Below are 144,179 nucleotides of genomic sequence, written 5' to 3' on the forward strand. Positions count from 1 at the left end.
ATTGTCCAGCTCCTGTTGTGTCTTACTGTAACTTCAACATTCATGAAAGATGTTCCTTCGACATTAAGTCCACATTATTAGGAGGACTGTAGGCTGTATTATAACTTAGAGATCGCGTTGGTTCTGACCAAGTAAAGGTAACAAGTTTGTACGCCAGCGCTGTATCATCGTCATTACATTTGGAACGCGCAGGCAAATTGAAACACTGGGGCCTATGTAGTTTTTTTCTTTAAAAAAACACGATTATACCTTGGCGATGTAAATGCGTCCAAATAATCGGTTTCATTTCCTGGGCTGTAAAAAATGATTTCTTAGCTACGTAGTAAACTGTGTATTTTCCTGACAAAGCATCAATCTGTGTAAAGTATGCGCTGAAACGCTAAACGCAAAGTTCAGTTGGATATTGTAGCAATTTTCCAAAAGTTTTGAGAACTTTTGTACAGGCTATATCGGATATTGTCGCAATTTATCGAGCGCAGTTAAAAGTGAATTTAGGAAAGACCTTCGACTTTACAATGAAATAATCTGCAGGAGATAGTTAGATTGACATATAGATAGATAGAAAGAGAGATACTCTTCGATTACATAGAATCTTTAGTTACTTTGTTCGTCCTCAGCTTCCCTCTGTTCTCCGCTGATGACAGTTGCCTGGAGAACCATCATACTCAATCCATAGTGGGTAAAATATACAGGAGGTACTTATAAAGACACTTTTTTTTACGTTATAGGTGTTCGCTGTTGCAAATTCAGATGCGATGTTACCTATTGTTCCCATAAACGTTTAAACACGCTAGCATCACTATACATCTTACAGTTTCCTCTATTTCTGCGGTGGAAGATTCATTTGATGAAATGGCTTAGATACCGAATCAGTGTGAATCATTCTATCGTATTAAAAAAAATCACACGCTCAAAATGTGCCCAATGACTAGTATGCAAAAATAAACCTGCAGTCGCTCCAGATCTATAATAGATATTTAAGACAAAGTAAATGTCCTTACCCCATTAAAATGTCTCTGTCTTGGCAGGCAAAAGTCAGACAATAGCAATAAATATAGCTTTTTGCTGGGAAAAGACTGCAGCTGTGGCCCTTTTCCTCAGCGCTCTGCTAAGAAAAAATCCGATTGCCGTCTGAAAATATTGCATTTTATATCACCAAAGGCGATTAATATTGCATTAACTGTATTTAACATTTTAAACGCGCATTATATCTGTATGGACTGAATCCATTTATTGAGAAAGGAACTGCTGAGATGTCAATATTCATGATATAAAAAAGATCCCAACAACTTGGCTGCAATACACAGGAAGAGATCTGAGACGTTGCTCTTTTGTATGTCCCCCCCCCCCCCTCTCTAAACTCCCATAATCTGCAATCACCACTTTGATGTGGGAAAAGTCATGCTAATGTTACAGTTAAATTATTCTGACACAGTCCCGGGACACATAGGTCTCTGGCTTCATTAAATGTTTATTGTCAGTACCTGACTGCCTGAGAATTCATTGTGAAAATGAGTTTTCCCATAGACTGATCAAGTAGTGAATAGATGCAAAATAAACCCCTGTGTTTAGAGTGTAGTTAATTTTTCTTATGAAACCATAACATGCCAGGTCGAAATAAAATTAAGAAACAACAATTTTGGAAAGAAAATAACTGGAAAAAATATGTCCGAAAGTATACTGGCACAATCGTTAGAGTTTCAAAGAATAGGTATGTACTGTACTGTTCTTAGCGCAGTTGTAGGTGGTCCTCACCAGATTGACCTCTGACACTGCCATCTAGTGTTGCTTTTGCATTGTCATTGATTCAACAAAGCCGCTTCGGAATCTTGATCGTCAGCAAATAAAAGCTGTAAAAATGTACTGTGGAGATGGCTAGTAAGTGGGATCATAGACTTGGACTGATTCGGAGTGGTTATTACTTTTACAAGGGAATAATTTGTGCCATTTTTATCTGTGATATCCACGTGGCAATGGCACCTTAGAATGAAGTATTATTCATTCAATAGTTAAACGTTTGCATCATGCTTTTTTACCGCTATCAACAATTTGCAAATGCATTTAGAATCATAGCAGAAAATCGAGTTATTTTATAAAGGAATCGTGCTGTGTTCATTGATGAGAGTAACTGCAGAAAATGTTAACCTGAGTACCCACCAGCAAATCCCCGAAAAAGAAGTTACTCAATGAATTTACAGCGAATTTAAAACGATTTTTGTTTGTGCATTTCAATTTACGTTCACTTGCAGGGAATAGCCAATGATGGCCATAATGGAGACAACTGTGTTTTAAAATCCTTATATTTTGTGCGTGTGACACGCATGATATTTTCTTTTCTCTCTAACTGGTGCCCATTTGTTTGGAAACTTCCTATATGGGAGGGGGAGTAACCATTTCATGTGTGCAGTTTCCGTATTTTTTTAAATCTTCGGCATCAAAACAAGTCGAGAAGAAAAGTCATAGAGGAAGGGAATTAAATAAATCGGTTGTTAAATGCAATTAAAGAATAAATGTAAATTAAATAAAGTTCAAAGTGTTTAAAAGCCTACTGGGACATTTTTTCTTATCAAAGCAGATTTTTTTTTTCAAAGAGGGTTTTGCACCGTGCCACACAACAAAGCTGTCGTGACAACAATTACCAAAGTTTTAATTAGCTTCTTGTCATCGTTCGCTTTATTAATTTGCTGAATCTCTCAACATGAATTATTTACAAAGCATTCGTAATTACATTTGTGAGAATCCTCTTAGATCTGACATTACAATGCAAAAGGCAATAATTACGATAAGCGAGCCCACTCGTGTTGGAGAGATGTGTTGCTGCCTCAGAATGATTGTGGTTGCTCTTGTGTTGTCCATTATGAAAATGAATTTATTGACTTAGATTAGTTAATAGTGGCGAGATCTCACTTGTGTGGTATACTTTCATATTTTGCAGTAATACAACATTAAAAAAGTCGTATCTTGCATAATGAAAAATATTCTTTGCAAGCTAAAGTGTTTTTTTAAATGACTACGATATTCCGTCTTTTTTATAACCCCAGGAAAATAAACAAACCTGCTGTGTGCGAAGAAGTCTCTTCAAAACTGATTTAGTGTATCACAAAAGTGTTGTGCTGCAGAATAATCCGAGTCATCTATTTCGAATTCAAGAGATAATCGCATTAAAAGTAATTTTAATGGCAGACTAAACGTGCACGTGAGGCTGAACTGAAATCAAGAGAATTGTTTTAACAGTAATTTAGAATATGATTTCTTCAGGCAAACCCCAAGGTTTCTGGAATAAGCCTGGTTTTTTTTTGCAGTACTGGCGCGTTCACCTTGTTGAACCAGCAGTGAAATTAGCCAAGGTATCAGACAAGAGGAAAAATCAATAGGATCATGGCAGTCAGTGTCTATTATTCATTTATGATGGTTTAATATAAGTTGAAACCAATTGCCGAACAAGTGTTACATGCGAATTCCACAATTCTCACGTTATTCCTGGTGGATCGTGACCTGTTGTTTTCTGAAATTTGCTGCATTTTAAAGATAATATAAAACAGTTTGAGCTAAATACATGTAACTGCACATTTCCTTGTAGCTCGAATAAAGAGGGGATATACATATCAATATATTCTTGGAAACCAAAGTTCAGTTTTGCACAATGTTGGCCCCTCGTAGATTTTATTTAAAGTTAGCATATTACTCGAAATGCAATTAATATTTTATGGGTTAATTTTCATTAAAACGCAATCGGACCGATTTTATTCTTCAATTGCTTTATGCTTTAAATGTATTCTGTCTGTTTGCTTTATTTTTGATTGGTATTATATTGGCCAAAAGCAACCAAGTATCTTTTGTCCTTTTTTGGATTGTCTCTATGTTTATTTCAACAAGCATTTTCTGTATGCAATTGAGAAATCTTACCTGTGTCACAGCTTGGGGTTTTAAAGGCATGCAATTCCTTTAACTGCGTTAATATACAACAATAATTTGCTTATTTGAGTCATCTCATTTATTCATTAATAATGATTGCAGCATTGTTGTGCTGACGGAACTGGACAAGATATATAGTTCGGGTACTTCATATCCAACATTTGCGTTTGTTCTAACCAATCCCGGCAAGGTCAGCGTGATGAAGCGAGACATCCACACACTTCCATTCGTTTTAACAGTGGATTCACAAAGGTGCTGACTTTTATTTTCGTGTATTCGACACTTCCATTTTAAGAAGCGGCGAAAAATTAACAGGGAGTCCAAAAGTTAACCCGAAACGTTGCCGGTTTTAGCTGAGACGCAGGCTGGAAAGTGTTCTACTAGTGCAGTAGGTGGCATCACAAACGTGCTTCATGATGCCCCTACAAACTACAAGCATGACTACAGGGAATGAATAACACCGTGGTGTAAAGTAATGCGAACTCGGGAAAACCAACATTTATCTTGAATAGCAGTTCTGCTGATATATGCAAAAACTCAATCGTCCCAATTTGGAGACATTTAAAAAAAATTGTAAACATTCAGGAAACCATCTTTTGCATGTTTTAGTTCTTAAAATTATTGGTTCCGTTCACGGCTCAGAAATCCACGAAGAGTTTAAACTGCTCAAATTCTCCACTGACTATGTATTCGCTCATTTTCTGTTTTAATGTGTAATCACCATGAATATAAAACTTAGCAACTACCTCCATATTATAGCGATGTTTTAAGCCAATGTCTCCAACCTTCTAGTGCTTTTCAGTTATCCATTTCAATTTCAGTTTTTACCAAAAATAAGCAAAGAAATGTTACACTTTTAAACAGACAGTTCTTTCCCTTGTTTTTTGTTGTTCTTTATTAGTAAATGTGCTAAGACACATCTCCCTGTTGTATTTGGCTTACAGAAATAATTTAAATAAATAAGTAAATAAATTTTTAAAAAACACAATCAGGAGAAAGCTTGGCAAATATACATTGGACAGGGATTGACTTTAAAGTGAGACTTTTCTTTTACGTATGATGCACACGTGGCTGCAGTTTGTAAACATACATGTGCGCAAATTAAAAAGTTATTTACAATAAACACCTATGTACAGTTATAAACAGGGTCAGAATGTTGTGTCTAGTGAAAACAGGCAGTTAACAGTGAAATCACACCATCCACAAGGTCTATCAAGCTACTCTATAGTGCTCATTTCAGTTCCAATGCATAGAATGTTTGCGCTGCAAACAATAATATAACATTTTTTTTGTATCGAATCCATAGGCGCCAAATTCGGTATCCATCCTCAGCTCATGCAGTTATTTTGCTTCTGCGCACGGATTTTAGATGCCCATAAAGGAGATATTCCTACCCAAAACAGAATCAATAATTTAGTGTGGATATTTTATGCGCAAACTTTTGGTAGTCCTATATCAAGCTTTGATGCGAGCATCACTTGGAATTTTGATCGTAAACCATAATACACTAACATGTTTTCCAACCAGTACAATATACTAAATTCTGCAACATACTTTAGTGCAATTACCAAAACGGAGTGCTGACAGCTAACGCCCGTTACATTTAACAAAAAAAGGTGATCTGATCAGCATGCAGACCTTTGGAAACGATTATCACTGTAAAATGTCAATTGTGTGATTTTTTTTGTATAATTTTTCATTTTTTAAGAATCCAAAATAATTAATAATGACGCTATATCTTGATCTGCATAAATACTGTCTCAAACAGCAAATCAAGCCAGAATATCCACCAGCACGCGTGTGCTGTTCTCCCAGACAAATTGAAGGAATGTAATTACTTGGGGAAACTACATTAGCACAGTACCCTTACCTAACACCCGAATGAAATGAATACACAATCGTGTCGCTGCAATTGTCACATCTGCCTGAGCTTTTTTTGTAACTGACTCAATTACCTTCTGAAAGTCAGAAAGAAAATAGCAAAACGCAACAGACTCGCTGGGCTGGTGAATAACAAAACGTGTCGAGGTAATGGTTTTAAGAACGGATAAAAGAAAACGGATTACAGCATCAACAAAATACTGGATAGACGGAGTGAAAAAAATACTAGAGTGACTGAACATCAATCAACTTTCCTTCCGATGTTGTTTTCTTAGCAAGATAGCAGCCACACTGGCTCGTTTGCAGTTTTAACTAGCAACTTCGGTCCAGAAACTGGGCGATCTGAATTACCTGTGATTTGCATACTTCACCAATAACGTGAAAAATAACACAAACACCACGATGCCTCAGAAAGCGATGGTTTCGCATTACCATCAAATAACACGTTCCTGCCTTTGCAAACCTCCGCTTACTCCACTACACAGTGCAAAGTGCTGGAACCGAGTCTGGAGTCAAATGAGGATGAACTGTTCTTGGTCCACCCCGCCCCGCAAAGAAATTGTCTGTTGCTAAGTCCGCCAGCAAAACAAAAAGGGAATCCCGTTATCTCTTCCAGCTAGTGATTGGCGGAAAATTTCATTCGTTTCTGCTTCTGTCTTTGATTGCAAAACCAAACCCGCACAACGTTCTTTTTGAGGTCCAGTTTCTCCGCGATCGCCGCGATCTTCTCCGAGGACGGCCGGGGCTGCACGGTGAAGTAAGCCTCCAGCGACCGCTTCTCGGGGGCGGCGATCGAGGTCCGTTTGCGCTTCTTCTCGCCGCCGTTGAAAATGTCGGGCTTGTTCATTTTCTCCCGGTGCGCCCCCTCCGCCTCCTCCAGCCAGGCTTGCAGGATGGGTTTGAGGGCGATCATGTTGTTGTGGGACAAAGTCAGCGACTCGAACCTGCAGATGGTGCTCTGGCTGAGCGAGCCCACCCCGGGGATCTTCAGGTTGGCCAGCGCCGAGCCCACGTCGGCCTGGGTCACGCCCAGCTTGATGCGCCGCTGCTTGAAGCGCTCGGCGAAGGCCTCCAGCTCCCGCGGGTCGGCGTCCACGTCGCTCAGGGAAGGGATGCCCGAGGCGGCGGCGTGTCCGACCAGGCCGTGCGGGTGAGGGGTCAGGCTGAGGGCGGCCTGGTGGTGGTGCTGGTGGTGGTGGTGGTGCTGGTGGTGGCCCAGGTGGCTCAGGCTGTGCAGGTGCCCGGCGTGGGGGTGCGACGCCGTCGAGACCACCCCGCCGCCCCCGCCGCCGTCTCCTCCTCCTCCTCCTCCGGCCATGGCCCCGGCCAGGCTCAGCGAGGACGAGCTGAGGTGGTCGATGAGCTCCCCCGGGTCCAGAGCCTGGTGAGGTTGGTGGTGGTGGTGATGGTGGTGGTGGTGAGAGGACAGGGCGGACGGGTGCGGCAGGGGCACGGTCGAGGTAGAAGTGCAGGGCACGCTGTTCATGGTGTGGTAAGTGGCATCCGGCTTGAACGGGTGGCTCTTGCCCTGGGTCACTGCGATATCCACGGCTGCCAGAGCCTCGGCGCGGGCCAGTAAAGTTTCATCTAAGCTGGCGAATATATTGCTCTGCAATTGCTGTCAGAAACACAGAGAAAGAAACAGAGAAAAAACATGATCAACAAGCTAATTCTCAATAGGGAATACAGACATATAACACCAAAAAAAGCAATTTAAACCTTCAAAATGAATACAGAAAGTTACAATCTTGCAAGGCATAGAAGTTGCAAATTTTGCAAGGCATAGAGATGGTGGCTTACACGAGCAGGGGAAAAAAAACATTTGAGCAGCATTTGTCAAACGATGCCTTGCAGCGCTTCTAATTCCACATGCACAACAGATACACAGAAAGAGAGAGGGAGATAGCTACATACCGGCGGCGCTGGTAGACAGGCTCTCCTTATTGCTTCCGAGCTCGAGTGCAGAGAAGTGTACTTGTGTTCAGGTAGGGTATGATGCATGCCGAAGGCTGGCTGCTTGCTGTTCATGGACATCATTTTGAGCACTGTACATAGGGATGCTAGAGAGAGAGAGTGAAATGAGGCTGGAACAGTATTTAAAAGAAAGTTTAAAAAAAAAGTTGAGTATATATTTATATATGCATTTATGATTTTATATATATATGTATATATATATAAATAAATATATGTGAAGCCGGGGTGCCCTGCACACTCTGGCTGTGTGCGTGTCCCTCTCACTCAGTGCTGTCTCCCCTCTTGCTGCTGGGGCCAGACAGATGAGGCGCTTACACCTGCTGCCCAGTCTCCTCCCATCCCAGCCCCGCCGCGCTCGCGCGAGATTTGCCGGCCTCCCGCGCCGACTCTCTCCGCTCCCCCCCGCTCCACCAATCAGAGCCCAGCCGAGCCCAGGCGCGGCGCGTGAGAACCGGATGTCAGTAGACAAGAGCGAGAGCGCGCGAGGGAGCGGCCGGCGCACCTGCTGCTGGCTCTCAGCCACCCCCAATCCACCAATCAATGGGCCGGGGGCGCGCACGCGTAACTCGCGCTCCTTCTCAGCGCCCCGCCCCCCCTCTCTCCCGGCTCCCTGTGATTGACATCTCTCTCTCTCTCTCTCCTCCCCAGAAAATAAACCCAATGACAGAGGAAACTACAGCTCCCACAATACAACTTCCCTCGACAACACTGCGAAAAGCAAAATACTGCGCAGGCATTCCTGGAAGTGGCAGTGAATTCAACACTTCATACAAAAGCACAATACTGTGGAGGTATTCCTAGAAGTGGCAGTGAATTCAACACTTCATACAAAAACACAATACTGTGGAGGTATTCCTAGAAGTGGCAGTGAATTCAACACTTCATACAAAAACACAATACTGTGGAGGTATTCCTAGAAGTGGCAGTGAATTCAACACTTCATACAAAAACACAATACTACGGATCTCAGTGAATTAAACACCGGCGAAGGGTCATCCACCTGAAACGTGAACTCTTCTTTCTCTCTCCACAGATGCTGCCTGACCTGCTCAGTGTTTCTGTTGTTACAACTTCCCTCTAGTTTAATTGTAAGCGCCTGTAAATAACGCCCCACATCATTCCAATCGCACAAAGCAATTGCAAACATTGCAAAGAGTGGACGATACCAGTTGCACTTTGGGTGGTAATTTAAGTTTCCCTACAACTTGTGATGTGCCTTGTACAGATACAACAACAACAACAACTTGTATTTATAGAGCGCCTTTACGGTAGTAAAACATCCCAAGGCACTTCACAGGAGTGTTATAAGACAGAAAATTGACATGAGCCACATAAGGAGAAATTAGGGCAGGTGACCAAAAGCTTGATCAAAGAGGTAGGTTTTAAGGAGCATCTTAAAGGTGGAAAGACAGGTAGCGAGACGAGGAGGTTTAGGCAGGGAATTCCAGAGCATGGGCCGAGGCAACTGAATGCACAGCCACCAATGGTTGAGCGATTATAATCAGGATGCTCAAGAGGTCAGAATTAGAGGAGCGCAGATATTTGGAGGGGGGGGGGGTGGTTGTGGGGCTGAAGGAGATGCATTGGAAAAGTTGACTGAAGGTTGTATTCCCCCGATACGGCTAAATATTATTCAGCTGCGCGTAATAGATGCCCAGAAGTGTGTGTGTGCGTATTTGAAGCGTTTCGAAATGATATCTAGACTCGTGCTCAAATTAGAGCAACAAGTGTTAACAATGCGGACGAAGCGCATCTTATTATATTGCCTATTGGCCAGTTGTCTCGGCCTCAAACGGAAGCAAAGGGACGGTGCCTTTAGAAAGGGAATCGAGCAGACACCGAACTCTGCTCCAGCTTTCTGTCTTCTGGGTTTGAAACATGTCGATGGACCATTCATCAAACATAGCCTGGGAGAGGGACAGCCCGTGTGCGCACGCGCACCTTCTCGAAGTGTGGAGGAGCTGTCCCTATTGCAATACCTAACCAGTTTAAAGATACCAATGACACGAATCTGTCCAGTTGATCATATAGAATGGATTAGATGTGTTCTTGAAGTTTTTCTTGGCGTGGCAGCGTCACAGAGCGTTTACCTCAGTGAACCCCCTGTGGAAGCAGTGATCCTGAGCTGTGTTAGCATTTAGGAACGTTATTCCAGCAATAAAATAATCCTGTATTTTACATGGAAAGGTATGCAGAATCTCGATTTGAACAAAAATAACGAATACGCGAATACGTTCATATAGTGAATAAAAGTCTGTGCAAACTTACCTGAATAGTTTAATAATGGATTTGGTACTTAAAAGCGGTCTATTTAATAATCTATGATGTGTATTAGTTATCACTTTCAATAAGCAAAATAATGACCAGAAAGGCTGTATTTTATATTGTCGTTACTATTATTCTGTAATGGCGATTAAACACAAAAATTGCAACGATAACTTTTTTCTAATACTGTAGAAATCTAAACTTTTAAACGTTCCATTAAAAAAAAGTCAAGATAAAGTTTCTAGAAGTAGTTATTTTGCATATTTGTATGCCAATGTGCCGTTCCACAATAGCAACCTGGTTGCATTTAATATATGCTCACAATACTTATGACAGTATAACATGATTCCACAGAATGACTTCCAACGATACACGCGGACTAAAACATTTATGACAACAATTTTATTCACCCTCTGTAGATCACAACGTGATGACTTTTCACAAAACAATTTCCGGTTACATTTAACAGTCTAGTATGTTATTTTCATACTTACACTACACCAGTATATATTCCAGCTTTTTTTCCAATAAAGTTTGGCAATACAGGTTTGATTGAATGTGATAAAATGGGATCCTGTCGTGGTTTGGGAACATTAAGCTCTAGTCCAATCTAAACACTGAGTGTGTTTGCATTTTATAGCGAAATATCAAAAGCGTTTAAAACACGAAAACAAGGGTTAATAGTATTAATCTGTTAATAAGTTAATACAGCGCACTATTTTGAAGGGAATGCGATTGTAACATGGTTTCTTTCAGTTCGAATATGTCCACAGTAATAGATGCAATTCATAATAACCAATCCGATCAGCTTGTACTGCAGTGAGCAGTAGTGTACACGTTCTTTTACAATTAATATATAATACAATCAAAAAGTTTTATTGTTCAATGTTAAAGTCAAACCACAAGTAAAAACAGCGGCCTGGGTACCTCATTGGTTGTGAGCCAGACAGCCCCACTGGCCGATATATTAGTAGTAAAATTAATTAAGCATTACTAACGGTGTCAAGTTTCTGAGGGGTCGCCATTTATCATTGCGGTTTGGCATTTCTGACACAAAAATAATTTCTATCTGATGTAATTAAAAGCGATTCAGATGCCAGCGTCTGTGTTGTAGACTATTATCGTAAGGCTTTGCAAGGCATCAAGATCCGTTTGCTGCGAATTGTTGCTGAACTATTAAACTGCCCAAGTACTTGACATAAATCCTGACAGATGAGTTTGGCTTCCAAGTTATTGCATATGTGACAAACACGTTTTCTTAAACACTCTACTACAACAGTAGGATACTAGCTTAGTTCCCATCGCTAATTACTTACCCGTTATCGAGATATAACTGGCGAGTCTATTGAACGTTTTGTCCCACCCACTTCAGGCCTCACACTCCTTGTGTTACAACTGATATGCAAAATATGCATCAGCTTGGCTCAAATTTCATAGACTAGCAACAAATCGCAACAGAACACACAACCAACAAGTAGCAAGCAGAAGGAAAACCTCCAATCATGAAATTCCAAAAGCAAAATTAGGAAATTAGCAACAGCTGCCAATAAAAAAAAATGACTCCAAATTGCTCAAAATAATTTTGGAAAATCATGTAATTCTCCATTTTGTGTTCTCTATTAAGCAGCGGATATAGGGGGTTCTCTTTCTCTCTCACTGGTTTTCGCCACTCCCAGGAGATTGTGTGGGAGGGGGCGGAAGGGTGTCCTGATCTGCACAAGTTCACCATAAAGTAAGAGACAGACTTAGTGGACCAGTGGATCTTTTCTCGTCCGATGTATTCATATATTTCTATACTACTGGAAATAAAGTTTATAAAATAGACATATATGAAATCCACAAGTAAATTATTAAACCTATCTAACAATAGCACTTCGGCATTTAAAATACCCACAAAAAAAGTTTTCCATCAGAGGCCTGGTCCTAAGTTAGAAGTCTGTGCATTGAGTTCCTGCAGGTTTCCACACGAAACAGCATTGCAGCCGATTGCTTGGCGTATGCAACTGCGTCGAAAACGTATAGGGTTCTTTAGAGTGGACAGCAAGATTGACCATCCATGGAGAGCGGATGTTTACCTGCTGTTGATAAACCATGCCTCCTTCAATGTTAAATTACTGAGAGCTAAAATTCCCAAGGAAACGATTTTATGGAGTAACCAAAGTTTAACAACAGAGCAATGTAAAGCATGGACTCCAGATTATTCAGAAATAACAACAGAAAACGCTGGAAAAACTCAGCAGGCCAGGCAACATCCGTGGAGAGAAATTAGAGTCAACGTTTCGGGTCGAAACCCTTTTTCAAAACTGGAAAGGAAGTAAAATAGATGGAAGGCAGGGCGTCCTTGGCCTCTTGCATTGTTCCACGGAAGCTCGCAAACTCGAGGAACAGCGCCTCATCTTCTGATCAGGCACCCTGCTGCCCTCCGGACTCAACATCGAGTTCAACAATTCCAGCTCATAACCTCGGCCCCACTGGGAATGTAATAGGGGCCGAGGTTATGAGCTGGAATTGTTGAACTCGATGTTGAGTCCGGGGGGCTGCAGGGTGCCTGATCGGAAGATGAGGTGCTGTTCCTCGAGTTTGCGTTGAGCCTCCGTGGAACAATGCAAGAGGCCAAGGACGCCTTGCCTTCCATCTATTTTATTTCCTTTCTAGTTTTGAAAAAGGGTTTCGACCCGAAACGTCAACTCTTAATTTCTCTCCATGGATGTTGCCTGGCCTGCTGAGTTTTTCCAGCGTTTTCTGTTGTTATTTCGGATTTCCAGCATCTGCAGTATTTTGCTATCCAGATTATTCAGAATGTGTATATCATATACTGGTTGATGTCCCGTCAACAATTACAGTAATATGGATATAACTAAGCAGAAAACTGGCAAATGGGGACAGATTCTGGGCATGCCTTTGTATTTATCAATAGATTCGAGATGATTACAACTTTACAATGGCTCTGAATATAAACTATAACAACACCTGGAAGCATTACCATTATTCAAGTCTGATGGGGGTGGATGGTTCTGAATTAAAGTGCTGAATTTAAAAATATTTCACCAAATGATTTTGTTTAAACACATTAAGTACTGTTGGGGAGATATTTGGTAAAGAAGGAAAGAGGCAAATTAGAAAATATTTCTTGGCCTTCACTATAAACAGCCACACCTTAAACTTTAAAAAGTAGAGGTAAATGATGCTCCCCATATTACTTGCAGAGATTGATTTATTGACTTTTAAAATCAGATTTTGTCTGATAACGCTCCTGTGAAGTGTCTTGGGGTGTTATACTGCGTCAAAGGCGCTGTATAAATACAAGTTGTTGTTGTTGACTTATCTATGTAATTAAGCATGAAAAGCGAGGGAACACATGTATTCACCTATTTGAAGTTGGTAAGGGAAATACTATTTACTTTCCAGGATCAATGATAAAACGACTTCACTGTCTTTGAGATCTTTTACGAATATCTTTCCAAATGACTTCACTGAAGATCTGCCCCACCCCCTTACAACAGCATAACCTCTGATTAACAGTAAGCAATGTCAAGGGAGCTCTGCTAATAGATTTTATATTACACACTAGATGATCTTCTATGGTGTTGCTTATGAGTAGTCTGGGATTTAGATCTTTGTTGTGATATTTAACTTGGCCTGTCCTATTAATGTCACTGCTCTAACTAGGCAAATGGCAGTGACTAGCTGGTTGAAAACTGATAACCCTCATTCACAGGACAATGGTAATTGCTTGTAAATTTCAGGCGCTAGGCCAATGAATATTTTTATTTGAAAACATATTTTGCCATCTATAACAAACGACGATACTTTGAAGTGTGACATCTGGTGCGATGGTGCCTAGGTCAGATAATATGCTGTTTTATAAGGACAGAGGCATGAAATTATGTAACGCGCAATGTACCATTGTGCTGGTAAAGTATGTATATAGCTTGGTGTGTTCCCTTAAGGCCACAAATTGACATTTCTGTGCCGTCTTCAAATAAATAAGGTAATGGATCCTCAGACCAAAACGTCTACCTGTGTAAATACAGAAGGAGACGGTTCACGTGATTTGGAAAAAAAAACGACTAACAGTTCTTGTGGAGTAAACAGGTAGAATTCCGCCCATGCCCATTATATTGCTGTAAAATTATTGAAAACGCAATTAAAGTTTTCAATTTTTTAAAGCTTTTTAGACAGGAAATGAATGTACCCTTTAATTTATTTCCATCTTTACTTGGCGGTGGGGGGTGGGGGGTGGGCGGTGGTGTTCTTTGTGAGTCGTCTATTGAAATCACCAATATCCTGAGTTGGAGCAATAATATTCTCTTTTGATCCTGTGGGAATGTAGCATTTCTTCCTACAAAGACACGCATACATAATGGCCAACGTTCAACTCCTGCTGGAGTTGCTCGTTGATCACGATTCTGTTGAGAATTATGTGCAGGAATGTGTGATTGCACTCCTCGGGTCGATATTATTTTGAATTATTTTTAATGAGGCACAACTGGTTCTCTGAATAATTCTTCAATAGAGAGTTTCCACAAATCGCTGGCTATGATCTTTGAATTTAATGGTGCTGTAAAACTGTATATACAGTGAAGCGCCTCTGATGCCAAGGTGTTGTGGTCCACATGGCGGACATGCAAACCATTATACAAACTACCCTTCATGAGAACTACACCTTTACCTGGCCATAAGCAGCGATTTCAGCAATGACAGAATTACTTTTTGGACTTGTAATAATGACTCGTATAAAATGTACAGTTTTGCTGTTTAATGAATCGGCTACAACTCAGTTTTCTGCCTCTCAATACATATTAAAATATTATGTTTATTATTATGCCAGTTTAAACGCCTTATATGACATAATAGAAAATATTTTGCGATAACAATAGTATTCAATGAAAATACATGTGCTTTAACATTAAATTAATTCCTGAGATTTACTTTGAGCAAACTGAAGCCTCCTCCTTGTTCAGTTACTACCGATTTAACAGAGTGTGCACGCAAAACAGTTTTAAAATTCCAACTCGAGTATCTACTTTCTACACACAATGATCAATTGCGGGTCAGTTTCACAAACGTTTCAGAATCCAACCAGTTTATGATCTATTTTCACATTGCTGATTTAGAAGCCGAAGCCTAAAGACCAATAAATTGCCAGCCAAGAACGGTCAAAGACCGGTCAATGCGCGTTTAAATTTGTTTTGTTTTTACACTTAAGTCTCAGAGTCTGACATCAGATAACTTTAAAACAGGGATGTGTGCCTTTGTTATTTCAGTTTGCCGCAAAACGTCTAGATTGGAAGTTACAGTCACCTTGTTTAGTAAACATAGCCCACGATTGGCATACGATTGATTTAATTTACGGAAGCGTTTTTATTTGTATGATTTGTTGTGCTCCTCTATAATAAACGCTACATGGTGGAACTGTTAGCATACAAAAATATGAAACAGACAATGAAGTGGTGGCTTATTGCACAGAAGTATTCAAATAAGTCATTTCCTTAGACCAGCAAAGAAGAGCTAACTGTCTATATACGACTGGCAGTAATTGCGATTTCATCCAAAGTGTATAACGTTGTAATATTAAATATTGAAAGCCTTAATTGTGGTTTTCATCCCAGGGTGCTTGCTGGTGAACCCCTTCAGGGGAAAGATAAGAGCACGCCTGGTTGGGATTTGGATGCCAGTGTTCTGATTATGTAGAACATCCTGCGATGCCCATTGTTATCTAATTACCGCTTACAAAGCAGAAGACCTGTCTTGCGAAAATGAAGAGCGAATGTCCTCTTTGAAATTCGAAACCATTAGAACGCCGATTTCAAGTTCAGAGCGCTCTGAGAAATTGCCGTCTTGTCATGAACCAGTCTGATCTGATTTATTAGAAATTTTTAACGAAATCATGCATCTTTTACAAGACTTTAATCACTCCATGAAATTTTAATTCATGAACTGCGCTGCGTTTAAATAAATGAAGCGTTAATTCATTAGGATTAATTAATTTGTTAAAAAGTTATACGCAAGGGTGAAACAGTATTGATCTGTTGGTTTTTCTGTACTAAAAGAGCGCTACCGAAAAGATTAAGCATTTCTCAGCGAATAGCAACATTTAAAATGTTTGTTGTCATAAGTTTATGACTTAATGTAAAGTGACATACAGATAAACAGCAAAGCACGTCCGAAAATCGAAATATTGTATTTCCTTTTATGTGTCCACAATACTCTTTTATTCATGGGATTGATTTATTTTGAGCTTCCCTGTGCAAATATCTACCCGCGGTCTTTCACTACATGCGATCTGAGTTTGAAAGATTCGGACAAATAACCGAGTCCGGCTTCATTTAACGTGGACTGAGCTGATGGGGCGAAGATGTGCTTTAATTCGCAAGGAGGCCTGGCAGGGCCAGGAAACTGTCCTCTGTCTCAAGCTCATGAGAAATGAGTGGATTTGAAAGTGGGGAAAATATTGTTTGTAAAGGACTAACTTTGAAACGAAATACAGAACCGCTTGCTTCTTCCTAGCTGTGTTCGAAGCTTCGTGTTTTCCTCGTTGAATACATAAAAGACGCTCCAATTTTAGCTACACTTATGCCGACAACTTTAAATCGGGATCTTATTACATGCAAATGAAACAGAATTCAAAATCCGATTACAGTACAGTAATATACAAATAAAGCAAACCAACAATAATGCATAATCATTGCTTCAACGCAAATTACATGCAATTTCAGTCTGTGATTACACTAGACTTCGTGACATGACAGCGCTTATTCCGCAGGATCGGGGTCATAGATAGGATTTAGGCTTTCTGCCTAGCACCGGGAAATAAAGCGAGGAATTGAAATGGAAACACAAGTAAGTGTGTGGTGGGTGTATGATGGTTCGGTGCCGCAAAATCCAGACAAAACTCCCTCGGTTCCGCTGACCCCATGCTGGAATACCGATCGCAACCGTTCTTATTACTGTGCAGCACCAACAACGGGATGTGTACCCTTCTGTTTAGGCAGTATTATACCGTGAGATTTACCGCGGCTTACAAACTGTCAGCAACTATGGCTAAATTGTGCATTCCATATTCAGCAACCACGGTTGAACACGTGTCATCAACCGGCTGAGCAGAAACACTGCTGCGGGGAGTTCTCATATTCTCAGTACCAACATCCTTGGATCAGTGGTTGCACCCTCCCTGCGTCAGAAGGTTCAGGTTCAAGTCCCACTCAAGAGACTTCAGCACATAATCTGGGTTGATTGTGTAGCACTGAGGGAGTGCTGCACAATGGGAGATGTTGTCTTTCAGACGAGAGGTTAAACAGAGTTGCAGTCTCCGGTGGACATACAATATCCCTAGACACAGCAGACCAGTTCTCCTGGCCGACATTTATCTCTCGTCCAACATCATTAAAATGTTGTTTGTGGGCCCTTGCTGTCTTCCAAATGGCTGCCACGTTTACATTACAGCAGTAACCATACTTCAAAAAGTACTTCATTGGCTATAAAGCGCTTTGTAACGTTTTGAGATTGTGAAAGTGACTATATAGATGCAAGTTATTTCTTTAACTTCAGTTATGTAGATAGATTGGAGAAGCTGGGGTTGTTCTCCTTGGAGCAGAGAAGATTGAGAGGAGATTTGATAGAGGTGTTCAAAATCATGAGGGGTCTAGACAGAGTAGATAGAGAGAAACTGTTCCCATTGGCGGAAGCATCGGGAACCAGAGGACACAGATTGAAGGTGATTGGCAGAAGATCCAAAGGCAACATGAGGAAAAACTTTTTTACGCAGCGAGTGGTTAGGATCTGGAATGCACTGCCTGAAAGGGTGGTGGAGGCAGACTCAATCGTGGCTTTCAAAAGGGAATTCAATAAGTACCTGAAGGAAAAAAAGTGCAGTGCTACGGGGAAAGGGTGGGGTTGTAAGGGGTTTTCGATCGCCGAGGTCTCTCTCTCTCACTCTAGAGGCCTCGCTCTCTTGCACAGTAGTTCACCGAGTGGTTCGACCCACTTGCCGCTTAGGTTCAATACACTGGACTTTGAGGCAGGAACTACAATGCAGAGAATACTCTATAGACCAAGTTTAATGAAACAAAATGAAATTTTATTGCACAAAGGAAAAATTGAATATCAGCCAATAAGGTACATGGGAGGGAAAAACAAATCATTATAGAGTACTAACCAACATATCTACAGGCATATTATGTTTTACAAGGTTCATCCTGAAATAGGGAAACACACAGAACATCGAAGGACAACAACTCATTGTTAAATTATACCCAAAATGCCCACCCCCTAAGCCTAGCTAGATTAGATTATGAGGGGCCAGAAACATGCTCACCAATCCCAGTTAGAAACATAGAGATTTTGAAGTCTGCGTTTTGGTCCTCTCAGGCGTCCTGTCTCCACATGGTCGTTGGGCTGTAGGAGCAGTGGGCTGCTCAAGCTGATGGCTCCTTCTCTTCAGCAAGACGCGCTGACCATCATTTCACCCGCAGCTCGTTTTTCTCCGTACTCCTACACACGACGCTGTAGGGCATTTCGTCTTCTCTTCTGCTCATCAACAGCCCGGGGTTTTTGTCGATGATCTCCTGATGACTACCCCGGGTCTCGTCTTCTTCTTCTTCGAACCACCTTCTCCGATCAAGCCTTCCCAAGGCTAAGAAGCGTACCGAAAACTGCAAACGCTGTCAAAGCTCTCCACCTAGCTCCAAAAGCTACCGATGACTACCCCGGGACTCCAGTTATACTTTTTCATGGAGGCCCTTATCTCCCGCCAAATCAAGGTTAGTCATTTGTTTAACTTTTGGTGGGCTTGTAGCACAGCGGGATAGTTTTTGTTTTTAAAGTATCTTCGGGATGGCCGGTAACTGCCATCTCTGGTCTGGAATGACCCTGTATTGTCTTTAATGTCCCTCTTCAAACTTGAATCTGTTCCCCTTTGTCTGGGTAAACATTTAGATGGCCTTTATCTACAGGCCGATCTGATCGGATCTGCATCCAATCTATATGTATGGGGCTCTGTCTGGTTTCGTTTTCCCTGAAACTGCCTTCCAGAATCTACTGTGGGCTGAGTCCACAAAAGCTGTCTGGGGACTGCAGGAACCATTTTAAAGTGTCCCAAAAGCTGGTCACGGGGTCTGGCAGCCATTTTGTGTGTCCCTTTTTCTGGGCTTCTTTTAAAACAGTCTTTAAAAGTTAAGGCCTTTTCTGCCAATAGACCCTTATAGGAAAATGTTCAATTTTGCGAATTCTACAGGGTTTGGGACTAACTGACGTGCTCTTGCAGAGAGCCGGCACGGGCTTGACGGGCCAAATGGCTTCCTACTGTGCTGAAATGATTTTATGATTCTGAATGCCCAATATAATCTCTCACTGTATATCTACAACAACTTACATTTATGTAGTAAAATCACCCAAGGTGCTTCACAGGAGCATTAAAAATTGCATTTATATAGCGCCTTTCATGACCTCAGGACGTCCCAAAGCACTGTACAGCCAAGTAAGGTTTGACACTGAGCCACATAAAGAGATATGGAGCAAAGAAAATTAGGGATGCGCAAGAGACCAGAATTGGAGAAGTGCAGAGATCTCTAACAAGGTGAACAATTTTAGTAACAGTAAATGCAACAAATTCTCATTTCAGACACCCAGCGCCAGCATCAAGCATACCTAGATGCAGAATTAACATTAGTACACTTCTCCAAGAACATGTCTTAACTCCACCAGCGCAACAGTTTCTAATTCATCACATTTCCAACCTACCATTGTATCTCATTGACCATTTATTTAAAATGAGTTGGGCACTGGTCTGCGTTTAGCAAAGAAAGGTATGTAGCAATGTGGCACCATAGAAAAGCAGCACAAGTAGAATGTTTTTTCTGTGTTGACACTGCAGTCTAATGTGTCATCCTTTGCTAAAGGGCAGTTGAGTCAGCTTTCATTGTCTAGCTTTTCAAAGCAGGATATTCTGCCTCTAGAGGTACAGCTGAAGACAGCTCCACAGCTGGTGGCTCCTGCCTCCACTTTCCCCCGTGCCTCTCATTTCATACTAAAAATTTGCTACTAATTTCAACTTTACAGTTAATGATAAATTTCTAATATAGGTCCCTTTAAATGCGGAACCACTTCTGCTGAATTGATTGCGTCTATACAGTTGGAACTGAGAAACTGTCAAATTAAACATTTAAAAATCATAAACATATTAAAAATAAATAGGTCATATAACAAGAACCAATGAGTTATAAAACAATTAAGCTACTCTTACCCCAATGGTTTCAGGTAAAAAAAAAGTTTTAAAGAAAGAACTTGCATTTATATAGCACCTTTCATGACCTCAGGATATTCCAAAGTGCTTTACAGCCAATGAGGTACGTTGAAGTGTTGTCATTGTTGTAATGCAGGAAATGTTGCAGCCAATTTCACACAGCAAGGTCCCACAAAAAGCTATGAGATAAAGACCAGATCATTTGTTTTTAGTGATGTTGGTTGAGGGATAAATATTGGCCAGGACAGTGGCGAAATCTCCCCTGCTCTTCTTCAATAGTGCTATGGGATCTTTTACGTCTACCCAAGGGGGCAAACAGGGCCTCGGTTTAACATCTCATCCAATAAATGTAATCTCCAACAGTGCAGCGCTCCCTCTGTACTGCACTGAAGTGTCAGCCTAGATTATGTGCTCAAGTTTCTGGAGTAGGACTTGAACCCACAACCTTCTGAGGTGAGAGGGCTTCCTCTGAGCCAAGGCTGGCACTCGTCAAGTGAAGGCTCGGCAGGCACATCAGTCACAGGGTATAAATGTCTGGTATACACCAAATACGTGCTATATAAGCACTAGACAGATTTATTTTTATAGTCTCTGTTTCACAAAAACAACAAAAAATAGAACTCAACTTCCATTTAACAGATGATCTAATCTCTTAGCAGTTTACTGTTTGGGTGCGATGTTTGCTTACTACACTCCTAAAGTACTTCATTGGCGGTGAAGCACGCTGGGACATGTTGAAGATATGCACGACGCTATAAAATGCAAGTTTTCCATTCTTTATCTAGATAATGTTCAAAGTGTGCTCTGAACTGCACTACAACTGTTGGAAGTACTACGTAACTAACTCACCTCAGATAATAGGACACCCCTCCACGTACAGACATCACAACAAAATTTTACAATTTAAAACTTGAAAAGGGGGGACTTATTAGAAAATAATTTTCCCTCACAAGCTCACGAATGGGCGCATTGTTATTCAAGCAGCAGCATATTACTGAATTTATTTTATTTGCCAAGAAAGCTCATGGGGCTGAATATTACAGGGTGATAGCAGACGAGATCGGTGGCGGGTCACGTGGGAAAGTGTATTTTTTGACAGCGGGTTGGGAACCCACTGTCAACCCACCACAACGTGCCTTTCCCAATGTCGGGTCATAGAAATATAGAAGACAGGAGCAGGAGTAGGCCATTCGGCCCTTCGAGCCTGCTCCGCCATTCAATGAGATCATGGCTGATCATTCAAATTCTGTACCCTGTCCCTGCCTTCCCTTGATCCCTTTAGCCTTAAGAAATATATCCAACTCCTTCTTGAATATATTTAATGAACTGGCCTCCACTGCCCTCTGTGGCAGAGAATTCCACAGGTGCACCACTCGCTGGGTGAAGAAATTCCTCCTCATTTCAGTCCTAAATGGCTTACCCCTTATCCTTAGACTATGACCCCTGGTTGTGGACTCCCTGGCCATCAGAAACATCCTTCCTGCATCTAGTCTGTCCAGGCCTGACAGAATTTTATAGGTTTCGATGAGATCACTGTAATGATCAGTAACATGTCATTCTAGAATGGTACACTAGGTGGAGCTGTATGTTGCTGTATGTTTAGCTGTATGTACATAAGAGTGGGACTACCCATGATGCACTAGGCTACCCACAAGGCAGTAGTCAAGATGGAAGCTGTACAGAAGTCCACATGGCATGAATAAAGTGACTAGCTAGAAGCTAGCTGTTCATAATGAAAACAACTAGTTATTAATGAACATAACATGGTACCAGGATTGGTAAAATCTGCTGAATATTGTGAAATGCGACATGGAGACTTTGAAGCCACCGGAGCATTTGAAACTCACGGGGAATGTCGACTGCAATTGGCGGACTTTCAAACAACAATTCAAACTCTACATTCCTGTCATCAGATTCGGTACGAAGCCAGATGCAAGGAAAATAGTGTTGCTGCTCACGGTTGCAGGCCTTCAGGCGATAGAGGTATTTAATACATTTATATTTGATCCAGAGCAGGACAGAAAAAAATTGGACGATGTGCTAAAGAAATTTGATACACATTGTTCTCCCAAAAAGAACGAAAACTATGAGAGGTACAGTGTTCCATTCACGGACACAGCAGCAAAATGAGACTTTTGATAGCTTTGTGACCAATCTGAAACTGAAAGCACAGACATGTAATTTCTCTGAGCTGCAATCATCCATGATTCGTGACCAGATTGTGTTTGGTATTCATGATAAAAAGGTCAGGGAACGTCTGTTGAGAGAAACCGAACTAACATTGGAAAATGCTGTGAAAATAGTGGCACAGTGGTTAGCACTGTTGCCTCACAGCGCCAGGGACCCGGGTTCAAATCTGGCCTCGGGCGACTGTCTGTGTGGAGTTTGCACATTCTCCCTGTGTCTGCGTGGGTTTCCTCCGGGTGCTCCGGTTTCCTCCCACAGTCCAAAGATGTGCAGGTTAGGTTGATTTGGCTATGATAAATTGACCCTTAGTGTTAGGGGATTAAATACGTGGGGTTACGGGGATCGGGTGGGATATGTGTCGGTGCAGGCTCGATGGGCCGAAATGGCTTCTATCTGCACTGTAGATTCTGTGATTCTGTGATTCTGTGACAAGCCAGTGAGCTAGCTCAAAATCACATGAAGACTTTCAGTGAAAATAATAATAATGCCATTGTAGTAAGTGATAGTGCTGCTGTCGGTGCGGTGTCCTACAAAGGAAAGAAACGTGGGCAGAACAGAAATGAAAAGCAATCAGAGGAAGGAATTTTTAATTGTAAATGCTGTGGTTACAAACAACAGTCACGACAATGCCCAGCGTTTGGAAAAATGTGCACAAAATGTCATGGAAAGAATCACTTTGCCAAACAATGCTTTTCAAAAGTAAAAACTAAGAAAGGGCAATGAGTTAATGTGATTGAGGACACTGATTTAAGTGAGACATTTTCTGTAGGAATGGTGTCATGTGACAATATCAAAAAGGATACAGAAAATGTGCAGCCCTCAGGAATGGACAATGCTGAACACAAAGTTAATGCAGTAAAAGAGGACAAATGGATGATCCCACTGCAGGTAAATGGAGCATTAGTTACATTGAAACTAGACACTGGGGCAAAAGCAAACTTAATCAGTATGAGTGACATTAAAAACATGAAAGAAAAGCCCAAAATACAGAAAAAGTCAGTACTACTGAAGGACTATAATGGACAGAAAATAGATAGCTTAGGTGTATGCAGACTTAAAGTGACAGTCAAAGACAAAGTGCATCATCTCATGTTTTCTGTTGTGGCTGTAGGACTTGATTCACTACTAGGTGACAAAGCTTGTGAGGACTTAGAACTGGTCAAGAGAGTCTACCATATAAACTGTGCCATAAGCAGACCAGATGACTCAGTGAATTCTAGTGAGTAATTTCCAGGATGTGTTCAAAAGATTTGGAGTTCTACCATTCACTTACAAGATCCAGCTAAAGGAGGATGCTCAGCCAGTGGTACATGCTCCACGGAGAGTTCCAGCACCCCTGCGTGACCGGCTCAAGAAAGAACTGGACAGAATGACCACACTAGGAGTCATCAGGAAAGTCGAAGAGCCAACAGACTGGGTTAACTCCATGGTATGTGTAAAGAAAAAGAACAATGATCTAAGAATATGCATGGATCCAAAGGACTTAAATGCAAACATAAAACGTGAACACTACCAGATTCCCAAGCGAGAAGAAATCACCAGTGAAATGTCAGGTGCCAGATACTTCACAAAGCTCGATGCCTCACAAGGATTTTGGCAACTAAAACTGGATGAAGAGAGCACCAAATACTGTACCTTCAACACACCATTTGGCAGGTATTGTTTCCTCAGAATGTCTTTCGGGATAATATCTGCATCTGAAATCTTTCATAGAGCGATGGAACACATAATTGAAGGTCTGGAAGGTGTTCGGGTGTATGTTGATGACATCATCATCTGGGGCTCCACACTGAAAGAACACAATGAGAGACTGACTAAAGTGCTACAGAGCATACGCCGGAATGGACTAAAGCTCAACAAAGCCAAGTGTCAGTTTGGCATCCAGGAAGTCACTTTCCTAGGAGATAATCTATCTGGTAAAGGAATAGAGCCAGATATGGAAAAAGTAAACGCCATACTCAACATGCCCCGACCCACTGACAAAAAAGGAGTGCTATGCTTCATGGGGATGATAAACTTCATTGGAAAGTTCATTCCTAACTTGTCAGCCAAGACAGCCTGTCTGCGAGACCTGCTATATAAAACAAATGAGTTTGCATGGACAGAAAGACATGAACAAGAGTGGATGAACCTCAAAACAGTGCTGACAACCACACCTGTACTCACCTTCTTTGACCCAACAAAGAGAATCAAAGTGTCAACGGATGCATCAAAAGATGGCCTAGGCGCGGTCTTGCTACAAGCAGAGGGTGAAGATTGGAAGCCTGTTGCCTATGCCTCCAGGTCTATGATTGATTCTGAGTGTCGATACGCCCAGATTCAAAAGGAATGTCTAGGCTTGGTAGTTGGACTAGAAAAGTTTCATGGTTACATATATGGACTTCCCACCTTCATAGTTGAGACAGACCACTGCCCACTGGTTGCCATCATAAAAAAGAACCTGAATGAGATGTCTCCAAGGATTCAATGACTCATGATGAAGCTGCAAAGATATGACTTTGAACTGATCTGCACACCAGGCAAACACAGTGTTAGCAGATGCACTATCCCGAGCACCCACAATGAGTCATGTGAGCTCTACTGAAGAAGACGTGGATGTTCATGTGAGTATGGTCACTGCTGCGCTGCCCGTGTCAGACACAAAATCAAAGCAAATAGCAGAAGAAACAGTAAAAGATACAGTGTTACAAACAGTAATAGAGAACATTCATCATGGTTGGCCAAAAGGTTCCTGTCCAAAGAACTTTCACATCAGGTCAGAGTTGAGTGTCGCAAGTGGACTATTGCTAAAACAGAACAGAATAGTCATTCCACAGGCTCTACGTCAAGACATGCTCAAACGGATTCATGAGGGACACCTCGGAATTGAAAAATGCAAAAGGAGAGCAAGAGACACTGTTTATTGGCCTGGCATAAATAAGGACATTGAGAACATGATATGCGAATGTGAGACATGTCAGAAACACCAAAACAAACAAACAAAGGAACCAATGATAGTAGCTGACATACCAACAGCACCATGGCAAAAGGTTGGTATGGACCTCTTTCATTTGAATGGTAAAGACTATCTAATAGTGAATGACTACTATTCTAACTATCCTGAGATGGCGCTGCTCTCAAGCATATCAGCAAGCAGTGTCATAATACATGTTAAATCCATCTTCGCCAGACATGGAATTCCCAGGATTGCCGTTAGCGACAATGGTCCGTGCTTCAACTGTAAGGAGTGGCAACAGTTTGCAGCACATTATGACTTTCAACACATCACATCCAGTCATTTGTATGCTCAGTCGAATGCTAAGGCAGAAACAGGCGTTCAAGTTCTCAAACAGCTACTGAAGAAAGCGACAGAAAGCAAGTCTGATCCTTATCTCGCCCTGCTGAGCTACCGAGCCTCACCTTTAGACTCTGGTTCTTCACCTGCTGAACTCCTAATGGGTCGCAAGTTGCGTACCACGCTACCCTGCTGTGCAAAAGAAAAGCAGAGTAAGGAACTGAGACAGAGACTTCAACTGTTAAAGCTGAAACAGAAATCATACTATGACAAGTCATCCAAAACTCTGAAACCATTGACAAGGGATGATGTTGTCAGGATTGAGGATCCAGATGCATGGAACAGGAAAGCTACAGTTCTTGAGGAAGTAGGACCAAGGTCATACACTGTTAGAACTGAGGAAGGACAGATTCTCAGGAGGAACCGCCGTTCCCTCCTAAAAACAAAGGAGACTATCCAAGAGCAGATTGATGACAATGCCGCAAATGAATCTTGTCAATCACCACTAGAACAATCTAACACAAACACACATACAGGCTCTCATGAAAACACATCAGACTTACCTGTGCTGAGCAGATCCACACGTGAAGTAAAAAAGCCTGATAGACTTGATCTTTGAGTATAAAGTAAAGCTTTGAAAATGTGTTGACTGTTGTGAAAATGTTTATGTTTATAGAGCACTAACAAAAGTGTTACTGATATCATCTTTATCATTTTTCTTGAAAGTTGATTGATATTGATTTTGTTTAACCTCAAATAAAGGGGGATGTAATGATCAGTATCATGTCAATCTAGAATGGTACACTAGGTGGAGCTGTATGTTGCTGTATGTTTAGCTGTATTTATAAGAGTGGGACTACCCACGATGCACTAGGCTACCCACAAGGCAGTAGTCAAGATGGATGCTGTACAGAAGTCCACATGGCATGAATAAAGTGACTAGCTAGAAGCTAACTGTTCATAATGAAAACGACTAGTTATTAATGAACATAACAATCACCTCTCAATCTTCCAAACTCCAGTGAGTATAAGCCCAATCGACACAATCTCTCCTCATACATCATTCCTGCCATCCCAGGTATCAGCCTGGTGAATCTTCGCTGCACTCCTTCCATGGCAAGAACATCCTTCCTCAGATAAGGCAACCAAAACTGCACACAATACTCAAGGTGCGGTCTCACCAAGGCCCTGTACAACTGCAGCAAGACATCCTTGTTCCTGTACTCGAACCCTCTTGCTATGAAGGCCAACATACCATTTGCCTTCTTAACTGCCTGCTGCACCTGCATGCTTACCTTCAGCGACTGTTGCGCAAGAACACCCAGGTCTCTTTGCGCTTCCCCTTCTCCCAATCTATTGCCATTCAAATAATAATCTGCCTTCCTGTTTTTGCCACCAAAGTGGATAACCTCACATTTATCCACATTATAGTGCATTTGCCATGTTTCTGCCCAATCACCCAACCCGTCCAAATCGTACTGGAGTTTCACGACATCCTCCTCACAGCATACCCTCCCACCCAGCTTTATGTCCTTTGCAAATTTGGAGATATTACATCCAATTCCCTCGTCCAGATCATTAATGTATATTGTGAACAGCTGGGGTCCAAGGACCGATCCTTGCGGTACCCCACTAGTCACTGCCTGCCACTCGGAAAATGACCCATTTATTCCAACTCTCTGCTTTCTATCCACCAACCAGTTCTCTAACCAAGTCAATACCTTGCCCCTAATCCCATGTGCCTTAATTTTGCATGCTAATCTCTTATGCGGGACCTTATCGAAAGCCTTCTGGAAGTCCAAATACACCACATCTACTGGTTCTCCCTTATCTATTTTACCAGTTACATCTTCAAAAAATTCCAGTGGATTAGTCAAGCACGATTTACCTTTTGTAAATCAATGTTGACTTTGTCCGATCCTGTCGCTGCTTTCCAAGTGCTCTGCTATTACATCTTTTATAATGGACTCTAGCATTTTGCCCACTACTGATGTCAGGCTTATCGGTCTATAACTCCCCCCTTTTTCTCTACCACCTTTTTTGAATAGTGGGGTAACATTAGCTACCCTCCAATCCATGGGTACTGTTCCAGAGTCTATCGAGTTCTGGAAGATGACCAGCAATGCATCTACTATTTCTAGGGCCACTTCCTTAAGTACCCTAGGATGTAGATTATCAGGCCCTGGGGATTTATTGGCCTTCAGTCCCATCAATTTTCCTAACACCATTTCCCTACAAATACCTGTACTGATTTCTTTCAGTTCCACCCTTTCATCAGACCCTATGTTCCCCAGCATCTCTGGGAGGTTATTTGTGTCCTCCTTTGTGAAGACAGAACCAAAATATGTATTTAGTTGGTCTGCCATTTCTTTGTTCCCCATTATAAATTCCCTTGATTCTGACTGCAAGGGACCGATGCTTGACTTCACCAATCTTTTTCTCTTCACATATCTATAAAAGCTTTTACAGTCAGTTTTTATGTTCCCTGAAAGCTTACTCTCATATTCTATTTTCCCCTTCTTAATTAATCCATTTGTCCTCTTTTGTTGAATCCTAAACTGCTCCCAATCCTCAGGAGTATTGCTTTTTCTGGCCAATTTATATGTCCTCTCCTTGGATCTTATTCTATCCCTAATTTCCCTTGTTAGTCACGGTTGAGTCACCTTTTTTGTTTTATTTTTATGCCAAACTGGGATGAACAAATTCTGTCGTTCATCCATTTGGTCTTTGAATGTTTGCCATTGCCAATCCACCGTCAGCCCTTTGAGTGACATTCTCCAATCAATCCTACCCAACTCACTCCTCAGACCATCGTAGTTTCCTTTATTTAAATTTAGGACCCTAGTCTCTGAGTCAACTACTTCATTCTCCATCTTAATGAAGAATTCGATCATAATTTGATCGCTCCGACCCAAGGGGCCTCGCACAACAAAATTGCTAATTAATCCTTTCTCGTTACATAATACCCAGTCTAAGATGGCCTGGTTGGTTCCTTGACATGTTGGTCCAGGAAACCATCCCGTAAACACTCCAGGAATTCCTCCTCCACAGTATTGTTACTAATTTGGTTAGCCCAATCTATATGTAGATTAAAGTCACCCATGATGACTGCTGTGCCCTTATTGCACACTTCTTTAATTTCCCTTTTAATGTCATCCCCAACCTCTGCCTTACTGTTTGGAGGTCTATATACCACTCCCACTAACGTTTTCTGCCCCTTAGTATTTCTCAATTCTACCCATACAGATTCCACATCATCAGAGCTAATTTCCTTCCTTGCAATTGTGTTAATCCCTTCTTTAACCAGTAATGCTACCCCACCTCCCTTTCCTTTTTGCCTATCTTTCCTGAATATCGAATACCCCTGGATGTTGGGTACCCAGCCTTGGCCATCCTTGAGCCACGTTTCCGTAATCCCAACCAAATCATATTCGTTTACCTCTATTTGCGCAGCCAATTCATCCACCTTATTACGAATGCTCCTCGCATTAAGACACAAAGCCTTCAGGCTTGTTTTTTTAACGCTCTTAGACCTATTAGAATTATTATTTACTGTGGCCACGTTTGATTTAAACCATTGATTTCTCTGACTGCCACTTTTGTTTTTCTCCTTCCTATCTTTTGCTTTTATCCTTGTTTCCCTTTCCTCTGTCTCCCTGCTCAGGTTCCCAACCCCCTGCCATTTTAGTTTAAACCCTCCCCCAGAGCACTAGCAAACACTCCCCCTAGGACTTCGGTCCCGGCCCTGCCCAGGTGCAAACGTCCGGCTTGAACTGGTCCCACCTCCCCCAGAACCGGTTCCAATGTCCCAGGAACTTGAATCCCTCCCCCTTGCACCTTTCCTCTAGCCACGTAGTCAGCTGAAATATCCTTCTATTTCTACTCTGAATAGCACGTGGCACTGGTAGCAATCCTGAGATTACTACCTTTGAGGTCCTATTTTTTAATTTGCCTCCTAACTCCCTATATTCTGCTTTTAGGACCTCGTCCCGCTTTTTACCTATATCGTTGGTGCCTATATGCACCACGACAACTGACTGTTCACCCTCCCCGTCCAAGATGTTCTGCAGCCGCTCGGAGACATCCTTGACCCTTGCACCAGGGAGGCAACACACCATCCAGGAGTCTCATTTGCGGCCGCAGAAATGCCTATCTATTCCCCTTACAGCTATTCCCCTGCCAGTGCTGAGCAGACCCGACAGGCAGAGGTGGGCAACCCAATTAAACTCATTATAATGTACTTACCAGACCCTGAACAGGCTTTTTTTACCTTACTTTTTAACTTTAACTTCATGGCCATGGGAACCACACTGTTCGGTGACCATGTCTGTCAACCTGAGGCGGGAGTTCAGTGGCCATTGCTCCAGCTGATTCCTTGACAGCTTCAGATGGACAGTAAAAGCAGAGATCACTTTCCTCAGTGACAAGCTGTTCCTCACTGCATTTCGACAACATATTCTGCAGGCTGGAAGTCTTTCCATAAGCCTCACCTCATTATATCTCTCACCATTGACAGATCACTTCTGTCATCTGTACTTCACCTGCCATCTATTCCATCAGCATGGGTCCCTTTTGTACTGTCTCACCTTGGTCCTCAGAATCTGCGCAAGATGAGCCCCAACACCAGCAGCACCAGGCATACCAGCTGCTCCAACAACAACACCAACCTTCTCCGCAATCACCTGATACTGCACAGGACAGAGGGCATCAGTACCCGAGCACATTGCTGCCTGGGAAGCCAGGGATGGCTTCACCATGGCCTGATTTACTTCACTTGATGTTGTACACCCTGGCTGCCACATGATGCGCCAGGTTGGCAACACCCCACACCAACACCATAAAGCATCCCTACAATGACCAAGCCATTCCTTTCACAGTCATCACCATTGCAGGGGGTACCGTTAGGTCCCACCATTCACTGTAACTCACTAAGCCACTTCCAAAAGTGCACACAAACCTGTCCAAGGCTGGAAAGTGTTGAAAATAAAGTTTTCAATGTTTGACAGCACATTAACAGAAACTTTACATGAACATTGGATAAAACACCCAAGGGGCTACCCTTGTGTGTTGTTAGTTGGTATGATTGCACTAGGATGAGGGTGAGTGTGAGGCGTGGTTAGTGAGATAGAGATGTGATAATGCAGAGAGAGAGAGAAGGGTGGAGGTGCAAGGTAGGTTGGTGTGAGTAAGGATGTGCAGGAGTAGGGTAGGGAAGTCAGAGTGATGGGGATGTGATGAGAGGCACAGCAGGATGAGGTTGAGTGTGGCTTTGTACTAATGTTTCGTGATCTAATGAGATTATTAAAATGTTTGCGCCACTGCACCCAGGAACTCCTGACCACATCCCTGCTTGTGACCTCCTGTGCAATGTGCAACCAGGCTGTTTTGGTTCCCTCGGGAGGTGTCTTCCTCCCATGGGAAGGGAAGAGGACCACCCTGCATGCTGTGACACCCTCTGTAAACACATGGGAGAATCTGGGTACAGCCCTGTACCTCTGCGCAGTGATTGTCAGTGTTTGCAGCACTTAAATGCTGTAGAACACCGACAGCACAACTGTCAGAAGAAAGTTGGTCATGGTCCCTTAAAGGAAACCGGCTGATGATGCATCATCAAATGATAACCCCAGCACCGCTTCCTCTAATTGGACTTCCTCGAACAAGCCTCATCGACGCAAATTCATATTAGACAGCGGGATGGAGCCAGCAGTGAGGTCGCGACCCACCACCAACATCGCCCGCACCAGACCCGCTGAGGTGAGCAAAATCTCGGCTATGCTTGCAGTATTAACAATTATGGAGCTTTCATACTGATGAAATAAATTCAGTGATACACCAGCAATAACTACTATAGAATAATGGATAATAAAGTAATTCAAATTCTGTAATATAATGCAATAATCTTATAATAATAATGGTTGGGATGAATGGCCTGTTTCTGTGCTGTATATTCTATGTAATTCTATCTAATAAAATGGTCAGATGATTTTAATAATATATAGTAGACATTTGTTTGTACTACTTACCAATTGTGTTTGTAGTTTTGTCACTGGGAGCTGTATGAAGTAAGGATGCCTTACATAAGTGTCATGTCAGCGACTTCAAATAAACAAACTAAAATACACAAATTCCTTTTCCTTCTGCTGAACAAAAACATCATAGGCACTAAAGGAGCTTTACAGGCTTCCCCAATGGCTCAGGTGTTAGAGGCAGTGTGCAAATGAGCCATTACACATCAGAAGGTCCAAGGTTCACTTCCAGGTCTGTGATTTCGTCCAAGGTGGTAGTGGGTGTGCTACAATTGGCTTTAGTACCCCCTGTATTGGGGAAGGGGGCAAACCCACCAGGATTCCTGCTTCCGATCTCAATCTAGTGATCCCGACAGGAAAGGGCACATGTGGATATTGGGTAAGGACATGACTGTTCTCAGCCTTGATGTCCTTAGTCATACAGACCACACCTGAAGAATTGGCATGTAGGCAAAGTAGCAGAGTGTGACTATACACATAAAGCTTTACTCCACCCAATGTCAAAGCCTTTAGGAGGGGAATGGAGAAAATTGGCAAAGAAAGCAATATTATAGTCCTAGTGCGAGCAAGCACTGAGTGTGAGTCATCAAAGAGTGCTGTGAGTTTGGGTAAGTGTGAGAGTTCTTTAATTGTTATTTCTCTTTAAATCATTCTTGATAAGATTACTTAAGCAGTTTAAGTAAAGGGGAAAAGTTAAATATTTGGGATTCTGTTGGTTTAAGAAGAGTAAAACAAGGTTACACTGCAGTAGGAGTAAATTGGCACAGCAGGCAGTGGAAACCAGTTTTCTAACCAATCAGCAGGGGTGACTCATTTGGCTGTAAACAAACAAACAGTATAAAAAGACCAGTCCTAGTGCGAGCAAGCACTGAGTGCGAGTCATCAAAGAGTGCTGAGAGTTTGGGTAAGTGTGAGTTAGGGTAAGTGGGGGGTTAGGTGCTCTTTTCAAACTTTAACTCTGTGGGTTGTAGTTAATAAGGCCTTTCTGGTGCAGAGTGACTGTTGGTAAACCATTTAACTGGTGTAACTAGAGGGATTGATTTAATATAAATCCAATTAATTGAAGGGGATACTAGCATCTAAAATCGGGCAGAGGGTGTCCATAACTAACAATAAAAAATTTAATTAATTACATAGAATGGAGCTGGTGATGTGTTACTGTTGTGAGATGTGGGAGCCGGTGAACCCCATTGAGGCTCACGGTGATTACGTCTGCTGCTACAGGAACTCCAGCTCCGTGTTGATGAGCTGGAGTCTGAGCTTCAGACACTGCGACACATCAGGGGAGGGGGAGAAGTACCTGGACTCTGTGTATCAGGAGGTGGTCACACCTATGAAGTTAATTAATTCAGATGTAGCCCATGGGCAGGGACAGGACAGTGTGACTATGAGTGAGGCAGGTATGGGGATCCAGGCGGTAGAACTGGAGGAGCCGCAGCCCTTGCTCTTGTCCAACAGGTTCGAGGTTTTTACTCCCTGTGGGGACAGGAGCAGGGACTGCAGGGAGGATGAGCAACCTGGCCACAGCACCATGGGACGGGGGGCCATTCAAGAGGGGGGAGTAAATAGAAATGTTGTAGTGGTAGGGGATAGTATTATTAGGGGGATAGATAGAGTTCTCTGCAGCCGAGAGCGAGAGTCCCGAAGGCTGTGTTGCCTACCCGGTGCCAGGGTTAAGGACATCTCCTCTGGGCTGGAAAGAAACTTGCAGTGGGAGGGGGTGGATCCAGTTGTCGTGGTCCATGTTGGTACAAACGACGTAGATAGGACTAGGAAGCCAGTTCTGTTAAAGGAGTATGAGCAGCTAGGAGTCAAATTAAAAACCAGAACTTATTACCTGAGCCACGAGCGAATTTGGCTAGGACAAATAAAATTAGAGAGTTAAATGCGTGGCTCAAAGAATGGTGTGGGAGAAATGGGTTTTGCTTCCTCGGACACTGGCACCAGTACTGGGGCAGGAGGGAGCTGTTCCGTTGGGACGGGCTTCACTTGGCCAGTGCTGGGACTAGAGTCCTGGCGGATCATATAACTAGGGCTGTAGAGAGGGCTTTAAACTAACTAGTGGGGGGGAGGTTCCTAGAGAGCAAATAATAAAAATGACAACAGAGAAGGTCATAGACTTAGGTAGCAGTGGGGAATTAAAAACCAGAGCATGTCAGGAAGGGGCAGAAGGTATGGAGTAAAAGGTAAAGTAATAATAAGGGCAAAAGCAGGAACTAAGTGTCACAAAACATATTTGAAAGTTCTCTATCTGAATGCACGTAGCATTCGTAACAAAATAGACGAGTTAATGGCACAAATAACTACATATGGGTATGATCTTGTGGCCATTACAGAAACATGGCTGCAGGGTGACAATGCCTGGGAATTAAACATACCAGGTTACTTAACGATCAGGAAGGACAGGCAGGAAGGAAGGGGAGGTGGGGTGGCTATGTTAATAAAGGAAGGAATCACTGTAATACAGAGAAATGATATTGAGTCAAAAGATCAGGATAAAGAAACAGTTTGGGTGGAGGTAAGGAATAATAAGGGGAAAAAAACACTAGTGGGCATACTCTATAGGCCTCCGAACAGTTGCAACTCTGTTGGACAGAGTATCAATCAGGAAATAGTTGAGGCTTGTAATAAGGGAACATCTATAATTATGGGGGATTTTAACTATCATATTAATTGGACAAATCAAATTGGGCAGGGCTGCCTTGAGGATGAGTTCATTGAGTGTATTAAGGATGGGTTTCTTGAGCAGTATGTAACTGAACCGACCAGGGGGCAAGCAACCTTAGATCTGGTCCTGTGTAACGAGACAGGATTAATTAAAAATGTCCTAGTAAAGGATCCCCTTGGAATGAGTGACCATAACATGGTTGAATTCCATATTCAATTAGAGGGTGAGAAGGTTGGATCTCAAACAAGCGTGCTAAGCTTGAATAAAGGAGACTATGAAGGTATGAGAGCGGAATTGAGTAGAGTGGATTGGGAAAATAGATTAAAGGTTAAGACGATACATGATCAATGGTGTACATTTAAGGAGTTATTTTACAACTTCCAAAAAAAATATATTCCACTGAGAAGATAAGGGTGTAAAAGAAAAGACAGCCATCCATGGCTAAGTAAAGAAATTAAGGATAGTATTCGACTAAAAACAAGGGCATATAAGGTAGCCAAATCTAGTGGGAGGATAGAGGATTGGGAAAACTTTAAAAGACAGCAAAAAATAACAAAAAGATTGATTAAGAAAGGGAAGATAGATTATGAAACTAAATTAGCAAAAAATATGAAAACAGATAGTAAGAGTTTTTATAGTTATATAAAAAGAAAAAGGGTGGCTAAAGTAAATGTTGTCCCTTAGAGGATGAGACCGGGAAATTAATGGTGGGAAATATGGAGATGGCAAAAACACTGAATGAATATTTTGTATCAGTCTTTACAGTAGAGGACACTAAGAATATCCCAACACTGGACAAACAGGGGGCTATAGGGGGGGGAGGAGCTAAACACGATCAAAATCACTGAGGAAGTGGTACTCGGTAAAATAATGGGACTCAAGGCGGATAAATCACCTGGACCTGATGGCTTACATCCTAGGGTCTTGAGGGAAGTGGCGGTAGGGATTGTGGATGCATTGGTAATAATTTTCCAAAACTCCCTGGACTCAGCAAAGGTCCCGGCAGACTGGAAAACTGCTAATGTAACACCCTTATTTAAAAAGGGCAGTAGACAGAAGGCTGGAAACTATAGACCGGTTAGCCTAACATATGTGGTAGGTAAAATTTTGGAGTTCATTATTAAGGAGACAGTAACAGGACATTCGGATAATCATAATTTAATTGGACAAAGTCAGTATGGTTTTATGAAGGGGGAGTCATGTTTGACAAATTTGCTGGAGTTCTTTGAGGAAGTAACATATAGGGTGGATAAAGGGGAACCAGTGGACGTAGTGTATTTAGACTTCCAAAAGGCATTTGACAAGGTGCCACACAAAAGATTATTGCTTAAGATAAAAAATCACGGGATTGGGGGTAATATTCTGGCATGGATAGAGGATTGGCTATCTAACAGAAGGCAGAGAGTTGGGATAAATGGTTCATTCTCAGACTGGCAATCAGTAACTAGTGGTGTTCCGCAGGGGTCAGTGCTGGGTCCCCAACTCTTTACAATCTATATTAACGATTTGGAGGAGGGGACCGAGTGTAACATATCAAAGTTTGCAGATGATACTAAGATGGGGGGGAAAGTAGTGAGTGAGGAGGACATAAAAAACCTGCAAGGGGACATAGACAGGCTAAGTAAGTGGGCAGAGATTTGGCAGATGGAATACAATACTGGAAAGTGTGAGGTTATGCACTTTGGCAGGAAAAATCGTAGAGCAAGTTATTATCTTAATGGCAAGAAACTGGAAAGTACTGAAGTACAAAGGGATTTGGGGGTCCTGGTGCACGAAACTCAAAAGGTTAGTATGCAGGTGCAGCAAGTGATTAAGAAGGCCAATGGAATGTTGGCTTTCATTGCTAGGGGGATAGAATATAAAAATAGGGAGGTATTGCTTCAGTTGTACAAGGTATTGGTGAGACCGCACCTGGAATACTGCGTACAGTTTTGGTGTCCATACTTAAGAAAATACATACTTGCTCTCGAGTCAGTACAAAGAAGGTTCACTCGGTTAATCCCGGGGATGAGGGGATGGACATATGAGGAGAGGTTGAGTAGATTGGGACTCTACTCATTGGAGATCAGAAGAATGAGAGGCGATCTTATTGAAACATATAAGATTGTGAAGGGCTTGGATCGGGTGGATGCGGGGAGGATGTTTCCGATGATGGGTGAAACTAGAACTAGGAGGCATAGTCTTAGAATAAGGGGCTGCTCTTTCAAAACTGAGATGAGGAGGGACTACTTCACTCAGAGGGTGGTAGGTCCATGGAATATGCTGCCCCAAAAAGCTGTAGAAGCTACATCATTACATAAATTTAAAACAGAAATAGACAGTTTCCTAGAAGTAAAGGGAATTAAGGGTTACGGGGAGCGGGCAGGAATTTGGACATGAGTTTAGGTTCGGCTCGGACATGGCCCTGTGGGTAGCGGAGCGGGCCCAGGGGCCGTGTAGCCTGATCCTGCTCCTATTTCGTGTGTCTAATTCTGTTAGATTCAGGAGATGGTTCTGTGATAGTAGATTGGCGGTTAGGATCAGATCAGCCATGATCTTATTGAATGGCGGAGCAGGCTCGAGGGGCCGATTGGCCTACTCCTGCTCCTATTTCTTATGTTCTTATGTACTTCAGATTTACAGGCAAGTTGATTACAAAGAAAATGCAAGAAGATTTTATCAGCACAGTTCATTTATTCACTGAGTGCAGTAAAACTATAACATACAAGTTAGCATCTTCCTGTAGATTATATATAGAATAATAGCAGACTGGGTGAATTGTAAATGTGTGTGCAGACCTTTTTAGTTTAGTGCTATTACATGCTGGGCTGCACCAGCCTCACATCTGGAATTACCTCCAAACCAAATATTACTCTTTCTAATTAGATTTCTATAATCTTTTCTGAAAAATTAAAAGCACAAAGCTGCTGTCACGTCAGTGAAATAAGTTTGAGTGTCAATTAGCAAGGGTGATAGTGGAGTTAAAAAAAACAATGACTAATATCAGATTGTGGAAAAGCAACACCAGAAACTACAGGGAGATTCAGTGACATGCAAATGCAATCCAGCCTTTAAAATATGGTACACAGTTTGACATCGAAATGCAGATTTGTTTGCGTTGTATGCCCATTATTCTTATTTACAAATATTTTTTACCTCATTAGTTAACACACCTCCACCCACTCCCTCACAGTCAGCTATTTCACGAAAGGACTGTTGGAAAAAATATATGGGCCGCGATTTTGCTCACCTGGAGGATCAAGTGATTCCAATCTAACATTTTTTAGAAAATTGTTAATTGTGCTTTAGATTAATTATCTTTTTAAAACCACCGTTATATGGCATTTAAAAAAAAATGGTCAATTTTAGTTCAAATGTTAAGTTTAATGTGTGTATTATTGCTTTATTGACAACTCTCAAAGGATTAAACATAAAAGCTGGACATATTCCTAAAAGGTTTATGTTTTGAAAACTCTGCAAGGAAAACTCACCTTCAAGTGGAAAAGTCATGATTTTTTGAATTCTGCTGCACCCATTATGGTCAGCTAGCAAAAATAAGACTGCCCATCCCATAAGATCATTAGGCAAGAAATAGGTGACCTTCTTGCACTATATAAGGATGTCCTGAAGTAACCATCTTAAGCTTTTTGGACCATATAAATATCTATCATAAGATTTCATAATAAGTGACACCCAGTTTTCTCCACAAAAGGAACATAAATTCTAAATATAGTTCATTTAATTTTTCCAAGGAAATATACAAATACAGCTGGAACTACTTCAGAAAATTATTTTTGTCAGAGAAGCTTACAGAGGTTGTAAGACAGATCAAGGGAGAAAGGATGGGATAGAATTGGATATCTTCATTCGAAGATTGATAACTGCTCTCCTTAATGGTGAATAATCTATCCCTTCATTTATTTTATTCTAGATATTATGGATACTCTTGCCTAAAATAGTGTCCTATTAGGATAAGAAATGACAAGTCAATCTAAGGCAGAGGTGAGCCAAATTCATATAGTTTTTACTAGAAAGACCTAGGCTTTGTAAAGGTATGCAGGCCACTAAGCCATTGTAGAAATCTCTTCACTTTCCTGTGTGAGGGACAACCTGCAAATACTGACACATTTCCTGGACTCCCCAGCTTAACCACCAAAAGACAGCATTAGCTACCCAAAGGAAAACAACCCCATCTTTGCAGAAAATGTTTTTTATTAGTATACAGCATCAGAAATAATGTACTATTAAGTCAACAACTATAAAATATTGGAGAGACGAAGAAATCTGGTGCCCTTCCAGAGACCTAGGATCCTCTTGTGGACCCATGTAGTAGTCCATTCATTGTGTACTACCTTTCCAAGCCCCACCATGATTTATTCATAGAGATCTCCTCCCGATTCTCCCTTTACATTGAGTCCTCATCCTTGGTGATTTCAACCTTCACCTACATTACCCTTGCCCTCCGCTCCGCTGACTTTTTCCTTCTATCACCACTCAACCTCACTCACCCACAGACTCTGCCACCTGTTTGACATTGCTATTTTACAAGGCCTCGCCACCTGAGGTTTTCATCATCAATAATGCCATCTCAGATAACTTCTTTGTCTCCCTCACCATCCAAATGTCTCTGCCCATTAAGCTCACCTTCCACCCTGGAAAAAAAACCTACTCACCACTTCCATCACAAATACATTCTTTTACCATCAATCTCTGTTGACCTGTTCCCTTAATTTTTCTTTGACGGCTTCACGCCCACCAACTCACTTATGGTCTCCCATCCTGCTGTTCTGCCTGGTACAGCTCCTTCCTGTACATCCTCGAGACCAAGAGCCGCAGACTCAAGGGCACCTGGTACATGACTGATTTGGTCATCCATTACCAGATCTAACTTGACTATCTTAAGCAATACCCCACACCCTCCACAAGAAAACCATATCACTACCTCCGTACCATCCTGGAGAGTACAGTTTTGATTTGATATTTTATCGGTGGCGGAAAACGAGCGGTAGCCCAAAAAATCAGGTGGGCTACATAACGGCCAGCCAATTAGCAACCACCCATTTTCTGCCACTGATGAAAGTTAAAATCACCCCTTATGTCTTATCAGTGACCAACAGGCTCCTCCAACCCTCTTCCTCTGGCCTCTCCATCCTTAGCCCTAATGACAAGCTTGAGGAACTTATGGACTTTTTAGTCTTGATTATTGAGACTGTTCATGCAGCTGCTTCAGTTGTGAAGAAATTCTACTATATAACCTTTTTGGAAAAATATACTATATAAGATAAATACACTATAGCCTTTTTAGAAAAATACACTGTCTAACTTTTTTAAAGGAAAGCACAGCAAGCTCAATTTGGAAATCCTACCTTCTGAAAGAATTCTGGCCTCATTGAGATAACCTGAAGAGTACTTTATAAGGAACTCTATTTTATAAATTCTTTAAAACATTACAAACTGGGTTTGGAAATTTAGAAACCTAACTATGAAATAGCTATGAAAGAATTCTGGCTATTGAAATAGGACAAGTTGTTGAAACAGAAGAATGGGTGGCCCCGAATGGGTAACCTTATTAAAACAAGACAATGGTCGATCCTGGATGAATGATCTTGATTAAAACCTCTTGAGAATGACATGATGTAAGGTATATCTGCCCTTTGCCCACATATGGTAAACTCCCAATAGCTATTGACGATGTGGTAGTAAGAATTTCAGTAGGTCAGCTAAAAGATGATTAGTGATAATTAACTTGGATTAACAGAAACCTTATGAATAACTGCAAAAGGGGTATAAATATTGGAGTCTCGAATGAGATAATCAGACTTGCTTTAATCGGGCAAAGCGATTCTCGACTACAGGGGCGGCTTTGTAGTTCTTCACTCTTTTGTACCTCGGGGATTGAAGGTAACTGCTACCTTGATAATTGATGGATATCCTGTAATAAGACAAGTTTAAGAACGGTAATACTGTGGTGAAGTTAAGATTTATAAGTAGGATTCTCTGTTAAGAATAAGATTGTATTTTTTCTTTTTAAAACTGTTAACGTTGCGATTGACTGACTCACCAACTGTAAATTGCAATTTGTTTTTTTTTATAAATCTCTATATATTTTTAGAATTGTCTCATATAAGTCTTCTGTATCAATAACTCGCAAACTCAATCTTTGTACACTCTTTGGTGAAGTTACAATTTCTGAAGGAAATCTCCAGACCCTCATAATATCCAGGACTTTACTGTCTGGCTAAACTTATCTGGTGCTATCTGGAGTACAGTAACATTCTTGGGTTATTCCTTTCCTTTAGGGAGAGTTAGCCCAGACCTTTAGACCCAGTTAAGTGTCTTTAAGATTCGGCTACCTCAACCTTTAGTTGAAGGTGAACATCTGAGAAATACGCCTGATCCGGGATAGCCCCAAAGGAGCTAGGACTAGTAAATATACTTTCACAGTTGCCACATCCTTATCCTACTTCCTCATCCCCGACAACTCCAACCCCTCCATCACAGCAGACTGAACTCCATATTGCTCTTTAGCTTCTCCCTCATCTTCCCTCAGGTGTCACTACATTTATCTCCTCTATGAAATGTACCTCCTGCTCCCTCGATTCCATTCTTACCTAACTCTTAAAGACTTAGCTGCCTTTCCACTTATTTACCGTAATAGCTTCTCTACCCATTCCTACAGTCACCTCTGGAATACTCCCAAGATTCCAGCTTTGGTCCCCTCTTTATTTACATGTTGCTCCTGGGTGACTATCCTTAGGCATGAAGTCAATTTCCATATGTATTCTGACAATATTTAACTCTACCTTTCCACCACTACCCATGATTTCCCAACCCTGTTTTGACAGGCTGCTGCCCAATATCAAATTATTGATGAGCTAGAACTTCCTCTAATTGGTCAGAAAGACTGAAGCTCCTGTCAAAAACATTCCCCTGACCCCCAATCCCCTCTCTGCTGTGCCAGATGATGTGAAAGTTGTTCAACCATGAGCTAAGCTATAACCTCATATTCTATCCATTACCAAGACTGCTTACTTCTACCTCCACAATATTGCCCACCTCCAACTTTACTTTACCCGCATTGCTGCTGAAACCCTTATTTCACCACCTCCAGATTTGCCTTTTCCCACACTCTCCTTGCTGGTCTTGCAAACTCCATCCAACACAAACACCACTTTGTCCAAAATTCTACTGCCTGCATTATGTCTCATTCCATATTTAAGTTCCATCACACCTGTCCATGGAGTCTTTCATTGGTTCCTTGCTCCCTAACTCTCAATTCAATCTCTGCAACTTTTTGTTTTACATGGCCTCACTTTACACTACTTCTGCAAACTCCTGTAGCATTATGTCCTAGCCCTTGCCCTTTAGTCCTCCAAATCAGACCTCATGCCATTTGGCATCCACCCCCCACCCCGGCCACCTCACTTCCATTTCCCCCTCAACAGTCTCAATCCTACTTTCTGGAGCTCCCTGCAGAAATACTTCCATCTTGTATTTCCAAGATCTTCTAAAATCATTCAACTTGCATGATGGTGGCAAAGGTTAAAACATTTAATGAACCAGAGTATTGCTTAACCACAGTAATACAACATCTATCTAGGTCAGATGAGAAATAAAAGAATCCTAATTTTAATAATTTTGCAATAACTAAGTGAATGAGAATATTTAAACCTCCTTTATACCAGGGCCTTATTTTTCAGTACACATAACCAGCCGGAACAATTTTTGTTCTGAATTCAAATGTTTTCAAAGCAGGAAGTGGCCAATATTTTGTGTGCTGCAGAAAATCATGCACTTGCAATAAACACTTTGTAACCTTACTGCATCACATCTAGTTCATACTACATGGTTGATGTGGCTTACGTGCGATCGAACCAGTGGTCCTTAAAGGGACCGCTGGAGGCCACCACCAAAAAGCTGTTTTAAATAAAATACTTACCTGAATGTGGAACCAGGAGCGGCAGAGCTCCTGCCTGGTCCGCTGTAGTGTCAAAGACTGTTGCAGGCCTCCTCCCTCTCACATTCCCCCCCACTCTCCCGATTGCCTTCCTTCCCCTGTACCGAAGGGCCGCTGCCGGTGATGTATGGCCTGAAATTCTAACCCTCTTTGCTAGCAGGCTGCCTGGGGATGCCCAGCAGGTGTCCGCAGCTGACTGGTTATCAACTAAATGAGACCAGCGGCCCAATATTGGGTGTGGCTTGAGCCTACCTGTTTTGGTGTGGGACAGGCTGGTGCAAACCAATTTCTAGGTCTATTTGTCTACCATTGAGAGGTGCAAGATTGGTTAGTAAGCAATATTCTGCTGAGCTGAGGCATTAGACAAATTTTCAGGTTTGCTCTATTCTCACAAGTTTAGCATCATTGGCCATTTCTGCAAGTGGATCTTGTATCCCCTATGATCTGGAGTGTACCATTATGACCTCATCTCTAATTAACATGAGCTGGAGATTATAACATAGAACCCATGTTGTATGTACTGGCTACTGTAATCTCACTGTAAACTGCCATCATCTGTATTGTCCTGGCTTTAGAGTGGTAATCAGGTTGCCGTCCTCAATGAGACAGGGTACGATTGTAAACTATCAAACTTGTTTTATACATGAATTAATAAAATAGTTTTCACTGCAGTTACTTAATACTCCTCATCTTATTTAAAATAATAAAATTGCAAACTTTTTGGGGCAAAAGGGAGTATGGCAAGGCTGGATGGCATTTATTTTAATGCAAGGAGTCTTGAGAGTAAGGCAGATGAATTGAAGGTGTTGATGAACACATGGGAGTACGATATTGTTGCTATCACAGAGACATGGTTGAGGGAGGGGCAGGACTGGCAGCTCAATATTCCAGGGTATAGAGTCTTCAGGAGAGACAGAGGGGGGTGTAAAAGAGGATGGGGTGTCACAATATTAATCAAGGAGTCAATTACTGCTGTAAGGAGGGATGATATCTTAGCAAGTTCCTCTAATGAGGCCATATGCGTAGAACTTAAAAACAAAAAGGGGGCAAGCACATTGCTGGGAGTGTACTATAGGCCCCCAAACAGTCAGGGGGAGGTAGAGGAACAGATATGTAGGCAAATCTCAGAGAAGTGTAGAAATAATAGAGTAATAATGGTAGGGGATTTCAACTTCCCCAATATTAACTGGGATAGTCAGAGTGTGAAAGGCTTAGAGGGTGCGGAATTCTTAAAGTGCATCCAGGAGAGCTTTTTGAGCCAGCATGTAGAAAGTCCTACAAGAGAGAGGGGGCAGTACTGGACCTAATTCTAGGGGATGTAGCCAGGCAAGTGGTATAAGTGTCAGTAGGAGAGCATTTTGGTGACAGTGACCATAATTCGGTGAGATTTAAGGTAGCCATGGAAAAGGACAAAGATGGACCGGAAATAAAGGTTCTAAATTGGGGGAAGGCCGATTTTAATATGATAAGGCAGGATCTGGCCAAAGTGGACTGGGATCAGCTACTTGTAGGAAAATCCACATCAGAGCAGTGGGAGTCTTTCAGAAAGGAAAGAAAGAGAGTACAATGCCAACATGTTCCCATAAAGGTCAAGGGTGGGACCAACAGGCCAGGGAACCCTGGATGTCAAGGGATAGACAAGAATGGATTAGGAAAAAAAGGGAGGCTTTTGGCAGATACAAAGGACTAAAAACAATGGAAGCCCTAGAGGAGTATAGAAAGTGCAGGGGGGTACTTAAAAAAGAAATTAGGAGAGCGAAGAGGGGGCATAAAAAAACAGGCGAGCAAAATAAAGGAAAATCCCAAGGTGTTTTATGAGTATATTAAGAGCAAGAGGATAACCAGGGAAAGAGTAGGGCCCATTAGGGACCAAAGTGGCAGTCTGTGTGTAGAGCTGGAAGATGTGGGTGAGGTTTTAAATGAATATTTTGCATCTGTGTTCACTATGGAGAAGGACAACGTAGGCATAGAAATCAGGCAGGGGGATTCTGATATACTTTAACAAATTAATATTGAGAGGGAGGAGGTACTAACGGTTTTAGTTGGATTAAAAGTGGATAAATCCCCAGGCCCAGCCGAGATGTATCCCAGGCTGCTGTGTGAGGCAAGGGAGGAGATTGCAGGGGCTCCGACACAAATTTTCAGAACCTCTCTGGCCACAGGGGAGGTGCCAGAGGACTGGAGGACAGCTAACATAGTACCATTACTCAAGAAGGGTAGTAGGGATAAACCAGGGAATTACAGGCCAGTGAGCCTAACATCAGTGGTAGGGAAATTATTGGAAAAAATTCTGAGAGACAGAATTAGTCTCCACTTGGAGAGGCAAGGATTAATCAAGAATAGTCAGTATGGCTTTGTCAGGGGGAGATCATGTCTAACCAATTTGATTGAATTTTTCAAGGGGGTGACTAGGTGTGTGGACGAGGGTATTACAGTTGATGTAGTCTACATGGATTTCAGTAAGGGAGACTGGTCAAGAAGGTAAGAGCCCATGGGATCCAGGGCAATTTGGATCCAAAATTGGCTTAGTGGCAGGAGGCAGAGGGTAATGGTCAAAGGTTGTTTTTGTGACTGGAAGCCTGTGTCCAGGGGTGTACCACAGTGATCGGTGCTGGGTCCTTTGCTGTTTGTAGTGTACATTAATGATTTAGATATGAATGTAGGAGGTATGATCAGCAAGTTCGCAGATGACACGAAAATTGGTGGAGTGGTAAATAGCGAGGAGGGAAGCCTCAGGCTACAGGACAATATAGACGGGTTGGTCAGATGGGCAGAACAGTGGCAAATGGAATTTAACCCTGAAAAGTGTGAGGTGATGCATTTTGGGAGGACTGACAAGGCAAGGGAATACACAATGAATGGTAGGACCCAAGGAAGGACAGAGGAACCTTGGTGTGCATGTACATAGATCCCTGAAGGCAGCAGGACAGGTAGATAAGGTGGTTAAAAAGGCATATGGGATACTTGCCTTCATTAGCCAAGGCATAGAGTATAAGAGCAGGGAGGTTATGATGGAGCTGTACGAAACACTAGTTAGGCCACAGTTGGAATACTGTGTGCAGTTCTGGTCGCCACACTATCACAAGGATGTGATTGCATTGGAGAGGGTGCAGAGGAGATTCACCAGGATGTTACCTGGGCTGGAGCGCTTCAGCTATGAAGAGAGATTGGACAGGCTGGGGTTGTTTTCATTAGAGCAGAGAAGGCTGAGGGGGGCCCTGATTGAGGTGTACTAAATTATGAGAGGGGCCTAGATAGAAAGGAACTTTTCCACTTAGTAGAGGATCAATAACCAGGGGGCATAATTTCAAGGTAAGGGGCAGGAGGTTTAGAGGGGATTTGAGGAAAAACATTTTCACCCAGAGGGTGGTTGGAATCTGGAACTCACTGCCTGAAAGGGTGGTAGAGGCAGGAACCCTCACAACATTCAAGAAGCATTTAGATGTGCACTTGAAACACCATAGCATACAAGGCTATGGACCAAGTGTTGGAAAATGGGATTAGAATAGATAGGGCTTGATGGCTGGTGCGGACACGATGGGCCGAAGGGCCCCTTTCTGTGCTGTATAACTCTGACTAAAAGGGACACTTTTGAGCTAGCTAATGCCAAGCTAAGTGATACAGGCTTTAGGTTACAATAAGCATGGGTTCATTCTAACATCCTGGGGAGAGAGAATGAACAAAAGAGGTCCTCATACCCCTCAACACCAGGTGTTCAAGTAGGATTGGGCCAAGCTGCCATTCAATATTATCATTATGACCAATATGTCAATCCTTTGCTATGGGAGATTAAGGTACTTGAGTGTCTGTGTAGTCAAGTCTCTTGATGGGTGCACTGATTGGAAACCATCCATGGCAGTTTTAAGTGTCATAAAGAAACCATTTCATCTCTATGGCAAAAAAGGCTTAAAATTATACCCTACATTCCCTATCATCTCAAAGCTACAAAAACTTGCAGATAAACATTTTTATTGCTGATCCACCTATTTGAGTGGTTAATTAGCACTTCAAATCTCTCTAGTTTCAGGTGTACTGACTTACTATTCAAGAAATATTATAAATTGACAAAATTATGCTTAGGTAATGATAGTAACTCCAAAATGCTAGACTAGTGTGCAGATGTATTTTTGTCAGAGCTCTCACCAAAATAAACACATGTGGACATTACAAATATTAAGAAAGTGTTGCTAAGTCTGTGCACATACTTGGATCAATGCAAGTTCAATTTGTTATGCACTGGCCACCAGTCATCGTAGGCTTTCAACAAACTGTTTTGATTCAGTATGCCAGTATTCCAAGAACATCTGGCACTTATTGACTGATAAATGGGAAGCTGTTTAAATGGCAGTTTCTACAGCTCCCAAAGGATTTTCAGAATTTAGCAGTAAACTGCGCCATGTCAAATTTTGAACGGAACTCAAGTGTGTGTTTGGAATATTGTTATAGTTTGGTTAAAATCTGAAAGAGTCTAACTTTTGATGAAACAAGTTATTGTTTGTGAGCAGACGAGCAGAACATACCAGTCGTTACTATGGCAATGAACAAAAAGTTAAAACATACATCAAATAAAGATACAAATAGTTGAATTTGCAAATTTAGAAATTACTACATCTAAAAGATGACCTTTTCAAAGTGATTTTTTATTTGTTCATTTGGAGAGCCTGGATCTGCACATCTAAGAACCAAATCTGAGTTTGATCTAACAAAAAAAAGCAATTAATCACGGTGATGAAAACAGACCTTTTGTCCTGCACCAATCAAGGAAAACTTTGTTTCCTTTGAGTTTAGATAGGGTAAATATATTTAAAAATTAGTTTTAGCTAGCCATAGCTAAAAATGTCAGGGAAGTGGCCAACATACAAAACTGTCCATATATCGAGTTTCAAAGAGGGGCAGCTAGCTTGTGTGTCTCATATCACTGCGTGCACTTAAAACAGATTCCAAAACAAAGTTTGCTTGGTAGGGCCTCTCTTGGAAATGCTAATGTGTGTGAATTTGCAGATTGGTGGAAAATAGACAAAATTTATTACCCATCGGGGATATGTTCAAGAAGATAGTTAATGTTACACTCCTGTGACATGCAAGATTTTTGAAAATGACACCGAATCAGCTGCTCACCTTTAGTCCCGTTTCAGTTCAGTCTGACAGTTTGGTTCAATGCAGTGGACAGGAATCCTGCATCACTTACCACAACCTGAGCCCAGAAGTAAGCAAATGGGCAACACTGCAGCCATAAATATTGAGAAGCCTATGAAAGGTAGTTTCATCCAAAAAAACTTTACAGATTATTCATGAACTAAAGAGGATACATTAAAATCTTAAATATTCCATATTTTCAAGTATTTGTACCATCAGTATCTTGCTGTGCCTTTCTGCTTCTCTGCAATTACAATACTTATACATAAATCTATTTTTCTTTTAGCATGAACTGATCAGAATGTGGTCTTTTGAAATATGTAGAACATGGTGGGCACCAGTGATGTCCAGTGTAATACCCTGTAATTAAGGGGTAACTGTTAGCCCAGTGGCATGCTATACCACTCGAGGCATATCTAAGGATCCATGAAGCAGTTAAGAGTTGTAATGTGCTTATGGAAACTGCCTCTTTGCCATGAACACAAATGAAAGTGTTGGGAGAAAAGCAGTTGACATTTTTGAAAAAATCTTTATTGTATGAACAGTATATCACAGTTGAAAACTGGATTTTCCCTTCACTTTGCATCTACTGTTGCAGACATGTACAGAAAATAAAACAAATATTAAGTCAATGAAAATACATTTTTTAAGCACACAAAGACAAGTAACAAATAGACAACTTAAGTTTTTTTTAAATATTTCTACACAGTGCTTTAAATGATCAACCAAAAAAAACAAGACTGCACAGCAACACATTCATTTCGATTCTACTGGGGGTGGAATAAGATTTAGCAAAAGATCACACTTTGTGCAGTTATTTTCTCTGCCGGAAGAGTCTACTTTATAAAAATATAAATTAAAATAGTCTCCTTATATTCTAGAATCCCATTTAAGTACAGAGAGTTTTCTTATTTGTATATCATTACCTCCTCTTCCTTTAGTTAGGATACACAATTCATGCAGCTATCAGCAGCAGGTGGGTTACAGATGCCCTGAACAGTCACCAATGCCACTTCATGCTGTTGACTGAAGGATAAAGCAACCTCAATTTCCACATTACTTAAAGTGAAGTGCTTAGTTCTGTATCATTTCCAATAAGCCCTTTGAAAGGTTGATAAAATGCTAACATTTGTTGATTCAAAGTTCATTCATCATTAAGCGCAAAACTGCATTGGGGGGGGAAGAAGCCTGCAGCATTATAACAGTGGGCTACTCTCCACTTAGCAAAGTGTCCCAAACCATTATTGCTTTTTTTTTGGAAGCACACTGGTAGATAGGATGTGCAGATTAAGCACGGTCAAGCTCTCTACACATCTCGGATCAGAGCAAACTCAATTGGGTGCTACATACAAAAGCAGTTGACTGACTCACAAAGGGGAAAAAAATATTTATATAAAGTTTGCCAGATTTTTTAAAAATGTTCACTTTTAGCTACCAATTTGAAATGATATTGTTGGCAGCTTTCCAATCTCCACCTAGTGAATTGACTACAAAAATGGATGAGCACTACAAGAATTTTATTGATGTGCTCAACTCTCATCCAGGACTTGAGAATTTGCTCACCATTTACATTTCAGCTATAGTGAGCAAAAACACAAATATGCCACCTTTATAATTTGGATGTCTGTCTACATTTCCTCAGCTGTATTCAATGTACACAGACTAAGCTTTTGCTGCTGCAATTGTTTCTTCCTCACTTCCTTCAGTACAATTGCCTTCCGCTTCCATCATTTATTTTAGTAAGTAAATTGTGCTCCAATTTTAAACAAAAAAATGTACTAGACTCCTCGCTTAGCACCACCCTAAAATGGAAAACAAGGTAGATTTACTGCTAGACATATTTGGTATTAAGAGTCAAGTCTCAGTAATGCTATGCTGCTTAACACTGTTGAATTGTATTTACACACTAGACCAGATGATGTTTTACATCTGCACTCCCCAGACCATGATCTTCTGCCCATTTAATAAGAGGAAAATCATGGGCTATCAAGTGCAGAAACAGAAAACCTGTACCCACTGGGTTTTGTTACGCCACATATTTGATTGTGCTGTCCTAAATAATACTTCATAAAGGGGGCACTTGTAACAAAGGAGGCAAATTATGAAGATGATCAGATGGTATCAAAATTCCACAGAAAAAAAATCTAACTGCAATAAGGGTTTCAATTTAGAAATCCTTTTTTGAAGATTTAGATGGACTGGATAAATCTTCACCATAACTCGGTGGTTTTCTTTTACTAGTCTGGCATCTGTTGGTTGCTTCCAGCATTTTTTCATTTTCAGGCATTAAACAGCTGTTCCACAAAGATGGTTTCTTATGCTGCAGGCCAGATAATTCAGAAGATACTGAAAGAAAAGGGGAGCTAAAACTATGGAAAGATGTTTTCTCTTCTGAAGTCAAAGATTCTTCTTTTATGTCTAAAGCAACTAGAGGCACTATGGGCAACAAAACCGTACTTTGCCCATCATTATTTGCTATCTGATCTCTGGTATCTGAAGCAGGGGCACAGAGCTGGTTTTGTCTCATTTTCTGTTCTAATCTTTTTTCAGCTTCATTCAAAAGTTCAGTGCACTGCGCCAGATCTGATGTTAAAGACATGTCCAGATCAGAGAGGTCTTCAGATATCAGAGAGCATTGAGGATTTCTTAGGTTCTCAGTTTCATCCAACATGAAGTCCAGCTCAGATATCTTTTCTCGGTAGGCTGCATCCATTGACGTCTCACTGGATGTTCTTGAACGTACATCGCCACATTCAGGAACATAAGGAACACCAGTAACTGGGCTACCTATTAAATTTGGCATTTTGCCCTCCGATTTGGCTGTGGGGTCTTCAGATTGAGAAGTCGGCAAGTTTTTCCTTGGAGTGCTTTTATGGGGACTCTCAGTAGGAAGAGGTTGACAAGTATTCCAAAACGTCAGGCTACTGGAAGTGAACGCTGCATTCTGCATATGCTTGCAGTCAACATTTTGCTTTGATAAAATTTGCTCTTCAGAACATGCATTTCTCCAACCAGCATCATCAAAACAAAGTTTTCTTAAGTGGGTCAACTTCTTTCCTCCATTTCTCTTTTTCATCAGGGGACTTGTTTCGTCATCTGTACTGTGAAGGTGGAGGCCACCAAGTGATGTGGATGGAGTACAAGGGCTAGGAAGTTCAAATTGTATCTCACTCTCATCTGCAGGTGCAGTGCAGCCCTCTTCCTTCTCATTAGTCTTCTGGAACAAAAACAAAGCATCATTCTCAACAGTAGCTGTCGTTAAAAGTCCATCATCAGCAGGGGCCCTGTTTTTTGGAGCTGGATCAGATATTGTTCCACTTAAAGTTTGCTGACATGAGAAACTAAAACAGGTTGATTCAGCACCATCTAACTGGTTGACCAATGGCTGCTCGATTTTACTGAGGCTTCTCCTCATGGCTATGATCCTGTTCTCCTTGGCCTCATCATGATGGGTCCATAGTTCTCTACAGCTTCCGCTTTCTCCAGTCTGTAGAGAAGCAGATGGTGATTCTGGGTAGAGTTTCCCACCTTCATTCTCTTTTTCTTCACTCCTTCCCTTCAGTTGTTCAATCTGGAACTCAATATCTTCTATGTACTTGTCACTCCGTTCCAATGCCCTTTTTAGACGATTCATCTCACGTTCATATTGTTCAATCTTTGACTGAAGAGCAGCCACTGTGAACCTTCCAAATCTGCAACCATAAAGAAAGAATTTATAGAAACATAAATTGGTACAAGGTAGGAGAATGGTTTTGTGAGCATCTAGTTCTGAGCTGATGTCCCTGACCAGAACCTCCAGCTTAAAAGCAAAGTATATACTGGGTACTATGGTTTACAGGCTATTTAAAATCAGTTATATTATATCATGGAATAGTAGTAGTAATGACATCAAAACATAGCATCCTTACACTTTATTGTGATTACAAGATTTAGAAAAATAGGAGCTTTGATCAACTATGAGAGCTCAGGCCATTTAACTGAGAAGGGTTTATATTTGATTTTAAAAAACAAAGAGGACCTGGTGGCATAGTCAAGTTAACAGTAAAATCTAGCATCTGCATTTGAATCTCCCAAAGATGTGTCTCTCTGCCAACCATACAACTCCCAAGTGATGCGAGTTTGGAAAGTTCTAGAAACAGTGCTCATCATGAGGCCGATCAATGCAATGATTACTTTTTCCACTTTAACATTGGGTACAAGAGGTATTTTTTGAATGAAAATTCAAGTACAGTAGTAAGGCTATGCTGGAGCATGTTTCCCTAATTACAGAACAAATAATAAATTAAGAACCTATAAGTAAAGCATTAAAAGTTTTGCAGCATAATTCAAGCTACTGGACTGACCATCGTTTTTTCTGAAGTTAAATCTGCATCTCAACTTTCCACTTAAATATTCACATTTTAGTCGCAGTGTTCTCTTTGCTTAGGATAATGGCCATTAATTGTGGGTTCCATCAGAAAACAATCACTGCTTTAAAATGTGGTTTATAAACCACACTTCATACTCCACTCCTAAAGTAGGACTCAAACCCGCACTAAGAGCACTGTAACTGATTGACATTGTTTCATTGTAAATTGATAAAAGCCTACTTTCCTAAGCGAAGGGATGTGAATGCCACCCACAAAATGAGTTCCTTATTAGATGCATTAGTGCATCTTTCCATTCCATATTGTGCTTCCAAACAACTTGACTGATAATGAAGAGTTGCTGGGAGATAATTTTTAAAAACTAAAATGATTAAATTTAAACAACTCCTTCAGGACGTATGTCAAAACATCAGAATTCCCCATTAAAAACAAACCCCTCGTTACCTCAAACATTTTGTAAAATGATTTTCATCCTTCATACACCAGAAGAGTATAGTCCCAGCTTGCTAAGTTCTGGGAAAACCTAAGCATATAGATATAAATGTCTTGATGATGTTTCAGATAGCCAGCTCTGGGATCCTACTCCTGTATTTATATAATAAAGCGCCATTGAGCCAATGCTAAACTGAAACTAACAAACCATTTTGCACTAAACCCCCAAAATTAGATCCATGCAGTCCTGTAGGGATGGATGGGTGGGACTGTGGAAGATGCACATCATTCAAGAATGAAGACAACCCTACAAAGTGGATAATTATCTTCCCTCTTCATTCTGCATTGTTCACAAACTAAAGCGGCATACCATAGTAGTAAAGCTTTAGGAGCGCAGCCTTGATGTAGGAGTCATTACATTAGCTCTCAGGAGTAATCTGTCAAAGGCACTGTCAAGTGCTGCAGCTAAATCTAGGTAGTAATTGCTAGCAAATATGTGAGGATTGCTTCATTTGACAGCCTTGCAATATTTGCTATAAATTAAAACCCATTGGAGAGATGCAAAGAAGCAGCCCAAGAACAGGTGGAACAAGTGCAGGATGTTAGCAGTGCACGGACTCATCCATTTGTCTATCTGCTCCTTTGTCAGCGATTTGCCTTGGGTCCTTGTAACACAGGAAACAAATGGTCAAGACTGTCGAAATTGCTTTGTGAGACTTGGGGCTCTGCAGGTATCTACATATTGGAAACAGTGTTTGGTTCTGGTTTGTCCGGTGGCGGACAGTGCAGCAGTTTCTTGTCCCAGATGAAACGAGGTAGTGCCTTCAAGTAAAAACCTCAGGTAAGCCAACCCTGTTGGAATGCCAAATAAAACACAGAATAGTTCACTCACCTTCGGAGCCAAAACAACACTAATAGTGTGGTTTTTCCGAATAAGTTCATACATTCAAAGAGGTTTGAATAGTGGATTTAGTAACTTGTGTGAAAAATGCAAGATTCCAATTGAAAACCAATTACGGTCTAACTAGTCATAATTGACATATAACTTGCATAATATGGAGATACTAATGAGTGCTCTCTTAATGATCGAAACATTAAATGGCCCTAAAAGACTGAAATAGCTGCAACATGAACCTAAATAGAATAGGTTTTAAATTAAATGCAGGAGATACTGCAGAATGCAGGAGAATATTATACGAGGTAGATCTAACTAACTAGGAATACCAATGCACAAATGTTTCCCATTTTGTGTTATAAACTCTATTAGTAAATCGCTCTATATGAACTAGGCAGAGACAGGGCACCCTGGTCTCAGAGTTGTCACCCTTCAATAGCCAGGCGAATCAATTAGACTGCCTTCATGTTTGCACACTATATTTTACCTTATGGGAACTGCAGTTCCGAAGAAGTGATTCTGAATGCAGCCATGTTAGTCTGCAGCTCAATACATCATTGAGTACATCGGCCTAGACCTTTGTAACTGCAGTCCATAGGAATATGAACTCGAGAAGCTATGTAAAATGTACCGCTTACAGTCCGCATGAAGGTTGTTGAAAGGAATCTACTCTTGGGCAGAGACCTCTAGAAAAAGTACATTGAGGATTTGGGAAACACTAGCGCAAACACCTGTGTATTTGGAGCTTTACTTTTTGAATTTGCCCTGGGGAATTCCTCATTACCTTCCTATTTCCCCTCGAGGGAACCCGGTTCTCAACCTCCTGCAGATAGGTAGGTAGATTCTAGAGCAAACCTATTGGTCACCGCTGGTTATGGGGTTGCATTTGTCCACCATGGACAGGAGCATGGCTCTCGTTGCTGTCATGTCATGGAGGGTCTTGCTCATGAAGTCAAGTTGGTCATGTAGTCTACTCTGTAGTTCCCTGGTGTATTCTCCAGGGAAGGAAGCCAGATTCCCTGCATTTTCCTCGAACCTTCCTAAATGGAGTCTGTGATTAAAGGTTGTAACCCCAGAGCCCCGAGACCGGAGAAGCAGCGGACCTGCGCGGGAGCAGCCCGAGGCGGCGGAGGATAAAAGGGAGCAACGCGAGGCCCAGAGCCCCGAGACCGGAGAAGCAGCGGACCTGCGCGGGAGCAGCCCGAGGCGGCGGAGGATAAAAGGGAGCAACCCGAGGCAGCGAGGCCCAAAGCCCCGAGACCGGAGAAGCAGCGGACCTGCGCGGGAGCAGCCCGAGGCGGCGGAGGATAAAAGGGAGCAACCCGAGGCAGCGAGGCCCAGAGCCCCGAGACCGGAGAAGCAGCGGACCTGCGCGGGAGCAGCCCGAGGCGGCGGAGGATAAAAGGGAGCAACCCAAGGCAGCGAGGCCCAGAGCCCCGAGAAGCAGCGGACCTGCGCGGGAGCAGCCCGAGGCGGCGGAGGATAAAAGGGAGCAACCCGAGGCAGCGAGGCACAGAGCCCCGAGACCGGAGAAGCAGCGGACCTGCGCGGGAGCAGCCCGAGGCGGCGGAGGATAAAAGGGAGCAACCCGAGGCAGCGAGGCACAGAGCCCCGAGACCAGAGAAGCAGCGGACCTGCGCGGGAGCAGCCCGAGGCGGCGGAGGATAAAAGGGAGCAACCCGAGGCATACCAATCCAGGTTCCGGGAGAGAGGTAAAAAGTAATCCAAGTGTGACGTCAGCAGGAAGCAGGTAAGTGATTGGTTGGTGAGTATTTCTCTCTTTTCAATACAAGCTTGAATTCTGGTGGTGTTAAATTTCTAGGGTCTCTGTGGTGTAGTGGGGACAGTTGGTAAATAAAGCGCCCTAGAGTATACCTGTAACTGGGGTACTGAATAAATTTTTTAATTAATTAAAGGAGTAAGTCATGGCAGGAGAGCTCAGCCCCGTGTTCTGCTCCTCTTGCTCCATGTGGGAAGTCAGGGACGCTGCCAGTATGCCTGACGACCATGTGTGCAAGAAATGCATCCAGCTGCAGCTACTTGTAGACCGCATTGCGGCGCTCGAGCTGCGGGTGGATGAGTTTTGGAGCATGCGCGATGCTGAGCGGGTCGTGGATAGCACGTTTAGCGAGTTGTTCATGCCGCAGGGTAGGGCTGCACAGGCAGAAAGGAATTGGGTGACCATCAGGCGGAGCAGCAGAGGCAGGCAGGAAGTGCAGGGGACCCCTGCGGTCATCCCCCTTTCAAACAGGTATACCAAGTTGAATACTGTTGAGGGGGATGACTCACCAGGGGAAAGCAGCAGCAGCCAACTTCCTGGCACCAGGGACGCTTCTGCTGCTCAGAAAGGGAGGAAAAAGAGTGGGAGAGCAATAGTGGTAGGGGATTCTATCGTAAGGGGAACAGATAGGCGTTTCTGTGGCCGCAAACGTGACTCCAGGATGGTTTGTTGCCTCCCTGGGGCCAGGGTCATGGATGTCACTGAGCGGCTACAGGGCATTCTTAAGGGGGAGGGTGAGCAGGCAGAGGTCGTGGTCCACATTGGGACCAACGACATAGGTAGGAAGGGGGGGGGGGGATGAGGTCCTGCATCAAGAATTTAGGGAGCTAGGTAGCAGATTAAAGAGCAGGACCTCAAAGGTTGTAATCTCTGGATTACTCCCAGTGCCACGTGCTAGAGAGTATAGGAATAGGAGGATAGAACAGATGAATGCGTGGCTAAAGAGTTGGTGCAGGAGGGAGGGTTTTAGTTTCCTGGATCACTGGGCCTGCTTCTGGGAAAGGTGGGACTTGTACAAGTCGGACGGGTTGCACCGGAACCAGAGCGGGACAAATATCCTTGCGGGGAGGTTTGCTAGCACTGTTTGGGGGGGGGGGGGGGGGGGGGTTTAAACTAACTTGGCAGGGGGATGGGATACAGAGGGGAGCTGAAATAGGGGGTGATGTGCTGCCAATTATAGAGAAAAAAACAAGTCAGCTTGGTAGACAGGGCAAATATATAAGGGCAAGGCTGGGTGGCATCTATTTTAATGCAAGGAGTATTGCAAATAAGGTGGATGAACTGAAGGTGTTGATAAACACATGGGAGTATGATATTGTTGCTATCACGGAGACATGGCTGAGGGAGGGGCAAGACTGGCAGCTCAATATTCCGGGGTACAGAATCTTCAGGCGAGACAGAGGGGGAGGTATAAGAGGAGGGGGTGTCGCAATATTAATTAAGGAGTCAATTACTGCAGTAAGGAGGGATGATATATTAGCAGGTTCCTCTAATGAGGCCATATGGGTGGAGCTTAAAAACAAAAAGGGGGCAAGCACTTTGCTGGGAGTGTACTATAGGCCTCCAAACAGTCAGGGGGAGATAGAGGAACAGAGATGTAGGCAAATCTCGGAGAAATGTGCAAATAATAAGGTAATAATAATGGGGGACTTCAACTTCCCCAATATTAACTGGGATAGTCAGAGTGTGAAAGGCTCAGAGGGTGTAGAATTCTTAAAGTGCATCCAGGAGAGCTTTTTGAGCCAGCATGTAGAAAGTCCTACAAGAGAGGGGGCGGTACTGGGCCTAATTCTAGGGAATGTGGCCGGCCAAGTGGAAGAAGTGCTAGTAGGTGAGCACTTTGGTGACAGTGACCATAATATGGTGAGATTTAAGGTGGTCATGGAAAAGGACAGAGATGGGCCGGAAATAAAGGTTCTAAATTGGGGGGAAGGCCGATTTTAATAGGATAAGGCAGGATCTGGCCAAAATGGACTGGGGTCAGCTACTTGTAGGAAAATCCGCATCGGAGCAATGGGAGGCTTTCAGAAGGGAGATTGAGATCATACAATGGCAACATGTTCCCGTAAAGGTCAAGGGTGGTTCCAAAAGCCACAGGGAACCTTGGATGTCAGGGGATATACGAGAATGGATTAGGAAAAAAAGGAGGGCTTTTGGCAGATACAAAAGGCTAAAGACGGAGGAAGCCCTAGGGGAGTACAAAAAGTGCAGGGGGATACTTAAAAAAGAAATTAGGAGATCAAGGAGGGGCCATGAAATAACACTGGCGAGCAAAATAAAGGAAAATCATAAGATGTTTTATAAGTATATTAAGGGTAAGAGGATAACTAGGGAAAAAATAGGGCCCATTAGGGACAAAAGTGGCAATCTGTGTGTGGAGCCGGAAGATGTAGGAGGGGTTCTAAATGAATTTTTTGCATCTGTTTTCACGATGGAGAAGGACGATGTAGACATAGAAATAGGGCGGGGGGACTGTGATATGCTCGAACATATTAACATCGAGAGGGAGGAGGTATTGGCGGTTTTAGCAGGCCTAAAAATGGATAAATCCCCAGGCCCGGACGAAATGTATCCCAGGCTGCTGTGTGAGGCAAAGGAAGAGATTGCGGGGGCTCTAACACATATATTCAGAACCTCTCTGGCCACAGGGGATGTGCCAGAGGACTGGAGAACTGCTAATGTAGTACCATTATTCAAGAAGGGGAGTAGGGAAAAACCAGGGAACTACAGGCCAGTGAGCCTAACATCAGTGGTAGGTAAATTATTGGAAAAAATTCTGAGGGACAAAATTAGTCTCCACTTGGAGAGACAAGGATTAATCAGGGATAGTCAACATGGCTTTGTCAAGGGAAGATCATGTCTGACTAATTTGATTGAATTTTTTGAGGGGGTGACTAGGTGTGTGGATGAGGGTAACGCAGTGGATGTGGTATACATGGATTTCAGTAAGGCCTTCGATAAAGTCCCGCACAGGAGACTGGTCAGGAAGGTAAGAGCCCATGGAATCCAGGGTGCCTTGGCACATTGGATACAAAACTGGCTTAGTGGCAGAAGGCAGAGGGTGATGGTCGAAGGTTGTTTTTGTGACTGGAAGCCTGTGGCCAGTGGGGTACCACAGGGATCGGTGCTGGGTCCCTTGCTGTTTGTGGTCTACATTAATGACTTGGATATGAATGTAAAAGGTATGATCAGTAAGTTCGCGGATGATACAAAAATTGGTAGGGTGGTAAATAGCGAGGAGGGTAGTCTCAGTCTGCAGGACGATATAGATGGGTTGGTCAGATGGGCGGAACAGTGGCAAATGGAATTTAACCCGGAAAAGTGCGAGGTGATGCACTTTGGGGGGACTAACAAGGCAAGGGAATACACAATGAATGGTAAGACCCTAGGCAAGACGGAGGGTCAGAGGGATCTGGGTGTGCAAGTACACAGATCCCTGAAGGCGGCGGAACAGGTGGATAAGGTGGTAAAAAAGGCATATGGGATACTTGCCTTCATTAGCCGAGGCATAGAATATAAGAGCAAGGAGGTTATGATGGAGCTGTATAAAACACTGGTTAGGCCACAACTGGAATACTGTGTGCAGTTCTGGTCGCCACACTACAGGAAGGATGTGATCGCTTTGGAGAGGGTGCAGAGGAGATTCACCAGGATGTTACCAGGGCTGGAGCGCTTCAGCTATGAAGAGAGACTGGGCAGATTGGGTTTGTTTTCCTTGGAGCAGAGGAGGCTGAGGGGGGACATGATTGAGGTGTACAAAATTATGAGGGGCATAGATAGGATGGATACTAAGGAGCTTTTTCCCTTAGTAGAAGGGTCAATAACAAGGGGGCATAGATTCAAGGTAAAGGGCGGGAGGTTTAGAGGGGATTTGAGAAAGAATTTTTTCACCCAGAGGGTGGTTGGAGTCTGGAACTCACTGCCTGAAAGGGTTGTGGAGGCAGGAACCCTCACAACATTTAAGAAGCATTTGGATGAGCACTTGAAATGCCATAGCATACAAGGCTACGGACCAAATGCTGGAATATGGGATTAGATTAGACAGGGCTTGATGGCCGGCGCGGATACGATGGGCCGAAGGGCCTCTATCCGTGCTGTATAACTCTATGACTCTATAAACACAGAGCACACAGTGATTATATCTGTGCAAGTGAAGAAACGTTACCCATTCTTCAGAGTGGAGAGCTTGGGTTCTAGTCTGGAAAACTTCCCAGTGTCCTTTAAAGGGTATTTGTGGTTTATTTGGATGATGCTCAAAGGAGTATATTCCAAAGGATAATCAGTGTCAACCAGCATCAGTACAGTCCTGGACAGTGCAAAGAACTCTGAACGGAGAGGTCCCTTTCTGAGAGGAGTTCTATGTTACTGGAGCAAGCGTTAACTCCTAGGATGGGGTAGGCGTAATCTGCCAGAATTCAAGTAGTATTCATTACCAATGATCTCTTGATGCAAAATAATGTCTCTGCATCGTGCAGCATGAATGGATACTGGCTGGTGCATTTTCTATCTCCGCATCATCTGACACTGGTGAGTTTCCGACATTAACTGAAGTTGTCAAATCTTCGGCATGTGGTGATAGTGTTTCCTCAGCACGGATCTCTGCTCATCTTGGCATCTTCGGCTTATTGTACTTTTCCATTGTTCTGAATAATGCTGAAAACACGGTGTAGCTTTTCCTTAGAGATAGGAACAGGAGTAGGCCATTCAGCCCTTTTCCCCCCATTAAATTAGATCATGGCTGATCTGTACCTCAACTCTATTTATCCACCTTAGCCCCATATCCCTCGATACCCTTAACCTAACAAAGAACTAGCGATCGGTTTTGAAAGCTCCAATTGTCTCAGCTTCCACAGCCTTTTGAGAGAGAATTCCTGATTTCTACTACCCTTTGTGTGAAAATGTGCTTCCTGATTTCCCTCCTAAATGGCCTAACTCTAACTTTAAGATCACGTCCCTCGTTCTTGATTCCTCCATCAGAGGAAATAGTTTTTCTGCATCTACCTTATTGAATCATTTCATTATTTTAAAAAACCTCAATCAGATCACCCTCAATTTTCTATACTCAAGGCATCCCAGGCAAATTTGCACAATATTTAAAACCATTGGTAGATGCTGATGCAGACATGCTAACCAAAATATGAAAACACATAATTTGTTTTGATGCAAGCAATGCATTGCATGGACCAGTCCCAAAGGGATACTTATGACCATAGCTCAGTTGGGGTGCACTCTCATTACATTGTAACATTCCATGCCACTTGCATGCTAATTCTTATTGTTTTTGGCTGCTTTAATTATTTACTATACAGCCATCTATGGTGTCACCATTCAGGCTAAAGGTTTAGCTTTTCTTTTGCAAGCTTATCCTGAAGAAGACAGCCTAGTACAATATTCATTAGCCAGTGATAACCAGTGTAGACAACTTAAGTCTCTTGGGAAACACAAAGACACAAGAACCACAGAGCAGGTCAGATAAATGAACAGAAAATCTGTCTAATCCAACCCATGTCTTAAAGAGGATGTAGACTTTATTCCAAACTTTTGACGAGAAATATGATGTGAAGAGCAAAGAACCTTCAGTTGGCAGAAAAGAAACTGGTGCTATGGGCAGGGCCTTTATATAATGCAGCGCTGCCAATTCTGCATAGTCATGACTATTTTTACATGTGTAGTCAGCACATGGTTCTTCCAGAATTTAGGTTATAATCCTAAAGCGTGGTGGATGCAGAAGGTATGACAATACCTTGGAATTTCTTCCTATGGTTTGATTGCTGGTCCAGCAAATGTAGTGGGCTGGTGTGTCATGCAACAACTGCAAAGAACATTGCAGAGCTCCCAGGTATCAGAGGAATTAATGTGCGCACATATGAACAACAGTTAAAAGTTTGCTCTTTGCGTGGACTGCCAATCCAGAATAGTTCTCGCTCAGCAGATGTGAGCACTCCAACTCAGGAGCTAATGGACTAATGTCCAGCCCAGTAGGGATGAGCTTTGCAAGTATAAAATGCTATGGACAGTAACTAGCTACAAAGTAGAAGGCACTTATCGCAATGATTTTATACACTTTAGGGCTGTGTTTATGTACCAAGATTAAAATGGAAGATATTTAAAGCCTCACAGCAAGGGGGGGTGGGGGGGGGGGGGGGGAGGGTAATCAGGTAGCACACTATCATTTTATCCCTTCCAGCAAAATTCAAATTCAGTCCAGTCTCATGGATGAAAAGCTTCCCTCTTCATTGGCTGCAAAGGTCCTGCGTTAAATAACTTGAGATAGTTTCAATCTAATTTCTAGGGATAGTTTCTTTAGGTGAGGTCAACACCAAAAAGAACCCCCACCTAATTGGACACTAATAATCTCACCGAGAGGGTGAAGGGTCTGGGATCCTTCAGCTTAATGAGCCTAAAAATTTCCAAAAATAATTATACCTGTTCGTTTTGGTAAAAAGACTAGTCAGGAGTGTAGACAGTAGACAGCTTGGATGAAGTAAATGTAAATGGTAGATATTTGCTCTCCAGGAGCTCATTCTGGGAATTTGGGTGTGTCCTCCCCAAAACTATCCATCCATCAATTGAATGGATGGAACATTATGGGACGTGCAGTCCCGTTTCCCGATACGCACTCCAAGTGAAGCTCCACACTGGGAGTGCAAATCTGTAAAATGGCTCCTTAAATTCCATTAAAAAAAGTTAAACTAATGGTTTCTAGTAAAGGCAAAACAGTATAGTCAGCTGCAGCTTCCTCAACTGAATAAATTAAGCAACAGCCAGTCATCAGGATAACTGCAATGTGCACGACACCTGAACTTTATGAGGTGATCTCATTGAAACTTAAACGATTCTGAGGGGGATTGACAGGGTAGATGCGGAGAGGTTGTTTCCCCTGGCTGGAGTGTCTAGAACTAGTGAGCACAGTCTCAGGATAAGGGGTCAGCCATTTAAGACTGAGATCAGGAAGAATTTTTTCACTCAGAGGGCTGTGAATCTTTGGAATTCTCTGCCCCAGAGGGCTGTGGATGGAGAGTCTTTTTAGAGTATATTCAAGGCTGAGACTGATGGATTTTTGGACTCTAGGGGAATCAAGGGATATGGAGATCGGGAGGGGAAAGTGGAGTTGAGGTCAAAGATCAGCCTTGATCTTATTGAATGGCGGAGCAGGCTTGAGGGGCCGTATGGCCTACTCCTGCTCTTACTTCTTATGCTCTTATGTTACTGCAGTTTTCAAACTATTTCATCGTCATTTTTGACTGCATTCTCAGTTACAAGCTTTGGTGGTCAAGGGAAAGAAGAAGGACCTCCAATAAATATGCTGCACAAACATTTTGGGATCAATGGCAGAGTTATATTCAGAATTTAAACATTTTGAAGATTATGGCCTAGAAATTGGGTATAGCCCCGCTTGAGGCGTTAGAACTGGCGCTGCGCAAAGTTTATAGCCAGACGAAACTTATCGCTGCCTGGCGCGATATTGGGTTGCATCGCCCCCAAAGGGGATTGAGGCGCGAATTCAGACGTTGCACGGGGCTCCTAAGGCGCAAAAGTTCAGGCGCTACCCAATATCGGCGCGGACGGGCGCAGCGGTGATCTCAATTACTGAAAACCACGAGACTTCCAGGCGCCGGCCGGCTCTTAAAGGGGTGGGTCAGTCAGCCTGAGCTGCCACACTCAACGCCCTGTAGGCCTCAGAATCGGCGCTCTTCTCTGGCGCAAAAAACTTGGTCAGGATGGAGAAGGTGAGACAGAGAGCAGAGCGCTTCAGCACTGAGGCTCTGGACCAGTTGGTGTCCGCAGCAGAGCGCCGTCGAGATGTTCTGTATCCTGACAATGGCAGGAGGCCGAATCAAAGGAATTACCGGCGATCTTGGAGGGAGGTTTCTCTGAGGGTCAACTCCAGCAGCATGGCGACCAGGAGCCCTGTTCAGTGCAGGAAGAAATTCAACGGCCTCACTCGGGTCGTTAGGGTGAGTGTTGTTTATGCAAACTTCTGATTCCCTCCATCTGCACCTGACTTCATGCACCCTGTTGCCATAATGCCCCAATGGCCATCTGTCAGCAAGCACCCATGGCCCTTTCTGGGCACACACATGCACATTTGACTCAAGGCCACATGTAAGGGCTCTTGCACCATGGGGGGCATGAAATGATCTCTCAAGGCCTCATGTTACAGAACTTCCCCTTCTTTCCCCTGCAGTCCAAGCTGGCGGCTATGCGAAAGGACCAGCTTCGAACCGGTGGCGGGCCTCCACAAGTCGTCACTCTCACGGATCTCGAGGAGAGAGTGCACCAGATTCTTGGAGGACGTCTGAGTGGTCCCGTTACCGCTGCAGCTGCCGACCCCATTCTCGACAGCGAGGGTAAGGCTCTCACCTTTTTCAGCTGTTTCCTTCCACTTGGTCCCCCCGCCAGCATGCTTCCTCACTGTGGAGCCATGTCAGAGCCTTGCCGCAATCTGGCATGCCTTGCCGCCAACCTGTCCTTTTGCTAAAGCCACTCTTCCACCTCCCTGCTTTCAGATGATTCATCACAAACTCGGGATCAACGCCTTGAAGCTGCCAGCGCCAGTGCCTCCGGAGGCGAGGATCAGGAGGAAGCCGGAGCATCTGTTCCAATCTCAGGGGAGCATACACATCTGCAAACTGGGGATAGTAGTTCCCTGGAGGGGAGGGGGGGGGGGCTCTGATGATGAACCAGTTGCCGGAACAAGCGGCATGCAGCAATGCAAGGGGGGTAGGCAAGTTCGGCCACCGGCTCCCCGGAGGGCAAGGCAGGGAGTGATGACTGCTGCACAGAGTGCAGAGGAGGTGCGTCGCCTGGCTGAAATGAGCACCCAGGCCCAGCTCAGGCACACTGAGCTGATGGCTGCAGTGGGGAGGATGCCTCAGTCAATAGAAACACTGGCAAAGAGTGTGTTGGACTTCGGGGCAGCAATGGAGAGGACTCTCCAGGGCAGCCATGGAGAGGACTGTCCAGGGCTTCGAGGCCGCTATGGAAAGGACTGTTCAGGGCTTCGGACAATCCCTGGAAAGGTCTGTCCAGGGCTTGTCCGAGGCAGTGGAACGGACTGCTCCAGCCTTGTCCGAAGCAATGGAAAGAACTGTCCAGGGCTTCTCCGAAGCACTGGCACCTGCCACACAGGTCCTCACTGCTGCCACGCAGTTACTTGCCGGCCTCGTCCACACCCAGATTGAGGCAACGCGAACTCTCACTGCAGCCACCCTATCTGCATCAGCTAGGATCACCCCAGGCCCTTCCAGTCCCATACAAGGCCAGGAATCAGTGGAGCATGCGATTGTGGCGGATGAGCCGAACCGGTCCCCTCAGAGAGCCAGTGTGTCGTCCGACCACGGTGCAGGTGTCCTCTCTCGGCAGGTGACCATTGCACATGCCAGCGCTGGTACGTCTGCAGTGCAGCTGCCACCACCTGCAGGGCACACTGCTTCCAGCCATGCTCAGATCAAGCAGCCTGCATCCGCACCCTCCAAGACCAGAGGTCGGCCAGGCCGTCCCTCAGGGGCTTCTGCGCTTCCACACAGTCAGTAGGCGTCCCCCAGCCTTGACCCCGCCACTGGGGTTCAATTACGTAGGAGCAGCAGGGAGGGAAGGGGCCGACCGCGAAAGAGAAGTCGTTCTCCATCAAGGATCCAGCAGTAGAGGGAGGTGCTGAGACGTTTCTTTGGCCAAATTCAAGGACACCCTCACCTGTTGTAATTGTTGGAAATGGTTTGTTTAGTTTTGCAGCTTTGCCGAAGAGTTAACTTGTTATTTTGTTAGTTATGGTTTCTGTTGACTTGACGTTGTTCTGCTGTAATGAAAGACTTTTGTGACAATAAAGAAAAGTTTTAATGTGCTATGGTACACGTGACTATTTACAGTGATGCTGGCCTTCAGAGGCTTTCAAAGATCCAAAGTGCGCAGGAGTAAAGACACCCATCATTCCACCAGAGGGGCCTCGAAACGAGTCTTGATGAGCCTCTGACGGATGGCCCTTCCACTTTCAGGAGCCCTTCCATCTTCCTCCTCCTCCTCGTCCGCATGCTCCTCCTCCTCCGCCTGCTCTTCCTCCTCCTCGTCCGCCTGCTCTGCTGGACGTTGAGGGACAGCTGGAATTGGCTGGGTGCGTCGAATCGCCAAGTTGTGGAGCATGCAGCAGACGACGACGTGACCCACTTGCTCCGGCGAGTACTGCAGGGCTCCCCCAGAATGGTCCAGACAGCGGAAACGCTGTTTGAGCACACCAATAGTGTGCTCTACAATGTTCCTGGTCGCACAGCTCTTCTGCTGGGGTGGCGGCCAGACGGAGTGGTGTCATCAGCCATGGGCAGAGAGGATAGCCCTTGTCCCCAATAAGCCAGCCTCGTGGTCGAGCCGGCCCCTCAAAAAGGTCACAAACTGAGGTCTGCCGCAGGATAAAGGCATCGTGGCTACTCCCTGGGAATTGGGCGGTGACTGCCATGATGATTTGGCGGTGGTCACAGACCAGCTGCACATTGAGGGAGTGGAACCCCTTGCGGTTGCGGAAGTCCTCAGGATTCTGGAATGGCGCCCTCAAAGCCACGTATGTGCAGTCAATCGTCCCCTGCACCATGGGGAAGTCCGCAATAGCAGCGAAGCCCTACGCGCGCTCCGCCTGCTTCTCCAGGGTCAGAGGGAAGGTGATGAATTGATGCCTTCGTCTATAAAGGGCAGCTGTAACTTTCCGGATGCAACAGTGGACTGCAAACTGAGAGATATTCGCAATGTCCCCAGTGGCTGACTGAAAGGATCCGGTGGCATAGAAATTGAGGGCAAGAGTCAGTTTTACGGCCACCGACAGAGAGGTCATGCACCGTAGACGCGGCTGCAGATCCTCAGCAAGCAGGTGGCACAGCTCAGTAACAACGTCCCTCCCGAATCGGAGCCTTCGCACACACTGCTCCTCTGACATGTCAAGGTATGACACCTGCTGCCTAAAGACCCTCGCAGCATACCCTCGGATTGGCCGACCTCCATTGCCCCTCCTTCTGGCCAATCCCAGCCCTCTCTCCCGCCGTCTCTCTGCCCCTTCACAGTGTTCGGCCATGAGGCCGTTGCCCTCGAAAGCAGCTCCCATTCCGATGCCAGTTGGTCAAAACGCCGTTAGGTATAGTGCTCCAACTGCTCCGGACAGGTTTGAAGGTCCCAAGTACTCTAATGCTAAATTCCAAAAACTCTGCTCCACAGTAGCTCACCAACTCTCTCCAGCAACGATCACAATGAACAGGCCAAGTGGCTGCAGCTTTTATACTAGAGCTGTCCCCTTTAAATAGCGCCCCCCCGACTCCGAGAAGGGCCTGCTAACGTTCCTTCGAACTGTCACTAACAGCGCTAGGCGTAAAGGTTCCGGGTGCCACCCAATATCCGGTCAGGGGCGCCTAAAAGGCGTTGCACACTGAAATTACGTCATGATCTGCTTGTGCACGCGGGCGCGCGCAAACACTTAGCGCAGGCGTTAAATGTATAGTCAATATGGGAGTTGTCGCTATCTTCATTGCGCCTGCCCCAACATTGGGTTACGCCCCAATTCTCGGGCTCTTTAGGCACTAACCGCTGGCGCTACCAACCGAATTTCTAGGCCTACACATTTAATTCAATTTGCCAAGCCTGCTTCCGCACAAAGTAGTTCCATCCAGGTTGAGCTGATTACTTCCATGTCACCTTAAATGATATACTATTTGCCATGTTCAAATCAGGTTTAGCAAGTTAGTATAAAAAGAGATTTTTTTTCACTGAGAAAATACCACAAGTTATTAAACCAAAATGTTTTGGTTAGATATATTGACCCAATGATGCTTGGGGGTTTTAGCACATTGGAGCCACTATCAGGGCGAGTAGGGTAGGAATTGGGTGGGAATCATTTATGCCAAGTGTCTACCCCCTTTTGGCTGCACCGGTGTTTCCTACAGGAGTGGACTGGGTGGTTCCTGCATCCAACCTCTTTGGTAGTGATCAGGGAAAGAGGCGTGACTGGTGGGATGATGCCATCTGGCAGAATTCCCACCAACTCCACCGCACACCAGCATGAAGCAGACATGTAGTTCTTTCCAGGTGACGGAAGAGGCGACCACCAAGTTTGAAATGGCAGCTGATCATTTTACAACAGCCCACTGAAAGGAAAGCAGCTTCCTTGAAAAAGAGCCAGTTCTTTCATATACAAAGATTCTTTGGCGGGACCCACAGGCACTTGGCCTCAGTGGCTGGCCTATACTACAATTTCCTCACACCCCACCGAGCAGATGTCCCAGCTGCACTGATATTGTGTGGGCTTTATGAAAAAAAAACATATCCTGGGAATTCTGATGGGTTTAGGAGTGCCTGGGGCCCGTGAGCATTAAGTCCTAGTTCGGATAGCCCTGCAAGCCTCAAGGGAATTCAAAACCATTATTTTGCAAGTAGGGAGTTAACTATTTAAACTCCATAATTTCCAACTTTCCTGTTTGAAGCCTTAACTTGTCAAAAATAACACACTGAATAGGTTTTCAAGATGACTAATGGTCCATCGCAGTCATCTTGCTTACAGTTTCCACGGCATTTGAGAAAGTAGATAAAGGATATTGTAACTTGTCTTACTCTTTTAACATAGGAACCGTACATACTTTTGTGGAGATCTGCTATCAACCTCGGCCTTCAGATGTAAATTCTCTCTTACAAGATCACCATTTTGAATACGAAGCTTTTGGTTTGCCTGAGGAAGAAAAAAAAATGTCTGAAGGCTTCGAAGTTTATTACAGATGTGCAAGGGGTATATTAAAGCAGAACTTTTGTACTAAACGGTTCAATATCAAAATAAAATTACCAAGTTCTATACCAATGACATGCACACCTTTCCAAATGCTTTCAAGACTCATAACACAAGAGGCTCTGTGCCAGTAACACAGGGACTGGATGCACTTTTTAAGAGACAGAGACTCAAAATCACCATTTTAATTTTGAATTAATTAGATTTTACAGATGAATATTTTACAGAAAGATGCAGAATATATTTTTAATACTCTATTTGCAGCTGAGAGCCAGTAGCAAGTCATCAAGGGAATGCTCTAATGGTAAAATCATGTTTCTTGCACAACTAACTGAGGTGTGAGGGGTACGCAATGACAATGCGCATGCATCAACAAAATTGCTCCTCGGCAGCTATTAGGAAGGGAGGAAAAGCATTAATTCAGGTTTCACGTCACATTAGAGTGAAGTTTATGCCAAAAGGCAATCCCTGAAATGCAAATACAAGTTCCCCGACAAACAACCGCCGTCCTTCATATAAAGAGATGATACGTAGCAGAATTCCTCAAAAGAAAATACGCGTTCCAGGTCTTATTTTGAGGGCGTTTCAACTCTGGCTCAAATCTCAGCATTCCTTTTCGGGACCAACAAAGACCAGTTACAAAACACAACTACAACGTGGCCCCTTAGTATCATCAGCCATGCCAACATCTTGGGTGGATTCTCACCATTTCCACCTCCAGTTAGAAAGGAACTATGATTAACATATTTAATCCATTTACTGATATCTTAAACATGTTTAACTTCTTTACTGCGTCAGCTATGGCTCAGTGGGTAGCACCCTCGCCTCGGAGTCAGAAGGTCGTGGGTTCAAGTTCCACTCCAGGGACTCGAGCACATAAACCTAAGCTGACACTCCAGTGCAGTGCTGAGGGAGTGCTGCACTGTCAGAGTTTTCGTCTTTCAGATGAGACGTTAATCTCTCAGGTGGACGTAAAAGACCCCAAGGCGCTATTTCGAAGACGAGCAGGTGAGTTATCCCTGGTGTCCTGGCCAATATTTATCCTTCAATCAACATAACAAAAACAGTTTATCTGGTCATTATCACATTGCTGTTTGTGGGAGCTTGCCGTGTGCAAATTGGCTGCCATGTTTCCCACATTACAACAGTGACACCACTCCAATAGCACTTAATTGGCTGTAAAGCGCTTTGAGACGTCTGGTGGTCATAAAAGACACTATAGAAATGTAAGTCTTTCTTTCTTTTACTGGGACGACGTGAATTAGTTGAGAAAAGTGGGAGCCTGTCAGAGTGAGAGAGCTCAACTAAAATCAGCAAAAGAGTGACGGGTTCAGCACCCAGGTAATTTCAACTGTTTCTATTTTAATGAGGTTACCTGGCAATATTTGGCAGTGACTTTTTCAGGCAGTGCCCTAAATAATAACCTCAACCAAGTAAAGAGGGTTACAAAATGGCACACACAAAAATCTGGAAGGAAAATAGAAGGAAGTTAAAGCCAATAATGATCCAAACAAAACAGTCGTGTGAACTAATGAGTCTTGCAAAAAGTCCAATGGAACTCAAAATTCAAAACCAGAATGCTTCAAAAGGCACAAAATGAAGCAGTCAGCAGTTGAGACATACTTCAGTTTTTCAATAAAAGTTGATGCAGTATTCAGTTTTCTTTAACAGAACCGGATGAAAGGACAGCACAATTTAGTCACTTTGAGGAGGCTCTAATGGTTACTTCAGAATAGAAGCTTATAGGATTGTGCACTAGCAGTTTGCATGTTGTGAAGCACTATTAATCCTGGGTTTCCTGGAACTCAAACCTTGGCACCGAGGATTTTCCATAACTTAAAACCATGATGCTATAAAGGAGAGAGGTCAGACTATTCACATTAGCAAAAAAAAAAGAGACGACGGAGGGGAGATTTTAAATTCACGAAGAGAATCGATATAGAGTGGATGTGGAAAATTTCTGCAAACCAAAAGACAATCAGGGGAAAAGGATAAGCTGTGGTAATTGTGATCTAAATACAACTTAAGTAACCTCTTCACTCATGGGAGTTACGAAGTTATGAGACACAGTGCCACCTGGCGCATTCAAAATGGACTCAGTTGAAGTGTTCAAAAAGCAAATTCGTTTCTGGTTTTCAGTAAGTTTTACAGGGATATAAGCTAGGTGCTGAGGCAGCACCAGGAAAAGAAAAAGATGAGAATTGGTTTGTGCAGTTATTAAATAAGGAACTAACCAAGAGAGTGAATTAGGCTAATCGGATAGCTCTTTCAGAGAGCTGGCACGGGCACAATGGGCCCAATGGCCTCCTTCTGTGCTGCATGTTTCTCTGATAATATGATTAAATAGTCTCCATTTTTACATCAGCAAAGGTTTTTCAATGGTTTTTAATTATTTTTCTGGAGTCCACTATTCTAATCTTGTTTCACAGAAATAACTAGGCAAAAGAACAACAAAAAAAAAGGTTACTTTATCTATGTAGTTATAATAGTTGTATTCAGAATTACTTCTTACTCAACGACAGAAAAGCATGTTAGCTCAGACGAAGATCATACAGAGCAATCAAGATGATCAGGCAGGAAAGATGCTTCGACTCCTGTACCTCTACACATAGCTGGTAGTAAAGGTCCTGCAGGGAGTGTGTTCTGGTGAACAGTTAGGATAATAGTTAAATACCATAGAGACTGGGTGGTGTGGGGAGGGACACTGGCCTTTCAGCTCAAGAGGGTCATAGATTCAAACGCAAGTTGGAATGATGGGGTAGTTGATGGCACAAGGACTAGGAGACACAGATTTAAGGTTTTGGGCAAGAGAAAGAGGGAATATGAGGAAAAACTTTTTTACTCAACGATTGCTGAGGACCTGGAACTCGCTGCCGACGGAAGTGGTGGAAGCGGAGACACTCAATGTTTTCAAGGGAAGACTGGATAGGCAGTTGAGGGAAATAAACTTGCAGGGCTACGGGGATAGAGCAGGGGAATGGGACTGACTGGATTGCTCTACAGAGAACCGGCATGGACTCGATGGGCCGAATGGCCTACTTCTGTGCAGTATGACTATGAAAACTCGCCTCCTTCTGCTGATAGTGGATGAAAATGGGTTTGGACAGTCTTTCTAGTCCCTGGTAACATGGGCACAAAAGCACAAACACCACCCGAATTTGGCACCAATTGAGAATATTATTCCGAGAGGCCACAAGATGGCTGGTGTGAGAAAAGGAAAAATGTCACTTGTGCAGCAGGGGTGCTCATCTGAGGCTTGGGCTGAGATGCATTGTTATGGCAGGGTAGAGTGAAATTTCACTCTGCATTCAAGTTCCCTGTATTTAACCTAGAAGTGCTTGATACTAACAGTGGGTGCTCAAAACGAAAATCTTTTCATTCCCCAGCTTTTCCATCTCTCACTTTCATGAGCACAATTAAGTCACCCAAAAAACATTTCTTGAAGACGTGTCTGTGCCCTACAGACGTGAGTGTACCAATGTCCCTTCTTTACACCTTTATAGCACTCAGAATTATAACCAGTGTACATTTATTACATTAGGTGTCAGCCATGGCTCAGTTGGTAGCACTTTTACCTGAGTCAGAAGGTTGTGGGTTCAAGTCCCACTCCAGAGTCTGGAGCACAAAATCTAGGCTGACACTCCGGTGCAGTACTGAGGAGTGCTGCACTGTCGGAGGTGCCGTCTTTCAGATGAGGTGTTAAACTGAGGCCTCGTCTGCCCTCTCAGGTGGACGTAAAACATCACAAGGCACTATTTCAAAGAAAAGCAGGCAAGTTCTCCCTGGTCCCCTGGCCAATATTTATCCCTCAACCAACATCATTAAAAACAGATTATCTGGTTGTCATCCTCTATGTGGGAACAAACGACACAGGTAGGAACAGGGAGGAGGTCCTGCTGAGGGAGCACCAGGAGTTAAGAACTAAATTAAAAAGTAGGGCCTCAAGGGCAATAATGTCTGGTTTATTGCCTGAGCCACATGCAAATTGGCATAGTGACAGACAGATTAGGGGAGTTAACACGTGGCTAAAGGGCTGGTGTGGGAAAGCGGGGGTTCATTTTTATGGGACACTGGCACCAGTACACTGTTCAGGGAACTATAGACCAGTCAGCTTAACATTGGTAGTAGGAAAAATGGAAGTCCCACTAAAGGAGAAAATATCTAGAAACCAAAAATAATAACGAATAGTCAACATGGATTTCAAAAGGGAAAGTCTTGCTTGACCAAACTCACTGAATTCTTTGAAGAGGTAACAGAGAAAGCAGACAAGGGTAATACAGTAGATGTAATATATCTAGATTTCCAAAAGGCCTGCTATAAGGTACCACATAATAGACTAATGAATAAGGTCAGTGCATGCGGAGTATGAGGACTATTAGTAGAAAGGATAGCTAGCTGGCAGACAGAAAGCAGAGAGTAGGGGTAAAGGGTACCTATTCAGAGTGGCAGAAGTGGTGTTCCACAAGGATCAGTGCTGTGACCACTGTTGCTCACAATTTATGTTAACAATTTAGAATTTGAAATCAGAAACACAATTTCTAAATTTGCGGACACCACCAAATTAGGAGGGATAATCAACACTGAGGAGGACTGCAACAAATGACAAGATGACATTAATAAACTTGCAGAATGAGCATATAATTGGTAAATTCATTTCAACATAGGTAAGTGTGAGATATTACATTTTGGTTAAGAAAAATAAGGAGGTCATATATTACTTGGAAAATAAGAATCTAAATGGGGTAGAGGAGCAAAGGGATCTGGAGATTACAAATACATAAATCACTAAAAGTTGCAATGTAGGTCACTAAGCCATAACAAAAGCAAACCAAGCACTAGGGTATATTTCTAGAGGGATAGAATTGAAAAGTAGAGAGGTTATGCTAAACTTGTATTGAATCTTGGTTAGACTACACTTGGAGTAGTGTGTGCAGCTCTGGTCGCCATATTATGAAAAGGATATAGAGGCATTGGAGAGGGTGCAAAAAAGATTTACAAGGATGATACCAGAACTGCGAGGTTATACCTATCAGGAAAGGATGAATAGGTTGGGTCTCTTTTTTCTTGAAAAGAGAAGGCCAAGGGGTGACTTAATAGAGGTCTTTAAAATTATGAAAAGTTTTGATAGAGTAGACACAGAGTGGTTTTTTTTTTTGGGGGGGGGGTGGGGAGAGCAATACTACAGGATAGTCACCAAGAAATCAAATTGATGAAGGATGGGAGGGGGCTCGAGTGGAGCATAAATGCCGGAATGGACTGTTTGGGCTGAATGGCCTGTTTCTGTGCTGTATATTCTACGTAATTATCACATTGCTGTTTGTGGGACCTTGCTGTGTGCAAATTGGCTGCCACCCTACATTACAACAGTGACTACACTTCAAATGTACTTCATTGGCTGTAAAGCACTTGGGACGTCCCGAGGTTGTGAAAGGCATTATATAAATGCAAGTTCTTTCTTTCTTTCAGCCAGTGGCTCAGTTGGCAGCACCCTCGCCTCCGAGTCAGAAGGTTGTGGGTTCAAGTCCCACTCCAGAGACTTGAGCACATAAATCTAGGCTGACACTTCAGTGCAGTGCTGAGGGAGTGCTGCACTGTCGGAGGTGCCGTCTTTCGGATGAGACATTAAACCGAGGCCCCGTCTGCTCTCTCAGCTGGACATAAAAGATCCCATGACATTATTTCAAGGAAGAGCAGGGGAGTTATCCCTGGTATCCTGGCCAATATTTATCCCTCAATCAACGTAACAAAAACAGATTATCTGGTCATTATCACATTGCTGTTTGTGGGAGCTTGCTGTGCGCAAATTGGCTGCCGCGTTTCCCATATTACAACAGTGACCACACTTAAAAAAAAGTACTTAATTGGCTGTAAAACACTATGGGACGTCCGGTGGTCGTGAAAGGTGTTCTATAAATGCAAGTCTTTCTTTTCTTTTTTCTTTCAAAGAAACTTCTACTGAAAGCTGTATTTCTCCTTTCCCCTACCTTTTTCCCCCCCAAGAACATGTAGAAAATACATACTTCTTTAAGTTTATCCAAATCAGCTTTTGTTTTCTCGTAGATCTCTGTAGCTGCTTTTAATTTGGCTCTCCATTCCGGCTGACTGATCAAATCAGGAGTGCTGTCCTGTCCAGTTGCTCTTTGCTTCCGGTTATCATCTTTGCTGGAAGCTGACAACGCCATTGGATCAAAGACAGTTTTCAACCGCGATTCCAAGCTCAGATTTTTGCCACGAAGATCTTCAATTTCTTTCTGCAAGGATTCAATCTCGTCCTAAATATGAAAACACATTTAAGCACACAGAAATAATTATCAGGAAATTCATCAGAACAGACGTTCCACTTTCAGATACCCAGAGGCATCAAAATCTCTGAATGGTATTTGGATGCCAAATAAGGTTACTTTGTCAAATAGAACAAAGAACAAGTTTGACACAGCCAAAGGCAACTGAACTGCACCATGATTAAATACATTTTAGTTAACAAGCAAACAAAATGTTAGTGGTTAGAGACTATGGGTGGCTTTGTTGCATCATGATCACCAACTCCAAAATTAATTATTCATTTCATGAAACAGCAGAAACACAACGCCTTTTTCTTTAAAATTCACACTATATTTAGCTATCGCCTCCGAGTCAGAAGGTTGTGGGTTTGTGTCACACTCGAGAGACTTGAGCTCATAATCTAGGTTGATACTTCACTGCCGTACTGAAGGAGCTCTGTACTGTCGGATGTGCCATCTTTCGGATGACACAGTAAACCGAGGCCCCGTCTACCCTTTCTGCTGGATAAAAAACATCCCACGACACTATTCAAAAGAAGAACAGGGGAGTTCTCCCCGGTGCCCTGGCTAATATTTATCCCTCAATCAACATCACTAAAACAGATTATCTGGTCATTATCTCATTGCTGTTTGTGGGAGCTTGCTGTGAGCAAATTGGTTGCCACATTTCCTACATTACAACAGTGACTACACTACAAATGTACTTCATTGGCTGCAAGCACTTTGGGACAACCCAATGTTCTTTTGTTTATTTTCTTTCTAGTTAGGCTCACCAGGTTGCCCCATTACCGTAAATCTCAATAATATGTTTTCCTGTATGACTACTAAAGTGGAATAAAGTGTTACGGCCAAGAGTGTAAGCAAAATTATGCCAAACTGGACTGGAACTATTTGAATAGACAAGATAGGATGCAACTGACCTCTTTCCACTAAACACATTTCTAACATGGTGCCTAAAAAAACATGAATGACACTAGATGATTATAAATTATAGTTCTTGTACTGTTTAGGCCATGGTTATAAAAATAAAAATGGTTATATAAAGCTCTGGAAAGCATCTATACTCACTAGGTTGTGGCAATTTTTAGAAAGCTATTCATATGGGAGAAGGTTAATACAGGCTGCTAAACAGTTTACTTTCTTCCTGCTTCCCTTCCTCTTGGGGGAAAACAAGTAGGCAGTCAATGCCAGGGGGTGCAGTCCCGGTCTGAAGGGAATCAAAGTATTACTCGAATAATTAAACAAAGCATATGTTGTTTAGGGCAGGAAAACAGGGAGCTGATCATGCCTCTCATTTGATACCACCAGAGTAATTCAGTGACGGCGCAACGTTTTACGACAACAATTTCAAATGCAGTACGACATGTCTCAAACAGATCTTAACTACCATAAACCCCTACATAATCTTACACCTGGGAATGGTTTTGATGCTAATTGCAGAAATTGTCAATTATTTCTGGTATATAACGTCTCTTGGATGAGACGTTAAACCGCGGCCCTGTCTGCTCTCTCAAGTGGACGTAAAAGATCCCATGGCACTATATCGAAGAAGAGCAGGGGAAATCTCCCCCCCGTGTCCTGGCCAGTATTTATCCCTCAATCAACATCACTAAAACAGATTATCTGGTCATTATTACATTGCTGTTTGTGGGACCTTGCTGTGCGCAAATTGGCTGAGTTTCCTGCATTAAAACAGTGACTACACTCCAAAAATACTTCATTGGCTGTAAAGTGATTTGGGGCATCCGGTGGTTATAGAAATGCTAGTTTTTTTTTTTATACGTCGGTGTTTGTAAATCATACACTACATACCTGTACTCGCCAAGGAGTTCACCAAAGTAACAACATGCATCAACATAAAAAGAATATTAAACTGCATGACTGATAATGTAGTTAAAAATGTCTCAGGATACTTATTAATTGTTTAGTGAAGCCAAATCAAGCTTTTAATTATAATTTGAACCTCTGTTGTTTTCAAAATATAGGAAAGTTTTATCTGGAAAGTATATAAAAACAACAGTGAAGTGCAGTGTAGATTCAGTAGGTTGGGGAATAGAATTCTCCTCCAGAAAGGCCCACCTTGAAGAAGTTCTGCTCTTCTCTCCTACAAGATTTCCATTTGTCCCTTTACCTTGTTCATCTTCAGTGCTTTCTGTTTTCTTTCACGTGTTTGACCGGGTATCTACCAAAATTCGCTTTCACAGCCACATCTCTTTCCTCAGCAACTGTCTCTGGCGCCGACTTATTCCATGTGGATTCCAACTGAAATTCCACCCTTCTTGTTTTGGATCCACCCAGGATTACAGATATCTCCGAGATATTCAGCATTCCTCGAACTACTGCTCTCGCCGCATCCGGAGAGCCACGCACCACCACGTGCACGCTCTCCACCGCTCTCTTCAGCAGCACCGACTCACTCTAGCTCAAAGCTGTCCTGGTCCGCAGTTCCATTTCATCCTTCGCCTTATCCGGCGCTTTAACAAAAAACTTGTTTTCTTCCTTTCAGGTGTCAAGGATCACGAGCTTCAACAAATCTTGGACACCAACGTCCCTCCGGAATCTTCTTCCCCTTCACTCTCCTCTGACCCCATCCCTTCTCCCAATCTCATCCCCTGCGCTGTGTTTTCACTCTCCTCTCTGACCTTGAATGATCAGCCCTCAGCAAAGGCCTGAGCTTCATCCCCTTAGGCCCCCACCTCAATTAATTTTGAGCTCGGCACGACACGGAGCTTTTTTTTCGTCGCCTTCGTCTCTGTGCCCACTTTTTTGGCCAGGAGTCTTCCACCCACACAGCGGACTCTTTCTCCCGTCTTCAGGATTCTCGTTCCACCTGGACCCCTCCCTCTGTCCTCTTACCCTCTCTAGATCTTTTCATTGGGAACTGCCGGCGTGACATCGGCCGTCTCCAGTTCTCTGCTCCCCTCACTCACTCCAACCTACCTCCCTCTGAACTTGCAGTACTCCGTTCTCTCCGATCCAACCCCAACATTGTCATTAAACCCGCTGACAAGGGTGGCGCTGTTGTTGTTTGGCAAACCTACCTCTACCTTGTGGAGGCTGAACGTCAACTCTCTGACACCTCCTCCTACCTCCCCCTGGACCATGACCCCACTACTGAACATCAAGACTGTCACTGGAGATCTTCCCTCCACGGCCGCCAACCTCATAGTCCCCCAACCCCGCACTGGCAGCTTCTACTTCCTTCCAGAGATCCACAAACTGGACTGCCTGGTAGACCCATTGTTGCAGCCTGTTCTTGCCACACAGAACTGATTTCTTCCTATAATCGACTAACTTTTTCTCTCCTTGTCCAGTCTCTTCCCACCTACATCCGCGACTCTTCAGACGCCCTCTGCCACTTCAACAGTTTCCTGGCCCCAACCATCTCCTTTTCACTATGGATGTCCAATCACTCTACACCTCAATCCCCCACCAGAACGGCCTGAGGGTGCTCTGCTTCTTCCTTGAACAGAGGCCCAACCAGTCCCCATCCACCACCACCCTCCTTCGCCTGGCTGAACTTGTTCTCACATTGAACAACTTCTCCTTTGACTCCACTTGCTTCCTCCAAATAAATGGGTGTTGCTATGGGAACCCACATGGGTCCTAGCTATGCCTGCCTTTTCGTGGGACATGTGGAACACTCTTTGTTCCAGTCCTACTCAGGTCCCCTCCCTCACCTCTTTTTCCGGTACACTGATGACTGTATCGGTGCCGTTTCCTGCTCTCGCCCTGAACTAGAAAATTTCATTCACTTTGCTTTCAATTTACAGCCTTTCCTCACCTTCACATGGTCCTCTCCGACTCTTCCCTTCCTCGACTTCTTTGTCTCCATTTCTGGGGATAGGCTATCGACAAACATCCACGAGAAGCCTACTGACTCCCACAGCTACCTGGACTACACTTCCTCCCACCCCGCTTCCTGTAAGGACTCTATTCCATTCTTGTAGTGTATGTGCCTTTAAGAGCCCTCTGTGTACTGTAATGCCGGTAATGGCCACTCGGGCTATATAAGCCTGCATATTGTGTTATATCAGTTAGTTCACCTCCAGACTTTGTTCAGTAAACACCTGTGAAACCAACTCCTGCCTTCAGTCATAGAGTCATAGAGTCATAGAGTAATACAGCACGGATAGAGGCCCTTCGGCCCATCGTGTCCATGCCGGCCATCAAGCCCTGTCTAATCTAATCCCATATTCCAGCATTTGGCCCGTAGCCTTGTATGCTATGGCATTTCAAATGCTCATCCAAATGCTTCTTAAATGTTGTGAGGGTTTCTGCCTCCACAACCCTTTCAGGCAGTGAGTTCCAGACTCCAACCACCCTCTGGGTGAAAAAGTTCTTTCTCAAATCCCCTCTAAACCTCCCGCCCTTTACCTTGAATCTATGCCCCCTAGTTATTGACCCCTCTACTAAGGGGAAAAGCTCCTCAGCATCCATCCTATCTATGCCCCTCACAATTTTGTACACCTCAATCATGTCCCCCCTCAGCCTCCTCTGCTCCAAGGAAAACAAACCCAATCTGCCCAGTCTCTCTTCATAGCTGAAGCGCTCCAGCCCTGGTAACATCCTGGTGAACCTCCTCTGCACCCTCTCTAACGCGATCACATCTTTCCTGTAGTGTGGCGACCAGAACTGCACACAGTATTCCAGCTGTGGCCTAACCAGTGTTTTATACAGCTCCATCATAACCTCCTTGCTCTTATATTCTATGCCTCGGCTAATGAAGGCAAGTATCCCATATGCCTTTTTTACCACCTTATCCACCTGTTCCGCCGCCTTCAGGGATCTGTGTACCTGCACACCCAGATCCCTCTGACCCTCCGTCTTGCCTAGGGTCTTTCCCTTCATTGTGTATTCCCTTGCCTTGTTAGACCCCCCAAAGTGCATCACCTCGCACTTTTCCGGGTTAAATTCCATTTGCCACTGTTCCGCCCATCTGACCAACCCATCTATATCGTTCTGCAGACTGAGGCTACCCTCCTCGCTATTTACCACCCTACCAATTTTAGTATCATCCGCGAATTTACTGATCATACCCTTTACATTCATATCCAAGTCATTAATGTAGACCACAAACAGCAAGGGACCCAGCACCGATCCCTGTGGTACCCCACTGGCCACAGGTTTCCAGTCACAAAAACAACCTTCGACCATCACCCTCTGCCTTCTGCCACTAAGCCAGTTTTGTATCCAATGTGCCAAGGCACCCTGGATTCCATGGGCTCTTACCTTCTTGACCAGTCTCCTGTGCGGGACTTTATCGAAGGCCTTACTGAAATCCATGTATACCACATCCACTGCGTTACCCTCATCCACACACCTAGTCACCCCCTCAAAAAATTCAATCAAATTAGTCAGACATGATCTTCCCTTGACAAAGCCATGTTGACTATCCCTGATTAATCCTTGCCTCTCCAAGTAGAGACAAATTTTGTCCCTCAGGATTTTTTCCAGTAATTTTCCTACCACTGATGTTAGGCTCACTGGCCTGTAGTTCCCCGGTTTTTCCCTACTACCCTTCTTGAATAATGGTACTACATTAGCGGTTCTCCAGTCCTCTGGCACATCCCCTGTGGCCAGAGAGGTCCTGAATATATGTGTTAGAGCCCCCGCAATCTCCTCCTTTGCCTCACACAGCAGCCTGGGGTACATTTCATCCGGGCCTGGGGATTTATCCATTTTTAGGCCTGCTAAAACCGCCAATACCTCCTCCCTCTCGATGTTAATATGTTCGAGCATATCACAGTCCCCCCGCCCTATTTCTATGTCTACATCGTCCTTCTCCATAGTGAAAACAGATGCAAAAAATTCATTTAGAACCCCTCCTACATCTTCCGGCTCCACACACAGATTGCCACTTTTGTCCCTAATGGGCCCTATTTTTTCCCTAGTTATCCTTTTACCCTTAATATACTTATAAAACATCTTCGGATTTTCCTTTATTTTGCTCGCCAGTGTTATTTCATGGCCCCTCCTTGATCTCCTAATTTCTTTTTTAAGTATCCCCCTGCACTTTTTGTACTCCTCTAGGGCTTCCTCCGTCTTTAGCCTTTTGTATCTACCAAAAGCCCTCCTTTTTTTCCTAATCCATTCCCGTATATCCCCTGACATCCACGGTTCCCTGTGGTTTTTGGAACCACTCTTGACATTTATGGGAACATGTTGCCCTTGTATGATCTCAATCTCCCTTCTGAAAGCCTCCCATTGCTCCGATGCGGATTTTCCTACAAGTAGCTGATCCCAGTCCATTTTGGCCAGATCCTGCCTTATCCTATTAAAATCGGCCTTCCCCCAATTTAGAACCTTTATTTCCGGCCCATCCCTGTCCTTTTCCATGACCACCTTAAATCTTACCATATTATGGTCACTATCACCAAAGTGCTCACCTACTAGCACTTTTTCCACTTGGCCGGCCACATTCCCTAGAATTAGGTCCAGTACCGCCCCCTCTCTTGTAGGACTTTCTACATGCTGGCTCAAAAAGCTCTCCTGGATGCACTTTAAGAATTCTACACCCTCTGAGCCTTTCACACTTTGACTATCCCAGTTAATATTGGGGAAGTTGAAATCCCCCAATATTATTACCCTATTATTTGCACATTTCTCTGAGATTTGCCTACATATCTGTTCCTCTATTTCCCCCTGACTGTTTGGAGGCCTATAGTACACTCCCAGCAAAGTGCTTGCCCCCTTTTTGTTTTTAAGCTCCACCCATATGGCCTCATTAGAGGACCCTGCTAATATATCATCCCTCCTTACTGCAGTAATTGACTCCTTAATTAATATTGCGACACCCCCTCCTCTTATACCTCCCCCTCTGTCTCGCCTGAAGATTCTGTACCCCGGAATATTGAGCTGCCAGTCTTGCCCCTCCCTCAACCATGTCTCCGTGATAGCAACAATATCATACTCCCATGTGTTTATCAACACCTTCAGTTCATCCACCTTATTTGCAAGACTCCTTGCATTAAAATAGATGCCATCCAGCCTTGCCCTTATATATTTGCCCTGTCTACCAAGCTGATTTGTTTTTTCCTCCATAATTGGCAGCACATCCCCCCCCTATTTCAGCTTCCCTCTGTATCCCATCCCCCTGCCAAGTTAGTTTAAACCCCCCCCGACAGTGCTAGCAAACCTCCCCGCAAGGATATTTGTCCCGCTCTGGTTCAGGTGCAACCCGTCCGACTTGTACAAGTCCCACCTTTCCCAGAAGCAGGCCCAGTGATCCAGGAAAGTAAAACCCTCCCCCCTACACCAACTCTTTAGCCACGCATTCATCTGCTCTATCCTCCCATTCCTATACTTACTAGCACGTGGCACTGGGAGTAATCCAGAGATTACACCCTTTGAGGTCCTGCCCTTTAATCTGTTATCAGTGTCTCTATTAACACACGGATACAACAGTGGCGAAGAATTGGAAACGGACTTACCTGCAATTCAGCAGCACCTCAAGGACATCGATTCCTGAGACGTCCAAAGTCGAAGAAAAGCAAGGGGAAAAAAAAAAAACTGTGCTTTCACCAGCTAGCCGAGCTGGTGGCAGGTACTGCAATAATCCTTCCTGGGCGGGCTGGGGCTCCATCGGCTGGCTCTGCGGCGAGGCCAAGCAGCGAAGGCGGAGGCAAGCAGAAACAGACGGGGGGGAGCACTCGGGAGACGGCCGGCGCTGCAAAGCAGGTCGGCGTTCGGACCTAGCAGAGGGGGGGAAAAGTCCCAGAGAGTCCGGCGGGAACGAGTCTCCACCTGTAATTTTTTTTTAAAAAAACGCGGAAAACAGCGTTGTCAGCAGCAGCGGCGGGAAAGCGCCATATCTTTTCTGCAGGAAAGAAAGAAAAGCGCGGGAAGCGCCATTTTTTTTCCAGGATGCCTAAGGCTGGCAATATTGATGCTTTTGAGAACGATATAGAGGATTGGACCACATATGTGGAAAGAGTGGCGGTATATTGCACAGCAAATGGAATAGAAAATGATAAAAAGGCGTCAGTACTTCTAAATCTAATGGGCGCAAAGACATACGGGCTGTTACGAAACTTAATCACTCCAGCCAAACCAAAGGACAAGAATTTTAAGGAAATTGTTGATACCCTACAGGAGCACTTAAACCCAACACCGCTGCTGATAGCGGAACGATTCAAATTCTTCAAGAGGAATCAGCACAAGAATGAAAGTAACGCTGATTACCTCACCGAATTAAGAAAGCTATCAAAGCACTGCCAATTCGGGGCAGGACTGGCAGATTCTCTTCGAGACAAATTCGTCTGCGGTCTCCTAAGTGAAGGAACACAAAAAAGGCTGCTTTCTGAGAAAGATTTGACACTGGAGAAGGCTTTCAGTATGGCTGTATCATACAAAGCAGCCGCAAGAGGAGCTGCAGAGATACAGCAAAAGACACAGGACTTTGGCACCCATGAAATGACACAGGGTTTCGAGAGATGTTATCGCTGCGGTAGATCCACCCATGACCAGAGGGACTGCTGGTTCAAGGACAAAGCATGCAGGCAATGCGGAAAGATTGGACACATTGCACGGGTATGCCGATCTGGACAAAAAAAATCCACGGTCAGGAAAAAAAAAAAAATCAATAAAGAAAAGTACAGAAAGGTACAAATGATGACGGACAGTAGCTCCGAAGACCAGAAGAGCGATAGCGACTCCGGAAACAAGAGACTAAGCTGTCTCAAATTACATAATGTAATTGCCAAAGAAGATTACCAGACCATTTGGGTTACCCTCACGATAGCAAGGTCCCCAGTTAAAATGGAGCTAGATACAGGATCAGCTCTGACCGTCATAAATCGACGGGATTACGAGCGGCTATTTCCGCATATACCTTTAAAAGACACATCCATTATCTTGAAAACATATACAGGGCAGAAAGTATACCCCAAAGGAAAAATAAGGGTGCCTGTTGTATACAACGGCAAGGAAATACAGAATTTGTATTTATACGTTCTACAAGATGGTGGTCCACCGCTGTTGGGACGTGAATGGATCAGGAAGATACGTTTAGACTGGCACTCCACTCAGGCACTGACGGTGACCAGTAAGAAAAAAAATGATGATGACGTCATACCTGAACAATTAAAAGACATCTTGGCCAACGCCAAGGAAGTGTTTCAAGAGAAACTAGGAACCTTGAAAGGCATCACCGCCTCAATAAAAGTGGAAGATGCGGCAATTCCCAAGTTTTTTAAGGCAAGGCCGGTGCCATACGCAATTCGTCCAGCAGTCGAGGCAGAGCTGGAGAATTTGGAAAAGGCAGGCGTATTATCCAAGATAGATTGGAGCGAGTGGGCATCACCCATCGTCCCGGTCATGAAGAAAACATTGAATAATGATAAATCTGAAGAACAGAGAAAAATTCGCATCTGTGGAGACTTCAAGGTGACTGTAAACCCGGTCCTTCACACGGTACAGTATCCTCTTCCGAGGATAGAAGATATTTTCGCCTCACTGTCCGGAGGGAAACGTTTCACCAAAATTGACTTGGCACAGGCATATCTACAGATGGAAGTTGAGGAGGCCTCTAAAAAGTATCTCACGATAAACACACACAAATGCCTGTACCAGTACAATCGACTGGTTTTCGGAGTAGCATCAGCTCCAGCTATCTGGCAAAGAGCTATGGAGCAAGTCCTGCAAGGGATTCTGGGGACTCAATGCTACCTAGACGACATCCTTGTAACAGGAGAAAACGACAACGAGCACCTTGCCAATTTGGAGCAGGTGCTCACTAGGCTGAGAGAACAGGGCCTACGAGCAAATCGCCCCAAGTGCGAATTTTTCCAGAAACAAATATCATATTGTGGCCACATAATTAATAAGGAAGGGTTGCATAAGTCACCTGAAAAAATTGAAGCGGTCATAAAAGCCCCAGCACCTGAAAATGTTTCACAATTAAGGCCGTTCCTGGGATTGATAAATTACTATCATAAATTTTTACCGAACTTATCAACTCTTCTGCACCCTCTTAATGAACTGCTACAAACAGGAGTAATTTGGAAATGGAGCGAAGACTGTAAACGTGCCTTCCATAAATGCAAAGACTTAATCACATCCAAGGAAGTTTTGGCTCATTACAACCCATCACTGCCAATCAGACTGGCGTGCGATGCATCCCCTTACGGCGTAGGAGCGGTATTATCGCATAGATTCCCTGATGGCTCAGAACAGCCGATAGCTTTTGCGTCACGCTCATTAAACTCAGCTGAGCGTAACTATGCCCAAATCGACAGGGAAGCAATCAGCCTGGTATGGGGAGTGAAGAAATTCAACCATTACCTACACGGACAAAAATTTACCTTGTTGACTGACCATCAACCACTCATCTCCATATTCAACCCTAAAAAGGGTGTTCCCATTATGACAGCGCAAAGGCTACGAAGGTGGTCCCTTTTTCTAGGGGCACACCAACATGACATAGAATACAAAGGATCAAAACAGCATGGGAATGCTGACGGTTTATCGCGCCTACCGTTGCCAACGGTAGAAGAGGCACCTACAGTAGACCCAGTGGAGATGTTCCACTCTACCATAGTTGAATGTCTACCAGTAACAAATTCTGCCATTGAAAGGGAAACGAGAAATGACCCGACTCTCTCACGAGTCTACGATTTAACAGTGAAGGGATGGCCAGCACATGGCGAACCACTGTTGCCAGCATTCTCGCAAAGAAGAGAACAGCTGTCAGTGTGCCGAGGAACCTTGATGTGTGGATCCAGAGTGGTGATTCCACCCAAACTCCAGGATAAAGTGCTAAAGGAGCTTCACGAGGGGCATCTGGGTGGAGTGAAAATGAAGAACCTAGCCAGGGCGTTTGTATGGTGGCCAGGTATCGATGGAGACATCGAAGAAATGACCAAGAGCTGCCTAGGATGCCAGAAGGTCCAAAACGCTCCACCACAAGCCTCTCTACATCCATGGGAGTGGCCCTCATCTCCATGGCAAAGGGTACACATCAACTTTGCTGGTCCATTTATGGACTCAATGTTCTTAATCGCGGTTGATGCACACTCCAAGTGGCCGGAGGTAATAAAGATGTCCTCCACCACCACGGAAAAAACCATCACAGTATTAAGGACCATATTTGCCAGGAATGGGCTGCCTGAACAGATCTGTTCTGATAATGGACCGCAATTTGTGTCCGAAGAATTCAGGAAGTTCTTAAAAAACAATGGGGTTAAGCACTACACGTCCGCCCCATACCATCCCGCCACCAATGGATTGGCTGAAAGGTTTGTCCAGACCTTCAAGTAGGCCATAAAGGCCATGGGTAATGAAGGCATAAAACTTCAGCATAAGGTAGATAACTTCTTGTTTGCATACAGGAATGCAACACATATGGTTACAAACCAAACTCCCGCCATGATGTTCTTCAATAGAAGCCTAAGATGCTGGCTGGATTTGATCAAGCCAAACATCAGAAGGGACGTGGAGAACCGGCAATTTCAAGGCATGAATGAAAGGCCAACTAGAACCTTCCAGATAGGTCAACAAGTTTTGGCCCGGGACTACCGTACCGAGAAATGGCAGCCTGGAACTATTTGCACACGACTAGGACCACTGATGTATACCGTGGACATTGGAGAAAGCATAATAAGGCGCCATGCTGACCAGATCATAGAGTCATCCGAAAAGGGACAACCTACACCACAACTCTATACGCCTAATGATGAAGTAGAGATACCCATAGTATCTACCTCCGATCCGGTGATACTGGAACCAGATGAACCCGACACTGGCATTCAAGCCGAATCAGCCTTGCCAAAAGAACCTACTACACCACCAGAAACTACTACACCACCGAGGCGTTGTCCGGACCGAGTCAGGAAGCCTCCAGAGAGACTGACTTATAATTGATTAACTGCAGCAATGTGTAGATTATTGTTCTTGTAACATGTAATTAATGATTACTTAAAATATTATGTACTGGTTGGCTAAAAGGGGAGGAATTGTAGTGTATGTGCCTTTAAGAGCCCCCTGTGTACTGTAATGCCGGTAATGGCCACTCGGGCTATATAAGCCTGTATATTGTGTTGTATCAGTTAGTTCACCTCCAGACTTTGTTCAGTAAACACCTGTGAAACCAACTCCTGCCTTCAGTGTCTCTATTAACACACGGATACAACAATTCTCCCAGTTTCTCTATCGCTGTGACATCTGTTCTGACGATGCCACCTTCCATATTAGTGCTTCCGATATGTCTTCCTTTATCCTCTACCATGGTTGACATGGTCCTCGACCGTGTCTGTTCCATTTCCCGCACTTCTGCTTTCACCCCTTCCCTTTCCCATCCCTCCCAGAACCACGATAGGGTTCCCCTTGTCCTCACCTTTCACCCCCCACCAGCCTCCACATTCAACAGATCATCCTCTGCCATTTCCGCCACCTCCAGCATGATACCACCACCAAACGCATCTTCTGCCCTTTCAGCATTCTGAAGGGACTGCTCCCTCCGCAGCACCCTGATCCACTCCTCAATCACCCCCTCCTCTTCCCACGGCACCTTCCTGTGCAAGCGCAGGAGATGCAACACCTGCCTTTTTACCTGCTCCCTTCCCACTGTCCAGGGCCCAAACACTCCTTTCCAGGTGAAACAGCGATTTACTTGTACTTCTTGCAATTTAGTATACTGTATTCGCTGCTCACGATGTGGTCTCCTCTACATTGGGGAGACCAAAGGCAGATTGGGTGACTGTTTTGCGGAACATCTCCGTTCAGTCGGTAAGCGTGACCTCAAGCTTCCGGTCGCCTGTCACTTTAATTCTTTGCTCCACTCCCACTCTGACCTCGGCCTCTTACAACGTTTCAACGAAGCTCAATGCAAGCTCGAGGAACAGTACCTCATTTTTCGATTAGGCACTTTACAGCCTTTTGGACTCAACATAGAGTTCAACAATTTTAGACCATAACCTCTGCCCCCATTTTTTCCAGATGGCAGCAGTTGATGATTCTGCCATTCCCATTTACACCTCTTCTAGACTCATCTTTTGTTTCTTTACCTGTCCCATTCCCATCTCCTTTTGCTTTTTAAAATCATCCCTTTTGTCATTTACTCACTCCTGCCTTCCACCCTATCACAGACCTTCCCTTTTGTTCTTTTCTCCCTTCTCCCCCTTTCCCTGCCCCTGCACTCACTTAAATCTATTGCATCTCTAACTTTTTCCAGTTCTGACGAAGGGTCATCGACCTGAAACGTTAACTCTGTTTCCCTCTCCACAGATGCTGCCTGACCTGCTGAGTGTTTCCAGCATTTTCTGTTTTTATTTCAGATTTCCAGCATTCGCAGTATTTTGCTTTTGTATAGGGGAATAGAATGAGTGGTTAAAGTAATAGAGACTTGAAAAGTCAGGGCTTTATCACTGGAGCCGAGAAGGTAAAGGAATGACCAGAGTCTTCAATATTAGAATTTACTGCACAGAAACAGGCCATTCGGCCCAACTGATCCAACTGGATTATGCTCCACACAAGCCTCCTCCCACCCTACTTCATCAAACCCCATCAACATATCCTGCTATTCCTTTCTCCCTCATGTTAGAGTGAAAGGATTTCCATCCCTGAGCTCGTAGCATTACCAGATACAGTATTGTGCTTGTAAGGTCACCGTTCATAGGGTCTTTTGATCTTTTATGGAAGTGACTACTTCAAACTTCATCACAGTGTTCAAACATGCACTTGAAGTGCCGTAACCTACAGGGCTATGGACCAAGAGCTGGAAAGTGGGATTAGGCTGGATAGCTCTTTTTCGGCAAGCACAGGCACGATGGGCCGAATGGCCTCCTTCTGTGCTGTAAATTTCTATGATTCTATGATATGGAGTGAGAGCTTACTAATGGGAGTGGTCTTTGACACCAAGCATGGGAGAAATATCGGAGTCAAGCCCAAAAACACACCACCCTCCGCTGTGCCAGATGGGCAGTTTTAAACAGATGGGAAGGATAACAAATCAAGTGAAGAGTAATGATCAATTGTTTCCACTGATCAGTGAGACAGTAACAAGGTGAAGCTAATGATTAAAGCTGAGATTAGAAAACATTTCTTTACGCAGAAGATAGATAGAACGTGAAATTCTCTGCCACAAATCATCACTGAGGCAGAGTCCATTTTTAAAAATAAAATGGTAAATAAATAGTTGCTGAAAAAGAGGAATATTAAAGGCTATGGGAGTGAAATTGAGAAAAACACTAGCATAGACTAGATAGGCCAAGTGGCCTTTTTCTGTGTCGTAATACTCCAGAATTTGGAGATTTGACCTTATTCTCAATTTCTGCGCCCTTACTGTATCAACTAATACCAAACACAAGTACTATATGGAACAAAACTAAAATTACATGATGCCCAACATTATCTTCAATTACAGTTCTGAAAAAATATATAAAACCATAGGGAAGGAGAGCTAGCGCGCAAGAGGATGGAGATAGCAACAGTAAGAGAGCACAGAACTAGCGAGAGAGAGAGAGCACGCATAGCGAGAGAGTGCGCATGCGAGAGCACAGGAGAGAGAACAAGAAAGCATATGCAAGAGAAAACAACAGCAATGGAGACAGAAAGAGGAGATAGAACAGACAATGAGAGAGAAATAAAGAGAACAATGGAGAGCAAGAAACTGAAAGAGGAAACAGAGAAAAAAAAGACAGCAGAGCAGAGTGAGAGAAAGAGCGAGAAAGAGTTTAAGAGAAGGAGAAGCAGGGAAGACAAAGAGAGGAAGAGGACAAGGACAGCAACACCAAGACGAAAAACACGAGAGATCATGCTCCAAATATAGCAAACACTTTTTGCAAGTGACACTTACTTATTGCACTTTCCCAGTCAACCCATTCACACTTTGTTACGTAAAACTGCTACAGATCAGAACTGCGAGGTAGGGAATGCAGTGAGGAAAGCAGCTAGAAACTGCTGAGTAGTTAGTGGCCCAGAAATTCGGGTCGGGGGCTTCCCGCGGGTGCAAGCCCCCGACCTGCACTTACCTTGCGCGCCGGCAGTTGAGCTGTAGGGCCCCGTGGAATTCCGCTCCGGGGCCTGGCCCAGCTGCCAGCGCGCTGTGCTTGCGTGTCCCAGGGGCGTAGTTAGTGCGATGCGTCCCCTGGGATCACGTGAGCCATGGGCAGCCAATCGGAGGAGGGAAAAGCCCATTCATAAGATTGACAGGTAGACCTGTCAAAACTTATAAATACTACGGGCCCCAAAATAGCAGTAAACCTTCAAATAATTTTTTTTTTTTTTTTTTTTTTTTTTTTAAATCACACTTTTTAAATAAACTATAATTTACATTAAATAACTATTTTAAACAATAATTTAAATTTTTGAAAAAAATAATTTTATATTATAACGGGGCTAAAAATAAACTTACCTTGCTTTAAAGTATTTAAAAATAATAAACCTGTGGAAAAAATGTTTTAATTTTAATTAATTGACCACTTACCTTGCAAAAAGCAGGCCTTACGCCTGCTTTTTAAATGTGTAAATCCTGCAGGCTTACGATCCCGGGAAAACCTGCAAAAAACACCTAAGTTCACAGCGCACGGGCAGCCTCCCCTGCACGCGCCTTCGACCTCTGAACCCCTTCATTCAGAGGATCGGAAGTGCCGGTTTCCCGCGCATGCGCAGTGCATGCAGGAAACCGGCAATTCCATTCGGCCTACGGGTGAATACCCCGTGCGTACTCACCCGGGGAGAGCCGAATTTCTGGGCCAATGTAAAACTAATTCTGAATAAACAGTCAGGAGAACCCACTGAAAAAAATGTTGCTTTACATTTTACACAAAATATGATTTTAAACAAATTAAAAATTACATATTGCATAATGGCAAAATTAAATTTACTCATGAAATTGTCACTGTGTCTTTTAATACCTTCAGTAATGATGTTCCTTCAAGGCCTCAGCTTGTCTCAAAAGCTTGGGCGTTGACTGGATATTTGTCCCCCAGTTAACTTGAAGCAAGTTAGCACCTACATCCATGGTTTTGGAGTAAGTGCAGGATTCAGAAATTCCCAGGTGTCTCGAGTTAAAGTAGAAGGGTGTCTGCTCTCAACCTTAAGAGCATTTGAGTTTCTATGCTTTTTTCAAAGGCTTCAAAACAAGTTGGTGACTTAATTCTCAAAGCTTTATTTCAGGCAAGTTTCGCATTTAGGGTATGGACAACTGCTCTATTCACAACTGCCTCGTTTCTATTAAGCTCGAAATGTTTACATCACATACACACATCCGTGATTAACATCACATACACACATCCGTGATTAACAGCACCCTTTAGTTTCTTTTGATGATATTTAGAAAGCAAAACAAAGATTGTTTATTGAGAATGCATTTCTTTTTCTCAATGTAAAAATTAGAACAGCCTTTCAGTTAGTTTTCCAAGGTGGTTTCAACCTAGCCAATAGACGAGTTCGATAATTGGCACTCCTGATTGGCTGCTGTCCCCTCCCTCGTTTAGTTTTCGATTCAGTTGCAATTATTCGGGCTTGAGTTTTTTTTTAAAAAAGGTATAAAAATTTGGAAACTGTAAAAGATGGACTTTTGTGCACAAGGAGGTTTTTGTTAATGGAAATACATGTTTATTAAAGACTGTGCAAGTCAGCTAATACTCCAGCGTTTTGAAGTAAGAACCAGCTGAAGACAAGGAACATGGTTAGGATGGGGGGGCAGGGGTGGCCTGGCACAGCCCAAAAGGAGGCATAGACACGTCGTTGGGGGGTGGGGGGTAAGGATGACAGAATTGAACAAGGTAACATTGTCAAGGAAAGGGGCAAGGCACTTGATGGTTCTAAAAGAGCCAAAGACAGTTCAGTCTTCATTCTCCTGGGCCCCTTCAAGGCAGCCAGACCTTGCCCCCTCCTCCCCGATAATAGTAGAGCTCAGCAACCACCCCTCCCCAATACTGCCAAATCCTAGTCTCGTTCTACCCCCGCCCCCCCCCCCCCATACTGCCCCTGGTTCCTTTTCCAGTGTTCGAAAATATTGTCTGATGCTAACAAATCAGTGCCACTGATGAATACTACTTGGCAGAACACAAGTATTGTGATCGCCAGCTCACCATGAGCAACGTCATGGGATATCACAGATATATAACACACACGTGCAAAACCAAGTAATGGAGAACTCTGTTGATTGCTTGCAATATTTCTCCACAAGTTAATTTTTCAAGGGATAATGCATTTTAAGCCATTTAAATCTTTCTTCACCTACTGCTTTCTTTATTCTTCCCCTATTCATGCCAATGCTGAAAAACCTTGCTTTAATAGTAAACAAGTTACCTCATATTCTTTATGTAACAGTTCGAGCCTAGTTTTTCGAAGGTGTCGCTTGACTGATGGACTGTCACAATTTTCCGTTCCATCTGTTCCACCTGAATGGAAATTAAAAAGCAATCAGTACTTGCGTCCCTACAATATTGTAAAATTCGATTTAGAGTTTGTAATATTCCTTTTCCTACATATGCCCAAAGAAATTTAGGAATTCCAGATTCTGTTTTAACAAACTGTCTCTACTAAGTCAGTGTTTAGCGAGATCTGTAGGTATTCATTGCTACATTTACCTTATCTGTAACTGCACAAAGTATCAGGTCCAATATCTGAACAAAATCTGGCAGCGTTACAGCAAAATTTCAGAGATTTGACAGCAGCCGTCAAACTGTAACTTGAAACATTGCATCACAGACTTTCAATGGTAATTACTATGCTGAGGAGGCCATCAGAGTCCAGCAAATATGTCTAGGTATGATGAAACCACTATATATGAACAGTAAACCAGCCTGCATTAAATGTTCATACCAGTGCTGTCCAATGTTAGCCTCTAGCTATATCTGGTTAATTTAGAATCTGGACATGGTTAATTGAACTTTTGATTAGTAAATAAAAAAATGAACAGACACCATCACTGGGCAGGTGATCTCAATATTTATATTTGCACGATGTATGCATGTGTATTTTAACCATTTTGTGCCTTTGTTGACAAGATGTAAAGCCGAGTGTCCGAGTGATTTTTGATCGTTGTGCGCGCTTTCCTTCCTTGGTTGCTGCTTATTGGTTATCTGCTAAAATGGTGTGTAACACGTGTGAAAACGTCAGCAACATTGTATGGAGATGGACCAATCGGAGTAACTGCTCCAGGCCAGCAGAAGAAAGCAAGTCCAACCAATAATGAGCAGTTCCAGCACGACACATCATGGAAAAGGGCAAACAGTTTCCAACTGCGTTCTGGATGGAGAGCGGGGCAGGTCTGGTGCATCTCATTGCTGAGAATGCAGACTCACACAATCACACTGATGAAGTCAGAGTGCGGCTCACAACTGATGGACAAAAACCCAGAAGCTGCACTAAGATGTGCCGTGTCTGAGAAATCCATGCCAGGATTCCAAACCTTTGGTGACAGAGAAAGACTGCCACATTTTTGCTCTAAATGGCAGTAGCTGTTTAAATAAATACACACGCGTGAAATACATTTACCTTTATTGCGTGTGAGGCGTTTTCTACTAAAATTAGTGCACATGGTTAAAACGGCATCGCAGTAGCTATCCAAGTGGCGAGTCACTGGTTTATACAAATGTAGGATTCAGATTTGTTAACTTAACTCAATTAGCCCTGGCCTTTTTATTTTCATCCAGCCAGAAAACGACAGACTTCAGAAGTCCAGGACAACCCTGAAGAACATTATATTTTGTGGTGCAGGGACGAGGGAAACTAAATTCAGGTATGTGCAAGTACAGAAGAATACACAAACCAAAATTTCTTCCCCTCTTTTACACAGAGTCAACAAGTTACTTTTACTTGCTCTAGAAATCACAAAATAGCTATCCCACCAACAATTCTCAACAGTCCTGGCTGTTCGATTGTCACATACACATCAGGTGTATGCGACAATCTCAACCTTTGAAGTAAAGTTCAACAGTTTAGTCACTTAATTATAGTGACCTCTTTACCTGCACTGAATCTTATCTTAAAGGAAGCTTATCTTAATCTACACTATATCCAAAGAGTAAGGAGGTACAAATAGACAACTTTTAATATAAATACATGCATCCCTTTGTTATATAAAGGCAGTACTTCTGATCTATATAGAGTAATTGCAATTCCAGGTGATTTGTTCATTTATAGGAGTAAACCCGTGGTAAATCCATAATTAAGAAGTCAGTGAATAGTGTAGTAGAATAGCTCTCTCTGTTACTCCTGAGGTGCCACCAGGTAAAGTCAGAGCCTATTCTATTAATACTAGGGCAACTTCACCAGGATATCAATAATGCTGGGCATGTCAAACATTGCATGTTGCAGCCATGCATTCCATGTGGAAATGAAAGACAGAATGACATTTGGTTACTTTGTGTCTGCGATGACTTAAAAACATTTCAAATATACACCCTCAACAAGATTACTTATTCTTTTTAAAGTGCATTAAAAAGGTACAATTTTGTACACACTCGGGCAGTTTTTGGTCTGAATCTTTTGATACTGACTGCATGTACGATAGTTGCCAAGCTAACCCCCTCCAGTTTATCTTTCAATGCTGAGTTTCCCTCTTGGATTAAGACCAGAAAGACTTGTAAACTATGAGGCAGACTAAAGGTATTCTGTACTGTTTGGCACAGCTGAGAGCTCACAGATAGTGAGAGAACTGGTACGCAGAACTTCCTTTCAGGCTGCTTTGTCGGAAATCTGTAAATTCTTTTTCTCAACAGGAATATAAGTCTGGACAGTAAGTCACATAAAGTAAAGCTGTGCAAAAGAAGCTAGCCCATTTAAACATATCCACTGCGTTCACTATACAACATCGGGCTCGACAGGCTTTAAATCAGGGTTCTCAACCAGGGGTCAGAGAGAAGGTTTCAAGGCGTCCGCCAAAAATAACCAGACCGTGTAGGTGCATGTTTATTACATGCTAAAAGCGCAGAAATTAACATGTTCCCTGGTTATGCAATACGTTCTCGCTTTGCGCAAGGTGGTAATAGAGCTACTGCAGCGGGAGCAAGATAAATGACAAAGAACAGGGAAAATCATTGTAAAGGCACACAATAAATACCAGATACGGATATTTTGGTGTGAAAGCTCCGATGAATACAGCACATCTTTTTCTGCAGCACTGAAAGTCCCATTTAGCACAACCTACTTATGCGAAGCTAGATCTTCAGCAATGACATCAATGAAAACAAAGTACCAAGCCGGGATGAACACTGACCATGATATGCGCATGTGCTTGTCAAAAATACTGCCACGTCATGACAGAATTGTTGCTCAGCACTAGCAACAATTTTCACATTAAGTAAAACAAAAACAAAAATATATACATGTTTAATTGTATTAACTAATTTTTATACAGAAAAAACACTTGTCTCATGTTACAGGAAGTCCGTGGAATTTTTGTAACACGGAAGGGGGGACTCAGAAACAAAAAGGTTGAGAACCCCTGCTTTAAATGCCTGATGGCAAAATTATTAGTCAATTTAAGAACATAACGTAAGAAATAGGAGCAGGAGTAGGCCAATCGGCCCCTCGAGCCTGCTCCACCATTCAATAAGATCATGGCTGATCTGATCCTAACCTCAAATCTACTATCACTCTACATCCCACCCGAACCCATGTGATCTCCTGGGAAGAGGCGAAAAACCAGATAAAAAAACCAATGGCCAATTTGGGAGAAAAAAAATCTGGGAAATTCCTCTCCGACCCATCTAGGCGATCGAAACTCGTCCAGGAGATCACTCTGTCCCTATATTTTCCACAGTACTTACCTTCTGTAAAAGGTGATCTCCACCCCAGCCAGGAACAGGAATAGAACCATCTCCTGAAATCTAACAGAATTAGAACACAAGAAGTAGGAGCAGAACCAGGCTACACGGCCCCTGGGCCCGCACCGCTACCCACAGGGCCATGACCGTTCCGAACCTAGACTCATGTCCAATTTCCTGCCTGCTCCCCGTAACCCCTAATTCCCTTTACTTCTAGGAAACTGTCTTTCTGTTTTAAATTTATTGAATGATGTAGCTTCCACAGCTTTCTGGGGCAGCAAATTCCACAGACCTACTACTCTCTGAGTGAAGAAGTTTCTCCTCATCTCAGTTTTGAAAGAGCAGCCCCTTATTCTAAGATTATGCCCCCTAGTTCTAGTTTCACCCATCATTGGGAACATCCTCACCGCATCCACCCGATCAAGCCCCTTCACAATCTTATATGTTTCAATAAGATCACCTCTCATTCTTTTGAACTCCAATGAGTAGAGTCCCAATCAACTCAACCTCTCCTCATATGTCCACCCCCTCATCCCCGGGATTAACCGAGTGAACCTTCTTTGTACTGACTCGAGAGCAAGTATGTCTTTTCTTAAGTATGGACACCAAAACTGTATGCAGTATTCCAGGTGCGGTCTCACCAATACCTTGTACAACTGCAACAATATCTCCCTGTTTTTATATTCTATCCCCCTAGCAATAAAAGCTAACATTCCATTGGCCTTCTTGATCACTTGCTGCACCTGCATACTAACTTTTTGAGTTTCGTGCACCAGGACCCCCAGATCCCTTTGTACAACAGTACTTTCCAGTTTCTTGCCATTAAGATAATAACTTGCTCTATGATTTTTCCTGCCAAAGTGCATAACCTCACACTTTCCAGTATTGTATTCCATCTGCCAAATCTCTGCCCACTTACTTAGCCTGTCTATGTCCCTTTGCAGGTTTTTTATGTCCTCTTCACTCACTACTTTCCCTCCCATCTTTGTATCATCTGCAAACTTTGATATGTTACACTCGGTCCCCTCCTCCAAATCGTTAATATAGATTGTAAAGAGTTGGGGACCCAGCACTGACCCCTGCGGAACACCACTAGTTACTGATTGCCAGTCTGAGAATGAACCATTTATCCCAACTCTCTGCTTTCTGTTAGATAGCCAATCCTCCACCCATGCCAGAATATTACCCCCAATCCCGTGATTTTTTATCTTGAGCAATAATCTTTTGTGTGGCACCTTGTCAAATGCCTTTTGGAAGTCTAAATACACTACGTCCACTGGTTCCCCTTTATCCACCCTGTATGTTACTTCCTCAAAGAACTCAAGCAAATTTGTCAAACATGACTTCCCCTTCATAAAACCATGCTGACTTTGTCCTATTAAATTATGTTTATCCAAATGTCCCGTTACTGTCTCAATAAAGGACTCTAAAATTTTACCAACCACAGATGTTAGGCTAACAGGTCTATAGTTTCCAGCCTTCTGCCTACTACCCTTTTTAAATAAGAGTGTTACATTAGCAGTTTTCCAAATCTGCCAGGACCTTTGCTGAGTCCAGGGAGTTTTGGAAAATTATTACCAATGCATCCACAATCCCTACCGCCACTTCCCTCAAGACCCTAGGATGTAAGCCATCAGGTCATGGGGATTTATCCGCCTTGAGTCCCATTATTTTACCGAGTACCACTTCCTTAGTGATTTTGATCGTGTTTAGCTCCTCCCCCCCTTTAGCCCCCTGTTTGTCCAGTGTTGGGATATTCTTAGTGTCTTCTACTGTAAAGACTGATGTAAAATATTCAGTGTTTTTGCCATCTCCATATTTCCCACCATTAATTTCCCGGTCTCATCCTCTAAGGGACCAACATTTACTTTAGCCACCCTTTTTCTTTTTATATAACTATAGAAACTTTTGCTATCTGTTTTTATATTTTTTGCTAATTTACTTTCATAATCTATCTTCCCTTTCTTAATCAATCTTTTAGTTATTTTTTGCTGTCTTTTAAAGACTTCCCAATCTTCTATCCTCCCACTAGATTTGGCTACCTTATATGCCCTTGTTTTTAGTCGGATACTACCCTTAATTACTTTACTTAGCCACGGGTGGCTATCTTTTCTTTTACACCCTTTTTTCCCTCAGTGGAATATTTTTTTTTTGGTGAAGGAAGCAACTGTCACAATAAATGATTCAGTGTTGTAAATGGTGAAACTGGTTTAGATACTTAGGTCCTCAAAGTTTCATCTCCAGAGTATGTGCTACCTTGATATATTTCTATTTGTATACAAAGTTGAACAAATAAGGAAGGCTGTTAAAATCGGTGGAGTACTGGATTATCAGTTGCTATCCTGACAGAAACAGCATTGCTACGCTTTTAAAACATATACAAACTAAATTAAGCCTTTTATAACTGAACTGGGAACAAGCATCAAAGCAATTCAAGTCATTGTAAAGAAGCCTTACCCAGTACTTCCTTGAAAGGATTTTCAGATGTGATTGGAATTCTACAGGTTGGGCACTGGGTGCTGTTTTTCAGCCAAGACTGCATGCACATGAAGCAGAAGACATGGTTGTTTGAACAGATAACTGGGTGACGTACCTAGAACATTTGCAAAATGGGCAAAAATTGAGGTTAACACATCCACACAACTGGCTCTTTTAAACAAGCCTGATCACATCTAATAGTTTATTGTAGCAATACAGTGTCATGATGCATTGGTTAGAGACATGACTCCAATAATGAATTATGACTATTATATTACAAAAGAACATAGAAACATAGAAGATAGGAGCAGGAGTAGGCCATTCGGCCCCTCGAGCCTGCTCCGCCATTCAATAAGATCATGGCTGATCCTCCAAATTCAGTACCCTGTCCCTGCCTTCTCCCCATATCCCTTGATCCCTTTAGCCTTAAGAAATATATCTAACTCCTTCTTGAATATATTTAATGAATTGGCCTCAACTGCCTTCTGTGGTAGAGAATTCCACGGTTCACCACTCTCTGGGTGAAGAAATTCCTCCTCATCTCTGGCCTAAATGGCTTACCCCTTATCTTTAGACTGTGACCCCTGGTTCTGGACTCCCCAGCGATCGGGAACATCCTTCCTGCATCTAGTCTGTCTAGTCCTGTTCTGCACATTCTGCAATACAGTATTCTGCAAAATATATTATCAATCACTTAGTTCCATTGAATTCTCCCCTTCTGAGCAGCGATCTCGATATCTAAGCTAGCACCAGTGATCGTATAAATATAACAAGTACACATAATTATAGCACTTAAAGCCCATTTCATCAAAAATACTTGAGTTTGCTTATGTCAAGTCTCCTGCCGGAGTCAAAAGGTCGTGGGTTCAAGTCCCACTCCAGAGACATGAGCACATAATCTAGGCCGACACTCCAGTGCAGTGCTGGGGGAGTGTTGCACTGTCATAGGTGCCGTCCTTCAGATGAGACGTTAAACCGGGGTCCCGTCTGCCCTCTCAGGTTGATGCAAACCTATTCAAAGAGCAGGGGAGTTCTCCTGGTCCTGGCCAATATTTATCCCTCAATCAACATCACTAAAAAAAGATTATCTGGTTATTTATTTTATCGCTGTTTGTGGAACCTTACTTTGCGCAGATGGGATGCCATGTTTCCTACATTATAACAAGATGATTACTACACTTCAAAAGTACTTCAGTATTGGCTGCAAAAACACTTCGGGATATCACAAGCTTGTGGAAGGTACTATTTAAATACAAGTCTTTATTTTTTAACAAATTTTTGCAGTCATGCAAATTTGCCTTTTATAAGCACAATACCAGAAAAAGCAACCTTTTGCAATGCTCAACCACTTTTGTTGCTGTCACACGTGCCATGAGAACAGTTTACAATAATGACACACAGTATGACTTGAACAAATACTGTAACCAACATACGGGGCTGCTCAGATCAAACTGTTTTTTATTCCTAATTCAAAAATATGTTGCAAAGCGATATCAGGCAAGTTAAGGCAAGTGTTCAGTTTAATACAAAAGATGCGAAACACATGAAAAGCCCGGGGGAAGGAGAAATACCCAATTTAAAAAAAAAATTAAGTGCTCACTTGCCGGGCGTTGCAGCTGCCATTAACAGCACTTTGTTTTGATCGTTTAACAAAGTGATGCGGAAGTGGAGTCTAACCCAGAAAGAGAGAGAGAGAGAGTTGACGAGTTCCCTTCCTTTCAAACTTCAACTGACTGTTGGGTGTGCATTGGCAAGTTTGCATTGATTTAAAAGAAATGGGGAGGGGGGCGGGAGGTGGAAGATAAAATACAAGGCTGTGTCCCCCAAATTTCACCATTATAATTTTCCAGTGCAGGTTAAATTGCATTTAACGAGGAGGGGAGGGAAACACGCGCCATAGAAAAAAATGCAGTGAAAAGAGAAGTTAGATAAATACACTTTCCCGACTAGTTTGGTTGCCATTCTGCAGGAGTCCCAGTCCTCCCTGCTCTGCACTCCCTCCAGCGACCCCTCACCCTCTCCCTGTGCGAGTACAGTACCTTCCCCAGGCAGATCTGACAGGAGATGGGCAGAGTGAGGTTCAGTGTAACATTCTGAACGTTCTGAAGCGCCGGCTTCTGCATTGTCCCCGGAATCCCGGCCCGGCGCACGCGGCCCGGGAAAAGCCCCTGGAGCGCGCGGCCTCACTCACCCTCCCCGCGGGCGGGCGGGTGCGCGCAACCCCGCCTCCACCTTCTCCGCGCGCGCGCGCGTAACCCCACTTGCAACCAGCAGCGACGCCAGCACGTCAATCGCGGGGGCGATTAGTGCTTTCCCCTTTTCTCAGCTACAACCTATCTTTCTTTGTGCTATTGCATCAAACAATTCCGAAAGTTTGTCTTATTTACCAAGTGCTTTCTCCTTTCTTAGTTACAACCTATCTTTTTTGTGATATTGCATTAAAAAATTCTGAATGGTTGTCTTATTTGCCAAGTGCCCTCTCCTTTCTTAGCCACAACCCTTCTTTTTTTTCAATACTGCAACCCCAAAAAATCCGAGTTACGTAGTTTTAAACAGTAGTTAAACCCTGCAGTGAGTTCAGTGATCTCTGCTGCAAAAATTCCCCCCACGCCCCCATAGAATAAAAAAAAACAGAAAATGCTGCACTCAGCAGGCCAGGCAGCATTTGTGGAGAGAGAAATAGAGTTAATGTTTCGGGTGGAAGAACTTTCATCAGAACTAGAAAATAATTTAAAAGGCTAAAGGAATGTTGGCCTTTATCTCAAGAGAGTGGAATGCAAGGGGTGGAAGTTGTGTTACAGCTGTACAGAGCTCTGGTTAGACCCCATCTGGAGTACTGCATTTAGTTCTGGGCACCACAACTCTTGGGGATGCAGCGCAGATTCACCAGAATGATACCGGGGCTAAAAGGGTTAAATTATGAGGACAGGTTGCATAGACTAGACATCTCTAACTTTTTCCAGTTTTGACAAAAGGTCGCAGACATGAAATGTTAACTCTGTTTCTCTCTCCACAGATGCTGCCTGACCTGTTGAGTATTTCCAGCATTTTCTGTTTTTGTTTCAGATTCCAGCATCCGCAGTATTTTGCTATTGCTTGTATTCCCTTGAATATAGAAGATTAAGGGGTGAACTAATTGACACGTTTAAAAGGTAGAAAGAGATAAACTATTTCCTCTGTTGGGGGGAAATCCAGAACATGGGGGCATAACCTTAAAATTAGAGCTAGGCCATTCAACCGTGATCTAATTGAATGGCTTGAGAGGCTGAATGACCGACTCCTGATCCTATCTTCCTATGAGATGAACAACTTTTAAACAAGTGCAGAACCAGGGAAAAGGGGGCAGGGGAAGAGCAATTGGGAAAGGCCTGTGATAGGGGTGGCGGCCAGGAGTGATTAAATGACAAAAGTAAAGATGGTGCAAGGCAAAAGGAGGTGATAATGAGTCAGCATCATACAGCACAGGAGGCCATTCGGCCCATCAAGGCTATATCGGCTTTTTTAAAGAGCTATCCAATTAGTCCCAATCCCCTGCTCTTTTCCCATAACCCTGCATTTTTTTCTCCTTTTCAAGTATTTATCCAATTCCCTTTTGAAAGTAACGATTGAAAATGCTTCCACGCTTTCAGGAAGTGCATTCCAGATCATGACAACTCACCGCGTGTGACAAGTATAGAAACAAATAATGGTCCCAGAGGAGGTGTAAAAGGTTTATTTTGAATTGTGGTTGACACCATTCCCAAAGTAACATAATAATTACACCCATTTTAATGACAGCAACGACTGAACTGTGGAATGACTGAGCTGGAACTTGCAGTGGTAATGAATAGTAGCTCTCCTGTGGCATTGCACAGAGTTGGAGGACAATTTAAATTCTTTGGAGCATTTTTGGGGGCTTTTCACCAAGCCAGGGCTGGACTTGTCTCTGACAACCTCAAGGGTTGTAAGACCACCACAGTGTTTTTGTCCCCACCCACAATGAGAGGTTCTAAGGACTAGATGCAGCATTCCCAATGGATATTCCATTGTTTACCATTATAATGGATGAGGAGCAGGACAGGCTGAAGGAAAGGAGAGCAAGGCAGCATTTGAGGAGACATTGCCCTACAGAGCTGCCATCCAACAGACTAAGTCGGGGGGGGCAGTTCAAAGAGGGGCAGTTTCTGTTTCTCACTCACAGAGCATCTGATTTTGGTTGCCAGCAGAAAAAGACTCTGGTCTGTATTGGGGTTGGTGTTTGCACAGGGCTACTTTCAATCTGAGAGCCAATCCAATAAGCCCTGCATGCTGACCTGCCTCACACAGCACAACAGTGCTCATGAGGGATGCTGGTCTGCTGGATTCACCTGTGTGAGCTGACCAGCAATCTTGCAAGTCAAAGCCAGTCCTCTCGGCTTCCTGTCTTTTGCCACCTAAAGCTCCTATGGTTGCATGTTGAGAATCCATGTGAGATGCACAAACTGGTCTTATTTACTGAGGCTTTTGTAGCATGTGGCAGTCATACTGCAGTTCTCAGGCTGGAGAAGCCTCCATGTTCTTCAGCTTACTATTAATGGCAATGCTGTGCAGGACACTGTTTTGGCTATCTTTCAGGGATGTATATGGGCTAGCTGCAAGAATAGTCCAGGTATCTAAAACATTATTTGACGTATAAAGGATCTATTCAAACAGCACCCTGGCACGGGCATGGGTTGTGCAGAGGCACCATGAGCTCTGGTTATAAAACGAAGACCATATTTTCCAGCGGCTAGTCACTGATTCTTTCATTCATTGGCAGAACTTGAGAACACAGATTGGTATAGGATGTATGAGTCATGGGTACTCCTGCGGAAAGGGCAATACAAGCATGATACTAAGTCAGGAATGACCTACCCTCTGCCTGTTAAAGGAATGAAACATAGAAAAATAGGAGCAGGAATATGCCATTCGGCCCTTCGAGCCTGCTCCGCCATTCAATATGATCATGGCTGATCCTCTATCTCAATATCATATTCCCACGCTCTCCCCATACCCCTTAATGTCTTTTGTGTCTAGAAATCTATCTATCTCCTTCTTAAATATATTCAGTGACTTGGCCTCCACAGCCTTCTGGGGTAGAGAATTCCACAGGTACCCCACTAGTCACCGCCGTCACCCCGAAAAAGACCCATTTACTTCTACTCTCTGTTTCCTGTCTGTTAACCAATTTTCAATCCATGCCAGTATATTACCCCAATCCCATGTGCTTTAATTTTGCACACTAACCTCTTTTTTGGGATTTTATCAAAACCTTCTGAAAATCCAAATACACCACATCCACTGGATCTCCCTTATCTATTCTACCAGTTACATCCTCAAAAAACTCCAGTAGGTTTGTCAAAAACGATTTCCCTTTCATAAATCCATGTTGACTTTGTCTAATCCCGTTGATATTTTCTAAGTGTCCTGTTATCACATCCTTTATAATAGACTCTAGCATTTTCCCTACCACTGATGTTAGGCTAACCGGTCTGTAGTTCCCTGTTTTCTCCCTCCCTCCTTTTTTAAATAGTGGGGTTACATTTGACACCCTCCAATCTGTGGGAACTGTTCCATAATCTATAGAATTTTAGAAGATGACAACCAATGCATCCACTATTTCCATGGCTACCTCTTTTAGTACTCTGGGATGCAGATTATCAGGCCCTGGGGATTTATCAGCTTTCAGTCCCATTAATTTCTCCAGCACTATTTTTTTACTAATACTTCCTTTAATTTCTCCTTCTCACTAGGCCCTTGGTTCCCTAGCATTTCTGGGAAGTTATTTGTGTCCTCTTCCATGAAAACAGAACCAAAGTATTTGTTTAATTGCTCTGCCATTTCCTTGTTCCCCATTATAAATTCTCCTGTTTCTGACTGTAAGGGTCCTACATTTGTCTTCACTAATCTTTTTCTTTTTACATAAGTGGCATTGGAACCCAAACTCATTCATAGCTTCGTGATTTTGCTAAATATAACTCCCAGGAACCAAATGAAACAGAAATACTATGCACACGGGCCAGCATCCTCTGCTCAAGGGTATCCGTTGCAATGCCTACTTCCTCAGACAGAATCTGGATATTGCTCTTAGTGGCTGTGTCTCCGATCAATACCTCTGATCTTCTCCAATGATCTTCAGCAGCAGTGTTGTTACCTTTACCAAGTGCTCACTGCTGCACCTCCCTATCCTGTGACTTTTGCTGCTAAAATAAATGGATCTCCTCCTGCTGCTCTTTCTGTTGTTTCTGGAGGATGCCATTGAAAAGAGCACATGGGACAGCAGGCAATATGTTAATATTCATTTTGCAGTCATACTACCTGAACATCTTTATTGCATGGTTGCTCTGACACTTGTCTAACAAATAGGACATATTAGACATATCGGTACTTATGTGGGCCCCTCAACTCTGGGGTGCTGGACGCTTCCAATGCCATTTCTGACTTTGGAATGATAAGTGATCCTGCTCTGGAAAAAGTAGAATATTCAGTTTTAGCAAATGGTGCTGATTCTTGAATATTAAGGGAATCAAGGGATATGGGGAATAGTGCAGGAAAGTGGAGTTGAGGTAGAAGATCAGCCATGATCTTATTGAATGGCGGAGCAGGCTCAAAGAGTCAAATGGCCTACTCCTGCTCCTATTTCTTATGTTCTTATGTTAAGGAAGGTGCACAGATGTAGCTTTCTATTTGAATGTGTCATGGGTAGAACTTTTGAATTCAAGAACAACTTATGCTATTCATACCTTGTATAGGACCAATTTATTCACATTAATTCCTGCGCAAGTACATATTTCTTGCTCATATAATGCTTCCTTCTCTACTTCCAGAGAATCAGCTATCTTTATTGGACAGTATATACCTTTCTTACAAATACAAACTTACAATAGCAGCGAGGTTGAACATTTCCTCTATTTGGGGATCTACACTATTTGCAACTCATTTATTCCTTAATTTCAACTGTCACACTATATTTGCATCACATACCAGGACATTTACCATAAATGTGATTTACCCCGCCAGGCATGGAGATGCATTGTCTTAGCATCAACTAAGCTGAAAATAATTTCTGTACTTTCTAGGACCATATCTACAAGGTCGGACAAAGAGCTGAAACTGAAGAAAGCATTTATATTTTCATGTTTGAGATATAGTAGACCTGGAATTGTGCCCATCATTGGGTGTTATCTAGCTAGTTAAATGTCTGTTATGTAATTTCTAAAGTGTGAGACTGTCATTGTTAGACATAAGCTGTGATTGGCTCGGCACATCCATGCCAAAGTGGTGAAAGAAAATGTGGGATGTCATATGGAAATCATTAGCATTAATAAACTTTAAAAAAATGGATATCAAAACTCTTAAGACAGATAACATGCCCAACTCACCGTCTAATGTGGCACATAAAGAACGGAGGGCAGCCAGTGCCCATGGTAGCATACTTCATCGAGGAGCTGCCACCTTCAGAGAAGGGAGAAAAAAATTGGGGAAGGGGAAGAGAAGGAAACATTTAGACAGGCCTCAAAAAGGAGAAATTGAATTTAATGAGTAAATAGCAAAGAAAGATAACAGTAGCAGAAAGAAGTAGAAAAACAACTCTAAAAATCGGATTTCTAAAGTTCTGATTTACAAAAGGAAAATCTTAAACATATTTTACCGTTGATTACAAAAATGCAAAAGAGTATCTGGCTCATACATGGAGGTAAATTTTCATCTTGCAGTGCAGAGCTTTACCTGCTGGGGACGCTAAAGATGAAAATTTGCCCCACAGAGTATAATCTATATATAATATATTTTAAAAGTCTTACATCTGTATGCACTTCCTGTCAATCTTTCCATTATAAATTCCTCGCCCTACATTTCTAATGGGAAACTGCCTATGTAAACTTGTCACGCTGTAACTACGCCTTGATGCTGACGGAAGCACTGCAGCATCACCATGGGTGGGACAGTGTAATTACAGAGTGACGCGTTACTTTCCACAAATGTGGATATAGGAAGTTACAATGGTAATATAAAAATAATGAAATAATATATGACTTTAAAATGGTAACTGATTACTATTTTAATCCTCGGCCAATTATCTTCTAACCTCGCTTTACTTGAGGACTACACTTCTTGACTCTGAGTGTCTTGAAAAATAGATCTTTAATATGTTCAAAACAAAACCCTTAAGAATAAAAATAATATTTACAGTTAAAAATGTACTTTAGGAGGCTGCATGCCTATCATGACTACGGGGTCAATCATTAAGGTTATAGTGTGCCTATGATAAGGCGCATCATTAAAGGGTTTGACAAATACTCTGTAGTCTGGACACTGCCTAATAGCATCCTCTAGTATCCTTACACTTACTAACGACCATAATCCCTCCGGCACTACTTATTTAACCCCCTATAGCACTTTGCTGTAGCTTCCTTTTGTCTGACTTTCTTCAATAGTCTTCATAACGACCATCCCCAGTTTTCCCAGGTCATATTTACCTGATTTATATTCTTTTATTATTTCAGGTTGAGGCACTCTCTGGTGTAGGTGACTGAGTAGCTGGGCTTGCAGCCCTGTCTGGATGAAGTTTACTGATGTGATATTGTTGGAGTTGAGATACAGCAGTCAGAGAAAGAAAGATTTGTATTATATAGCACCTTCACAACTTCAGGAAGTACCAAAGCACTTTACAGCCAATTAAGTACTTTTGAAATGTAGACCGCGATTTCACAATTGGAGGCGGGATAGCGGCAGGGGAGGTCATTGGCGGGTCCTGGTCCCGCTCCCGGCTCCGGCCCCTCTGTGAATAGGATTTTCCCCTAATTGGGCTTGTTAAGCCCGACCAGTGCATTTTCCGGCCAATTAAAAGGAAGCGGGTCTGATGATGTCATTTGATGACACGTCATCAGCCGGTTTCCTTAAAGGGACCATGGCCACATTCATTTTGACAGATGTGCTGGCAGTGTTCTACAGCATTGAGGTGCTGCAAACACTGACAAGCACTGCACAGAGGTGCACGGCTGCACCAAGGCTCCCGCATGACTCCCTCCATATGCTTATGGAGGGAGTCACAGCACACAGGGAGGTTCTCTTCCCTTCCAAGGGCAGAAGAGACCTCCCCAGGAGACCAACACAGCTTGTTGCACATTGCACAGGAGGGCACAAGCAGGGATGTGATCAGGAGGACCAGGCTGCAGTGGCACAAACCTTTTATTGATCTCAGTAGATCACAAAATGTTACTGCAAATCCACATCCAACCTCATCCTGCTTTGCCACTCATCACATCCCCATCACTTTGTCTTGCCTACCCTACTCCTGCACATCCATACTCACACCAACTTACCTTGCACCTCCACCCATCCCTCTCTATCTACATTATCACTTCCCCATCTCAATAGCCACCCCTCACACTCACCCTCATCCTAGTGCAATCATACCAACTAACAACACAGAAGGGTAGGCCCTTGGGTGTTTTATGCAATGTTCATGTAAATTTTCTGTTAATGTGTTGTCTAACATTGAAATCTATATTTTCAACACTTTACCTTATTGGAAGGATCTGAGCTCACCTTTGGAAGTGTCATAGTGCGTTCCTGTGAAGGTTGAGACATAACTTTCCCCCCTCCTCCCAATTGTGATGAGTTTGAAGGGAATGGCTTGGACATTGTAGGGATGCTTTATGGTGCTGGTGTGGGGTGGTGTCAACCTGGTGCATCATGTGGCAGCCAGGGTGTACAGCATCAAGTGAAGTAAATCTAGCCATGGTGAGGCCATCCCTGGCCTCCCGGGCATCAATGTTGTTGGGTGCTGATGCCCTGTGTCCTGTGCAGCATCAGGTGATTGCGGAGAAGGTTGGTGTTGTTGTTGGTGATGTTGGTGTGCCTGGTGATGTTGATGTTGGGGCTGATTGTGGTAGGATTCTGAGGACCAAGGTGATATTTTTTCAGGGGCACTGTTGTTGCTGGAATAGATGACAGCTACAGTTGAGATGACAGAAGCGATCTGTCAATGGTAAGAGAGCTTGCTCCAAGGAGGTTGTGGTAAACCACTGTATTGTATATTGCCACCTCTGGGTGGCGCTGTGTATGGAGGCATGCCTCAGCTGACTCCACCCACCACTGTGTGGGTTTCGTTCAGACTTGTTCAGTCACTCACGAAGAAGCATGGTCTCTTCTTAGCTAATAAAAGCCTTATTCATCTCTTCTTTCGACTCATCATCTCTTCTTCGACTCATCACCTTTTATGAAGTAATTGATAAGCGTATCAATTTTATTAGCTAAAAGTTAAATGGCGACACCTGAGGAGCAACAACAGCAACGGATACAGCAGGGGTTGGGTTGGGAGGGGTAGTGGGGGATAACAGTGGTAAGGGGGATAACGGTGGTAAGGGGGATAACGGTGGTAATTCAGGGGTACCCGAGGGTGCGAGATCTCGTATGGAGACCGTGTCCTCCCGCCCGTCTGGGTATGTCACCAACGGATACAGCAGACATTGCTGAGAGCCCTCAGACCACCACGCCTGGACCTCGACCCTCAAGATGTGGGTGCATCAGCCAAGTTTGAACACTGGCTGAGCTGCTTTGAATCCTTCCTCGCAATCTCACAGGTTACAGAGGAGGATCACAAACTGAAAATTTTGACCGCCCAGGTGAGCCATCAAGTATATATGCTAATCCGGGACTCTAATACGTACGTGGCGGCCCTCGAGCTACTAAAAGGGCAATATACGCGCCCAGTGAACACAATTTACACCCGACACCTCTTGGGATCCCGCAGGCAGCAACCGGGAGAATCGGTAGGGGCATTTGCACGGGCGCTACTGGCACTCTGCAGAGACTGCGATTGTAAAGCGGTAACGGCTGTGGAGCACGCGCAGGGACTCGCCTGTGATGCCTTCGTCAGGGGCCTCCAGTCAGACCACACCCGGCAGAGACTGCTAGAAAGCAAGGAACCCGACCTGAAGACGGCCATTGCCCTTGCGCTCTCGTTAGAGGAGGCCCACCGAAACCTCGAGGCATACCCCCGTAACGGCGCCGAGACATGGCAATCGAAACCGTGGGACACGGGACCGCCGCCCCCGGCACCAACCGCTGCAGCGACCCAACCGAGACAGCAGCCTCCGGTAAGAACTGCTTCGATGCCCAGTAACCAGGCCCAAAAATGCTATTTCTGTGGCCAGTTAAAACATCCCAGAGCGCACTGCCCAGCTAAGACAGCTACCTGCTCGGGCTGCAGGAAGAAAGGCCATTACGCTAACGCCTGCAAGGGGAAGCCAGCCAGCAGCGCAGCATGCGGGCCGTGGGAGCAGCCATCTTATCCGCCATTTTGTGTACCCCCGGCCGCATGGCATCCGCCGCCATCGTATCCAACGCACTCAACCGCCATTTCGTCACCGGAACCGACCACCGTCTCGGCGGATGACTATAGTGACTCACTAAGCCACATACTGGCCTCCGTGACGCTGGATCAAGGCCACCCTCACCATCTATCCAGCTCCATGATGGATATCGCGGTAAACGGCCGCGCCACCAGTTGCCTGATCGACAGCGGGAGCACAGAGAGTTTCGTCCACCCCGACACGGTACGTAGCCACTCCCTCACGATTCTGCCAACGCACCATCGCATTTCTATGGCGTCCAAGTCCCAGTCAATGGACATCAGCGGCTACTGTGTGGTGACCCTGTCAGTAGGGGGCACTGAATATCAAAAATTTAAACTGCTAGTCCTGCCCCGTCTTTGCGCTGCCGTCCTGCTAGGGTTGGATTTTCAGTGCCACCTTAAGAGTGTCACACTAGCATACGGTGGACCCCTCCCCCCACTCACAGTCTGCAACCAACAACTTTTAAATCGCCCGCTGCAAACCACCTGCAGCCTTTCCACATTAAAAGTCCCCCCCCCTCCCCTGTTCGCTAACCTCACCCGCGACTGTAAACCCATCGCTACCAAAAGCAGGCGGTACAGTGCCGGGGACAGAGCTTTTATCAGCTCTGAGGTGGAGCGGCTCTTGAAGGAGGGCATTATCGAAGGTAGCACTAGCCCCTGGCGAGCCCAGGTTGTAGTCGTTAAAACCACTGCAAAACGCCGCATGGTAATCGACTACAGCCAAACCATAAACCGGTACACCCAGCTGGACGCGTACCCCCTCTCTCGCATATCTGATATGGTCAATCAGATTGCGCAATACAAAGTATTCTCCACCATCGACCTTAAGTCAGCGTACCACCAGCTGCCCATCCGCCATGAGGACCGCCAGTATACTGCCTTCGAGGCAAACGGCCGCCTCTACCACTTCCTTAGGGTCCCCTTCGGCGTCACCAACGGGGTTTCGGTCTTCCAAAGGGAGATGGACCGAATGGTTGACCAGAACGCGCTGCGGGCAACCTTCCCCTATTTGGATAACGTCACCATCTGCGGCCACGACCAGCAGGACCACGACGTTAATCTAGCAAATTTCCTCCGTACGGCCCAACGGCTGAACCTAACGTACAATAAGGAAAAATGTATGTTTCACACCAAGCGCCTGGCCATCCTCGGCTGCGTGGTGGAGAACGGAGTCATCGGGCCCGACCCCGACAGAATGCGCCCCCTAATGGAGCTACCCCTTCCCCACTGCCAAAAAGCACTGAAGAGATGCCTGGGGTTTTTCTCCTACTACGCCCAGTGGGTGCCCCTCTATGCAGACAAAGCCAGGCCCCTCATCAAAGCCACCTCCTTCCCCCTGACACCAGAGGCGTGTGCAGCCTTCACTCTTATCAAGAACGATATCGCGAAGGCCGCAATGCACGCGGTGGATGAGTCCATCCCCTTCCAAGTGGAGAGCGATGCCTCCGACTTCGCCCTAGCCGCGACCCTTAACCAGGCGGGCAGACCCGTGGCCTTTTTCTCAAGGACCCTCCAGGGCCCCGAGACGAGACACTCCTCCGTCGAAAAGGAGGCCCAGGCTATTGTAGAAGCGGTGCGTCACTGGAGGCATTACCTGGCCGGGAAACGATTTACCCTGCTCACTGACCAGCGTTCAGTAGCTTTTATGTTTAATAATAAGCAGAGGGGTAAAATCAAGAACGACAAGATCTTGAGGTGGAGAATCGAACTCTCCACCTACAATTATGATATCTTGTATCGGCCAGGGAAACTCAATGAGCCCCCAGATGCCCTATCACGTGGTACATGCGCCAACGCGCAGAGTGATAGGCTGCAGTCCCTCCACAATGACCTCTGCCACCCGGGGGTCACCAGGTTTTTCCATTTTATCAAATCCCGTAACCTGCCCTACTCCATCGAGGAGGTCAGGACCATGACCAAGAGCTGCCAAATCTGCGCCGAGTGCAAACCGCACTTCTATAGGCCGGACAGAGCAAGCCTGATCAAGGCCACCCGCCCCTTCGAACGCCTGAGCGTCGATTTTAAAGGGCCCCTCCCCTCCGCTGACCGCAATGTGTACTTCCTCAACATAGTTGATGAGTACTCCCGTTTCCCCTTTGCCATCCCTTGCCCAGACATGACCAGTACCACGGTCATCAAGTGTCTGAATGACATCTTCGCTCTGTTCGGGTTCCCCAGCTATATACATAGCGACAGGGGCTCATCGTTCATGAGCGACGAACTTCGGCAGTACCTGCTAACAAGAGGTATCGCCACGAGCAGGACCACCAGTTACAACCCCCGGGGGAACGGCCAGGTGGAAAGGGAGAACGCGACGGTTTGGAAGGCAGTCCTCTTAGCACTAAAATCTAAGGGCCTTCCGACCTCCCGCTGGCAGGAGGTCCTCCCTGCAGCGCTTCACTCCATTCGGTCACTGCTTTGTACTGCCACTAATGCGACCCCTCATGAGAAAATGTTCGTTTTCCCCCGGAAGTCTACATCGGGAACCTCGCTACCGGCATGGTTGACTTCTCCTGGGCCCGTCCTACTGCGGAGGCACGTGAGGACGCATAAAACGGACCCCCTGGTCGAGCGGGTGCACCTCCTACACGCCAACCCCCAGTATGCCTGGGTGACATACCCAGACGGGCGGGAGGACACGGTCTCCATACGAGATCTCGCACCCTCGGGTACCCCTGAATTACCACCGTTATCCCCCTTACCACCGTTATCCCCCTTACCACTGTTATCCCCCACTACCCCTCCCAACCCAACCCCTGCAGACGGCATGCCAAAGCCCCAGGAATCTTCGCCAACCACCCAGACACCAGACCCGACGTCGGATGCTGCAACACCACCGCCGCCACCACGACGATCAGGACGTCAGACAAGGCCTCCTGATAGACTTAACTTGTAGTACCCTTCACCCCGCCGGACTTCACATTAAACAAGGGGTGAATGTGGTAAACCACTGTATTGTATATTGCCACCTCTGGGTGGCGCTGTGTATGGAGGCATGCCTCAGCTGACTCCACCCACCACTGTGTGGGTTTCGTTCAGACTTGTTCAGTCACTCACGAAGAAGCATGGTCTCTTCTTAGCTAATAAAAGCCTTATTCATCTCTTCTTTCGACTCATCATCTCTTCTTCGACTCATCACCTTTTATGAAGTAATTGATAAGCGTATCAGAGGTGACAGTGGATAGAGAGTTTACTCCAAACACTTCCAAACTGCATACAGTTCAAAAGTGTCTTCCAAGTCCTGAAGGCTCAAGCTTCTGACATTGGAAAGTGAACAGCTGTGAAATGGTAGCTTTCATACCACTTTTGCAGCTGTCACCTATTCACAGCAATGGGGAGACAGAGAACCCGACCTACTTACCTGACGTGATCTCCGAACAACGTGAACCCCGTTAATAATGTGGGAAAGTAGAAATAGGCTGGCAAAATAGTAGTTAACAAGCATTTAACTATCTTAAATGCCTCCCCCGCCGCTTGGTGTCAGGTCTGTTCTGAAATCGCAGACCCGAAACTTACATGGAGCCGGGATCGGAGCAGGTTCCCAACCCACTGTCAATCATTTTGATTTTGACAGGGGACCCGCCTCCAAACCTGCACTCTGAGCGCCGGCAAAATTCAACCCGTAGTCAGTGTTGTAATGTTGGAAACACAGCATCCAATTTGTGCAGAGCAAGCTCCCACCAACAGCAATCTGATAATGACCAGATAATCTGTTTTAGTGATGTTGGTTGAGAGATAAATATTAGACAGGACACCAGGGAGAACTCCCTTGCTCTTCTTCAAAATAGTGCCATGGGATATTTTTTGTCCACCTGAGAGGGCAGTTGGGGCCTTGGCTTAATGTCTCATCTGAAAGACGGCACCTCTGACAGTGCAGCACTCCCTCAGTACAGCACTGGACTGTCAGCCTAGATTATAGATACATAGATACATAGAAGATAGGAGCAGGAGTAGGCCATTCGGCCCTTCGAGCCTGCTCCGCCATTCAATGAGATCATGGCTGATCATCCAAATTCAGTACCCAGTCCCTGCCTTCTCCCCATATCCCTTGATCCCTTTAGCCTTAAGAAATATATCCAACTCTTGCTTGAATATACTTAATGAACTGGCCTCCACCGCCCTCTGTGGCAGAGAATTCCACAGGTTCACCACTCTCTGGGTGAAAAAATTCCTCCTCATTTCAGTCCTAAATGGCTTACCCCTTATCCTTAGACTACGACCCCTGGTTCTGGACTCCCCGGCCATTAGAAACATCCTTCCTTCATCTAGTCTGTCCAGGCCTGACAGAATTTTATAGGTTTCGATGAGATCCCCTCTCAATCTTCTAAACTCCAGTGAGTATAAGCCCAATCGACACAATCTCTCCTCATACGTCATTCCTGCCATCCCAGGTATCAGCCTGATGAATCATCGCTGCACTCCTTCCATAGCAAGAACGTCCTTCCTCAGGTAAGGCGACCAAAACTGCACACAATACTCAAGGTGTGGTCTCACCAAGGCCCTGTACAACTGCAGCAAGACATCCTTGTTCTTGTACTCGAACCCTCTCGCTACGAAGGCAAACATACCATTTGACTTCTTAACCGCCTGCTGCACCTGCATGCTTACCTTCATTATGTGCTCAATTCTCAGGAGGGTGGCTTGAACCCACGACCTTCTGACTCAGAGGCAAGAGTGCTGCCCACTGAGCCACGGCTGGCACCCAAAAAGAAGCGTAGCTCCAGCCGACTGTGAGGGAATCAGTGGCATGGCACAGTTGATCCTGCTGACTGTAGATGGCTGTTGACTAAAGGCTGCATTTTGCCTACTGAATAAAAAGTAAAAAGACAACGGCCATGAAATCGGAACATTTAGCTTGGGCCGTTAAGGCCGGTTTAGAAGTAAAAATGGCGGCTGCCTCGCTTCCACCTGCTTCTGGGGCGGAATACGGTGGCTGCCATTTTGGGCAGGTTGGCAGTGCTGCCGTTGCCTGTGCTCGCCGCACCCATTTAAATGATCCAGATTGTGGCGTCAATCGGCGTGCAATGCCCGAATTGACGCATGATCTGTGATTTTTGATGTCGCCACTCTTAATACTGCCCACTCCAAAGCACTCACGGAAGAACGTGCGTGCAGCAGTACAACAGAGACGCTGCCAGCCCTTCTTAACTAAACACACACAACTTTCAGATAAGTTTAGATTTTTTCTTTTGGACTAGTTTCCTTACATTTTATTGGAGTCGTGGCTTGGTGCAATACATTTAAAATGGTGTTAAAGTGTGCAGGGAGTGCTGCTGGACATTTGCAAGGCATTGGTTCTTAAAGGACGGCCTCTGAGGAGACCACTTGCTTCCAGTCCTACGGGCTCTAGTTGCAGTCCCTCTTGGGCTGCAGCATTACATGGAGATGGAATAGAGGTAGCAAAGGGGACAAGCTGCTCACAGAGGGAGGAGGAAGCAGTAGAGCAGGAAGCAGAAGAGGAAATAGCAGAAGAGGAGGAAGCGGAAGGAAGGAGACAACCCAGACAGCCCCTTTCTGGCCAGGATATCCGGGATCAAATCATCTGCCTGTGGTACCAGTGACCACAACCCCAATTCCCCTTTCAGCATTTGTCGCACACCTTACCTTCCCTCTGTTACTGACTATCACAGCGGCCTCTTGGCCACAATGCTGAAATAAAAGCCATCACAAAGCAAACTTTCCAATCCAACTTTATCCATATATGCATCCAATATGACATCAAAAAATCAACTAATCACCCTTGTGCATTCCCTTAATGACTGCCTTGTGTGCACCTTTGCCTATCCTACTGATATCACGCAGTGCTACCCCAGTGGCTGTAGCATGGCTGGTGGAAGGCTGCTGACTTTCAGTGGGGGACACTGCAGATGGCCTTACAGGACAACCTCGAGGAGCTGGTGGCTGGGAGTGTGAAATCGAATGGCGGTGTTTCTTCTTCTTCTTCATCACTCTCCTCTCCCTCTTGGTCAACCACTGGCTGGGCAGGCTGGATTTCTTGGGTGTCTGAAATGAGGAAGGCGCAAGGGTAGGGTTGTGGTGAAGGGAGGGGGATAAAGCAGAGGTGCATGCTTACACCATGTGCAGCTTGTAAATCACAAGAGATTGTGTGATGAGGGGGAAGTGGGATGTGAGAAGGAGGATAAGGTATGAGGATACCAGCATCTTGTATCCTTTCAGTCCCGCTGCTGGCCAAGGGCTCAGCCATGCCCCTACCAAGAATGGCCAGCGCCGTCTCCTCCAAGGGGGTGGGGTGAAGCTAGGAATGTGAGGTGTGCCTCCTGTTTGGTAGAGATTGTTGGTAGATGAGTGAGTGATGGTCATGCATTGAGCAGTGTGTGAGGCTAGTGGTTCAATTGGTAGGAGACAGCTTTTGAAGATGCATCCACTGACCTTGACCACTCGTCTGAAGTCATGTAACTTCTGTGGGCACTGGGGCCAGGTCCTGGGAGGGGAGGAGGGTGACACTGCTGGCAGTGACCGCCTCGGCGATCTGGTCCCACGTCCTTCTTTGTGGCGGGCCTCCTGGCCCGCTGTGGGTAGAGGACCTCTCTTCCAGTGTTGACCCCCCCTTCACAAAGCTGGAGTGCTGCGTCCGAGACCCTGCGTGCCCTTTCCCTAGCCTGTTGGGCCATTTTTATTAGTGCTGAAGCACTTTTAGCATTTTTCATCAGCAGAAGGCAGCTCAGCTTTAAGAGCTGCAGACTCCCCTGAAGAGGAGCAGGCTAGGTTTAATAAAGCTAGCCTCGCTCCAGCGGCACGAACTTCCACCCCCTGCTGAGGGCACAGCCTGTCAGCAGCATGATCCGTGCTAGGCTATGCGCTCCTTTCATGGTAATTAGCAGGAACACCAACGTGACGTGCTGTCTGCGCTTTTTAAACCACGATGCGAGATATGCCTGCGCCCATTTTTTAAGGTTATCGAATTTCACCCCCAACATTTATATAAACTGTGTAAACTGTCGACTTTATCAGGATCAAAATGAAAAGTTATGGAATGGTTGCAGGTGGAATTCATCCTATGCATTTAGAGGAAGACACCATCTCAGTGATGATTTTGACTCTTCATCTGTTTTTGCTAGCAACCTTTAAATTCAAACTATTTAAATGTTGATTACGTGTCTACATTTTGACAATCCACTAATTTTGGCCCCTTGTTTGCTGGTCGCAAAAAAGTTTACCTTTGTTTCTTGCCTTGCAAAAACTGAAGCTGACCTTCAATAAAATGAGTAAGAAGGATCTCTGCTATGGAACCAGTGCTTCTGTGGCTATTTTGTGTCTGCATTGTATTGAGCCAGCGCAGAGCAAAATCTAGGGCCAGATTTTCTCTTATATGGGTGATGTCATCATTAGTTTCACCAGACGGTATTTAATTAACAGGCAACAATATTCAAAATAAAGACAGGTGAACCATTTTCATAGGGCATAGTAACTTAAATAAGTAAACTCTGTGATGAAAACTGAATTGAAAAATTAATACTGGTTCCATTTTAACTTTTGCATATTTTATGAAATGTCTGGGCTCTTGGCATTGATTGTGTGATTGGCATTAGTCTATTACATTTTTAATTTAGCTAGGAATATGAGTGTAGCAGTGTGCTATGGGACTTTAAACACAAAATAAAAACAAATTCATCTGGCAGCAAAGTACATCAATGGCATGAATTCTAACAGGTGCTTGATTAGGCATTTTACAAGTCAGGCTGAATAAATGTAATACTGGATTAAAAATTTAGATAAAGGCAGCCTGGTTGTAGAGTGATTTGGCGCGCTGCATCAGGGACTGGAAGATCTGTTCTGAATTCCAGGCTTGGTCCAGGTTTGGACTCAGCCCATCACCCCCCTATTCCAGGCATCAAACTTCCAATATTATCAGGCGCAGCAGAGAGAAAAGGCGAGCTGAAGTTCAGAGTGTGAGTGGCCTGTGAGTTCACCAAGAGGAGAAGGGAGGGTAAAAATGATAGAATGTAGGTTAAAGGTAACAGGTACTTGAAAGGGTTGAAAAAAGGGCTAAGATGAGGGGATTAAGGAACAGAGCATATCTCCAACCATATAAGGGATGGTTGTGAACAGAGGGGATGTCTGGTGTAACGTGGCCAAAGTGCACAAACCGTGAATCACTAACTGAGGAATAGAAACATAGAAGATAGGAGCAGGAGTAGGCCATTCGGCCCCTCGAGCCTGCTCCACCATTCAATGAGATCATGGCTGATCATCCAAATTCAGTACCCTGTCCCTGCCTTCTCCCCATATCCCTTGATCCCTTTAGCCTTAAGAAATATATCCAACTCCTTCTTGAATATATTTAATGAACTGGCCTCCACCGCCCTCTGTGGCAGAGAATTCCACAGGTTCACCACTCTCTGGGTGAAGAAATTCCTCCTCATTTCAGTCCTAAATGGCCTACCCCTTATCCTTAGACTATGACCCCTGGTTCTGGACTCCCCGGCCATCGGGAACATCCTTCCTGCATCTAGTCTGTCCAGGCCTGACAGAATTTTATAGGTTTCGATGAGATCCCCTCTCAATCTTCTAAACTCCAGTGAGTATAAGCCCAATCGACACAATCTCTCCTCATACGTCATTCCTGCCATCCCAGGTATCAGCCTGGTGAATCTTCGCTGCACTCCTTCCATGGCAAGAACATCCTTCCTCAGATAAAGCGACCAAAACTGCACACAATACTCAAGGTGTGGTCTCACCAAGGCTCTGTACAACTGCAGCAAGACATCCTTGTTCCTGTACTCGAAACCTCTTGCTACGAAGGCCAACATACCATTTGTCTTCTTAACCGCCTGCTGCACCTGCATGCTTACCTTCAGCGACTGGTGCACAAGAACACCCAGGTCTCTTTGCACTTCCCCTTGTCCCAATCTATTGCCATTCAAATAATAATCTGCCTTCTTGTTTTTGCCACCAAAGTGGATAACCTCACATTTATCCACATTATAGTGCATTTGCCATGTTTCTGCCCAATCACCCAACCTGTCCAAATCGTACCGGAGTTTCACGACATCCTCCTCACAGCATACCCTCCCACCCAGCTTTGTGTCGTCTGCAAATTTGGAGATACTACATCCAATTTCTTCGTCCAGATCATTAATATATATTGTGAACAGCTGGGGTCCTAGGACCGATCCTTGTGGTACCCCACTAGTCACTGCCTGCCACTCAGAAAATGACCCGTTTATTCCAACTCTTTGCAATGTATTGAGAGATAACATATGGGGTCACAAGACCAATGCACACAGGTCACAAGAATTTGCACCCGAAGCCAACTGTATGATGAAAGAAATGTATACATGTAATGCACCTAATTGCAAACAGTAGCCACGGCTCAGAACAAAACCTGTAGATAAGGCAGGAGAATTTCAGCGATTGGGGAACATTCATCCCAGGATGGGTGTCTTCCCTCTCGACTTATAAATAAAGTTGCTTTACTGAACGAACCTCCGGACTCCGAGTGATTGATTGGGAAAAAGGCGGACGTCGACCCTTTATATCAGAGGGTCCGTCTTGGGGAGAAGAAGCTCTCCCGGTTTACCCTTACAGTACTCATACTGTGATAAAGGAACAATGCAAAGACAGTGATGATGAGTCGATCTCTTGCCATGTGGCTCATGGGGAGTCAGTTTAAGAGGCCATGGGATAATTTGATCTGGGAGGGGGGAGGGAAGAGAAAGGGTTATGGGACAGTGATGGTGAGAGATGAGAAGGAAGAGGGGGGGTGAAGAAGAGCGGGACAGAGAGGAAGAGAAGAGCGTTGGGGTTGAGACGGGGGAGCAAGAACAGTGATACTTTACAGTTAGGCAGAGAGGGAGGAAGCATTTTCATTTCACTGAGGGGAGGGCTAAATTATTAAGCAGCCGATGGCAAGAAAGCAAGGGTGTCATTGGTGGGGGCGCAGTTGGACTGGCAAAATATTGATCACTAATTGAACTGCTGTTACCAGGGAAGCAGCAAAGATGGGTCAGAATATCAAAACTGGCTGGGACTGCATAACTGTCTCAGTATGGGGCTCTGCGGGCTGGCAGAATGAGAGGAAATGAGAGGAAATGGAGGGTAAAAATGACAGAATGTAGATTAAAGGTAACAGGTACTCATACTGTGAAAATGGAACAATGCAAAGACAGTGATGATGAGTCGATCTCTTGCCGTGTGGCTCATGGGGAGTCAAAGTCAAGAGCAGTATTCAGGTCAATCAGCGTAATGAGAGGAAATTACAGATGCAAAGGTCTCTCCAACCGTGTTCATGATGGTCCAGATTTTACTGAAAAAAATAATAGCATCTGAACGTCACACGCCCTTATTAATGCACAAATCAGCAGCAACATGCATCGAGGAAGAGATAGCCCGTGAATTGTGAATCGCAACAAGTTGCTGGCCGATTTGTGCCACTCTGCCGTTAGCTTTGTGAAAATGACACCTCGCACTTACCCACCCCGTGATTTTCATTAAGTTACTGGATTTGCACATTGGTTGCCTATTACATATGTAAGATTTGCAAAATTTCTGCATTTACCCGAAGGCTGTTATTAATAAACGGGACCCTGCGTGGACATTTTAAATCAAAAAGGGTACCCAAGATGGCGTCCGTGCCTCGTGGCAGAAAGCCTATGGGATTTTAAAATGGACTCTGCCACGCAGACAGCTTGTGGATCGAAACCCAAGCTGCAGTTTTCTGTGAAGAGAGACTTTGTATTTTGAAACCAGACAGGACTCTGAATTATGTATTAGACCAAATTGGAGACAAATCTAAATTCAGTTAGGCCTATAGTTAAGGCCATCAAGCAGTCTACATATATAATCAGAAACAGATTAAGAGAGTCATCGAGGCTGCACAGGCCCATCAAGGAACATTCATGACAATACAAGTCAATTATCAGAAAGGTAGATGTGATTACCGGCCATCTAAAACCAGTTAGTATGGATTGCTACCATTATTTAAAATAGCCCGCCAAGATTAAGACAAAGAACTAACCTGATTTGGCGCGCAGATAAGGGTTTTCGAAAAGAGTATAATTCAAGGCCCCCGGGTAGCAATCGCTCTCTTCTCTGCTCTTCTCTTCTCTCTCTGCTCTGCGGCCCCTCGCCCTCGTGGCTGTTGCTCTTTCCCATCCCGCGCTTACCCCCTGGCCTTTGCCCGTGCCTTTTGCCACTCCATCTGAAAATCGCCCCGGCACTGCATCGGGCGGACACGGACAATTCAGGCCAGGCGAGGCTGGACGCGATGAGGGGAGGAGGGAAGACCACCGGAGGGAAGGCCACCTGAGGAAGACCGACTGAAGAAGACCAACTGAGGAGATGAACTGAGGGGAGGCTTCGAATTATCGGGCCTTCAGCCTCAGCCGACCTGCGAATATCTGCACACCAACTCAAACTGTCGGCTGACGACGAAGAATCATCCCTGCAAGGTAAAGTACCCAAACAGAGACTTTAACTTTGGGGTACTCGAACCTGGACAACGCCCTTGCAGCACCCGGAGACCACATGATGATGGCAGGCTCCAGAGAGCACCAAGAGCGAACCCCGAACCCCGCCGCTGTTTTGAGTCCAACAAACCCTTTTGATTGGTGAGCATGAAGTTCTGACCCCTCATAGCTTAATCTAGTTAGGTATAGGGGGTGGGATAAGGATAAGGGGATTGTTAAGATAGCTGTTTTCCCTCGATGTGCCGTGTGTTCCCCATTCCTTGTATAAGTATATAGTTATTCTGTTGTAATTTCGCCTGTAGAAGTGTACACTAGTAATTTTCCATAAGATTTTATCAGTTTTACCTCTTCAATAAAATCTTGGTTTTTGTTTACACCCAACCACCTGTCTACTCGAGTCTTCTCTGTACCGCTGCCTTGTACCTAAGTCCGGTGTCTAGAACCCAGGGGCGTGGGAGCGATTTGAACTGCTCACAAAACAGTCAGAGGCATAACTGACTGGGCGCACGCGCCACCACCACAGGCCACCCCCTATACATACGCCAAAGGAAGTTAAATCTAACAATTTGTAAGGGGTTTTCCTTGAGAGATTTCCCTGAGGTTTCTCTCTCTAGAGGCCTCTCTCTCTCTTGCACAGTAAAACCTTGAGTGGTTCGACCCACTCGCCCCTTAGATTCTATACTCTGGACTTAGGCGCAGGAACTACAATGTAGAGAAAACTCTTGTAGACCAAGTTTGATGAAACAAAATGAAATTTTATTGCATAAGGAAAAATATCAAATCAAATGCAAGCAGATAAGGGAGTAAATGGGAGGGAAAAACACACAAACAAATCATAACGACACAGTACTAACTAAAGCAAATACAGGCATCTTATACTCTACAAAGATCATCATGAAATAAGGAAACACACGGAACATCGAGGGACAACAACTCATGTTAATTGTACCCTTAAATCCACCCCCTTATTAAACCTAGCTAGATCTGATTGTGAAGGGCCAGAAACATGCTCACCAATCCCACTAGGAAGTGCAAGGTTTTTGAAATCGAGTCTGTGTTTGGTCCTTTCAGGCGTTTCATCTCCACGTGGATCGTGGAGCCCCTGCGAGCTGCGCCACACCTCTCTCCTGAGGTGGGGGTCGGGGGCGGCTGGACACCGGCGGGCCTGGATGTCGGCGGGGTCGAGGATCGTCGGCTCGACCCTGGTTAGAGGAGCCTTAGGCTGGCTCCCATCGCTTCTTCAGTTTCTTTTCTCTTCTCCTGAGCCGGGGTGGCTGGAAGGTTTCTTCTCTTGGGGTTTTATTTTTTTGTCTCTTCTCCCAAGTTAAGTCGATGGCCTCTCGTTTCGGCAATGGCCCGGGAATGGTCGATGATCTCCCGATGTGTTTGCCTGGGGCGGGACGCCGGCTTCGAGACGGCCTTCTCGATGTTGGCTTTCTTCTTCCTCCTGTGAGTGCCTGCTTCTTCTTCTGAGTGTGTCTTCCGTCTGAGCTCAAGCTGCAAGCTTGCCAGCTCTAGCTTCTCTTCAACTCAGTAACTCTCCAAACTTGCCCCAACTGCCGAAAAGTCTTCCAGATATACTTTTCTTCCAGAAACTTCCGTCTCCCACCCAAAATCAGGTTAGTCTTTGTTTTACTTTTGGCGGGCTGGGAGCACAGTGGGGTAGTTATTATATTTTAAAATTTCTTAAACGGCTGGTAAAGGCCCATCTCTGGTCTGGAATGACCTTCATTGTTTTTAATGTCCTGCTGATCTCGTTATCTAGTTCTGGGTGCTGTTCTCATGAATATGAAATTGTCCCCTTTTGTCTGGGTCAACATTTTGATGGCCTCTGTCTCCAGGCCGATGTTGACTGGATCTGCATCTAATCCATATGCATACGTGTGGGTCTGGTTTCGTTCTCTCAGAAACGGCTTCCAGAACTTACTGTGGGTTGAATCCACAAAGCTGTCTGAGGTTGTGCAGAAACCATTTTAAAGTGTCCCAATAAGCTGGTCACATGGTATGGTGGCCATTTTGTATGCCCCTTTTTCTGGGCTTCTTTTAAAATAGTCTTTAAAATCATGGCCCCTTCTGCCATTTGACCCTTATTAATACAAAGTCCAATTTTGCGAATCCTACACTCCCCCCTGATGATACTGTAACTTGCTTGAAGTATCATGATTCTGGGTGAGCAAAATTTTCTGACTTTCCACAATCCAACCATCCCCAGTATTTACCTATCTATGACCACACGACAGATGCATTTCCCATTTCAGAAAAATCTAGTGTACATTAAGCATCTATAGATGGCAATGCCTTAGAGTTTAAAAAAAATCTAACAACTTACTTCCAGGCGTGGAGGGGGTCCTTATACCCCTACATCACCTAGTGTATACACATTACTTTCTAATAATAACATCACATCTAATAAAACTTCAATAATAAAATAAAGTACATACATGAAAAATTCAAAATGCGCATGAATACATATCAAAAATAATACAGAGGAGGGAGGGAAAACTTTAAACTTTTTACAAAGCAGCAAAATCTAAACGGGTGTCTCTTCTTCTACCCGCACATAATGCTCCCTCCATTCCCCTCTATTCTCATACTTTTGCGAATGTCTGACCTTTTTACAGTGTACAAACAGTAAATAAACTACAATGACAACCTGGCACACTACAAGAATGTGGGAGGCTATCCTAATCCAGGAAGGGACTTCTATATTAGTGAACAGGTCCCACCACGGTGGGGTCACTATATCCAATATGTCTGCCCCTATCTCTAAAGTCTTCTGCTCCAGTGTGTAGAAGTGTTTCTGTGAAACAACAACGGCTTTTAATATCTTGGTGAGGTGTTCAGGGAGAGGGGGAATGATATATTAACAAAATGTGCAACGAATCACTGCAAATCAGTGAAATTCTCTTTTACAGTGATGTGAACAGTGGAAGGTTCAGGAATGGGGACAATTCGCTCTTGGGCCACTTGAACTTCTGCCCTGGGCTTGAAAACAGAAGCTGCTGTCACTAACCGGACACCAACTGTGCTGTCCATGCTGGTAGTGGGGCGCTGCAGTGGTGACACAGTATGTCCCACCCCCTATATATGCCACCTGCGGGGGCACATGGCCTTGTGCCATTGCCTCCATGGTGCAATTTATAGGCTTCGCGCCAGCAGTTCTGAACCCGCACTGTGGTTTTGAATGGGCATTCAAGTGCTGGGGACACAGGATGATGTGTGCTCCCCGGCTCCGGCACCCCGAGAGGTCGGTACCCGTCATTGCATGCTCCCATCGAATGACGTAAGGTGGGACCCCCGTGTAGCGAATGTGCGCACCCCCCTGAATGACTCCAATGTTCTCCACCCTTTATACCGGGGCGGGTTTAGCTGTCTTTCCCATCACCAGCATTCTTACCACTATACCCATAATGGTGTGATTAGACCGTCCACAGTCCACTGGGACTGGGTAGGCCTCTGAAGCTAGTCTGAGCTGGCATGGACTCAATGTATTCTGAAAAGGGTGGAGGGCTGCGAGGTGCTTGTTGCTAATCCAGGAGGGGACTAAACCTTGCTTTAAATCCAGATTACTGCGGCCCTCGCCCAGTAACCACGCCCCGTATAGCACACAAGCTTCGTTCTGTGCAGCCTGATCGGACGCATTCCAATCCTCCATGATGAGAGCATTTACCGTTCTGGCATGTTTCTCCAGCTCAGCTATTGTCTCTTTTAAGTGTAGTGTCATGGCCTGGTCCTCATGTAACTCAGAACCCACTACCTTATTCTCATCAGTCAGTATCTTTCTTAACTGTGTTTTTAAACCATTAATCTGGGTTTGCAGCTCTACATCATCCAGTGTGTTGATGATGGAAGTTCCTGTATTAAAAGCTGTGAAAATATCATTTACTGCACCCCTTCTTTGTCTCCCTACTCTATCCAAGACCTCATGTGGTGTGGTGTACAATTCGGCTCTGTCGACATCGGCAAAGTCGAATTCGTAAAACTGTTTAAACATGTTTGTTAACAGGACCTGGTATAATTGCTCGGTTTCCTTGGGGCACCACATTGGCAATCTTACCTCGGTGAGGTTTAAAATCACCGAAGCCACTGCGTAGTGGATCCCTTGGTATAGTACCTGACCTGTGGGTACCAATACCAATCCATTCCTGGGTCCCTTTGTCGTGGTGGGGCACCATTCCTTGAGGGCTTTAGCTACTGGAATTGTGGGCAGGGGCTTGTGGGGTCGGGTGATGAGCTCGGTGGCGTTTACTGGGATCTGAGAGTATGGGACTCCGCACGCCCGTGTGCTGACGTCCCACCTCATTCCTTGTCCAGCATCCTGCCACTGTCTTTCGAAAAAGATGGAGACGCCTGTGGGGCAAGCGTGTTCTGAACCCCACATACAGATGTAGATCCCCTCATCTGGTTCCCACCATTTGTCCCAACAGACACTCAACCCCCCGTGAGTTCCCGTTATTGTCCGATGGGTGTTATTACCCAATCTCTCCCATTCCACCGTCGAGTTCTTCATGGTGCTGCTCAACTTGCGCAGCGACCACCAATAGTCCAAAGGTACATGTCCGTGACAAACAAGGCAAATCTTCTTGCCCACGGTGACGCTGATCCTGGGCGCAATGATCCACACCCTGGGGCACATCAGAGACGTTTCTCTGTATGCAAACCCCGTCTGGCTGGAGTATTCAGTAGAGTTCGACCCCAGCCAGCCTGGCCATCTCCCTTCATGGAAGTAGGCAGCAGTCTCTTCAGCGTCCCGTGAGCCGGTTCCATCAGTCACGATGGGGCCTCTATTTCCAGAGCACCCGTAGATGGTGGAGTCCTTGGTGCGGCCCCGATAGGCCCAGCTCCATCCGACCATCACCAATGCGACGAGGATCCCTCTCATCTTTCTTCTGGTTCCTGCAATAAATCAAACAATATAGCCAGGCTCCCGAGAGATTCTGGCTTAGGTGACGGCATGATCGGGTCTTTCGACCTCGATCCCAAAAAAACACACATACTGGGCAGTTTTAAAACTACTTAAACTCTAATCATTTTAATATTTACACACCTTAAACTTAAACCTAAACTTATGTACAGCGCCGCCCGTCCCCAGGTGGCTTGCCTAATCCTTGATTGGACTGCAGCTTGCCGCTCCCTGTGGCGGGGCTGCAGTGACCTGTGGCTCTGGTTTCCCGCAGCCTTTCGCTGTTAATCGGGGACTGTGTTTTTTCATGGATTTCTGAAGTCGGCGTTTACTGGGCGTGGGGTAATCGGGCCAAGGTTTTACAGGCTGAGGCGTTCGAGTCGACCTGCGAAAAGGTACTTTGGGCGTGGCTCCCTTAGCGAGTGGACCTTCGGGTGGGACCTTAGCTCTCACAGGCCGTGGCTCTTCCACGACTGTAGGCTTCGGCTCCCTTCCCTCAGGCTCCGCCACTTCGGGAATTAGGCCTGTGGCAGACGGCTCCTCCTCACGTCTCCCTACAGGTGGAGAATCTCTGCCCCCAATTTCTACCTACCCCACGCTCGAGTCGAGGGCAGGATCTCCGTCCTCCGACTCCACCTCTTCCAGAATCGTGTCGAGGGCGGGACCTTGTTGTTCGGGCCCCTCCTCGTCCGAGTCCCAGGCCATCGGAGAAGGCTCCCCCCAGGTGGGCGGGACCTCCTCTCCTTCCAAGCAGGCTACAACGCCAGCTTGTGTGGTCTGTGACTCATCGCGCGCCTCAGGCTGAGGATCTTTACCCTCAGACCTGGCTTCGGTTGCTGATGTTCTTGCACCCGGTTTAAACAGTTTGCACCGCTTCATGCGAAACCACCTGTTGCGTCGGGACACCTCCACTGTGCGAGTGGCGTAGACCGGTGGTTTTTCCACTGATTCCGGCCTATCCTCCTGGTCTACGGCTCTCTCGCCAGCGCACAGGGCTAGACCCAAGAATTTTACTTCTCGCCGGCCAACCCGCACCTTCGTAGGGGTTTCCTTAACACTCTCTATCTCCTTCACACTCGTACCCTCTCCCCAGAGACAATGATTTCTCAGGTCCATGTGGATCCCGTGGGCTACCAAGAAATCAGACCCCAGGACTCCTGTTCCACCTCCCACCTCCCACTTCATCAGGTACACTTCCACATGGTGCGGAGTGGTCCTAAACGAATGGAGAGGGGAAGGGAATGTGCGCCAGTCTGTTCTTCGCCCGTGAAGCCGAACAGAAGGTATGGGACCCCGGTGGACAGAGGCGAGGCGGTGGGGCTATCTGCGTGGATTACGGTGCACGATGCTCCCATGTCCAACAGATAGGTTCCCTTCACCTCCTCCACCTCCATCTCCATGAGGGGTCGTCTCCATACATCATATCGCAGCGCACACAGGTAGACGGGCTGCGCCGACTCTAGTCACTTAGGTACAGCGATCGGGGTTTCGGGAGCGACAAGGCCGGTGGTGACAGCTATTTTCCCCTGCGAGGTCATCAGAGACCGCAATGTCTATATGATCGACTCAATCGCAGTGGGATTCATAACTGCACCAGCTCCTTGCGCTGGGGCAGGAGCTACGGCTTGGGTTTGGGCTGGTGCCGGGGCGGCAGTCTGGGCTTGGGCTTGGGCTGCGGGAAATCTCCCTTTATTATCCTTCCACGGATTTCTACTGTCCTTGCGCCAATGTCCATCCTTCCCACACCCGTAGCAATTGAGCTTGGCTTGGACAGGGCGATTCCCCTCCTGACGCCACTCCTTCTTGCTTGGGGCTGTGGGTTTTGCCTCATGCACCTTTCCCTTCTGGGGAGGTGTTTCTGACCTCTACAATTCTTGTATGCCACATTTAACTGATGGAGCACCGTCTCCTCCGTGACGCCGGGACCTTGGGGATCAAACCATGATCTGGCTAGGGCCCGTATCTCTGGCAAGCTGTTGGTAACCAAGCAACGGAGCCAATGAACCCGCTATTCGTTGCTCATTAAAGCCCGTTCAGGCATACCCGGACAGCTGCGTCGATATACTGGCCACAGCCTTTCTGCGAAAACCCGTGGGGGTTCTCCAGATAGCTGCACGGTCCCTTCTACATGGTCGAACGGACTACCATCGTCCACTCCCATTACTTCTAAAACTTCCTCCCTGAGATCCGCATACCCTTTCCGTCCCCTCTTACCATCCTCTGAGAGGCACTGAAGGATTGTGGAATCCAGGGAAAAAAGCAACAGTTTCACCTGTTCCTGATCATCACAGTCATTGATGGCTGCTGTTTCCTCTATCTCCCTGAAATGAATCGAGGGATCTCCCTTTACTGTGAGTCGTGTGAGGTGGCTCACCATGGACCTTAATTGCGGGCCAGCGTAGGGCACCACGAGTTGGTTCTGGTGGGGTCCGACACTGCCATCGGCAGCGTTGGGACCGAACCTCTGATGCCGAGCAGGACACTTTGGTGCCGGTCCCAGCTTTGCTACCAGTGGTTCTTCTACACACTCCACCTCGGCTACCTCCTCTTTCACTACCCCCTCCTTTTCCGACCAAGTCTCGCTATAGCTCGGCGGTGCTGAGGGCTCGGTGGCTGGTACCACAATTACCTCAGCTGGAATCGGCTGTTTTGATTGGTGAGCATGAAGTTCTGACCTCTCATAGCTTAATCTAGTTAGGTATAGGGGGTGGGATAAGGATAAGGGGATTGTTAAGATAGCTGTTTTCCCTCGATGTGCCGTGTGTTCCCCATTCCCTGTATAAGTGTATAGTTATTCTGTTATAATTTCACCTGTAGAAGTGTACACTAGTAATTTTCCATAAGATTTTATCAGTTTTTCCTCTTCAATAAAATCTTGGTTTTTGTTTACACCCAACCACCTGTCTACTCGAGTCTTCTCTGTACCGCTGCCTTGTACCTAAGTCCGGTGTCTAGAACCCAGGGGCGTGGGAGCGATTTGAACTGCTCACAAAACAGTCAGAGGCATAACTGACTGGGCGCACGTGCCACCATCACAGGCCACCCCCTATACATACGCCAAAGAAAGTTAAATCTAACAATTTGTAAGGGGTTTTCCTTGAGAGATTTCCCTGAGGTTTCTCTCTCTAGAGGCCTCTCTCTCTCTTGCACCGACCCACTCGCCCCTTAGATTCTATACTCTGCACTTAGGCGCAGGAACTACAATGTAGAGAAAACTCTTGTAGACCAAGTTTGATGAAACAAAATGAAATTTTATTGCATAAGGAAAAATATCAAATCAAATGCAAGCAGATAAGGGAGTACATGGGAGGGAAAAACACACAAACAAATCATAACGACACAGTACTAACTAAAACAAATACAGGCATCTTATACTCTACAAAGATCATCATGAAATAAGGAAACACACGGAACATCGAGGGACAACAACTCATGTTAATTGTACCCTTAAATCCACCCCCTTATTAAACCTAGCTAGATCTGATTGTGAAGGGCCAGAAACATGCTCACCAATCCCACTAGGAAGTGCAAGGTTTTTGAAATTGAGTCTGTGTTTGGTCTCTTCAGGTGTTTCGTCTCCACGTGGATCGTGGAGCCCTTGCGAGCTGCGCCACACCTCTCTCCTGAGGTGGGGGTCGGGGGCGGCTGGACACCGGCGGGCCTGGATGTTGGCGGGGTCGAGGATCGTCGGCTCGACCCTGGCTAGAGGAGCCTTGGGCTGGCTCCCATCGCTTCTTCAGTTTCTTTTCTCTTCTCCTGAGCCGGGGTGGCTGGAAGGTTTCTTCTCTTGGGGTTTTATTTTTTTGTCTCTTCTCCCAAGCTGGGTCGATGGCCTCTCGTTTCGGCAACGGCCCGGGGATGGTCGATGATCTCCCGATGTGTTTGCCCGGGGCGGGACGCCGGCTTCGAGACGGCCTTCTCGATGTTGGCTTTCTTCTTCCTCCTGTGAGTGCCTGCTTCTTCTTCTGAGTGTGTCTTCCGTCTGAGCTCAAGCTGCAAGCTTGCCAGCTCTAGCTTCTCTTCAACTCAGTAACTCTCCAAACTTGCCCCAACTGCCGAAAAGTCTTCCAGATATACTTTTCTTCCAGAAACTTCCGTCTCCCGCCCAAAATCAGGTTAGTCTTTGTTTTACTTTTGGCGGGCTGGGAGCACAGTGGGGTAGTTATTGTATTTTAAAATGTCTTAAACGGCTGGTAAAGGCCCATCTCTGGTCTGGAATTACCTTCATCGCTTTTAATGTCCTGCTGATCTCGTTATCTAGTCCTGGGTGCTGTTCTCATGAATATGAAATTGTCCCCTTTTGTCTGGGTCAACATTTTGATGGCCTCTGTCTCCAGGCCGATCTTGACTGGATCTGCATCTAATCCATATGCATACGTGCGGGTCTGGTTTCGTTCTCTCAGAAACGGCTTCCAGAACTTGCTGTGGGTTGAATCCACAAAGCTGTCTGAGGTTGCGCAGGAACCATTTTAAAGTGTCCCAATAAGCTGGTCACATGGTATGGTGGCCATTTTGTATGCCCCTTTTTCTGGGCTTCTTTTAAAATAGTCTTTAAAATCATGGCCCCTTCTGCCATTTGACCCTTATTAATACAAAGTCCAATTTTGCGAATCCTACACTCCCCCCTGATGATACTGTAACTTGCTTGAAGTATCATAATTCTGGGTGAGCAAAATTTTCTGACTTTCCACAATCCAACCATCCCCAGTATTTACCTATCTATGACCACACGACACATGCATTTCCCATTTCAGAAAAATCTAGTGTACATTAAGCATCTATAGATGGCAATACCTTAGAGTTTAAAAAAAATCTAACAACTTACTTCCAGGCGTGGAGGGGGTCCTTATACCCCTACATCACCTAGTGTATACACATTACTTTCTAATAATAACATCACATCTAATAAAACTTCAATAATAAAATAAAGTACATACACGAAAAATTCAAAATGCGCATGAATACATATCAAAAATAATACAGAGGAGGGAGGGAAAACTTTAAACTTTTTACAAAGCAGCAAAATCTAAACGGGTGTCTCTTCTTCTACCCGCACATAATGCTCCCTCCATTCCCCTCTATTCTCATACTTTTGCGAATGTCTGACCTTTTTACAGTGTACAAACAGTAAATAAACTACAATGACAACCTGGCACACTACAAGAATGTGGGAGGCTATCCTAATCCAGGAAGGGACTTCTATATTAGTGAACAGGTCCCACCACGGTGGGGTCACTATATCCAATATGTCTGCCCCTATCTCTAAAGTCTTCTGCTCCAGTGTGTAGAAGTGTTTCTGTGAAACAACAACGGCTTTTAATATCTTGGTGAGGTGTTCAGGGAGAGGGGGAATGATATATCCAAAATGTGCAACGAATCACTGCAAACCAGTGAAATTCTCTTTTACAGTGATGTGAACAGTGGAAGGTTCAGGAATGGGGACAATTCGCTCTTGGGCCACTTGAACTTCTGCCCTGGGCTTGAAAACAGAAGCTGCTGTCACTAACCGGACACCAACTGTGCTGTCCATGCTGGTAGTGGGGCGCTGCAGTGGTGACACAGTATGTCCCACCCCCTATATATGCCACCTGCGGGGGCACATGGCCTTGTGCCATTGCCTCCATGGTGCAATTTATAGGCTTCGCGCCAGCAGTTCTGAACCCGCACTGTGGTTTTGAATGGGCATTCAAGTGCTGGGGACACAGGATGATGTGTGCTCCCCGGCTCCGGCACCCCGAGAGGTCGGTACCCGTCATTGCATGCTCCCATCGAATGACGTAAGGTGGGACCCCCGTGTAGCGAATGTGCGCACCCCCCTGAATGACTCCAATGTTCTCCACCCTTTATACCGGGGTGGGTTTAGCTGTCTTTCCCATCACCAGCATTCTTACCACTATACCCATAATGGTGTGATTAGACCGTCCACAGTCCACTGGGACTGGGTAGGCCTCTGAGGCTAGTCTGAGCTGGCACGGACTCAATGTATTCTGAAAAGGGTGGAGGGCTGCGAGGTGCTTGTTGCTAATCCAGGAGGGGACTAAACCTTGCTTTAAATCCTCCAGATTACTGCGGCCCTCGCCCAGTAACCACGCCCCGTATAGCACACAAGCTTCATTCTGCGCAGCTTGATCAGACGCATTCCAATCCTCCATGATGAGAGCATTTACCGTTCTGGCATGTTTCTCCAGCTCAGCTATTGTCTCTTTTAAGTGTAGTGTCATGGCCTGGTCCTCATGTAACTCAGAACCCACTACCTTATTCTCATCAGTCAGTATCTTTCTTAACTGTGTTTTTAAACCATTAATCTGGGTTTGCAGCTCTACATCATCCAGTGTGTTGATGACGGAAGTTCCTGTATTAAAAGCTGTGAAAATATCATTTACTGCACCCCTTCTTTGTCTCCCTACTCTATCCAAGACCTCATGTGGTGTGGTGTACAATTCGGCTCTGTCGACATCGGCAAAGTCGAATTCGTAAAACTGTTTAAACATGTTTGTTAACAGGACCTGGTATAATTGCTCGGTTTCCTTGGGGCACCACATTGGCAATCTTACCTCGGTGAGGTTTAAAATCACCGAAGCCACTGCGTAGTGGATCCCTTGGTATAGTACCTGACCTGTGGGTACCAATACCAATCCATTCCTGGGTCCCTTTGTCGTGGTGGGGCACCATTCCTTGAGGGCTTTAGCTACTGGAATTGTGGGCAGGGGCTTGTGGGGTCGGGTGATGAGCTCGGTGGCGTTTACTGGGATCTGAGAGTATGGGACTCCGCACGCCCGTGTGCTGACGTCCCACCTCATTCCTTGTCCAGCATCCTGCCACTGTCTTTCGAAAAAGATGGAGACGCCTGTGGGGCAAGCGTGTTCTGAACCCCACATACAGATGTAGATCCCCTCATCTGGTTCCCACCATTTGTCCCAACAGACACTCAACCCCCCGTGAGTTCCCGTTATTGTCCGATGGGTGTTATTACCCAATCTCTCCCATTCCACCGTCGAGTTCTTCATGGTGCTGCTCAACTTGCGCAGCCACCACCAACAGTCCAAAGGTACATGTCCGTGACAAACAAGGCAAATCTTCTTGCCCACGGTGACGCTGATCCTGGGCGCAATGATCCACACCCTGGGGCACATCAGAGACGTTTCTCTGTATGCAAACCCCGTCTGGCTGGAGTATTCAGTAGAGTTCGACCCCAGCCAGCCTGGCCATCTCCCTTCATGGAAGTAGGCAGCAGTCTCTTCAGCGTCCCGTGAGCCGGTTCCATCAGTCGCGATGGGGCCTCTATTTCCAGAGCACCCGTAGATGGTGGAGTCCTTGGTGCGGCCCCGATAGGCCCAGCTCCATCCGACCATCACCAACGCGACGAGGATCCCTCTCATCTTTCTTCTGGTTCCTGCAATAAATCAAACAATATAGCCAGGCTCCCGAGAGATTCTGGCTTAGGTGACGGCATGATCGGGTCTTTCGACCTCGATCCCAAAAAAACACACATACTGGGCAGTTTTAAAACTACTTAAACTCTAATCATTTTAATATTTACACACCTTAAACTTAAACCTAAGCTTATGTACAGTGCCGCCCGTCCCCGGGTGGCTTGCCTAATCCTTGATTGGACTGCAGCTTGCCGCTCCCTGTGGCGGGGCTGCAGTGACCTGTGGCTCTGGTTTCCCGCAGCCTTTCGCTGTTAATCGGGGACTGTGTTTTTTCATGGATTTCTGAAGTCGGCGTTTACTGGGCGTGGGGTAATCGGGCCAAGGTTTTACAGGCTGAGGCGTTCGAGTCGACCTGCGAAAAGGTACTTTGGGCGTGGCTCCCTTAGCGAGTGGACCCTCGGGTGGGACCTTAGCTCTCACAGCCCGTGGCTCTTCCACGACTGTAGGCTTCGGCTCCCTTCCCTCAGGCTCCGCCCCTTTGAGATTTGGGCAGGCTCCCTTGGCGAGTGGACCTTCGGGTGGGACTTCAGCTCTCACAGCCCGTGGCTCTTCCACGACTGTGGGCTTCGGCTCCCTCCCCTCAGGCTCCGCCCCTTCGGGAATTAGGCCTGTGGCAGACGGCTCCTCCTCACGTGTCCCTACAGGTGGAGAATCTCTGCCCCCAATTTGTACCTACCCCACGCTCGAGTCGAGGGCGGGATCTCCGTCCTCCGACTCCACCTCTTCCAGAATCGTGCCGAGGGCGGGACCTTGTTGTTCGGGCCCCTCCTCGTCCGAGTCCCAGGCCATCGGAGAAGGCTCCACCCAGGTGGGCGGGACCTCCTCTCCTTCCAAGCAGGCTACAACGCCAGCTTGTGTGGTCTGTGACTCATCGCGCGCCTCAGGCTGAGGATCTTTACCCTCAGACCTGGCTTCGGTTGCTGATGTTCTTGCACCCGGTTTAAACAGTTTGAACCATTTTAAAGTGTCCCAATAAGCTGGTCACATGGTATGGTGGCCATTTTGTATGCCCCTTTTTCTGGGCTTCTTTTAAAATAGTCTATAAAATCATGGCCTCTTCTGCCATTTGATCCTTATTAATACAAAGTCCAATTTTGCGAATCCTACAAATTAACGGCGTAAGTACCTTTTTAATGAGATGATAATTGTTAATGGCTGCCAATCAACCTTTCTTTCCCAGAAAGTAAACAACTTTGCTTGAAGGAAATGTTGAAACCTGAACCTTTAACTAATGGGGAATGCCATGAGATGCCTTTTTTTTTTAAGGCAATCCATGTACACCTATTATTTGACCTGAGAAGGAAAGTGCAAAAGTGGTTTCTAGGAGCTTGAAGTGGCTTTCAACTTCTGGGAGCACAGCCCTAAAATAGCATAAGGCCATGCTACTGGGGAGCCTGGCCCTGCCCAGGTTCTCACACTTGTAGTCATTAAAAGGGGTGGCTAGATAATCTGCCCTAAATTCACCAGCCAGGAGGGGTTCCCCCCCCAGCACATTTAGAAGAGGAATCTAGCTGTGTTGTGTCTCCTTGTGTTCTTATACTATATATATTACAGACACTTTTAGTTCATTTTAGTTAGTGCTTTTACTTAGCTGTATTTCCTGCTTTGTTACAGTGCTGCCGCATGGTGCGGAGTGATACAAGATGTCCGACGCTGCATTGTGCACTGCCCGTGCACAGTGTGCCACATAGTGATATAACTACACCATACCAAAGTAGTTCCATACCAAAGTAGTTCCATTTAATGATGTGATACTATAACAATGTAACATCCCTCTTTCTCAAACAACTAAAACATGAAATTTAACAATTTAAATTAACAAATATTATATCTAAACTATTATTATCAACTACAAAGAATCGTGAGTTTTTTTTATTCGCGATATCGCTCAGGTGGTTGGATGTTGTCCCTCCATCTTGTGGATTTGGTGGTGACCATTCCTCTCTGCGGTGTTTTGGTGTGTTCCGCTCTCGTTGTTGTTGTTGCTGTCGCCTTTGGAGTTGGAGTGTGCATGCTCGTGGTTGTTTGATTAGTAGCACTTGTTTCTTGTGTTGTGCTGCTTGTGGTAGCTGGTGTTGTCAATGTTGCTGATGTTGTCTGCTGCTTATCCAATTCAGGTGAAGGTCTGATGTGGAGTCTGTTCCGTCTGTATTGGTTACCAGGTTCAGTCTCTACGAAGTAGGATCTTGGAGTATCAGCTTCTCCAATGACCTTGGCTGGGTTCCAGGTTTTCAACACCGGGTCTTGCACATGACTGGTCAAGAAGGTAAGAGCCCATGGAATCCAGGGTGCCTTGGCACATTGGATACAAAACTGGCTTAGTGGCAGAAGGCAGAGGGTGATGGTCGAAGGTTGTTTTTGTGACTGGAAACCTGTGGCCAGTGGGGTACCACAGGGATCGGTGCTGGGTCCCTTGCTGTTTGTGGTCTACATTAATGACTTGGATATGAATGTAAAGGGTATGATCAGTAAATTCGCGGATGATACTAAAATTGGTAGGGTGGTAAATAGCGAGGAGGGTAGCCTCAGTCTGCAGAACGATATAGATGGGTTGGTCAGATGGGCGGAACAGTGGCAAATGGAATTTAACCCGGAAAAGTGCGAGGTGATGCACTTTGGGGGGTCTAACAAGGCAAGGGAATACACAATGAAGGGAAAGACCCTAGGCAAGACGGAGGGTCAGAGGGATCTGGGTGTGCAGGTACACAGATCCCTGAAGGCGGCGGAACAGGTGGATAAGGTGGTAAAAAAGGCATATGGGATACTTGCCTTCATTAGCCGAGGCATAGAATATAAGAGCAAGGAGGTTATGATGGAGCTGTATAAAACACTGGTTAGGCCACAGCTGGAATACTGTGTGCAGTTCTGGTCGCCACACTACAGGAAAGATGTGATCGCGTTAGAGAGGGTGCAGAGGAGGTTCACCAGGATGTTACCAGGGCTGGAGCGCTTCAGCTATGAAGAGAGACTGGGCAGATTGGGTTTGTTTTCCTTGGAGCAGAGGAGGCTGAGGGGGGACATGATTGAGGTGTACAAAATTGTGAGGGGCATAGATAGGATGGATGCTGAGGAGCTTTTCCCCTTAGTAGAGGGGTCAATAACTAGGGGGCATAGATTCAAGGTAAAGGGCGGGAGGTTTAGAGGGGATTTGAGAAAGAACTTTTTCACCCAGAGGGTGGTTGGAGTCTGGAACTCACTGCCTGAAAGGGTTGTGGAGGCAGAAACCCTCACAACATTTAAGAAGCATTTGGATGAGCATTTGAAATGCCATAGCATACAAGGCTACGGGCCAAATGCTGGAATATGGGATTAGATTAGACAGGGCTTGATGGCCGGCATGGACACGATGGGCCGAAGGGCCTCTATCCGTGCTGTATTACTCTATGACTCTATGACTCTATGACATGCACTGATTGTCCATTCAGCAATTCTGGTAGCGTCTTTGCATGTTTATCATAATGTTTGCTTCCTACGATTTGTGCTTCTGCCAGCTTTTGTCTGAAGTCCTCCTGGTCCTGGGGAGGATGTATTTTTGCTGGTAGTGTAGTCTTAAACTTCCTCCCATTCAGCAATTCCGCAGGTGATTTCATGTCTGCTTTCAGTGGTGTTGATCTGAGTGATAGGAGGACAAGGTCTTGGTCTTCCCCCATCTCACTACTTTTGATGTGAGTTCTCTTGACAGTCTGGATCTGTCTTTCGATGAACCTGTGTCCCCTTGGGAAATGTGGGGATGAGGTTACTATTCTGAACCCATACTTTTCTGCCAGAGCTCTGAATTCACTCGATGTGAACTGGGTTCCATTGTCACAGATTACCTTTTCTGGGATTCCTTGTTCAGCAAACAAGCTCTTTGCAATCCTGGTGGTAGTTGTGGCTCTCAAGTCTTTCATCCTTCTCACAAGAGGAAACTTGGAATAGTAATCTGCCACTATGAGATACCATTCTTGATTGCACATGAAGAGATCTGCCCCAACAGTGTGCCATGGTCTTGACGGTATTTCACTAGGTATCATCTCCTCTTTCTGTTGTGCATTTCTGTATTTCTGGCATATACCACATGCAGAGACCATCTGTTTGATATTTTTGTACATGCCTATCCAGTATACAGCTGATCTGGCTCTCAGCTTACATTTCTCCATTCCCATGTGGCTTTCATGTATGAGATGGAGAAGTTGTGTCTGCATCGTCTTTGGCACGATGATCCTCGATCCAGCAAGGAGAATACCGTCTTCTACTGCAATATTGTCTTTAATCGTCCAGTATTGACGAATTGTTGCCTGTACCTGCTGGATTCTCTCCGGCCACCCCTGTATTACTTGTTGTGTGAGTAGTTGCAACTCCTCATCTTTGCTAGTCTCATCTCTGATTTGACTGAGCTTTGTAGGGGTAACATTCACTAGGTGGTGGATTTTTACTGTTAGGCCCTCCACCTCGTGTTTCTCGTATGGTGACAATCGAGACAACACATCTGCTAGCACCATTCCCTTTCCTGGCTTATATTTAAGCGTGAAGTCATAGCTTTGGATCCTTAGAAGTAGTCTTTGCAGTCTTGCAGGCGCTTTGCACAGATTCTTCTTATAGATCTGTTCTAGTGGACGATGGTCACTCTCTATTGTAAATCGCCTGCCATATAGGTATGTATGGAATTTCTCGCATCCGTACACTACTGCTAATAGTTCTCTTTCTATGTTGGCGTATCTCGTCTCGGCTGACGTCAAGGCCTTTTAAGCAAAAGCTATCGGCTTTCCTTCCTGCACCAGAGCTGCCCCTGGTCCTCTGGTAGAAGCGTCTACTTGCAGAGTGACTGGTTTTCTTCTGTCATAATATGACAGACTTGTTTCTTTGCACAACAGTTCTTTAAGTTGTTTGAAATTCCTTTCGTGTGATTCAGACCACTGGTATTCGGCGTCTTCTTTCAATAGCTCTCTGAGATTTGTTGTATGTTCCGACATGTGTGGGATGAAAGAACTCATGTATTGGACCAAGCCGAGGTAACTCCTCAGCTCTTTCTTGTCTTTGGGTGGTTTCATTTCAGCAATCACAGCAATCTTCTCTGGATTTGGCTTGACTCCCTCTGGTGTATAAATCATACCGAAGAATTGGCATTCCTTGACTTTAACTATGCACTTATCTGCATTTAACTTGATGCCAGCCTTCCTGGTACTCTCCATGGCCTCATGTAGGTGCATGTCATGGTCTCTTTCATCTGCTCCGTAGATCTGAATATCATCAGCTATTCCTATAGCTCCTTCGCAGCCTCTGTATGTCTCGTCTATTTTCTGTTGAAAGATATCTTGACTGACCTTTAGCCCGAATGGTAGCCGCAGGAATTTGTAACGCCCAAATGGTGTGTTGAATGTTGTCAGTGTTGTTGATTCCTCATCCAACTTCACGTTCCAATATCCATTTCTAGCATCTAGTTTTGAGAAAACCTTGGCTCCTGCCAGTGATGGCGTAATCTCCTCTAGCGTTGGGGTGGGATAGTGGTCCCTCTTTATCGCCTGGTTTAGATCTTTGGGGTCCAAACATATTCTGAGACACCCGTTTGGCTTTTCTCGTACCACAATTGAGTTTACCCAGTCTGTGGGTTCAGTGACCTTTACGATCACTCCCTTTTCTTCCATCTCCTTTAGCTCTCTTTCAAGCTTTGTCTTCAGCTCGATGGGTACTTTTCGTGGAGCATGGATAACGGGCTTTACCTCTGGATCGATGGTGATGTGGTATTGGAAATCTCTGAAACATCCCACTGTATCATCGAAACATTCCGGATACATGTCTATCAAGTCTTTTTTATTCTTGATTTGTGGGCGGTTCTCCAGTGGGGTGTTGCTGTCTATCTTCATTGGCGTTTCTGTCAGCTCGTGATGCACTGAGATCAATCTCAACTTCTCACAGCTGTTTAATCCCAGGATCGCTGGCCCCTCAGTGTCGGTGACATAGAACATGCAGTTGATGTTCTTTCTTTTATGTATCCCTTTGATAAAGGTTATTCCGAGTTGTTTAATCTCACTCCCCCCGTATGCTGTCAGTGTGACATTACTTGCCTTTAAACAACCATTTTTCGGGTAGCCATCTTCTCTCAGGTTTTCGGGAAAGATCTGCTGGTACAGTCTCAATGGGAGAATGTTGCTCTGAGCCCCTGTGTCCAGCTTCAACTTTAAGTTGATGGTTGTGGGCCGACCTTTGACCTTTTTTTTGATTTGGATGATGGTGTGCAATTCTCTCCTTGGAGTATTTTCCGCTCTGGACATCTTGTGAAGCTGTATCTTTATGGTTTCGATGTTTAGTGCATTGTCGTGATCATCATCATCATCCTGCTCATCCATGGCATGGATATTGTGTTTCTTTCTCTGGTTCTGCTGTCCGCCTTTGTTTTTGATGTATGTTCCTTCTTTCTTCGTTCTACACCTCTTTTCCCAGTGGTTTAGTTTGCCACATGCATTGCAGCTTGTTCCATATGCTGGACATTTCCTCTTGTCTGTGTAATCGTGCGGTCTTCCACAATTTCTGCACATGTTTCCCCCGTTGTCATGCACATGTCTTTGTGTGTTGTACTTTTCTCTCACTGCATCCACTCTGTTGTCCATCTCAGAAGCCGTCCGCATGTCAGCCGTTTGAGAAATCAGCGTTTTCATTTGCTGCTTCATGGCTTCATGAGCTCTCACAGTATCTATAGCCTCTGTTATTCTGAGCTTTTCTTTTCCTATCAGGTCTTTTTGTACCTCTACATGCGCTGACCCCCATATTAGCTGGTCCACAAGCCTTTCCTCCATTTCCTTAAATTTACACTTGCTGGCTTCATTTCTCAGCCTTGTCAGGAAATTGTCAGCTGTTTCACTGGGTTCCTGTCTTAGACTCTGGAATTTGTATCTGTGTATACGGTGATTGGATTTAGGCTCTAGATGGTTGCTGAATTTGTCAAAAATTGTCGCAGGGTTTTCCTTTTCCTCTTCAGTCAAACTCCAGCTATTATACAAATCTAGACCCTTTTCTCCTGTCCACAACAGAATGTAACTAACCTTTTCCTCATTGGTAGTACCCTTCAGGAAGCTTTTGAATGTAAGCTCACATTTCTGTTTGAACTTGCGGAATGCTTCTACTATATCGTCGGCTTCCCAGTTCATGAGGGGTTGCATTTGCACAGTCAGTGCAGCGGCAGCCGTCATTTTAGTTTCCCGTACGATTCACTTTCAATCACCGCAGACACCGGTACTCACAATCAGCTCATAAAATCACTTTTCGTCTTATTCGTAGTTCGTATAGCGCAATATTGTACTCACTTATATCACTGCCACCATGTTGTGACTCCTTGTGTTCTTATACTATATATATTACAGACACTTTTAGTTCATTTTAGTTAGTGCTTTTACTTAGCTGTATTTCCTGCTTTGTTACAGTGCTGCCGCATGGTGCGGAGTGATACAAGATGTCCGACGCTGCACTGTGCACTGCCCGTGCACAGGGTGCCACATAGCGATATAACTACACCATACCAAAGTAGTTCCATACCAAAGTACTTCCATTTAACGATGTGATACTATAACAATGTAACAAGCTGCATACATGGCCCCCTGTGTCACGGGACTGCTTTAAAATGTAGAAAAACCTCCACCCCCCCGCCCCCCAATCTTTGGGGTTCCAGGCTCCAACTTAGGGAGTCCCTGCCCTTAGTCCTGCTCCCTTATATCAATGGCTTTGTAGGAGTAGGCCTAGGCTCCGCCCCTATAAAGCCAGACAGGAAATTCACACTTAAGACCAGGAGCCAGCATAGGAATTTGCAACTGTTCAAGTGAACTCCCGCCTGAAATAAAGCAGGAGACCACTGGGACAACTGCACAATTTCAGGGCCTAAGTATTCAATAAGGATATGTGTTTTTATAATAAATAGTAGTTTATGCCACCTATTGTTAAAAAAAAACTAATACCACTTTATGGAAAGATCCATCAGTACAAGGAACCTCTACAGGATCAGGCTTTGAAATAAGTAGCACAGTTTTTTTTTATTCGTTCCTGGGATGTGGGTGTCGCTGGCAAGACCAGCATTTATTGCCCATCCCTAATTGCCCTTGAGAAGGTGGTGGTGAGCCGCCTTCTTGAACCGCTGTAGCCCGTGTGGTGAAGGTACTCCCACAGTGCTGTTAGGGAGGGAGTTCCAGGATTTTGACCCAGCGTCGATGAAGGAACGGTGATTTATTTCCAAGACAAAATGGTATGTGACTTGGAGGGGAACATGGAGGTGATGGTGTTCCCATGCTCCTACTGCCCTTGTCCTTCTTGGTGGAAGAGGTCGCGGGTTTGGGAGGTGCTACTGAAGAAGCCTTGGCGAGTTGTTGCAGTGCATCTTGTAGATGGTACACACTGCAGCCACGGTACGCCAGTTGTGGAGGGAGTGAATGTTTAAGGTCGTGGATGGGGTGCCAATCAAGTGGGCTACTTTGTCCTGGATGGTGTCGAGCTTCTTGAGTGTTGTTGGAGCTGCACTCATCCAGGCAAGTGGAGTGTATTCCATCACACGCCTGACTTGTGCCTTGTAGATGGTGGAAAGGCTTTGGGGAGTCAGGAGGTGAGATACTCGCCACAGAATACCTAGCCTCTGACCTGCTCTTGTTGCCACAGTATTTATGTGGCTGGTCCAGTTAAGTTTCTGGTCAATGGTGACCCCCAGTATGTTGATGGTGAGGGATTTGGCAATGGTAAAGCTGTTGAATGTCAAGGGGCGAAGTTTAGACTCTCGCTTGTTGGAGATAGTCATTGCCTGGCACTTCTGTGGCGCGAATGTTACCTGCCACTTATCAGCCCAAGCCTGAACGTCGTCCAGGTCTTGTTGCATGTAGGCATGAGCTGCTTCATTATCTGAGGAGTTGTGAATGGCACTGAACACTGTGCAGTCATTAGCGAACATCCCCAATTCTGACCTTATGTTGGAGGGAAGGTCATTGATGAAGCAGCTGAAGATGGTTGGGTACAGGACACTGCCCTGAGGAACTCCTGCAGCGATGTCCTAGGGCTGTGATGATTGACCTTCAACCACCACAGCCATCTTCCTTTTTGCTAGGTATGACTCCAGCCACTGGAGAGTTTTCCCCCTTATTCCCATTGACTTCAATTTTACTAGGGCTCCTTGATGCCACACTCGGTCAAATGCTGCCTTGATGTCAAGGGCAGTCACTCTCCCCTCACCATAGTGGTACTCGAGGCTGCTCCAAAAATTACACAGCCGACCACAAAAGCTGGTCTGACTGGTAACTTCCCTGAGTTGTATGGAAGAGAGTGGCTGGTCGTAGATTAGTGTAAGGACTGCACTTTAGATCACTGTAGAACTGGAAAAACTAGTCACAGCTTGCATGGCGCACGCTCCATGTGGTTTATCACACATTTTGCAGAAGGACCCTTCTTTGCATATTTAAATTGATCCAACGTTGATTCCAGGCAGCTGCCAGGTCCGCCTAAAAACAGTGAGGACCTTGCGCCCAGAAATTGGTGTACATTGCACCCATTTTCTGGCCATAAAATGGGCGAAACGCATACCAATTTCTACCCCTCCAGTGCGTCCAAATAAGTATACCTGAATGTGGCCACACCAAGTGCCAGGATGTTGCACCAGGGCCACCATGTAAATTGAGGTTGACACCCCCGGTGTAGATTGAAGAGATAGCTAATCCATTCAGCTACTGTATCCAGCTAACTTGCATACTATAATGCAGCATCTGTATGCCATTGGTGGAAGCCAATCTCCTAAATTGATATTTTTGGTACCTTGAACTCTCAGGAAATTGACTAACTTACTTCTAGTTCCTCAGATTATGAAGAGAGAGACACTGAAGGGGTAATTCATGACCTCTGTGGCTGATAGGTTGCTTTTCTCTTTTTCAGATACAAGTGAAGATGGTCTTTTCTTTCACTGCAACATGTTATCCTCCATGCCAAGGTGTCCAGCCATCCTCTCTTTTCTCCTCTTCACCCTGCTCCTTGCCTCTAAGGATGGAAACTCATGGGGGTCATGTGTCTGAATTCCCAGTATGCAGTCCCAGCAGGCAAACCTCAGCACCGGGTGTGCACTTTCAGAAAATTACTTCTGTAAGGTTGATAGCTTCATCAAGGCCATTAAGGCATGGTTTAAAATGTGCTTGGTTCGTCTGTGTAGATATGAAAATATGATTTTTGATCCTGTAGCTTCCATCTGATATGATAATATTGCAGTGTAAGAAAATAAGCTATAGGGGTAACTTTCTTACTTTGTGCTCCAAGCTGAGACGGGGGTGCATATTGGAAATTTGGGCAAGCATTGAGCGTGACTTTGCATGAAGAATGCAAAGTCAAAAAATTGCCTCTTTAATATTTGTTTTATAGAATACAGATGAAAGTGGACAACAACTGTTATATTTTATACACAATTTTTATATTTATAAAATGATCTGTAATGTATTTTTGGCATCCATGTCATATTAGCATAATTTAAATGTAGTCAACGTTGTCAAATGGTGACCAGCTTACTAATCTTAACTTTTATTGATAATATATTGAAAATTGTACACGTGCACATGGTTCATGTAATACTTTAGTGTCACACTTTTTGATGTTCACAGAATCACAGAAATCACAGAAACCCCACAGTGCAGATAGAGGCCATTTCGGCCCATCGAGCCTGCACCGACACATATCCCACCCGATCCCCATAACCCCTACACCAACACATATCCCACACCTATCCCCCTAACACTAAGGGTCAATTTATCATAGCCAATCATCCTAACCCGCACATCTTTGAACTGTGGGAGGAAACCGGAGCACCTGGAGGAAACCCACGCAAACACGGGGAGAATGTGCAAACTCCACACAGACAGTCGCCCGAGGCTGGATTCGAACCCGGGTCCCTGGCGCTGTGAGGCAACAGTGCTAACCACTATCTCGACTATCTAATCTCAACTGTAACTATGCAGACTCATGAAAATCTTCCCGACCTGAAATCCAATCAATTGATTTGCTCCAAAACAAATTGAGATCCTTTCAGCTGCAATTTTTCCTCGGTAAATAAAATATTTATTGTTAAAAATAAGAATTAGTAATATATAATAAAATGCATAAAGTTATGCATTTCATAATAACATGATTACATTTGTATCTTTGAATAGCTTCATTTAGGTTTTTACTTGAAGTTCTTACGCCCCTCTCTTGTAACTGAGATTTTTCCCCAAGAATTCCCAAAGTGATGGTGCAGGGTTGGGAGGATAGGTCATTACTAGAGCTGTTCTGACTATGGTCGGATGGTAAGAGCAGCACCAAGTGAAGGCACTCCAACTGCGCTGGACAATGGAGGATAGGCATTGGGGGAGAATGGTGTGGTCAACGGTGCCAGAGACTACAGGGAGGACAAGGAAAGATAATGCACCATGGTTATAGTCAAAGAATGTCTTTCATGCCTGAGGAAATCTTCTTTACCTGTGCCAGCTGAACACCTAGAGTAATATAATATGTTTCAGTATATTAACAATAAGACCTCTTGAAACAGAACTTACATGAAAAGATATTTGTAGCGTGTTATACTGTTGTGCTCCTGGTGTGTGAAGGAATGAATGAATGAGTGATTAAATAAGGAAACAGAACAAAAATGTAAAGAATGATACCAGCCATGAGCTTAGGAAAATCTTAGACTCTCTATAGCTTCAATGCCCATAATCTCTCAGCTTTCTCCTCATCAGCAGTTAAGATTCACAGGTTGGCTGTACCCACTCCTGTCTGCATGAGTTCCATCCTGTTAAGTGCAACCTTCTCTAGTAAGCAAGTATGAAAGGAACAGATGTTGGAAAAAGGAATATGAAGTAAGATGTTTGCCACCAAAGTGCTCA

At 44.6% G+C, this 144,179-nt stretch overlaps 2 protein-coding genes across 4 annotated transcripts; both read right to left on the reverse strand.

The window, feature by feature from the left end:
* Window positions 1-4,581: 4,581 nt before the first annotated feature.
* On the reverse strand, window positions 4,582-7,974 carry pou4f1 (POU class 4 homeobox 1). 2 transcript variants are annotated; one of them, XM_085999909.1, is made up of 2 exons: window positions 7,711-7,974; window positions 4,582-7,405 (listed from the first exon to the last, which is right to left on the reverse strand). In XM_085999909.1, the coding sequence occupies exons 1-2, from the start codon at window positions 7,831-7,833 to the stop codon at window positions 6,413-6,415; spliced, it is 1,116 nt and encodes a 371-aa protein (XP_085856035.1). In that variant the 5' UTR covers window positions 7,834-7,974; the 3' UTR covers window positions 4,582-6,412. The 2 variants fall into 2 exon arrangements, with proteins under 2 accessions (XP_085856035.1, XP_085856034.1); XM_085999908.1 differs by having other exon boundaries at window positions 4,582-7,414.
* Window positions 7,975-48,014: 40,040 nt separating this feature from the next.
* On the reverse strand, window positions 48,015-99,486 carry obi1 (ORC ubiquitin ligase 1). 2 transcript variants are annotated; one of them, XM_085998541.1, is made up of 6 exons: window positions 99,249-99,486; window positions 97,189-97,324; window positions 91,268-91,359; window positions 73,751-74,002; window positions 67,588-67,676; window positions 48,015-51,197 (listed from the first exon to the last, which is right to left on the reverse strand). In XM_085998541.1, the coding sequence occupies exons 1-6, from the start codon at window positions 99,330-99,332 to the stop codon at window positions 49,673-49,675; spliced, it is 2,178 nt and encodes a 725-aa protein (XP_085854667.1). In that variant the 5' UTR covers window positions 99,333-99,486; the 3' UTR covers window positions 48,015-49,672. The 2 variants fall into 2 exon arrangements, with proteins under 2 accessions (XP_085854667.1, XP_085854668.1); XM_085998542.1 differs by lacking the exon at window positions 99,249-99,486 and adding an exon at window positions 98,810-99,206.
* Between the last annotated feature and the right edge of the window lie 44,693 nt (window positions 99,487-144,179).

This window comes from Somniosus microcephalus, chromosome 10 (assembly GCF_052327205.1).
Source record: "Somniosus microcephalus isolate GS21.2 chromosome 10, FLI_Smic_1.0, whole genome shotgun sequence".
In the NCBI taxonomy this organism is placed as follows: domain Eukaryota; kingdom Metazoa; phylum Chordata; class Chondrichthyes; order Squaliformes; family Somniosidae; genus Somniosus; species Somniosus microcephalus.

What these genes read in the sequence shown, in the direction of transcription:
- pou4f1 (XM_085999908.1), bottom strand. Translation starts at nt 7,833, where the DNA reads ATGATGTCCATGAACAGCAAGCAGCCAGCCTTCGGCATGCATCATACC. An exon ending in CCTGTCTACCAGCGCCGCCG is followed by an intron (nt 7,415 to 7,710) that starts GTATGTAGCTAT and finishes TGTTTCTGACAG; the next exon opens with CAATTGCAGAGCAATATATT.
- obi1 (XM_085998541.1), bottom strand. Translation starts at nt 99,332, where the DNA reads ATGCAGAAGCCGGCGCTTCAGAACGTTCAGAATGTTACACTGAACCTC. An exon ending in TCCTTTCAAGGAAGTACTGG is followed by an intron (nt 91,360 to 97,188) that starts GTAAGGCTTCTT and finishes ATTTCCATTCAG; the next exon opens with GTGGAACAGATGGAACGGAA. An exon ending in TGTTACATAAAGAATATGAG is followed by an intron (nt 74,003 to 91,267) that starts GTAACTTGTTTA and finishes TTTCATATTTAG; the next exon opens with GACGAGATTGAATCCTTGCA.